This window comes from Podarcis bocagei (genome assembly GCF_964188305.1).
Source record: "Podarcis bocagei genome assembly, chromosome: 1".
Lineage (NCBI taxonomy): Eukaryota > Metazoa > Chordata > Lepidosauria > Squamata > Lacertidae > Podarcis > Podarcis bocagei.
The window spans coordinates 32,575,495-32,708,161 of record NC_138125.1 but is presented as its reverse complement, the minus strand read 5'-3'; the positions used below and the strand labels follow the sequence as shown (position 1 = coordinate 32,708,161).

At 42.6% G+C, this 132,667-nt stretch overlaps 3 protein-coding genes and 1 long non-coding RNA gene across 7 annotated transcripts; 3 read left to right on the top strand and 1 right to left on the bottom strand.

Annotated features, from left to right (window-relative positions):
* Nucleotides 1-28,274: 28,274 nt before the first annotated feature.
* On the bottom strand, nt 28,275-55,653 carry AREL1 (apoptosis resistant E3 ubiquitin protein ligase 1). The gene is made up of 20 exons (XM_081170623.1): nt 55,514-55,653; nt 46,014-46,261; nt 45,169-45,228; nt 44,500-44,726; nt 43,549-43,786; nt 43,264-43,433; nt 43,007-43,187; nt 42,616-42,863; nt 42,142-42,219; nt 41,585-41,726; nt 40,396-40,517; nt 36,847-36,922; nt 34,660-34,769; nt 33,998-34,177; nt 33,750-33,875; nt 33,455-33,584; nt 33,284-33,342; nt 32,473-32,562; nt 31,482-31,657; nt 28,275-31,281 (listed from the first exon to the last, which is right to left on the bottom strand). Exons 3-20 carry the CDS (start codon nt 45,182-45,184, stop codon nt 31,179-31,181), a joined length of 2,472 nt encoding a protein of 823 aa, XP_081026749.1. The 5' UTR covers nt 45,185-45,228; nt 46,014-46,261; nt 55,514-55,653; the 3' UTR covers nt 28,275-31,178.
* A 29-nt stretch (nt 55,654-55,682) lies between these two features.
* FCF1 (FCF1 rRNA-processing protein) lies at nt 55,683-61,883 on the top strand. Its single transcript, XM_081170674.1, has 8 exons — nt 55,683-55,774; nt 56,802-56,869; nt 57,172-57,243; nt 58,080-58,228; nt 58,793-58,865; nt 59,688-59,775; nt 60,136-60,230; nt 61,625-61,883. Exons 1-8 carry the CDS (start codon nt 55,691-55,693, stop codon nt 61,671-61,673), a joined length of 678 nt encoding a protein of 225 aa, XP_081026800.1. The 5' UTR covers nt 55,683-55,690; the 3' UTR covers nt 61,674-61,883.
* Nucleotides 61,884-63,709: 1,826 nt separating this feature from the next.
* On the top strand, nt 63,710-117,716 carry YLPM1 (YLP motif containing 1). 4 transcript variants are annotated; one of them, XM_081201789.1, is made up of 21 exons: nt 63,711-64,800; nt 70,122-70,364; nt 79,158-79,349; nt 80,474-81,750; nt 83,573-85,663; nt 87,308-87,407; nt 88,519-89,008; nt 90,674-90,766; nt 91,354-91,531; nt 92,007-92,140; nt 93,924-94,078; nt 94,549-94,611; nt 97,559-97,678; nt 98,258-98,434; nt 99,234-99,317; nt 99,525-99,608; nt 100,460-100,543; nt 108,768-108,819; nt 115,630-115,760; nt 116,847-117,028; nt 117,319-117,716. In XM_081201789.1, the coding sequence occupies exons 1-20, from the start codon at nt 63,805-63,807 to the stop codon at nt 116,991-116,993; spliced, it is 6,891 nt and encodes a 2,296-aa protein (XP_081057915.1). In that variant the 5' UTR covers nt 63,711-63,804; the 3' UTR covers nt 116,994-117,028; nt 117,319-117,716. The 4 variants fall into 4 exon arrangements, with proteins under 4 accessions (XP_081057916.1, XP_081057915.1, XP_081057914.1 ...); XM_081201788.1 differs by having other exon boundaries at nt 63,712-64,800; nt 92,004-92,140; XM_081201791.1 differs by lacking the exon at nt 70,122-70,364 and having other exon boundaries at nt 63,712-64,800; nt 92,004-92,140.
* On the top strand, nt 108,827-113,443 carry LOC308591244. Its single transcript, XR_014010086.1, has 2 exons — nt 108,827-112,061; nt 112,096-113,443. It is a non-coding gene; the product is annotated as an uncharacterized lncRNA (long non-coding RNA).
* Nucleotides 117,717-132,667: the final 14,951 nt, after the last annotated feature.

Here is a 132,667-nt window from a genome sequence, read left to right as displayed (position 1 = left end):
AGCAAACACCTGTAACTAACCATGTGTAATGAATAAGCCCTGAAAGATTTGGCCAAACTGGTGTTTTGTGCTTTATCTGGCCTGTTGCTGATTTGCCATTGAAGGGTTTTTGCTTGGCACTCCTAAGTGGGTGCATTAGGATTCTAAGTTTGCGTGCAAAGCTCTTCATTCTCTTTGCGGTCCTCATCTCCTTCTAGAGATCAGTTTGTGATAGCATGTGCATAGCTATTGAATGCAGAGAGTGCAGCTCGATAAAAGTCATCACTGATTTTTGTTTTTGTTTTGTTCTAAAGCAAAATGTCCTCCCAGTCTCCTCTTAATTACTTTCTTATGTAGCCCTGGAACAAAAAAATATTTGGTATCTAAACCCAACACTCAAGAGGCCTAGACTTTGCTGACCACCCCCCTGAAATTATTTTAGGCATTTTTCTGTATTACACAATATTTACTTACGTCTGTGGAAGATTTTCCTCACAGGAGGTACTGTTTCACTTATTTGCAACAAATATGAAATTGGCTGTCTACACAGCCAATTAAACCTCTTTGGATAACCACACACAGCGAGAACCAATTAGCTTTTGGAGCAATAATTGAGACTGCAAGAGCCTGAGAAAGAGGAAGGATATAATTTTCCTTTAGAACATAGGAAAAGAATGCAAAGAATTCACAATGTAAGGGATTAATGAAATGCCCTCCCAAAACCCTAAAGTTGCCAGTGGCACCTGCAACTCACTCAGATCAACAGAGGGGGAGACCCAGGAAGTTTTAAATCATTGACTCTTCACAAGTTCAACACCATAGTTTTCTGTCCTCATTACATGCAGTCACATGAAAATCCACCCGACCATTCCATTTTTATTGCAGGAGCTTGGATACAGTATTTTACAATGGTCATGTTGCGTGATGGCAAATGAAAGCTATGGATTTTCTGGGGTATGGGCTCACAACAAAAATAATATTTCATTGCCAAGCTTCAACACAGTTGCATATAACAAATATGAGAAATTAAACAAAGAAGATTTTGTAAAATAGAAAGCAGGTACTGCCATTTAAATTCTACTCAGAGTAGGTCCATTAAAAGTTCACTATGTTCAATGATTTCAATGCATCTAACATTGGATAAAACAAGATGTTACAGATCACAATTTGCAAGACAAAAAGAGCTATTCTCCCAGCGTGGAGTACTAATGTATTATTATTATTATTATTATTATTATTATTATTATTATTATTATTATTAAAACTTATTAGTTGCTCTTTTACAAAAAGTAACTCAAGGAGATTCAAAACAAAAAAGAAATAACGCATACATTAAAAACCAAAACTAAAATTAAAAACTAAAACAGTGTAAACAGGAGAATGGGATTTGCCAGAGTTGAAGAAAAGGCTATTTCTCCTTTGTTCACTCCTGAAACCTCTCAAGCATTTTTAACCTTGTCATCTGCATCCCTTTGTGGCTAAACTTTTTGGGGATAAAGGGCTGCATGTCAAAGTGAGTGTGGCCAAAGTGTAAACATAGTTGCAGCCAAAGTGAAAGCATTGGTGTGATGAGAACCATGATACAGTGGTACCTCAGGTTACTTACGCTTCAGGTTACAGACTCTGCTAACCCAGAAATAGTACCTCGGGTTAAGAACTTTGCTTCAGGATGAGAACAGAAATCGTGCAGCGGTGGTGCGGTGGCAGCAGGAGGCCCCATTAGCTAAAGTGGTGCTTCAGGTGAAGAACAGTTTCAGGTTAAGAACAGACCTCCAGAATGAATTAAGTTCTTAACCCCAAGTACCACTGTATGCAAGTAGCAAAGAGCAATTGCCTCTCTGTCCCCAGCAGCCCTTTAGCAAAACTTTGAGTACCACTGTACTCCAGACTGCCTCCCAAAAAGCTTTCCCATCAACTATTCTATTTTAAATCACTTTTATCAACCATTATTCTTTATTAATTTTTGTTTTCAAAAATTAAAGGGGCAAATTTGGGGGTCTTGAGGGGTGTCACAAAAACCTTTTGGCATCATAAAGTACCCATATGATCAGTTGGCAATTTAGTTTTACATTTAAAAATGGTTTTAAACTAACTTATTTTTTAACTGGACAAATGTTGGAGGAGTGGTCTTGAGAGGCAACCAAAAGCCTTTGGCATTACTCTATAAAAGTGGGGAACACCCATGAGTAGCCAGTCATATTTTTAAAAAATAAAAATAAAAATTGACAACATAGGGGGGACCTTGAGGGGCCCCAAAACAGGGGAACAATGGGTACCCTCATTTTTTTAAAAAAGCGGCTAAAAACAATATCTTTTTTTAAAATGACAAATTTGGGAGGACTGAGGGGGCACACAAAAATCTTTGGGGAGGGGGAAACAGGCCAGAAGTTAACCAACTCTGTTTTACAGTTTAAAGCTGTCTTCTCTGGTCTTGTCAATATTCTTGATAAAGTTGTTCTTCTAGTTTTTGAAAAGAGACTCTGGGCAGTTATAGAGTTCCAAGAATACAGACTCTTTTCATCTCAGTTAATCCTGTCACATTATGAAGGAACATATAATGGAGCATTGCCTCCACAAAGAACATTATCCCAATCACAACTCCAGCTAACTGCTCTAATAATTTAAACTCATATTGAAAGTCCCCTAATAATATTATTAACACTATCTTGTTCCATATGTTCTAGTCTGAGTTTACACTGAGTTTAAAAACGGAATACATTTTCGTCATATTAATCATCAGTGTGCATTATACAATAGAGTCCTGTGACACCTTAGCAATGAACAAATGTAGCAAAAAACTTTCATAAGCCTAATAAAATAAAATAATAATAATAATAATAATAATAATAATAATAATAATAATAATAATAATAATAATTTATTTGTACCCCACTCTGGGCGGCTCCATGAATAATATTAAAAATACAATAAAACATCAAACATTAAAAACTTCCCTAAACAGGGCTGCTTTCAGATGTCTTCTAAAAGTCAGATAGTTGTTTATTTGCTTGACATTTCATGGCAGGGTGCTATCACTACTGAGAAGGCCCTCTACCTGGTTCCCTGTTACCTCACTTCTCACAGTGAGGAAACTGCCAGAAGGCCCTTGGCACTGGACCTCAGTGTCCAGGCTGAACGATGGGGGTGGAGACGCTCCTTCAGGTCTACTGGGCCGAATCCAGCTCATCAGATCCATGACATCCTGTCAATTTGATAAGTCAACAACTCTTCCCCAAAAAGCTGAGCAGACTTTGGGCTTTCAAATGTCAGTGGTGTGCAACAGCAAAATTCGGTGTGTGTGTCGTACCCCCCCCCCCCCGGCTCCCGTTTAGCTCAGCACCCAGTGCAGGTGAGAGCATTGCATTCCCCATCATCGTCCTCTGTGGGCAGAGCAGCAGTGGAAAGTTCCTGACCTTTGAACCTTGGCATGAGCCCCTTCCTGCCCCTAAAACAAATTCTTCCTGGCACCAGATATTTAAATGGCACTGCCAGGACAAGCTAATTTTCAGCAGGGGGTCTATGTGTTGTATTGAGATGCCTGAAGTTAATCAAGATCCAGGATCTCATTCCATATTTATCAGTCTTTGAAAATAAATCTGTCAAAAATAAGGAAGTGCAATGTTTGTGGGAGGCTGCAATACAATTTGGATTTCAACAAACTGCTCAGCAGAGGTCCTGTAGATAAGCACAGAATATCTCATTTCTCTGGAACTCACACATAAAGCAGAGGTTGAACAATCATACTATAAAATCAAGACTTCATCCAAAAGAGATTAACTACAGAGGGTTGAAAGAAAGAAGCCAACGTCACTAGATTAAAATAAATTATCTGTGATGAGAGTGTTATACAGCTTGACAATTTATATGCTTGGAAATTGGACAGTCTTGCTTGGCTTCAGCTGAGATGTCTGTGGCAAGATCTGCAGCTTTTAAGGAACCTTCAAAGAAAAAAAGCTAACTCAAAAAACTTCTAAAAATGGCCAAACATGATTTCCAAATACCTTATGTTACGGGTAAGCTAACAAGGAGCGGCTAAATTTAAAGACACTGGTTTATTGGTGTAATGCAAAACAAAAGGCAAAACAAAAAACCCCAAATTATCTATGCAGGCGTGCTCTGTTATTATTTTGTCACTGGGAGAAAATTACGACAAATTTTGATTGAAAAATGTTGCTTGGGCCATTTGAAGGTATTTGTATGAACTCAAGCACCGTCACTGTGTTCCCATTTCAGTGACAAGAGCTTCTGCTATCCAAGATAAAAAGGTAAAGCTACCCCTGACTGTTAGGTCCAGTCGCGGACAACTTTGGGGTTGCGGCGCTCATCTCACTCTATAGGCTGAGGGAGCCGGCGTTTGTCCGCAGACAGCTTCCAGGTCATGTGGCCAGCATGACTAAGCTGCTTCTGGTGAAACCAGAGCAGCGCACGGAAACGCCGTTTACCTTCCCACCGAAGCGCTACCTATTTATCTACTTGCACTTTGATGTGCTTTTGAACTGCTAGGTTGGCAGGAGCTGGGACCGAACAATGGGAGCTCACCCCGTCGCGGGGATTCGAACTGCCGACCTTCCGATCGGCAAGCCCTAGGCTCAGTGGTTTAGACCACAGCGCCACCCACGTCCCTGCTATCCAAGATACTCAGCCACAATAAGTTTGGAAATTTTAATCTCTCTAACCTGAGGAAAGAAGCTCTGCAGGCAGAGCTGGTTCAAGTTTTTTGACATGAGAACTAGTCATAAATCACTACCCATTACTTCCTCACTTTGGTGGCAGCATAAACTGTGTAATATCAAGCATGCTAAAACTATAGTACTCCATGTGTGCATGGCAGTTGGTTCCCAGATGTGGCTCCTGGCGCCATGTTCCTTCAGCTAATTACCCTTTTTTTTCCCTCTTAAAAAAAAGGTTCAGAACCAACATATGCTTCTCTCTGTCACTGAGCACATTCCCTAATACACTGCAGATGGGATGCATTCCATGGCCTTGGGAACTGATTGCTGCAAGGGAGACTCTGACCAAGAGGGGGCATTTCTCTGTATTCAGAAGTGAGGCAATGAATTTAAAGCTTATGGATCAAAGGCTGTACTTGATCCCCTTCAGCAGTTGTGGGGAACCTTTTTGGCTCTGAGCTAGATCTTTATCAGATCCCAGCCTTGTGGGACAAATTTGACAGGTGGGTGAGGCCAATCATAATGAGATCAGGTGATTGTGCGCTTTGAAGTCCCAAAGTTGGGGCTTCAAAGCTCTACACAAGACTTGCAAAGAGGTGCTTTGAAGTGCATAAAGAGGAGGAGCCTGCTTTCCCTTGCACACAACTGGCAACACACTTTAAGACACCTCATTGTGCACTGGTAGCCACATCTCTATCTGCATCACAGGTGATATCAGGTGTGGGACAGGTGGGTGTGGTTAGGGGGGAAATGCTATTGCAGGCCAAATTTAAACCCCTGGCAGGCTAAGTTTGCCCCATGGGTTGGAAGTTCTGCACCCTTGCTCTTCAGTTGTTATTGGTATTAACTAAGGGGTGTCTAAGTGGTTCTTTGTTGTTTTATCATTACTTTTTAACATAAATCAAACAAACACAACAATACTGTTAATAATATCATTTAATGCCAAAAAATGGGCTTCTAACCTGCTTACAAAAAACCCAATGACATAAGCATTGAAAGAAATATGAACATCCATAAGAAAAATATGCAATCAAACAATCCAATTTAGCTGACAAATTTCTGTTTCCTATTCTGGTGAGGTTCAGTATTCTATAAAAGCCACATGACTCACTCTACTGTGTGGCTCGCATTTCCTTTCTCGTCAGTATCCAGACATCCCTGGGTTTCATGCCAGGTTAATAGGGTTGTTCCAATGAAGCATGACTGGGGTTTGCTTGTCTGCCATCTTCTTGGGAGAAATGTCCAACTGCACTCCAAGAAGCAAAGGATCAAGTAAAGGGTGACGGAAGGATACTGACAGACACAGACATAACATGGAGTCACCAACAGCCATGAACAAAAGGGCTAAAACCTTTTTGCATGGGCAAGTGATCTCTTTTTGTTCATAGCACTCTTTTTCTAGCAATCTCATCACCCAGGATGATGTGCTCTAAGGTGAACAGAGTGATATATTCCCAGCAATGCCTACCTTGTTGTTTGAGATACACATTTCCTGGCCATTGCTGAAGTGCTGGTTGCTGCATAGTTCAGCTCTGAACAAAAAGGCCCCCGTGCATTAACTGAACACATGGACAGGAGAGCAGAGCTGTCAGGTCTTCATTCACTTCCAAACATTCACCAGAGGGTCTGAATTGAGAGCCTATGCATGTACATGTATAGGCTTTTTCGAGCCAGGGCTTTTTCGGCTGTGGCTCCGATCTGGTGGAACGCTCTGCCACAAGAGATTAGGGCCCTGCGGGACTTGACATCTTTCTGCAGGGCCTGCAAGACAGAGCTGTTCCAGCAAGCCTTTGGCCAGGGCACAGCCTGACTCCCTCCTTTGGCAATCTTCATAGAACTCTACCCAATGGTTGCCATCAATTTGAAGTAATTTTTTAATGAAATGATTTTAAAATGTTGTCTTATTTTATTGTTGTTAGCCACCCTGAGCCCGGCTTCAGCTGGGGAGGGCGGGATATAAATAAACATCATCATCATCATCATTATTATTATTATTATTATTATTATTATTATTATTATTATTACATTCAGATGTAGGCTCTCTGTTCAGTCCTATTGCCAAATGTGTAGAGCTTGTGGGGGGGGGGGAGAAGAAGAAGAAGAAGAAGAAGAAGAAGAAGAAGAAGAAGAAGAAGAAGAAGAAGAAGAAGAAGAAGAATTTGGATTTGATATCCCGCTTTATCACTACCCGAAGGAGTTTCAAAGCGGCTAACATTCTCCTTTCCCTTCGTCCCCCACAACAAACACTCTGTGAGGTGAGTGGGGCTGAGAGACTTCAAAGAAGTGTGATTAGCCCAAGGTCACCCAGCAGCTGCATGTGGAGGAGCGGGGAATCGAACCCGGTTCACCAGATTATGAATCTACCACCCTTAACCACTACACAACACTGGCTCTCACTGGGAAGGGCAGAGTTGGCAGGAATGTTATATGGAGTTGAGTCAGCAGCATAGGGTGCTAGTTGGAAATCTACCCAATGTTGGGGCTGTAGAGTTGGGATAGAAAGAGGTGGAGCAAGTATTTTGGGCTCTTCAGGAATATGCATGTCAGCTTCTTTTGGCAGTTATTATTATTATCATTAGGGCAAAATTTCACTGTTAATTTTTGTGAATTTGTAAAAATAAAATAAAATAGTACAAATCTATCTTACCCATCTTATGGCAATGGATTCCATCAGTTTATTGTGCATTGTGTGAAGAAGTACTTCGTTTGTTTGTTCTGAATCTACTTGCAAACCAAATTTAGTGGCTGAATCCTGGAAAGGATGAAAAATCCCTCTCTGCTAGCTCAACATTTTTCATGATCATCTGTCTCAAGTCCCTCCTTTTAAAACAACAAAAATCATCTAAAACTTCAGCCTTCCTATGAAGTTCTTTAGTCACTTGATCATTTGTCATTTTCTATATTCCCTCCAGCCCTATAATGTTTTAGAGATGGGAGGAACAGAACTGGCCACAGACTTTCAAGTAGGACGACAAACTAGGAAAAGATGAACAACCAAATGGAAAGATAAAAGACCCTGGGAACCAGTATATTAGTAGAAGTAGAGTCAAGAGGACAGCAAGAAAACATCCTGGAGATGACGCGTACCTTGAGCTTTGTCGTTAAATACATGGCTGGAAGCACTTGTAGTTATTTGAGACCCTTCTGCTGAAAACAAAAGGCGTATTCACAGAAGAGTCTCAGGATAGCATTCAACAGACATTTCCACAGACACTCCATTCATGTCGGGCCACCTTCATCAGCGCTGTGAGATCCAGCACAAATCCTCAGAGGCAACAACCCCAGCCTTGGAAGTAGCTCGGCCAGAAAACCAGACGTGTGTCAGTGATGGTCTGCTGTCAAAACAAGGAGTGTAGAAAGCTGTCCAGCAACTCCCAGTTTACAAGTTGGTGTTTGTTTACTTTAATATTTCTTCTGCTTTCACTTAAACAGAACACCTCTGAGACAGGGGGAGGGACAGAGGCAAAGGCCAGCCCTGTGGGTGTCTCAAGGCCAGACGCTGTGGGGGTGATGGTGTCTAAACATGTACATTCATATTAACAATGGCCCAGACCACACACTGTGAAGGTTGGCACACAGCTCTACATGTAAACAGGTGCATACAAATTAGAGAGAAATCCAGGGTGCATAAAAAGTGGAAACCTTTTTTTGAATACATTTGTGATTGAGAATGCACAAGCTGTATGAAACGTTGGGACTGAAGGGAGCTCAGTGTTTCTGAACAGCATTTTCAAGCTGTTCTTTGTTCATTGATCACATTGATTCAGTGCCCTCTTAGCAATACCATTGGTGTGCCAAGCTACATTTTTTGCAAATATATACAGAGGCATTTTTGTGGCTGTCCCACAACTACGCTTAGGGATTCTCCAAAGTATAACACAAGGCATTTTTCTGAAGAGATTTTTACTTTCCATTTGTGTGTGTGTGTGTGTGTGTGTGTGTGTGTGCGTGCACGCACGCACTCACACACACTTGCCCTTTTGTGAAGGGTGCATGGGTATAAACTTTAGCATGTATCCCTTTAAACAATTTGAAAGCAAGGGTGCAGTCCTTTCCTGTTCACCCTTTCCAAGAATTTCAAGGTGGCATGTGTCCAGGTTTTATATGAACCCACCCTTCAGATTCAATAATATGTGTGTACTGTATATTTTGTTTTCAGGTACATGTGCCCAAATTGTAATATGAGTCCCTTTCAGACCTTATAGAATTAACTTGATGCTTCAGATTTATGATGGGTGGGCTGGGATTTTAACACTTAAAAAACACCATCTTTTATTATTTTGCTATTTGTTTTTAATATAGGATTATATGCTTAGAACATCTTGGCTAAAGCACACTGGAAATAAACACAATACACTAATAATAATTTTGCTTTCCTGTGTTGCTTTTGGAAATCAGGAGCAAACATTAGAAAACCAAGGGGCAGGGGCACTTAGATCCCAACAAGGTATTTCAGTTCTAGGCCACTTCCACCCCATACAGTGGTACCTCAGGTTAAGTACTTAATTCATTCCGGAGGTCCGTTCTTAACCTGAAACTGTTCTTAACCTGAAGCACCACTTTAGCTAATGGGGCCTCCCGCAGCTGGCGGAGCTCGATTTCTGTTCTTATCCTGAAGCAAAGTTCTTAAACTGAAGCACTATTTCTGGCTTAGCGTAATCTGTAAACTGAAGCATATAAAACCTGAAGCATATGTAACCCTGTATGTAAACTGTATGTTTAAAGCACTATTATACCACTTTAACAGTCACGACTACTCTAAAAGGATATTGTGAACTGCAGTATGTTAAGGGTGCTAAGAATTGTTAAGAGACCCCTTTCTCTCTCACAGAGCTACAACATCTAGTTTCCTGGGAAAAGGGATTGATTGTTAAACCGCTCTGAGAATTGTAGCTCTATGAGGGAAATAGGGGTCTCCTCGGTCCCTGCTCCTGCCAACCTAGCAGTTCGAAAGCACATCAAAGTGCAAGTAGATAAATAGGTACCGCTCCGGCGGGAAGGTAAACGGCGTTTCCATGTGCTGCTCTGGTTCGCCAGAAGCGGCTTAGTCATGCTGGCCACATGACCTGGAAGCTGTACGCCGGCTCCCTCGGCCAATAAAGCAAGATGAGCACCACAACCCCAAAGTCGTCCGCGACTGGACCTAATGGTCAGGGGTCCCTTTATCCTTTACCTTTAACAACTCTTAGCACCCTTATTTATCAAGTCATCATTCCCAGGATACTCTGGAGGAAGCCATGACTTAATCATCATTTAAGTGCATGATGCACATGTGGCCTAACTAAAAACAGGGTTGCCATATTTCAATAAGTAAAAACCAGGACACCCCACAGAAAATGTTGACCCTTTTAAAGGAAAAAAAAGGCCAGAAAATGTGATTTTTTGACTCACTTGCCTAAGATCCAGGACAAAGTGCCGCCTTTTGAAATTTCCCCCCGGACGTCAAAACATACTGTGCATGTGGCACACATCAACAAGAGGAGCCACAGGCAAGAGTTTTTGGAAGGGATGGATACAAGTCCTAATGCAATGAACTTAATAACAAAGCACCGGGGCCACATAATGTTGTTTATAAAAACAAAACAGCCCAACCGCAGTAATGTGAAATAGCAATACTAACTCATCCACAAGGTTATCCTTTGCTGCAGACTTCTATACTTATCAGTCCAGCAGATTAAATGTGTTTACAGATAATTTGGTGTAGTGGGCCAGGGAGAAACTCTGTTTGCTTACAGACTCCACTTTCTTTGTTCCGTTAGGTTTATATGAGCAAAAAGGCTTACTTGTCAATAAATAAATCCCATGCAAATTAGATGTTGATTTATGATTCCCCATTTCAGAATTAATGGTCCTTAGAGCTCGAGGTAAAATATTGTAACAGACTGTATAATCTGAAGCACTCCAATTTGGTGTAGGCTACAGCATCAGGAGTCAAGAAGGGGGAGTTTATTTTCCACCCCCAGCCATTACTATTGACACCTGACTGCCCTTGTCAAACACACATTATGAAGCTGGAACCCACTGGGAATAATTTAGCTGTGTCTACCACTTGATTCTGTCCTTTTCTATTATTCACTTTTTCAGCATCTTAGACCATCTGCAGAACCTTAGCAAGGACAGCCGTTCCTGCGCAGAGAGCTGCAGGGAAGTGGTGCCAGCAGTTACTCTAACTCTTTTTACACCTCTGTCCATCTGGCGTCAAAGTCAAAGGACAGAGTAGCCCCTGCAGTTGTGGCTGAAAAGGCCATTCTTCTCACTTGTATTGTCCCTTCCAAGTTCTGATGTCAGAGGGCAAACTACATCAGACAGCGCGAAAAGCAATATCTGCTCATCTCAAAAAAAGGGGGGGGGGAATACCCAGGAGGGGAATTTCTCCAGATCCTAAAGCTTCCACACTTTTGCCCCCAATAATGAAAGTGGGGGGGGGGGAGAGATAAAAGAATTGATGCTGAAATATACCAAAACTCATTCTGTTTCCAGGACACCTGAAGTGAGAAGGGAACCTGAGCTCATCATTGCTTCCACTGCCAGTTACTTCTTACAGCTCCAAGATCTCAGGTGGGGGGAAGAGAAGCAGGATTTGACATGCTGCTGCAACCTATTCTTATTATTAAATGAGAATAATAATTTATTACTTCATCCCAAGGTCACAAGAATTTAAAATACAGTGGTACTTCGGGTTACATACGCTTCAGGTTACATACGCTTCAGGTTACAGACTCCACTAACCCGGAAATATTATCTCGGGTTAAGAACTTTGCTTCAGGATGAGAACAGAAATCGTGCTCCGGCAGCGCAGCGGCAGCAGGAGGCCCCATTAGCTAAAGTGATGCTTCAGGTTAAGAACAGTTTCAGGTTAAGAACGGACCTCCGGAAAGAATTAAGTACTTAACCTAAGGTACTATTGTACAATCACGAAAATAGGGAGGGTCCTAAAAATATGCATACAAATGTCAAATGATAGGCTATCTCGTCACTGAGAATTTGTCCACATTTCAGCATTATTTAGCAGTTTTCTCTCCACTCAGATTAGACCTGGAGCAGTCCACACAGGGGGAGAAAGCAAGGAGTACCTAGCACAGGTTCGGTGGCCATTCTCCATGCATCTAGGTATCACCTAGAACAAGGCAGGCTTTGTGCTGGTGCCAGCCCACAAGGCATTGTTTATCCACCTCTGATGTAGCAAGTTGTCAGCATCCTTTCAATCAGTAACACAGTTCCCACACAACCTTTTCAAAGAAAATGGATTATCTAAAATCTCTCTGCAATTTTCAGAAGGAAGAATTCTCTCCTTTTATACAATTCCCATGAATGGTGGAACAAAGCACAGGTTTATGACTAGTTCGTTTTCTTTGTAATTACATGCACCTTGAATGTTGTGTTCCTGCTGAAGCCTTTGACAAGGAGATCTGATGGAAGTATGAAATAACTGGTCAATGAATGACTGAAACACACTGAGCAACTTTAGCCTTCATACTACAAACTGAGTCAAAAGCAGTTGTGACTAATTGCTTGTGCCATTAATAATAATAGAATCACAGAATTGTAAGGAACGATGAGGGTCACCTAGTCCAATCCCCTGCAATGCATGAAACTTTTTGCCCAACACAGGGCTCGAACTCATCACACTGAGATTAAGAGTCTCGTGCTTTACCAGCTGAGCTATCTCAAAGGCCACAAGCAACACAGAAGATCCTTTGTAGAGACATTATGTGTAAAAGGGCCTCAGGCTGAAAATCATAACATGCCAATACTTGAATAGCATAGGGAATTTATTTTCTTCATTTGTGAATAAGAAAGCTGTGAAGAATATAGGGTGTCATCATGACTGCTGGGAGGAGCGCAGAAAAAAAGAAACATTGTGGTACACCTGGATCAGCACAACCAGATGCCTTCATCTGCCCCAGCAGCAACAAAACATGTCTCTCCTGTATCAGTCTCTACAGCCCGGGGGCGGAGAGCAGGCGGGGGCATGGTGTGCATCCTGGGGGTGTAGTGCGCCGCCCCGCAGGGGCGTGGCGCCCAGCACAGTGGGGACAGCCACAATGACACCCCACTGGTATCGTGGTGCCAGGGGCGCTGCACTCCCCCCGCCCCCGTCTTCCTCTGCCAGTGCTACAGCCACAGGAGACACTCTTACTTTCCAGTGGTATGACTACATCTCCAAAGGCACACTTAATCAATTGTCTACCGAAAGAGACGGATGGCAACCAATGGTGTCTTGTTAAATTGGAAAACAAAATGTTAAATGTATCATAGGGAGATAAGAAAACATATAGCTGCAGACGAGGCACTCACCAACTTTTCTAAGCAGTTTACACACACACACACACACACACACACACACACACACACACAACTAAAATTAATCATTTGTGTACCATTTGTTCTTCCAGTAGGGATTGCTTGCCTATTTACATACTGCCTCAACCAAAATCTTAAATCCAATTAACAACCATACTTAGAGTATTATAACTTTAATACCTATGATACATTTAAATGAAGTTTTAGTGTGTTCAGGATTAACAAGGTTCCAGAATCATATATAAACTCTGCTGTGTCACGTACACTATGTAGCCTCAAGGCAGCCTACCGAACCTAAAATTAAAAACAAAAATAATAAAAGCAGTAATAATGAAAACTATAAAAAACAGCAGAAAAACTGCAGAAACAATAAAAAGCAAATGGCAAAGCCAAAACTAGTAAAAGGGGCCCCAAATATTAAAAAGCATAATGAGGCTTCCAGTTATAGCTTTACTCAACTTTCAGCAGGAAAAAACAGTGAGACGTCTACTGCTGATGTGTGCAAGGATGCAATGGAAATACAGTGGTACCTCGGGTTACAGACACTTCAGGTTACAGACTTTGCTAACCCCGAAATAGTACCTCGGGTTAAGAACTTTGCTTCAGGATGAGAACAGAAATCACGTGGCGGCAGTGGGAGGCCCCATTAGCTAAAGTGGTACCTCAGGTTAAGTAAGAACAGTTTCAGGTTAAGAACGGACTTCCAGAACGAATTAAGTTTTTAACCAGAGGTACCACTGTACTGAAATTCCAGTAATGAAAACAAAGAGTCCTGTGGCCCCAGTAATAAAGAAGGCATTAGATAATTGCAAGGAGGAGGAGTACCACAGAACTCCAACCCACTGATCTAGCTTGGGAACTTTTTAATGACATATATATTTTAAAAAATCCAGAAGTGTAGAGCTAAACAAGAAGAAACTGTGCCACCTTCTTTAAGAATCCAGGAATTCAGTGAATGTAAAAGCTTACCAGTTTGGGTATTCCCTTAAAATAATGTATTAAGCAGAAGAACATTAGGTAAGGTAGGCCCCAGAGTATTTAAAATAATGATTCAGACTGCATAATATCACCTAGGTCCATTATAAATTTTGTGGAGAAAAAGGGATACACTACAAGTTTCCCTACACAGAGCAGTAAAATATGTCTGTCTACTAATGAGACATGAAAACACTCCAGCATATTCGGAAGGGAGAGCTAAATTCTGCTGCTAGTTCAGGATGGAAGAGGAGGAACATGGAAAGCAGGGGTTTTAACTTCAGCTCAGATGTACTGTCAAGGTTTGGCTGCAGCAAGAGAAATTATATGAGCTCCAAGGCTATATTGGGGCAGCTAAGCCTTCTTCAGTTAGTTGCCCAAAAGCCAGAATATTCATCCTTCTAGGTTAAAGGAAAGGATGCAAAAGAGAAGGTAGGTATGGACCAGAGTTCTCAATAGGACAATCCCAGAAGAAACCGCTATACACAGGAATTTAAACAACCTTTATAGGTGAAAAGATATATGAAACCCAGAATGCAACAAAAGGATATATACAACACTGAAGACACATCTGATAGTACATATAGCAAACATCTTGCCAAGAGAGAACACAACTCCTGGGGTGCACCACTGCAGGACTGACAAATGGCTAGTGGATCCCAGATTAAATAATCTGGCAAAATGGTTTAATAGCAATTTAATAACAGCAAGGCCTGTATTAGTTTAGTTTTCCAGAACAAGAGTGGGGCATTGCAACGACACCTTCTCTCTTACATCCCCCAGAATACTGCTCAAACGCTTTAGCAGTGTCATACTATGTTTGCTTACTTGGAAGTAAGTCTTACTGTGTCCACTGTGTTCAGCAAGACTGAAAAGTATCATGAAGAGGAGGCCACACAGAGGCAGAGCAACAACTTCAATGCAAAACAGCTTGCAGAGGGAGCACATGACGCAGCAGGTCCCTGCTTCTGATGCAGAACTGAAACTATACAACACATTGCCTGAGAGCTAATTCAGCAGTTCCTGGTATGACAAGCCAGGAGGGCCAATACACTACTGAGAGTTATTTCCTCTTAAAGGTAAAGGTAAAGGGACCCCTGACCATTAGGTCCAGTTGTGACCAACTCTGGGGTTGTGGTGCTCATCTCGCTTTATTGGCCGAGGGAGCCGGCGTACAGCTTCTGGGTCATGTGGCCAACATGACTAAGCCGCTTCTGGCAAACCAGAGCAGCGCACAGAAATGCCGTTTACCTTCCCGCCGGAGCAGTACCTATTTATCTACTTGCACTTTGATGTGCTTTTGAACTGCTAGGTTGGCAGGAGCAGGGACTGAGCAACGGGAGCTCACCCCGTCACGGGGATTCAAACCGCCGACCTTCTGATCGGCAAGTCCTAGGCTATGTGGTTTAACCCACAGCGCCACCCACGTCCCTATTTCCTCTTAGGTTGACCTAATACATCTTTCTGCCTGAGACGAAATATAAGTTGGCATCTCTATATTCCACATACAGAAGTTAAAGAGAAGACTGGCAGTTGAAGCTTAGTTTGACACTGGTGATGGCGTAGTATCCTCCACCACACCAGCAGGCAGTAGGCTAGCACAAGGAGCACAAGGTGGGCCACATAATTCACTCACCTCTGCCCTCCGACACTTTGCCACCACCCCACAACATCTGCTGCCTGAGGCAGCTGGCACATTCTGCCTAATGGTTGTGCCGGCCCTGAACTGGCATGCTGAAGATTCCAGCCTCCGTGTGTTCCTATCAGGAAATAATAAGTCCGCTTCTGGGTATTTCAGGCTAGTTTTTATACTTTCGCATGTAAAGACCTGCATAAGGAGTATTCATACAGCGTGGATTCAAATTTTAATAACCATGCAGGTGCTTTGTACACTTTAGAAGCACAAGAAAGCAGTAAGGAATGGATCTGGGCATTTGCAACAACTTCTAAATATTACTTAATGACAGCCTTCCTCAAAGGACCTATTAGGGTGTGGTTTGGTGTCAGTAACTAGCCTTTGGTTCTATGGCTACAAAGATTAAACAGTACACACACTATATATCACAGTTAAAGGAAACCCTGAATTATCTCTTTGTTTCCAGACCTGTAATTCAGAATCAAAGCACTTACCAGAAATCACTCTTGAAGATTACTTGCGTTCTTTAGGGTTCATTCGTAGTTTTGTGGAGACGGGAATTGATCAATATTACAGAGCGATGTCTGCGTCTTGACCCAAGAACACAGTGAGCTTTAAAACTAGGGCTATTAGGGCCCTTGTAGCAAGGCAGGTGGATGGCAGGAGCCTTAAAAATAATAAAAAATGTGGCCCTTTCTTTTTGCCAGCTGTTTTGGTGTTGAACTTATAAGGCTGATCTGTGAGGAAGGTCTGGCAAATGGTGGGTGGCAAAATCTGCCCCCAAAACACCACCACCATATCAGATCACCTTCTTTTTCATCCCCACTGCATGCTTTGTGGAGGCCTCCTTTTTTCTGCTGGAATTTCCCCTCAGAAGTATGTTACACAGGCCCCATTTGCACCATACATTTAAAGCTGCCGTGGCTTCTCCCAAAGAATCCTGGAAGTGCAGCCTTTTAAGAGTACTGAGTGTTATTAGGAGACCCCTATTCCCCTCACAGAGCTGCCATTTTTTGAGTGTTTTAACAATATCTCTTTGCAGGAAACTCGGAATTGTAGCTTTGTGAGGGGAAGTTATTCGATAACAACAAAGCAAATGTGAGGGGAGAACACGTCTGGGGCAAAAAAGCTTAGAAATGTTTAAGGAGCCACGTGGAATTAAATTACTAAAATATAAGGGGGAAAGTTGGGGGGGGGGAATAGTCAGAACCAGTCCTGGGGATTTGGAGTTAGTTGCCCTAGACGTTCTGAGCATCAGCTCATTGTTGATGCAAACTTTAAGAAAGAGAGGAAGTATTTTATACTGAAACTTTTAATTTAAATTCAGTGGGCCAGAGTGAGTGGACTGCAATTGCCAAGACAGTTCAAGGGAGCAAAATCTACCCTCACTGGGATCCCTAAGTATTATACTTGAGTATCCTCCTTTTCTCCCCCCCCCTCCCCCTCACATAAATCATTGGCTGCCACTTAATTCCTTTGAGGTAACTGAAACTAGGGAACATCCCTGCCATCCAGGCAACACCCACACCTCACCCCTTCTGCTAGTTGGCCCAGCCACCACTAAGAGGAAACCCTCATGGGTGGCAGTCTGTGTGCAGAGCACCCAGAGATCTATGGAATCCCATGAGGATCCACTGGCTGGTGTCCCTCCAACACCCTGATGTAATTCTGTTAGTTGATATTAAAGATCAAAGTGGCAATGGCTCTATACTACATAAAACAATTCTTGGATCATCAGTGAAGGAGGTTGAAATCTGCAGGCCAGTAGCAGAATATAAACCACACAGACATTTGCTTAGAACACATGAGGTAAATATAGAGTTTCAAGATGGTCCATCTTTGACACAGTGGACAGTTGTATAACCACTGGTGAGATATGTAATATTTTCCACACTTCCAGATGCTTTGGGATAAGAAAGAAGTCTATCCAATTATTAGAAAGTGAAGCGGATTTGTTTCTGATAAAGCTTTTTAATAATAATAATAATAATAATAATAATAATAATAATAATAATAATAATAATAATGTGAATCCTGCCTAAGCAGCCTGGAAAGAACAGTTAGCAGAGATGTGGTGGGGAAAGAAATAAGGAAAACAATAAAATAGTAGTAGTAGTAGTAGTAGTAGTAGTAGTAGTAGTAACTAGATTATAGATAATCAATATTCCTCCTGCTTTTTTGGTTGGGGGGGGGAGTGAATTTGATGAGATCTTGTTCCATCTCCAAAGGCGCTGATTTATTTTGAGCTGGCATTTCCACCAACCTATCTCTGTTTAAAATTAGAGAAAATAGCTATTTCCAAGGTTGTGCAAGACTTCCCAGTTCTGTTCCCTGGGACAAAGGGCCTCCGTGTTCTGTGCCTGGGGCATGGAGAAGAATACAAAGAAGGGGGTGGAGTACTGAGCCCCTCGGAGACAATGCAGCAAACCGTAGGGACACGTCTCCTCTTGTGAGGAAAAAGCTGCCTACACTGCTGGAAAGTGTATTGTCCTAGGAAACTGTCTGTCTGCTGGGGAAAACCCTGAAAACAATCCATCCTGAAGAGGTTAGGAGAGGAATGTGGGGCTCCTGAGAGCTTTTGTATGGATTTATTTTCTGTACACATTTTTTTTAATCTAGGTGGCCCTGGGAGCAACTCCCCTCCTGGCTTCGAAAGAAGTTCTATCCCACTATGCTGCTGGGAAAGGGGAGACCATATTTAATACAATAGAGTCTCACACAATGCACGATTGTACTTCCCTTTCATGTGCAGAAAGAGAGGCCTGACCCTAACAACAAGTGGCAACCGAATGATGAAGGCCACTGTAGCCTCAATGGACCACAGAAAACCCATATGTGAACCCACTTTGTCAGGATCCCACAAAGACTGTGGGGAAATGACAGCTGGGCTTGATGGGAAACTGGTCCAGAAGAGTCTCACAAAATTACAATTCAGGGGGGCCCATTATTCAACCTCCGAACTCACATTGAAATCAAATTTAGCACGAGTAAGGACTGATTGTGGTCCACGTGAAAAAATTTATAAACGAATCAATGTGTTTTGCTGACATAAATCTATGAGCTGTGTGCGTCTTAAAATAGTTATTGGATGCTGCTTATGGAATTTAAACAAAAAGAGACTTTGAAATGCTGCATTTGCTTCCCTCTTTGTTCAAATATCCTGTTAAGTCCCTTATAAAAATCTATTTACATGCATTGCTACCTTATCTAATTTTCTTGTCAGGAAGTTTTGCATTTTGTAATTCTTAATTGCGCAGTCAGTTCCCCTAGCAATTAATCAATACATCTAGAAAAGCTTAAAGGACACCCAGTCTTAGATACTGTTGGCAGAGAGAGTATTATACAAGGATGTGGCAGGCATAGCCGCAGAGCATCATATATCCTCTCTTTCAAGAACAATGATATACCCTCCAACATCCCGCTGATAAAAATCAGGACATTCATTTTTTTTGGTACTGAGCTCTAGTGAGAGCCAGCTGATTTGCACAAGACCAAAAAATGGGAAATTCCAGGATCCAATCAGAAGCCAGGGTGGATTCAGTAATTCTGGGATGTTCTGCTCAAATCTCGACAGTTGAGGAGTATGCAATGACCCAAACATAACCCTGCCTCTTCTTAATACTATCTACGTCAACATACAGGATCCATCCTTCCCATACATTTAAGCCACTCTTAGCATCATAGAGTTGGAAGGGACCCATAGGTCATCTAAGCCAACCCCCTGCAATGCAGGAATCTTAACTAAAACATCCATGACAGATGGCAATCCAATCTCTGTTTAAAAACCTCCAAGGAAGGAGAGTCCACCACCTCTTGTGGACATCTGTTCCACTGCCAAGCAGCTCTGATACCCATACACTCTTGTCCCATACAGTTAAGGCACTCTGGGAATTTTAGCTCTGTGAGAGGTCTCCTAACAACTCTCAGCATCTTTAACAAACCATAATTCTCAGGATTATTTGGGGGAATTCATGACTGTTACAATTGGTTTAAGAGTGCCTTAAATATATGGTGTTGGTGTGACCACATGTTACCAAAGGACTTAAGGGTGAGCCTTCTCACTTAGGGGTAGCTTGGTCATCATGTCCATTGCTCTGCGAAGTAGCAGACTCTGTGCAAATGTGTGGTGGGAAGTATAATGATCATCTGGCGGAATGGACTTTCTTTCCTGATGAAACCAATGCAAGAATCAATGTGATCAGATCCTTGACATATTAATTCACTTCCAGAGGTATCTTGCAGTTGCAAAACCAGAGTTGTCTTTTGCATTTCAGACAATCCAAATATTCATCCCCATCCCTCACAGCAACAATGTCAATTAAGAGCCATTATCATAATGGCAAGTAAGAGAAACACCCACCACATGAGTCAGTGCTGGTTAGTTTGGGGCTTTTTCCTTCTTCCCAAGAGCAGAATAGAATGTCCAAGAATTCGTCATAGCTGATACCCTTGTTTCCTCTTCTAGCTGAAGATCCCATCAAAAGAGAGAACATCTGTGCCTGGCACTGTCGCTAAAATAAATATTCAGGGTACTGGCTAGGTTTGTCACCCATTCAGCTTTGTTCATATTTTGGGGGCTTTGTCCATTAGAAGTAAACATGAGATTATGGATGGAGCGTGTCCAGATTTTTGTGAAGCCAGAAAGAATTATATGTCCAAACAAACTTCAGTCAGTCTTGCCTTTACTTGCAAAAACATTGATATGATCCCATCTGTGGCATACTTGTATCACTGGGTATGTGAAAGCCTCCTGCTTGCACAGCTTCCCCTCAAACAAAAGAGAAACCAATGAGGAAAGGGGGTTGGTGGGAAAGAATCCCATGTGAGGGTACCATCCCTGTTAAATCCAGTGAACATTTCCAAACCTGCTTCCCTGTACATGGGAAGATCACTTGACTTTAAAATAATACTACAGTGGTACCTTGGGTTAAGTACTTAATTCGTTTCGCAGGTCCGTTCTTAACCTGAAACTGTTCTTAACCTGAAGCACCACTTTAGCTAATGGGGCCTCCAGCTGCCGCCGCGCCGCCAGAGCACGATTTCTGTTCTCATCCTGAAGCAAAGTTCTTAACCCAAGGTACTATTTCTGGGTTAGCGGAGTCTGTAACCTGAAGGAGATGTAACCCGAGGTACCACTGTATTAAGAAATATCCACATCATTATCAGTTGCCTCTATTCTCCCTCCCGTTGTCCAGGGATTAGCCTCCAGCACCCCAAAAGGCCTTGGTCTCAGTCTGTGCTACATGCAGTACAAGGAAATAAGATAGATACTTGGGGAGCCCAATTTAAGACTACATGAGGAATCAATGCATGCCTGACCACATTTTACAAGTTGCAACATAGTAGTTAAGCCCTTAATTGCACAGTATTCAGGAAGTAGCCATGCAACAAAAGGACAATCCACACGCTTTAAAACAAGCTGTAGGGCTGTGTTCCATTGACAGAGAACCGGGGTGCATAAGCCATGGGAAATTGTGCATTGGATGAAGCACAGAACACTACTGACCATGACAGCTTGTGCAATCCATGACATATGTTTGCATGTGGCCTCTACAGCTGTAACTCTCCAATGGTTTGACTTTACCCCTGAAGGCACACTTGTCCATTGTCTCCCGAGACAAAACAGATGCCAACAAATCGGCTTGTATGCAGAGGAGGAGTGGTCCCCCAGCAGATCACTTTTGAAGGTCAGAAAATAGCATGGGCAGCAGTGGTGTGAGATTTCTGTTGCTAATAATCATTTACACTAGAAGCACACAGGGTTTAAGCCACATGCATACTCTTAAAGTACAACCCCCCCCTCAACCCAGATCAAAATATCATTGAAACCACTGCCACAACTACCCTTGATTAATAGATGCATCATGGAAAGGGAGAACTTAAGAACTTGCACGTATGCATCAGTATTAACTTTGATAATGGTTGTGGGCCCCTTATACTGCTTTCCTGCAACTTTAGATACTACTGCTGCCTTAAATTGGTGGTTTCAAAACTGTTTTGAACACTGCAGTTCCTTGAAAGTTTATCAACCTCAACAAGATCAGTAGAAGCAGACAAGCCTTCCTGAAACATTTATTTCCTATACTTATCAATTTTCCAGCAGTGCATAGCTACTGCAAGATGTTGAGTGTGTTTCTGGATACATTCCCAGCTTATATACAGCAATCGTGAGGCCAGTGATCCACATGGGGGGGAGGAGCACACATAGGTTCAACAAAGGTGTTAAAAGAGATTCTTGAAGGTAAAGGTAAAGGGACCCCTGACCATCAGGTCCAGTCATGACCAACTCTGGGGTTGCGGCGCTCATCTCGCTTTATTGGCCGAGGGAGCTGGCGTACAGCTTCTGGGTCATGTGGTCAGCATGACTAAGCCGCTTCTGGCTTAGCAGCGCACGGAAATGTCGCTTACCTTCCCACCGGAGCGGTACCTATTTATCTACGTGCATTTTGAAGTGCTTTCAAACTGCTAGGTTGTCAAGAGCAGGGACCGAGCAGCAGGAGCTCACCCCGTCACGGGGATTCGAACTGCCAACCTTCCGATCGGCAAGCCCCAGGCTCAATGGTTTAGACCACAGTGCCACCCACGTCCCCTATTCTTGAAGGCAGGAAATATTAAAAACTAGCTGGATTCTTCACAGTAGGGTTGAAGAACTTATGGCTCTCCACATGCTATTAGACTCCAACTCCTGTCAGCCCCACGGTTAATGATCAGGGATAATAGGAACTGTAGTCTAGTAATAGCTGGAGAACCAAAAGCTCCCCTCTCTACTCTACAGGCTTGTGGATTGTCTGTTTCTGGAAATGAGGTTGTCATACCCCATAGTTTGTCTTCTCTGCAAACCACCAATGTGAAAGAGAACCAAATGCATGTACAGATGTTGCATAGGTAGTTAATGGATGAGGTACCATGGGAGAAGAAGCAAGAGTAAAGGGGAGGGGGGGAAGTGCACCTAATTTTTGGAAGCTGAAGTAATATTGTACAGTAACATTCTAGCACATGGATGTTTAGGCTTGCTGTAAGCTCAACCAAGCGACAGCCAACACAAACATACAAGTCTTGTCAATGCTACAGTCCAGCAAAATATGACAGCACTTTGTAGTATTCATGACCTCTCCAGACTCTCCTAAAACTGTTTGTTTTGTCTGAAACTTGAATTTTCCAAAAGGGAACTGGCTCTTTATGGCCTTTGCTACAGCATACCCATTGCCAATTCTGGGGATCATATTGAGTGAAGTCTCCCAAGAGCCGTTTCCTCTGTATAATCGTCATAATGAATCATCCTGACCACAAAATATGCGGGTAGGAATGTGCTACCCAGGTCGCAGCTAATTGGGCACAATGTCCACGACTGCTGCTGAGCCACTGGACTCTACATTGACTAAGAGAAAAATCCAGTTTTACATGGGCTGCTGGGCATGACCTTAGTAATGAATGCTGCCCTTGTTTCTCTCTCCCCGTGTTCTTTTTTGCTGTTGACAGAAATGTAAGCTTTTTTTCTTCTTTTGCTCATGTACATTTACATGGCCATGGCCAATAAAGAACAATGGACCCTGGTAATAAATTGCAATTGTATTTTAATACCCAAATATTCAAACAGAGTCCTGTTTTTGTTTTTGTTTTACCTTCCAACACAAACCCCCAATTTCATGGCATGTTTCCTGCAGGCCGTACATCACTGTTAGGCACTGGTACAGACTAGGCAGGTAAGGAAGAGCCAGGTTGCTTCCCAAGGGCGAGGAGTCGCAGCGTGTTTCTGATAAACGATGACAAAACTGAGATGGGAGAAGGAACAGAAATGTTTAAGAAAGCGGCTTTCTTCCTAACTGAAAATCCATTCCATTCTGTGAACCTCGGGGCTGTGGCTTTGCTGGGCAGGAGGAGGGGCCCCCTTCAAGCCTGTTTGTGCCATTCCTCCTAATGGGGTGTTGTGTAACGGCAAGGGAAGTGACTGCATCAAGGACCCCAGCTGAGAACAGAGACTTTAAGCCTGCAGCCCAGAGAGAACTTGGAAAAAATACCTACATGTGTAATATTGAATTAGGCTTATGGCTCCGAGGCTGACAGCTGACCCTGGCTGTTAGCGATGCTGAGGTCCAGCCTGTGCCAAAATGGTGCCAGGGCAAATTACCCTGACTGACTGGAAAGGTGAGAGCTATCCAGGGAGAATGAGGAGGAATGAACGCACACTGCTCGGATCATCAGAGAACAGAACAGGGCAAGTAGCCTTAGAATTGCGAGGATTTTTTCCTTTTTCAGGCTGAACCATGCCAAAGTTGGCTCTCACCAGTGAGCGCAAGCTCTAATGTCTCTAATTGCAGAAGGAAGGTCAACTTAATACAGTGGAAGAGGAAAAGGGAACAGCTTCAGCCTTTAAGGTGAGGTAACCGAAAAGAGTAAAAACGGAAGCAACACAGGGAGATATTAGCAGGGCCTGAACACTTATGAACTCAACTGTGCAAGCATGTAAGCATCCAGGCATTAAGTGCAACTTCTAGCTTGACCCACATAGGGATTTAAAACAGGACCAAAATAACCAGAGGAAGATAAAGTGGGCAAGTCAGAGTGAAACTCAGTATTCTTCTAAATGCAGAATACACCGAAGCTATTCAATAGAGAACCACCACTCCTAACAGATTCACAGCCAGTCAATTATACATGTATAACTGTTGTTCACAATCAAGTTCTTTCTTTTAAATGAAAACCTAAAAATATAAGGGGTATATATACGCGGGTCATGCTTTATGAATGCTTGCTATGTGAATATTCGTTAATCTGAACACAAGGAGTTAGGACCCAAACCTCACTATACACATCATGAAGTCCATTGTTGAGAATGGATTAGAAATTCCCCCACAGGAATCAATGGAAATTGTCAGCTTGTTATGCAAACAAAATTAATTCATTATGTAAGAGCTTGCCAAACGACAAGTTTCCAGGGAACATATTGTGTTCATAAAACGGGACCTGCATGTATAAAAACATGTATGAAGTAGCACTAAGTACACTGACCACATTTTGTTTTGGTGGAAGGGAAGGACTTTGGCCCAGAAAAACAAGATTCTGCACAAGACAGCACTTTATTCTGGTTTTCAGGTTTATGTGATCGTTCACACAATGTAAAAGTCACTTCTGGAAATTTAGTGGAATCTAGCAAACATTTGGCACTCATTTCCATGTTAATTTTTTCCGGGGGGGGGGACACCATTTGGAGCTACATTATCTTGGAAAGTCACAGAAGTTAGGTGTTGTAATTTTCCTGTGGTTTTCATGATCACACCACTGCCGCACACTTGATGAAATGTGGCCCGTATCCCAGCTGTTAAAAAATTAGCATGACATGTTAGTGTATCTATCAAAAAGCCACAGGGTTTTTTATTGCAACAGGTACTGCCGTATAAAAGGAATGTTCATAATCAGGACAGAAGTACTAGCATTACAACCAATAAAACAAATGAAATAAGCCCTAGATCTGAATGCAACCTTAATAAAGCTGAATAAAATCAGGCCTGGTCCTGAGTAAATTGATGAATATTTCCCTTCTTCTAGCTCAGCTGATTAGAGCATGCCAAGGTCACGGGTTCAATCCCACCTGCATATTCCTGCACTGCAGGGGTTGTAGCAGTAGATCAGGCACATCCAACAGGTAGATCATGATCAACATTTTTGTCCTGCACCCCCCAAAAAACAGGACCTTCCTCCTCCCTAAAAAAAAAAGCTCAGCAACCTTTAATTTTGTGAGCAGATCGTAGTCTCTTTGGAGTTGGCCACCCCTGTAGTAGATGATCCTTGAGGCCCCTGCCAACTCTACAATTCTATGAGTCTATGATCTTGTTTCTTTCTAAAACTCCAAGTTTCAAATGGCTCCATCCACAGAGCTGTCTTGCCCACTGGTGTGGAAAAAACATACAATGTTCACACAGCACTAGGGTAGAAAGTCAACCGCAATTCTGAGCACTGAAAGAACAATGATTCAGTAGCACCAGAAGACAATTGTCTGGAAGTGCCCTGTAGTTGTTTGCCTCCTGTTATCTTGTTCAAAACTGAATTCTTACTAGTTTCTATTTACTATGGAATTGCAAAGTTGATTCTTATTTTTTTGCTAGCCATATAAACATTGCAGCCATGGCAAATTTAAACCAGCTAGCTTTCTGTATTGTTAAAGTGCCCAGTTGATCGCTGTTAACTTTGATTACACTTAACTACAGTTTATTAAGCCAGCTCCACTACACTTTGAAGTTGACTTGCTTCAATAAACCAGTTAAGGCTGACCACAGCTTGTCCAGATTCAGACATAACAGTAAGCTCAGATTAGATAAAAATGGAAGCATAAACTTCTGGTCTTCTTGGGGCCATGCATAGCCAGGCTTGTTCCTATGATGCTATACTATGTTTTTGCATTGCATCTGAACGAGACAAGCCTTGGAATCGGTTAGAAGCAGCACTCTTAAATCACTTAAAACAGTTAAGTGTCAAAAATGCATGAAAACCACCCGAAGTCTGGGTTGCAGTAGTAATAGGCTATACACTGAGAGCCTGGAAAAGCATGGATGCCCACAGCCTTTCAATCTGGATTATAACAAAAATAACCACCACCCACTTCCAGATTCACAAAGGCGATAGATCAGAATCCCTATTATCATCTATAAATGTGAAATGAAACCAGAGGGAGAAATCCACCCCCATTCTTCTTGATTTGCCCTGGATGCAAGAACAACCTTCTTATAGTGAGCTGCCAGGCCCAATTGAAGGCGTTAGTACAAGCATGCAAAGCCCATAACATCTTGAGACCTAAGTTCTTAAAGAAGAGCCTACCCCCAATTATCTTGCACCCTACAATCAGAAGGGGAGGTTCCATTGTGGGTGCTGCCCAGTTGGCGCTGACCTGTGACATTTTTCTTTTAAAGTAACGGTCCCCCATTTATGGAATGCCCATGCTGGTGAGGTACACCTGTCCATCATTAACAAAATTAAAGAGAAATTTTAAAACATCCCTGTTCACCCAGGGAATTGGTGGCTGAAGTATACTGTTCCTCCCCACCTTGAAACTTATTCAACTGTTTAAAGATGTGTGTGTTTTAAGTATCATCCTGCTGTTTTGTAGTTTTGACATCCTGGGCTCCTTCGTGGGAAAGGACAGGATAGAAATTTAAAAATAAGTTTTGTTGTGTAAAGCCATTTTAAGGATGTACATTTCAGATGTATGATCATGATGGGTATGGAGACACTGGCAGTAGTTATGTTTTAAGTGCAGGCTTCCCTCTAGTGGCCAAGAAGCAGCAATGGGCTTGTTTCCTTTAAATCCTGGGAAATCAGGTAGTCTGCTTTGCCCTAATCAACTTCTTGATCACTATGTGCAAAAGGAAATGATGATTGCTGGAAACCAAATGCCTTACGGAATGAAAACCAAAGCCACAAATAGGTACTTAATCTTCTCTGCAGATGTTCCGGAAAGATGAAGCACCATTTCACAAAATTATAATCCCCTTTCTTCCTGAAAATCCACACTAAGGCTGCAGAGAAATGAATACTATAGATACATAGGAGTGGACCACTTATGGCCCTCCCAATGTTGCTTGACTACAACTCCCATCATCCACTACAGGCAATGCTGGTTGGCAGATGGGAGCTGCATACAACATCTGGAGGCCTGCAGGTTCTCCATCCCTGCTGTAAAGTATAGCACATTAATCTACCCACGTAGTTTTTAGGACCTTATTTCCTATAAATCTCAAAATGACTTGAGTCGTGTACCTGAGTAAGTACCTTCTCATATATTCTTCCCATTCTCAGACTGGGAGACATTCGCTCCCTCAGAGGTGAAATTAGTGGGGACCAGGGCTTTCTCCCTAGATGCCTCATCTATTTGGAAATCCCCGATCAGAAAACCTCATGTATTTCTCTTCTCCTTTACCATTTAATTAAAAGTTTGCTGTTTGGAGAAAGCTTTTTCAAAGGTTCACTCTGGCTCAAGTTTGTTTACTACTCAATTATGTATTTCTTGTGCATTTGGGTTATTGGATTTTAATAGTCATTGACTGGAATGTACGAGAGTTGTTTTGAAAAGTGTGCTTCTATACTCTAATAATATGTGGTCATTTCATCAAACACAAGCATCTAAAGTATTTTTTTTTAATGTTATGTTAATAGCATTGTCCAAGGCATCAGTGGCGTAGCGTGGGGAGTGCAGGGGGGCCGGCCGCACTGGGCGCAACATCTGGGGTTAGGGTTAGGGGGCGCAAATTACTTGCCTTGCCCCGGGTGATGACAACCCACGCTACGCCACTGCAAGGCATAGAGGGAAGTGATCTGTGGAGTTAGGATCACAAAAATCACTCCTTTTTAGTTTGAAATACATGTCCAATAATAGAATGTAAATGGCTGTGTCCAGGCAATTGCTAGGATAATCCCAATTTATTTTGTGAAGCCAGCTTTTCACTTCAATCCTACCCAAATTCTGGCAAGTGCCTCAGCAAAATTATTTTGGGAGTGGGCTTTAAACATGCAAGCACCACTGTTGCTTACATTCATTTTGAAACTTTGTAATTTATTTTGAAACTTTGTAATTTGAAGCCATAGTTTGCACTACAACAGAGTTGGTGCCAAAATGTCAGTAATAAAATTGTCTTAAGAAATGGGAAGGAAACTATTCAGAGAAGCCTTGCATGGAAAACAATACAAGAGCAATTTTCATTATATATGACAAGCACACCAAATTTTAAATATTTTATTTATTGTACAAACTATTTACAGAATAATCTATTAGAGGATTACATAATCTTGCTTAATTCCTTTTGGAGCTGGCTATCTGGAAACAGGCCTTGGCCAAACTAAAGTAATAGGTCTTGGTTTCTAAAACATGCAAGACAAGTTCTCAGATGCAGGCCAAGTCCTCTGGTATCCACAGCAGCTCCAGGTGAAAAAGATCTACTTGAGACTGTACCATGAGCATAACCGCTATCCTAGAAACCAATGCACTTAACATTAGATGGAACAAATTAGGGCCAATGAAAAGGAACAAACCTCCTCAGAAGACACGCATACACACAGTATAGATGGCTAGAGCACAGCCCATACCATGTCTTCACACGGGAATCAGGGCAACACACAAGGTTAGGAAAGAACAAGTAAGATTTAGGAAAATCAGAGCCTGTGAATTGAAATTATAAAGCGTTGGGAAGAATGGACCTGCTGATGATGGGGGCAAGAGTAGGAGAAAACACACAAGTGCATTATTAAGCGAAGAACTAGCAGCATCCACCACTGCTCTGACTGTGCTTGTGTAAAAAGAAAATCCTTCGCATCTGCAAAGAGGCAAGAAGTGCCAAATACATTTTATTAGGTGAGTGGTTTCAAGCAGAGGATGTCTGCTGAATATCCAGCCACTCAGTCCTCAGTATAAAAACAGCTGAGCTCTAAAGAAGAAAGGAGGGGATTCCTGAGGAAGATGTAGCAGAACCAACCTCGAGCCATGGCTGGAAAAGCCTCCAGTAGACCAGGGAACAAGACAAAGGACTGGAACAGCACCAAGCAGCACCCTACAACCATCAACTGGCTGAGCTGCACAGCATAACCTCCTTTTGGTCCCTGGGGAGAGGAGTGGGTAGCGTCAAAAGGCATTCAGGAGCCCTAACTGCACTGATTACAGAAGCCGCCCTTAGTGCAATAAGATGGCATGTACATGCTTTTAAAAAGAGCAACTGCTTAAAGGAAGGGAAATATGCCTGCCATGAAGGAAAATACAGTGGTGGTCTCTAAAAATGCCCCAAAAGGAAGGGATTCCTGAGTTGTCCCAATACTCAGAGTTCTAACATTTTTGGCAAAACAATGGCTTGGACTTCTACTTAAGCAAGTTTGCAAATTGTCTTTCCCCCTCTGATCTGCAAATGATTCTGTTTATGTTGGGCAAGGAAAGTACAGCTATCTAAAAATAATAATAGCAAAATGTGTCATCTGAACAATGCTATAGCCCCAAACTATGGCAGAATGATTGAACTAAAAATGCTGGCACAACTATAAATTGTATTTTTCCTAAGTTTGTTCTTATGAGACATCCAATTAAGAGTCTAGTCTTGGGGGGGACGGGACTCCCTCAATCCAAGCAGTCATATTGTAGGCTCTTCCCATTTAGTAACAGCCACCAACATCTCTCTCCTGACCAGGAGAAATGCACTTCCGGTGCCAACAAAATATTCAGTTCACAATCCAATCAGATTTTGGCTTTGCTGACAAAAAAATGGCTAGACTGCCAGCTGAGATCCCTGAATTCCCACTCCTTCATTGCCAAGGAAATAGGAGCAGTGAAAAGGACGTGTTCAGAATTAAGAGGTCAGTTGTACATGAAAGCTCATCTTGGCTTCCTCATGTAGTCTGAAGTGTGGGTAGTGCAATGTGTTGCCTTGCAGACCCACTTCATTACTGCCTGGATAAGCACCCGCAGTTTAACCACACCCCACTTCGAATGTCATGGAATGCTCAGAACACAAAAAGCAGGTTATCGGGGGCGGGGGGAAGGACACAGGTAGCAATACCTTATTTAACAATTCTTTGCCCGAAGCACGCTAGAGAATACTCTGGCTGTCATGTGGGAGAGGTAGACGCCTGTCTGTGTAGAATAGGAGAGGGAATGAGCTACTGGGCCCAATCCAATACTGATCACCTCACTCTACCTGCATACAAATGTATGTTTGATGCATACAATCATAGCTGCCTCTTGGCCTACCACCACCGCACTCTACCCCAAAAGGTCAGTGCTAGCATATGCATCAGACCTCAGGTAGATACATTCATCTATCTATCCTATGAGGAAGGGAAATTAGTTGGATGGTAGGGAAAACAAGCTCCTGCCAAAGTTCATGACCATGGTCAGAAAAAGGGATGGGAGGAGAAACAAGTTTCTTCCAGTTCCGTGGCAAAGGCAACAGAAGCTGCTGCCACTGCAGAAATAATATCCTGTTGCCAGCTCTTGATAGAGGTAGAACGAGGTCACTGTCAATATCAGCACTAGTAATCCAGTGACATAAATGCTGCCTTCCCTCTTTTGCAAGAATAAGTGCTGACAGCATCCAGGGGAAAGTGGCTAAGAAAATTAAAAAGCAAGGTGGGGGTGATTTTATGCCTTCCAGTAACATCCAAGTGGAAAGGGGATTAACTTGTGTGAAAACTTGGGCAAAGGCATGGAAAAGTATTAAGGCTTCCCATAATCTGGGGATTTAGAGCTCCATAGTGGTCCATTCATCCCCAAAGCAACTGGAATATTGTAAGTTACAAATCTCCTCCTGTAACAAATTGGAACTCTTGCTTATGAGCTTTCTTCCTTCAGAAAACCAGACAAGTAACGTCCTGTGAAATGCAAGTACCATGTCACCTCGAGAGAAGAACTCCACTCCATTTCATGTACCATACTGGAAAGGGGAAGGGGCAATATGTGCTCCCAATAATGTACTTCAGACATGGGGAGGCCTCCATGTGACATTGCAGATTGACATTTCTGTTTGCGTGGTGCCTCTGCTCCGTTCTCCATTGCCCTTAGGTTGGGCATGAGACTGGAGTAGTGAAGTGGGGCTGGGCAATGCCCTGAAGAATTAAGGAAGTGAGATGGACTCCTTCTGTGGGAGTCAGAGCATGCCAAAACCCTCACAGCCCTCGCTGATGGCCAGCTGCAGCATCTTGTGCACCTCTTCATAGGAATCGTAAGTGGGGAGGCACAGCTGGTTAAAACTGAAAGAAAGAACAAAACTAGTACATAGCATGGGACATGTACACATAATGCTTTCAGCATTTCATAGGCAAGGGTAACCCCCCTGAGCAGTTATACGGCATTAAAAATTATCTCAAAAAACACATGGGCAAGATCAGTGGAAGGCTGCTCATGATCAGTTTGCTGCAGATGACAGAAAGACTCAGTGACAGGTACTCACCAAGTATGGGCTGTTGGCAGTGTACTGTGCGTCGGAGCTGCAATGATCTGGAAAGATGGGCAAAGTGCAGCAAATCCTCCAGGAGGAAGCTGAGAAGAACCAGTGGTGAACTGCAACAGCCTGGCCAGTTCCTCTTGTGTGAAACTGGAGACCACTGTCCAAAACCACCGCATAACCTGGAAGACACAGCAAGAGGTATGGGAAGCAAGAACAGTGGAGGGGGGGGGGACCTAATAAATTTCTTGCAAACCACCCAGTTATGAGGACAGGCCAGAAAATGAATTAATGTATGCTACCATAATCACGCAGGTGGCGCTGTGGGTAAAACCTGAGTGCCTAGGACTTGCCGATCGTATGGTTGGTGGTTCAAATCCCCACGGCGAGGTGAGTTCCCGTTGTTCGGTCCCAGCTCCTGCCCACCTAGCAGTTCGAAAGCACCCTTAAGTGCAAGTAGATAAATAGGTACCGCCTTATAGCGGGAAGGTAAACGGCGTTTCCGTGTGCTGCACTGGTGCTGGCTCGCCAGAGCAGCTTCATCACACTGGCCACGTGACCCGGAAGTGTCTCCAGACAGCGCTGGCTCCTGGCCTCTTAAGCGAGATGAGCGCGCAACCCCAGTCGGACACGACTGGCCCGTACGGGCAGGGGTACCTTTACCTTTACCTTTACCTTTACCATAATCACACCTCCCAAAGCGATACTTCACTTTAAGCTCCAGTGCAACTTTTGATGTTTCTTTGGGACCTTGTAATAAAATTACAGGAGTGCACAAATGTTTGCTGTTGCTAAGTAACTTAAAGGTCTGGCCCAAAGGAAGCATTGCCCTTAACTGAGATGCACGTATAAAGAGCTTTCATGAGGTGCTAAAAGCCAGCCAAAGGAAAACGAAGTAGTGTTTCCTCATGAAGACATACATATCACTGTCTCAGTCATGACCTACACAAAGTACAACCAATCCAGTCTGGTAGAGCAGGCAATTAATCTTTCTTACCTTCTCTCGGAAATGCCAAGAACCTCCCACTACTACAGCATGTGCTTTGAAATCACAGACACTGATGTCTCCAGTACCACACATCAGCAACTGGAAGAAAATAAAGTTTCAGTCAGAGTACAGTTGTCTTTTTTCCTTTAAACTAGGTACCATTCAATTAACACAGTCAGCTTTGTATTTTTGATGCTCAGGATTAAAAGCTAGAGCTATCACTCCTTCCAGGTTTTAAAACTTTCTGCTCTAATGCAGCATTGGGGGCTTGGTAACTCAAACATGTGTCCAAATTACCCTTGTTAACTATTATAGCACTGTATGCAAACTTCTGGAAAAAAAGAAGTCTAATGACATTATATCTCGGATGTGGTATATACTGTAGGGAATAGTAGGTAAGGTACAGAGTGAGAAGTAATCAATCTGAACTACAGCACCAGAGTGTTGTTTAAGCTGCAGGGTTGAATAGGAGACTTTTTAGTGTTGGGGTCATAGAATGAGGGAATTGTTTCTTTATTATTACAAGGCAGAGGAAGGGAAGGACAGAGATTCAACTGGATTCGAAAGGCACTTGAAATTGCCTAGCAAACCAGTAGAAACTAAGAGTTTTGAGTGAACATATATTTTGTGCTGGGTAAAAGTTTATCTAGTTTATATGGAAAGCCTCGTAAAAATTGGTACGGTTAAAATTATTTATGTTACTACATCCGTACAGGGAATGCTTGTGAATGGGGGTTCCCCACTCTTCCTTACCCCCCAGCTATCTCACATTCATCTGAGGAAGGTGCAACAGGATCAAAGACAGCATATCTTAGTTTACCTCAAGTTCATTTTCATCAAAAATAGCAAGGAGGTTTTCAGGGACCAGTTCATTGAGACCTAGAAGATGAGAGCAGAATAGATAAAAATCATGCCAGCCAGGCAAGGGCATCAACAAAGCACAAATTTGAACAACATTAATAAAAAAAAAAGTGCAGACCATACACATTACCTTTCAAGAAGTGTTCCACTTCCTCTCTAACCTGATTCGCCAGTCTGTACTGTGCAAGCAGATTCAGGTAGAAAATTTTATTCTCATTTGTAACTGGCATTTGAGCACCACCTGTTACCAGCTCAACCTCCTGAAAACAAGGGATGTGAGAATTTTTGAGTGAAGTCCCATCTACTCTATAAATCCACACAATGATGAACCCTTCACATCTTTCCCCTCCTATTGAGACATTGCTCCTTTCCCCATTGCGGATAAAAGCATTTCAAATTGCACCATCCTAACCAATGGCTCTTACCTTCTCAAGTTGTCCTGATCTGCTGTATTTTTCCTCAGCAAAGACTAGCTCCATCTCACTGACATCATTATTCAGGATGAAGCAAACTTTAGATTTATAGAACTCTGGGTCATCTGTCTCAAAATACTAAGAGGAAAAAGGAGATAGAGAAGGAGAAGGAAAGAAAACAAATTTAGTTTGTGCTGTGGAATCGTGCTCGGTCTCTGCTTTATACTCAAAAGCAGAACAAAACCCACACGCAATTTTACCTTATAATGCATCCGCAATCCTATGATTTGAGCCAAAAAAGACCGGGTGAAACGAGCTCTCACCAGCTGCTTGTAAGCCCCTCCCAAAGATGACTCATAGAGGCACTTTCCAACCAAGCGCCCTGCAAATTCATACACTTTCAGCCGCAGAAAAGGTGACCGGTTGGGGTTGGGATGTACCTACAAACAAGGCAGCTCACAGTTACTATAGCTTAGAATTAGCTCTAACTTTGAATTAGATTTAACACCTGAAAAAGCCCCATGTACTCTTCTTGTTGTACCCTGTGGTCAAAGATCTTCATATCCTTTAAATATTGTTTTTCTGAGTGTATTCTCAACAGCACTGAAACAGGCATGCCGGTACATGAGTATGCCATATATAGTTTGCAAAGAAACAGTGTTTCTTTCTATATTTTAGAAAATATGACTTAGGAAATCAAATTACAGATTGCACTTCTCATACCTGCCATAGAATTTATCTGTACTACTCATGACAATTCATCTTCCTGTTTAAGTTTGCCCATGAAAGAGGCAAACCAATTCTCTTTCTGCTTACAGGAGAAACTAGAAAAAGTCTGAAAAAGAATGTGAATTCTCTACAGAAAACATGAACAGCTGCAATGTTTCCTGTTTCCACCAATGAATGACGGGAAAATACCAACCAGAGCTTGGTTGTTGTCACTGAAGCGGGTAAAAAGTTGATTGGTAGTGTCAAATAAAGCTTTACAGATCAATTCAAACCACTCTCTGCGAGGACCTCCCCAGTCCAAGGCTACAAGACAGAACAAATCAGAGACCAATTAGATCTTGAGGTAATCCTATGCCTTCTAAAACACACCTGTCAAGAAAAAACTCTTCACTTTTGAGCGAGTACCGTACTACTTTATACTATTTATATGCAACATGGTTCTCTACCCAAAGTGGGATAAATGTAACAACCATATACTTTTTCCTCCCATTAGTTCCTTCTAGCACACGAGGCACCTTATATTCAGACAAGATAATAAAAGGATGTAATGTAAATTAACTGGATTGGGATTCACAAAACCAGACCAGGCGAAAGACCCATCTAGCTCAGTTTCCTGTTCTTACAGTGGCCATGGGCAGCCTGCAAGCAGAACTTAAGTGCAATAGCATTTTCACTTAGCTTTACTATATAGCCAGTATGAAGGTGATTGGAGAATAAATCTATAGATGCTTGTGAGATACAGTGGTACCCCGCAAGACGAACGCCTCGCAAGACGGAAAACCCGCTAGACGAAAGGGTTTTCCGTTTTGGAGGCGCTTCGCAAAACGAATTTCCCTATGGGCTTGCTTCGCAAGACGACAGCCCATAGGGAAATCTCCGGGACAGCGGGGAAGCGCAGCGCGTCTTCCCCACTGTCCTCGGACCTCCTCCCGCCGCCGGACATCGGAACGAAGCTCCGATGTCCGGCGGGGGGGGGACGTCTCCTCCCGCCGCCGGACATCGGAACGAAGCTCCGATGTCCGGCGGGGGGGGGGAACGTCTCCTCCCTCCAACGGACATCGGAACGAAGCTCCGATGTCCGGCGGGGGGGGAACGTCTCCTCCCTCCAACGGACATCGGAACGAAGCTCCGATGTCCGGCGGGCGGGGGGAACGTCTCCTCCCTCCAACGGACATCGGAACGAAGCTCCGATGTCCGGCGGGGGGGGAACGTCTCCTCCCTCCAACGGACATCGGAACGAAGCTCCGATGTCCGGCGGGGGGGGGGAACGTCTCCTCCCTCCAACGGACATCGGAACGAAGCTCCGATGTCCGGCGGGGGGGGGAACGTCTCCTCCCTCCAACGGACATCGGAACGAAGCTCCGATGTCCGGCGGGGGGGGGGGAACGTCTCCTCCCTCCAACGGACATCGGAACGAAGCTCCGATGTCCGGCGGGGGGGGGGAACGTCTCCTCCCTCCAACGGACATCGGAACGAAGCTCCGATGTCCGGCGGGGGGGGGAACGTCTCCTCCCTCCAACGGACATCGGAACGAAGCTCCGATGTCCGGCGGGGGGGGGACGTCTCCTCCCTCCAACGGACATCGGAAGGAAGCTCCGATGTCCGGCGGGGGGGGGACGTCTCCTCCCTCCAACGGACATCGGAAGGAAGCTCCGATGTCCGGCGGGGGGGGGAACGTCTCCTCCCTCCAACGGACATCGGAACGAAGCTCCGATGTCCGGCGGGGGGGGGGGAACGTCTCCTCCCTCCAACGGACATCGGAACGAAGCTCCGATGTCCGGCGGGGGGGGAACGTCTCCTCCCTCCAACGGACATCGGAACGAAGCTCCGATGTCCGGCGGGGGGGGGAACGTCTCCTCCCTCCAACGGACATCGGAACGAAGCTCCAATGCCGGGCGGGGGGGGGGAACGCCTCCTCCCGCAGCCCGGCATCGGATGGCTGTCCTGAAGACTTGGGGTGGGAGGAGGGTTTTCCTTCCCACCGCCAACATTCAGAATGCTGTTCTGAATGTTGGCGGTGGGGAGGAAAAACCCTCCTCCCACGCAAGCCCCGGGAACAGAGGAGAAGCGCTGCGCGCCTTCCCCTCTGTTCCCGTACCTGTCCTGAAGGCTTGCAGTGCGGAGAAAAGCCCTTCTCCGCACCGCCAGCCTGGCAAGCGGTTTCCCTAGGAACGCATTAATTGATTTTCAATGCATTCCTATGGGAAACCGTGCTTCGCAAGACGAAAAACTCGCAAGAAGAAAGAACTTGCGGAACAAATTAATTTCGTCTTGCGAGGCACCACTGTATTATGGAAACTTCAGAAAAAATTGGTTGCTAGTAGTAGAAACCCAAACACTCTTTTTCTGGCAGCAATAATGCAATTACAGGTTAACTCACCTTCTTCATCCTGGAAAATCACTTCAAAGTTTTTGCTCCAGTCAGAAACAGAAAAATTCCTTGTTGCCCTCAGTGACTAGGAACATAAGCAAAACGCAGTATAAACTGATGTTTGCAACCAAGAGGCTAACATGAGATCACATTTTCAGGAACAGGCAATTCTCCAATACTTATTTCTACTGCCTCTCTCATCTGTAGATACTGCTCTTCAGTGGAGAATTGTAGTAGTATTTAATACTCATCCCCCTCCAGAGCTTCTCGTCTACAGTTCTCTTCTGCATTCTGCCTCAGGGTCTTACTGCCCACCCGCTTCTGTTTTGCGTTTGCTCAAACTCAACAAGGAGCAGGGAATCCCCTGCCCTCCTGGCAAGCAGAGGGTTAAGGAAAGAATCACGTCCTTCCAATTCTTTCCTAGTCACACTGCGAGCAGGTGAGAGAGAGAGAGAGAGAGAGAGAGAGAGAGAGAAAGGGCTGGCTGGGGGGGGGGGGCTTTTGCCTTCCTTTCCTCCCTCCCATTAAACCCCTTCCCTGCATTCTTAGCCAGCTACTTTTCCGCACACCCCTCTCGTGCTCCTTGTCCCTTCTGTGTTTTTCCTTCCCTCCCCATTTAAAACGTGGTGACAAAGCACGGATCCACATGGATCCTCAGGATCTTTGCATTGGGTCACCCCAAATTCACCATCAGATAACATAGCATGTCCACGGCTACAGCCTGCACCAAAAAATCACGCACCCACTGTGGCCTGGGGCCACAGTGGTGCAAAAATGTGGTGACAAAGCACGGATCCACATGGATCCTCAGGATTTTTGCATTGGGCTACCCCAAACTCACCATCAAATCACATGTCTGTGGCCACAGCATGAAGCACAAAAATGATACATCCACCTTTTCATTCAGAATTTTTTTTCTTGTTTTCCTCCTCTAAAAACTGTGTGTGTGTTATGGTCAGGTGCGTGTTATAGAGCAAAAAATACGGTAAGTTTGTTATTGGTATGAGCTTTCATGTGCATGCACGCTTCTTCAGATACACTGAAACAGAAGTCACCAGACCCTTATCTATAGTGAGAGGGTGGGGAGGGGTATTACTCAGAAGAATGGTGGGAATGGGTGGTTGGCTGATAGGTGTGGTAAACCTGTTGACGACTGTTAACGACTGCAATTGGTTTTACAGGAAAAAGCAAGAGGTGAGATGGCTAAAAATAATGAGATAAGAATCCAATGTCTCTATTCAGACCAGGTCTCTCCATGGTTTTAACTTCGCTTTCCAGTCTATTTCCGAAATTCTTTTGTAATAAGACAGCTACTTGGAGAAATTGTATAGAATGTCCTGAGAGATTGAAGTGTTCTCCTACTGGTTTCTCTGTCTTGTGATTCCTGATGTCAGATTTATGTCCATTTATCCTTTGGCATAGGGTTTGGCCTGTTTATCCAATATAGAGAACTGAAGGGCACTGTTGGCATTTGATGGCATACACAATGTTAGAAGAGGAGCAATTAAATAGTCCTGAGATGGTATGTTTGAATTTGTTGGGGCCAGCAATGGTGTTGTCCAGAAGTATGTGGCAGCAAAGTTGGCATCTGGGTTTATTACAGGCTTTGGTACCAGTGTCCGTGTTAAGTCTGGTTGTTGTATTATGGTGGGTGAGGAGTTGTTTGATTGTTTAAGATTGGGTGGCTGTCTGTAGGCAATGAAAGGTCCTCCTCCCAGAGCTTGAGAAAGAGATCTACAACCTCTCCCAGACAATGACCTATGGGAACTGCAGGAAACCACTAGTTTCAGGCACCAATCCATGTTCCTTTCCATTTGCAAACTTTTAGTCTGTTACATTTTTATACTGGGGAGGGAGAGAGAAAAGCTTCTTTCCATGACCAGAGGGTTGCTAGCGGAAGAACAGAGCAGTTTGTTCAACCCACAACAGACTGCAGCATTTCCATATTAACTAATCCTGATTGCCTTTCATATGTAGTATTTTGTGCAAGGACAGTGCAAGAGGTTGTTTGAGGAAAAGAGGAGAAATAAGGAGAAGAGGAAGAGGAGGGTGGGAGAAAAACTGAATGGGGGGAATGACACAAAGAAAAGGAAGGTTTTGCCCACTTTGGGTGTTGACCCCACCTGCTGTGATCTAAGAGATTATTGGATCTATAAAGCACAATTTAAGAGTTATAAATAATACTCCCCACTGAGGTAATGTGGCTCTTGACATGAAAAGGATCCACACTACTGAGCTATAGGGACTGAAAGGGCTGGTTTTTTCCAATTATAAATCTTTGAAGAGCTCTCGTCCTCATTTCCTAAGTGCTCACAAATAAAAGTGTTTCATGACTTGCCCTCATGACACATACTATCACTTTAATGCACTGCTCCCTCAAGACTAAGCTTGCTTTGAACAAAATATTTAAAACGACTAGAAACGTCAAGCCATAGAATCTCTGTTCCATTTATAGCTACAGCAAAACCAGAAAACTAAAAAAAAAAAACCCCTATGGCAACTCTTGGCTCTGATATAGTAGACAGTCAAATGATTTAAAGCCATTTGCTGCTTACCAGTAACAGCACATCCTCTGGTTCACACTCACGATAATCTTCATCTTGCACTTAAAATGTTTTAGTTTCCCCCACCCTTGGAAGTTTAATTCCCTTGATTTTATCTGTCTGCCGCACTAAAACTAATTACCGTATTTTTCGCTCTATAAGACGCACCAGACCACAAGACGCACCTAGTTTTTGGAGGAAGAAAACAGGGGGGGGGGGTTCTGAATCTCCGAAGCCAGAACAGCAAGAGGGATCGCTATGCAGTGAAAGCAGCAATCCCTCTTGCTGTTCTGGCTTCTGGGATAGCTGCGCAGCCTGCATTCGCTCCATAAGACGCACACACATTTCCCCTTATTTTTTAGGAGGGAAAAAGTGAGTCTTATAGAGCAAAAAAATACGGTATGTTGTAAGAGCCTGCATAACAAGGAGACTAGGATTCATGTCCGCCTCCCACTTCCCCAAACTTATTTATTTATTCCTTGGATTTATATACCGCCTTTCTGCCAAGGCACCCAAGCTGGTTTACAATTTTAAAACACTAAAACTAATACAGTATATAAAATGTAGAAGGACAAGTGTCATTCAGCAAACTGGGAGTTGATGGTATGCATGCTCCCTGGCCTGGGTTCCCTCACGGCATACGGGTCTTTAGCAGCTCCAGCAGAGATGAGGGAGCTGCTGCCCAAGCATCATTCTCAGGCTGCTGATGGTTCTGTCAGCAGCTGATGGTTTCTGTGCTCCCTGCCCTGGGCTGCCTCGCCTCTCATTGAGGCTTTGCTACATTAAAAATGACTAATAGTTGGTTTAATGCAGACTTCTCTGGTCATAGGCAATTAAATATTTTAGAGGAAGGTGTAAAATCAGATGTGTGAATAAACTATCACCCTGAATTCATATCACTCTAGTCCATTCTGCAGCTTAAGGTGAAAGAACATGGAACAGGAAGGAAATGATCTACAGAACTTCTCTAAAACTACGCTACACTCCAAGCTTTCTGTATCACAGACACACTCACCGATTCCAGAAGGTTGTGGCGGCTGACTTTTAGAGTAACTTTTGAATGGGGCCTCTTCATGTGCACCTGGCGCAGCTCCCTCTGGAAGAAGTTTACTTTGTCCTGAAAGGTCTCTGAGCCTCCTGAAACCAACAAGCCCATTGTCATATCTGTTTCCTTCAAAACACCTTACAAGGTCATATCTGTTTCAGAAATGTCATAAAATATGACAGATTATCATCCCAAAAGGAGTAAAAAAAATTCAGTACAAAGGATTTGAGGAAACAAAGGGATACATATCATAATTTTTAAAAATTGTAAGAACTCTTTTGTGGAGACAGAACATAAACAATGCATTCATTAACATTTCCTTGTCTCTAGTATTTCCTCATATTTGTATTTGTGCACACACGCTGGCTCTATCACATACACATGGGCTCAGGGTTTAAACCTCCCTATTCTGAGACCAAGCTGGAGAGGTTAAATAAATATATTTGTTTAGAAGCACTAAAGAAGTTAGGAGGGGGAGAATGCATAACCTCAACACATACATAGATAGTTATGTGAACTCCTCTAAAGAGATATCAGGAAGAGAGCAACAGACTGAAATTTATCAAGAACAGGGGAAACATGTGTGATTGCTCTATAATAATTACAATACAGTGGTGCCCCGCAAGACGAATGCCTCGCAAGACGAAAAACTCGCTAGACGAAAGGGTTTTGCGGTTTTTGAGCTGCTTCGCAAGACGAATTTCCCTATGGGCTTGCTTTGCAAGAGGGAAACGTCTTGCAAGTTTGTTTCCTTTTTCTTAACACCGTTAATACAGTTGCGACTTGACTTCGAGGAGCAACTCATAGAACGCAGTGTGGTATCCTTTTTTGAAGACTTTGGTGATTTTTGAAGCTTTTCCAAAACTTTTCCGACACTTTCTTCGCAAGACGAAACATTCGCTAGACGAAAAAACTCGCGGAACGAATTAATTTCGTCTTGCGAGGCACCACTGTATCCTAAATCAAACTGAACTACACAACATTTATAAACAAACATTGAACTAAGCAGCACACCACAACATAAAAAGGATGCAATCCATTATGAAAATGCTTGCAGTCTACACCATAGAATGGCAGCTGTCCTCTTTAGTATGTGTTATGCAAGCTGTGATGCATTAGTTACCATGCAACAGAATTTTATGCCCCAGACTCTTTTTACCTATATTTTTATGCAGCGAGCGAATGAAAGTTGCCGCCAAGATGTTCCTCTCCTTGCAGCTCAGCTCTACGGGAGGCTGGATCCCATCATCCACCACTAACGTCAGCAGTTTGTGCACAGGGTCAGGCCCGTGGTAAGAAAACTAGCAGCAAAAAAATGCAGGAAAGGGCGGGGAATCATTTACCAGAAAGCACAGCACATTGATCAGATGTGGCAAGGTTACCCTCTGGGCACATTTCCTTGCCCCTCTATCTGCTCAGAACCAGTTAATAGCAAAGCTGCTGGCAAGCCTACAGCTGAGATGAAGGTTATATAAACTGCAATTCTTGCAGAATGAGCCTCAGTACATGCTTCATTAGGGGAGGAGGAAAATTACAAGAAAAAAAGAACCTGAAAGCTATATTGCAGGATGCAATATAGAAAACCACAGCAGGCTCCCAAGCAAATCTAAAAACCTAACAGTGAAAGATTTCAATCTTATGTGATTAGGCTGACAAACGGAATATACCTTTCACAAAACAAATCCAATTATTCACTGGGGAATTTTACCAACATACCTTGGTGCCAGGACATACTCTGAAGGTAAAGAGGCGCCAAGGAATGATCTTCAAGTAGAACTCCTTTACTGAGAATTGCTTTGAAGTAAAAGAACAAAAACAATGGAGAGTCAGTAGTAGATAGGTAGCCGTGTTGGTGGAGAGTCACATATTTAAAAAAATGAACCAATCTGAAAGAACTTGAACAATGGTCAACTCCATTTTTGCTGACAACCCAGCAGCCACCATAAAATGTAGCCACAGGTCAGTTCTCTGGTTAGCAGAGCAATAATCCAAGAAGTCCTGAACAATTTTGTCTCCAATATATGTTTGGAAAAGTACACCAGCTGTTTCATAGCATAATACACAGTCCCTCACAACAGTAATAATGGCCAACAACCATAGGGAAATGGTTCCTGGAAGCCAATTGATAACACAGCCACACATAAGAGCAATAAATCATGTGCAACTAGGGAACAGACGAGCTAGTCTTACCTTGGGTGAAACATAGCAATACACTTTTTTTGGCTTCTTCACTTTCTCAGGGGTCTGGCTGTCAGAAGGAGAGTCTTCATCCTCATCTTCAGTAGCAGTGGAAGGTCGGCGCTGAGAGGAACCCCAATGCAGGGGTGGAAGTTGCCACTGGGTATTGGCATAGCTACTAGCATTGTAAAGGTAGGCCTCAAAATAGATACTGACCCCTGAGGTAGAAACATTTCGCTCCACGATACTCTTTTCACTCTCTGCAAGATACAAACCTCACTTGTTATGAGGCTAAAATGTCAGACTGATACTGCTGGATGACAGGCAAGATACAAATGCAATAAATGGTAACAGCATCATGGGAAAGAGTGGAAATAAAAATAGTGTATTTTTCTAAACTTACCATTTAAAACAATTATATCGAACTCTCCATTGCTAATAGGCTGGCTTTGGTAGGAGATGCAGGCACGGAAACATCCCCTACGGAGTAGGGTGAGTCTCAGGAAAACTTGATAAGTCTGTCGATTAGACACCACAGACTTTTCAAACAAAACATCAGAAGGTTCTTCTTCTTGGGGACCAAGCTAGACAAAAGGAATATAAGTTAGACTATATCAGTGTATTCCAGTCTTAGAGAAGATAGAGCAGAGATGGACTCACCTCATGGATTGAGAGGCTGTAGTTGTGCTCATCTATCAGTGATACCGAGTTACTGGTAGGATTATTATACTCATCTCTGGGAACTATCTGCAGAGTGTGAGGCTGCCCACATGTCAGCACCAAAGTGGAGAAATGGCAAACAATTTTGGTTTTCGAAGGAACCACCATTCCTGAAATAAGGAACAACACCCAACTTAGACTGGCATGTAATATTACAAGGGGTGTATTACAAGACATGCTCTCCTTTCTATGCCTTGGTTTGTTATTGGCCCCAAAAGGCCTTACCTGGCTGAAAGACTTTGTAGTATGGGCTATATGCCACATTCAAGCCTCCAAGTTTTATGCTGATTTCATAGCGCCCAGCCTTCCGCACAGTAAATGCCACCTTCACCACATTGGAACTGGGCTCCTGAAGTACTTCCTGGGTCACAGGAATATCCATTGCTAGCTCCACATGGCAGATGTGAACTCGCAGGCCCACAGGACGAAGAGCAGGGAAGGGCTGGCCATTCTTATAGAATAACTGCATGGGGATTTAAAAAATAAATGCAAAACAGCATCTTAATATGCTATATCACAATTAGTGCCCAATATTAGGTGATGAGCGGTTCTGTAATTATTGAAGAACACGAGAAGAGCCCTTCTGGAATAGACCAGAGGCTTAACTAAACTGGCATCCTGTTTCCCAGAGTGGCTAACCAGATACCTGTGGAACATGAGCACACTAGCCTTGTCTTGTTGTTCCCAGCAACTGGTATTCAGATTTGCTGCCTTTGATCCTAGAGGTATTATACCAGCCAACATGACTAGTAATCACTGATAGCTTATTCCCTCTCCGCTTACAACATCCCTGATATAAATGCTGGCACCACTTGCAAAAAAAATCATCATGCCCAATCATGCTTCAAGACATGTGCCCACCAAATTTTAAATATGCATACAAAGCAAATTCAACAAAAACAAACCCAGAAGAGCGATACTAGGTTTGACCTGCCTAAACTTAGCAGTCAGAAGCTCACCCAAACTCACTGCAAAAGCAAAAACGTAGGAGATAGCCTCAATATACTGCCTAGTCTGTGCTGTTGATAACCACCAGCATTAAGCTGTTCAGCCGAAGTAACAAAACTGGCACAAAACCTCCAAGGAACAGTCCCATAATCTCTAAAGAGGTTTGTCTTGAAATAAAACCTAGAGCCACTCCTCAGGTTTTCATGGAAATAGAAAATGTTCACTTACATGTACTCGGAAGGCCATGCTGTGGCCCACCTCATAGGGGTCCTTCCAGTCCCAGAAGACTTTGCAAGAGCGGGGGTCCAAGTAGTTGCCTCGCACGTAGTCATAAATTGTCCGCTCTCCTCTGCGCTCCCGGTCCTCATGCTGGAGGAAGCTGACTACACGTGCGGCAAGTTCAAAGAGGAACTTAATGGTGAAAAAGAAAGCTACCACAGATACTGTGATCCCACCTATAGAAAGAGGGGGAAATACACTGTAGTTATTAATCCAAGAAGGCACTGAAAATCAATCACCATGGAGGCTCTAGTTGAGAGTTTACAACATTTAACCCTGGAGATCTCAGAAGGGCTAGCTCTACCGTTGACAGTTGATTCTGAGGCAACAAATTGTAAATTACACATAGTTTATTATATTTTACCCCCATGGCATGGAAGTATCATTTTAATGTTCTACCTCAGGCACTAAAATGTCTGCCTCAAAGACTGCTGTCACCACAACAAAAGCTAAGGAAAGAAACTGAGGCAGATTCGGGACCAATGATAATGCTAGGAGAAAATGGCATGTAAGTTAACAAACACAGTATTAGCAAAACAGACAATGAAGTCCACATGAATGAATTAAAAGAAGTTACAGGCTTCTTCTGGATTTTGTAAAAATACTTTATTTGCTTACCAATAACGTAAAACATCAGGTCCCTTCAATGAGAGACACAGCCGAGGATCACAGCTGCATCTGGAATACAGAAAGCAGATTTAGTTCAATATCCCTTTCACTGCAAATCTCGCAATAAAGTGTTTGGTCCCTAAGAAACATAGGTAAGTCCATTTCTTACACATGGCCAGTTTTATTTAGAGAACTTTCTTATATCCTACTTTTAAATTTGAACAAGTTTCCAAAGCAGCTCACAATATTAACTAACTTTAGAATAATTTAAACAATAAAAATGAAATGCCAGAGCAGCAGAAAGAAGGAATAAATGTATAGAAGCAGAATCAGCAAACAACAACAGAAAACCCAGCAAACTGTCTTAGAAGTGAATCATGTTTTATTAAGAAGCTTTGGGCAAATAAAGAGGTCTTAACCTGTGACAAGTCTCTCTGAGACAAGTATTCCATAAATGGGTCATCACCACGCACCACCACCAGAAAGGTTGTCTCCTCAGTTGTCACCCACCTCAGCCCTGCAGGAAGGGTACCAGGTAGGTTGGCATATTGAATTTTATGGCACATCAGCTCTTGGCCATATTGTGCTACATACTAGTGTTATTGTAAACGCAGAATTCTTTCATTAGCAATTGGTTCCCAATAGTCCAGTCTTAAAAAGACAGCAGTCATCTAATAGCTGACAATACTATAAAATATGTTGCTCTAACAGAAGTAGAGAATAAACTATGCTGAAAGTCTATACTGAGCTTTATTCCTTTCTGATGGGCAGTTCTATCAAGCTGCAGTTCACAGCCCACACAGCTAGGTTCACCACCATTTTCCGCTGATTGGATGGGAAGAGAGAGGGCATACCTTTACACCAGCTCCCATGCCCTGAAAGACAATAGGGGAGTGTCCATTCATCAGGAACTTTGTTCAGCATACAGAAACCAGGGGAAAAACAGCAGAAGGGAATGTCATCATTGAGACAAATAATCCTGGAACTTGCAATACAGGTTCACAGCTCGGGAGTCAAACACGACAATTAGGCAACTATCCCAAGTAGTGGCACTCTGCATCGTGACACTATGCAGCCCTCAAAAAACTTGCTAGGAGATCACCTGAAGTGAAACATAAATACATAATCAATACATGCATCATTTTTTTTTAATCTGGACAAGAAAACAGTTCAATAGCACCACTTCAGTTTTAAACTGACTGAGCCAAAATCCAAGCATGACATCAGCAAATAGACCACATCATATAACTTCAACAGCACTAGAGCTTTATATATACACACCAGATTTTATGTACTGAAACTTAGAGCAGCTTTGCCCAAGATGATGTGCATGTAGAAATCTTTTATATATATAAAATGTACGTGTACCATAATGTTTCACAAGAATGCAGCTGAACATATATTGGATTGGAGAGGGGACAAAGTAAGAGGACAGATGTGTCGTATGCACAGCATTCACAAAATCAGATTGTGGTAGTCCTGTGTGGCAACACTGGAAAGCAAAGCAGCAACAACAAAGTGCAGGGGAGGGGAGGACCTGGGGGCACTCAGCAGCAATTATATCCATTAGCAATGACAACAGTGTGTCTTCTTACTGAGAATGAAGCAAAAGGAGGGCCTCAAAAATACCGTATTTTTTGCACCATAACACTCACTTTTTTCCTCCTAGAAAGTAAGGGGAAATGTCTGTGCGTGTTATGGAGGGAATGCCTACGGGTGGCATGCCTACGGATTTTCCTCCTCTAAAAACTACGTGCGTGTTATGGTCGGGTGCGTGTTATAGAGCGAAAAATACAGTAATTGTTTTCAGAAATGCCATGCTCAGTTTCGTCCAAAACACTGACCGTCATCCAATTATTCTTTAGTGAGAACTATAAAGGGGAATTTAAAAAAACACACCTATAAATGGGAAAGGGGAAAATACACCACTACCAATGCCTGCAAAACATTTAAACTATCAAGCAACTACTACTCTAATCTTACATGGTTAAGTATTGGTGATTTCCCCCAACTCCAAGAGGTCTGTAGCTTTAGTAGTCTTTTGTTTGTTACACATTTCCAAATTGCTGTGATAGGAAATTGTATCCAATACCTTCACTGGTTTTTAACAAATGTCTCAAGTTTCCTCCTTTTAACATATCTGAGGAAAACCCACTTGCCCAAGCATTCCTTCTTTTCCTAGCTGAACAGGGGAGGCCAGATGAGCAAGATGTGGAGACACCTTCATTGCTTCCATTCAGTTATTAACTTATTGCCCTGCTCTGACTCCTGAACTGTTACTCCTTACGTTTCATGTTTACTGCAGAAACTGCATCATTATTTGCCTGAGTAAAGATCCTCCTTACTTACAAGAAACCCCCTCTACTTGTATGTTTTACAGTGGGGGACAGGAAATTTAGTTAGCATCTACATTCTAATCCAGGCTGTGAAAAAAATTTCATTTCAGTATTGAGGAGTACCAGATGAAGCAGTTGCCTCTTCTCCAATATCTTTCATCAAGTCTAGGGACTGCCTGCTAAAGATCAAAGTCTTGCTTGGGTAACCCTTGTCTAACTAAAAAAAATTTCTTCATATGATGTGGATTATATTATTGTCAATTCATAGTAATGATTCCAAACCTTCCAGAAATTGAGAACTTATGACTTCCGGGTTGGCGCGGACAGCTAATGGCGGATTCCCTCCGAGCTCCGGAGGGAATCGGCTCCGCTGGGGACGGGTCCTACCGCGACGGCGACGCGGGGACCCTTAAAAACCTCAGGCGCGGATGCCTGAGGACCTGGTGACTCGGCGGGCACCTTAAGCGCCCTCCCCGATTCACGAAGAGCCTTTTTAAAGGCTACGGAGAGGATACGGAGAGTGGCGTGGTGCTGAGAGTAAACCGCTACCCCAGCGGAGCGAAGCCGTGTGCCATGGCTGAAGAGCGCTGACTTACTTCCTTGAAAATTTGGACTGAAAGAATTACCCGTGAGTAAGACGGATTGGGACTTTAAAAATTCTTCCCTGAATTGGAGACGACCGGGGGGTGTGCTAAAAGGAAGTCCGCACCCCCCCCCCTGCAGACGATCTAAGCAACGACATAAGAGCTAAGCTGGAGAGCCTACCCTTGGTGGGGTGAGTTAAAAAGGACACTAACTTTCAAGATTTAGTTAAAGGAAATTTTGTGCTGGAGAGTGGAGTTTTGGAGACCCTCTTTATGTTTTGAACAACCCCCCCTCCCGGGCTCGGGAACGTCCTGCCTTTGTGCCTGTGTAAGAGCTGCGGAGTTTGACAGCTGTCAAAGCTGTCAAACGGGCAGTTTAAAGCGGAAAAATCACTATTTAAGATCCCTCTGGATTAAGACGAGTTATAATTGAGTTAAAATTGTTGGAAACAAAGTAACAATAACAAGCTAAAGGACTGTTGGAGAAAAGACTAATAAGTAACCAGATTCCCTCTAGGGGGAATTCTGTGAAACTACAATGGATACAATGGCTGTGGATGGAAAGTTACTAGTGGAAATCGAAAGGATGTTTCAATTGGTGGGAACCTTACAAGAGCAGAGCTTAGCCATGAATAAACAACTTAACATTATGACCTTGGGAACAGGCAACTCTGCTGTTTGTATTGAGGACCTGAATGAGAAAGAATCCACAGCTGAATGGGAAACAATGTCTACAGAGGTGGAAGAGACTAAACAAGAAAAAGAGAAAGTAACCTTGGGAAGCAACAATCAAAAGCTGACATCTGTGGAACACAAGCAAGGAGACTCTGGGAACACATCTACCACAAGTCTGCGAAAGATGCAGAAGAAGAAGGAGGAGGTTCTGGGACAATATGTACAGGAACTTAAAATAAAGAAATATGATTGGGGCCTCCGTTTGGACTTTGACTTTGAGGATACAGGCTTTGTGGAAATACTCCAGCAGTTGCTTTCAAATCTCCTTGTGGGAAGAGAATATGTATTGATGGTGAAAGATCTTTTTCCAGACTCGACGACTGACATAAAGGACTACCAACGAGACCGGCGGAGAGGGACTGAAAGGGACTTGAAAGCCTCGGACGTGAGGAACCCAGGCTGAGAATCTTGACTTTGGATTTTTATTGGGAAGGGACAAAAACCGGGGATGGGAGGGAGGGAAGAGGAGATTCTTAAAAACTCTTAAGACTTTCATGTTTGGTTAATATGACTTTTATTCAAGAAAAAATGAAAAATCGATGGAAGAGAACTTAAGTCCAACTTAGGAAAATCAAATTTTTTTTTTATTAGAAAAGAGGCAACAAAATGAATAAGATGGTTAAGAGGAGAAATACCAACTTGCTGATATAATCTTGGGAATTGGGATGCACGAGGGGGGGGGTGGGGGGAAGTCAGGGAACAAGGTTATGAGAAGAGGATCTGCTGAATTTATACATGTTTGTGTCTTGTGTTATTGTTGTGTTTGTATTGTCTTTATAAAAGCGGAAAACCCAATAAAAATTTTATAAAAAAAAAAAACAGAAATTGAGAACTTAAGAATAGCCTAAACAAGTATTTCCATGGCAGGGTTATCCCCAACGGCAAAGAAACTGGTATCTTCTTCAAGTCCATCTTCAAAAACAAGCTCTCTATTGAGCTGCTTGGAAATTCAATCAAAATTCTCCATTACTGAACCTTATTAAAGGTTATGTGTGCATTTTTCTTTCCAAAGAAATCCCGTAACACTAAAATATGGGCTTAGAATTCTCTCCATTGAAGTGATAAATGTAACTACTGCAAGAGACGAAACCGTCATTCTGAGATGCCCTTCCATTAGCATCCTCCATGCAAGATCAAATGACAGATATTTTCTGGATAAATTTTGACCTGAAACTTGGCAATATCCTTTCTAATCTTTGGAGGTTAGTGATAACTCAGCACTTTGTCACTGTTCTTAGGTGCACTATTTCAGAATTCTCCTTGCCTAAAAGGCAGTCTCAGTAAATTTAACTCTGATTCATTTGTTTTATATGAAATGACAGGCAAGATGCCAGCTAGACAGACAAGAGAGAGCAAAAAGAGCTGACACGTTCTCCTATGCAGCGCATCAACGGGAGCAGCCATCAAACACACTTAGGGCACAGAGGTGCAAGCTGCTTTACTTATTTAGCCCGTTCCCAGGATACAATGACATTAATTATTAGACTGGTGAGCTAATCTGGATCATCAGACTGCTTAGAACAAGTAGGTAATGACCAGAGGAATGAATAAATCATTCAGAAGGCATTTGCTTTAGATATCCTTTCTTCAAAACAGTGGGCAATTTTACAGATCCTCTATAACCTTCTGATCTTGCCTTGATCCCAAGATAACATGAATGATAAAACACATTTGTAAATCCAAATACTTTGAAAGACTCTTCCCTGACACCCTACTCCATACTAGACTCTAGGAAAATCATTTGCATGCAAAGACTGTTGTTTAGAATAGTTAAAGAAGTACTAGGCCATTCAAAGTACAGGGAGGGATAGTATTGCAGTGGTAATGATTGCAGAAGTCACTTTTTAGTTAGTGTTTTTATCGGATAGCTCAACCTAAAGAATACCCATGTCTTTCTGTGCAGTGCTAAGGGTAGCGGGGTACCATCTTCTCCTCTGGATAAAGGTAAAGGGACCCCTGACCGTTAGGTCCAGTCGTGACCGACTCTGGGGTTGCGGCGCTCATCTTGCTTTATTGGCCGAGGGAGCCGGCGTACAGCTTCCGGGTCATGTGGCCAACATGACTAAGCTGCTTCTAGTGAACCAGAGCAGCACACGGAAACGCCATTTACCTTCCTGCCGGAGCGGTACCTATTTATCTACTTGCACTTTGACGTGCTTTCAAACTGCTAGGTTGGCAGGAGCTGGGACAGAGCAACAGGAACTCACCCCGTCGCAGGGATTCAAACCGCTGACCTTCTGATCGGCAAGTCCTAGGCTCTGTGGTTTAACCCACAGCACCACTCGCGTCCCTTCTCCTCTGGATACTGCACTGTTAATCAACACACTTGCTTTCAGAGCTAACGGAAAACATCAAAAATTCAGAAAACAATGTCCAAATTATATTCTGCCTCAGCTTGCACAAATAAATATGGATTCTGAAATACTATTAGAGCTGAAGCCCATCATTCTAATATGACTATTTAAACTTATAAAATCATAGAATTGTAGAGTTGGAAGAGGCCATGAGGATCATCTATCTATTCCAACCCCCACATAATGCAGGAAGCTTTCACCCAATGTAGGGCTCAAACCCATGACCCTCGTATTAAGAGTCTCATGCTCTACCAACTGAGCTATCCACTTGGGACGTTTTTTCCTGTAAACTGCTATCATGATTTCTATATTTAGAATCCTGCAGTGGTACCCACTCCCCTTCCACATCAAACTATAGCAACTTTTTATTCCCCATGTGCAGTGTTACAGAATAATCTGAGGGGAAATGTTCTGTCACATTGAAATAATTTGCACACAGACCACAAGCAAGCAGCAATGTTTGAACTTAGCAGGCTCAGCTAGCACAAACCTGCATTCCCATCACATGTAAATTTATAATCCAGAATGCAATTAACAATGCAATCCTATGCGTATCTATTCAAAAGCAAGCCACAATGGGATTTACTCTCAGGTAAGTGCTGCCTACATCAGTACAAAAAAAAAAAAAAAACAGGTCTCTGTCATGTTGCCAGGTTACACTGCCCCACCAAATTCCACCTTTTATAAACCTTACTAGCAATAAAATGTACCCACGTGACGCTGACACAAAAGTCTTACAGCACATATACTATAAAGAATGAAAGTTCACTACCCCTCATGTGATGTGAACACAACACTAGTGGGATTTCAAGAGGCACTGTAAAAATTAGAGAAGTATTGTTAATATGAAATAGTGGGGGAAGGGAAGTTTAATGGCAATACGAAAGAAGGGAATGTGTAATTAAAGATATAAATATGGATGATTCTCAGAGACGTTGAAGGAAGTTCAAAAAGACAATTTGTTGAAATTTGGATAAAAATGTTTAATTGTATGTAAAACCAATAAAAATTTATTTTAATTTATTTTTGGGCTGCCCTTGAAGCTGTCCCAGAAACTCCAGCGGGTACAGAATGCTGCAGCGAGGCTCCTCACAGGGTCTCTGCCATGGGAGCATATTCATCCAGTGCTTTTCAAGCTGCACTGGCTCCCGGTGGAGTACAGGGTCAGATTTAAGGTGCTGCTTTTGACCTTTAAAGCCCTTCACGGCCTAGGACCCTCGTACCTACGGGACCGCCTCACCTGGTATGCCCCACGGAGAGCCTCAAGGTCCATAAATAACAACACCCTAGTGGTCCCAGGCCCTAAGGAAGTTAGATTGGCTTCAACCAGAGCCAGGGCCTTTTCAGCACTGGCCCCAACTTGGTGGAACGCTCTGTCTCATGAGACCAGGGCCCTGCAGGATCTGATCTCTTTCCGCAGGGCCTGTAAGACAGAGTTGTTCCGCCTGGCCTTTGGATTGGAGCCAATTTGATTCCCTCCGCCCCCTTTTTCTTTTTTCTTTTCCTTCTCCTGCAATGAGGCTCCATTTTAATATTTTAATGTTCCATTATTTTAATGTTGTATTTTATTTTTGTTTTTAAGTTGTAATCACTCATCTTGTTTTTATTATTGCTTGTAAGCTGCTCTGAGCCCGGCCTTGGCTGGGGAGGGCGGGGTATAAATAAAAAATTATTATTATTATTATTATTATTATTATTATTATTATTATTATTATTATTATTTTAAAAAGATCAAAGAAATGCAGTGGTGGACCAGTTATGGAGGATGCTGATGGGGATGACGCATGGGCATGGTAACATGGGCACTGTTATTTACTGAATATTAGCACAACACTGGAAATCTCCAAATTTTATGCGTTGGGTGCAGGGGGAGGGGGCAATTGGGTAACTGGAAAATGTGTATAAAAATAAATAATAATCAATGGGGGGGGAGAAGAAAGTTCACTACCCCTCTTCTCTCCCTCCCCACCTCTTTTCCCCCAACTTTATACTGCCTATAACATTAGTGTCTCACATCAAATATGAATGCTCTGTAGAAAGAACTCTATGAACTGAAAGCAGAGAAACTGCATGTACTTTTGTAACCCAAGAAGATCTTTAATAAGAACAATTTTTAAAAATAAACATGACTAGCATTTTTTCTTCTTGCATGCTATAAAAAACTGTTACAGATGCTAAATGTAAATAAGGATTATTTTTAAAATGAACATGAAATATTCCAAACCAATATTCCATTAACAAGTCATACTGTTTCCACTATCCATGAGTTCATCTTCCTCCCTAAATCCTATTTCAAATCAAATAAGGTAGACAAAGGAGAGCTTTATTTTGGTTCATGTAGCACAAAACTCACTTGTAGGCCAGAATAAATAAGTGTTACACAAATCATTAAAGCTAAATGCTTCAAAAATAGATAAAGGTGAAACAGCCCATATATCCATAGTTACCAAGACACATCATCTACCAGACACAGTACTCCCTTCAATCTTAAGGCTCCTGATAACGCTTAACGTCTTAAAGAGCTGTCCTTTTAAAAGTTGCATTCTCAGCTTACACATATGTTTATAGCTAGCAATTATGCAAGCAATTGAGGGAAGTTTTGCTTATATCAGTGTTCACTACACAGAAGTCACTTCCATGTAGAAGTGCAGAAACTCCCTATGCATTTTGTCACATGTAATGCATTTACTACACACTCCTATTTCACTGGATGTGTGCTATTTGCAATGCACGTACATGGTGAAACACGCATATGTGATTTGTGACTAAGTGAACAATTATGTATAAGCTTGTATTATAAAAGCACCCATTCAGATAAGAGTAGCAATTTACCAGTGTGCCTTTATCTCACATCAGGAAAACTGTTTTTCTCTAAATGTATTACCTACCTCTGGCAGACAGATGGGGATCTGACTAGCCCATTACCTCCCCACCTCTATGGGCCCACTTTGAAAGCAGGGCAAGGCGACCCACCTAACATCATTATTATATGAGTTGATAACTTCAAAAGGGCTTGCGCTTAATATGGATCAGCTAATCAGTAATTACAGTGCATCACACCTGCAAACAATTTTTTTCCTCCGTTGACCAGCAAGTCCCAAACTGTTCTACTATAACAGAAGCTACTGAAATAATCAGATTAGAAATTAATCAGCAATTAATTGGAAAGAATCCAAAGACCCACGTAACTCCAGACTTTCTGTATGCATGTTTCCACAAAATGCTAATTCAAAGGTCAGCTGGAAGATCACTGTATCATTTTTTTTAACAACAGCTGTGAAATCAGCTACACTGTATTTACAATGGTTTGAAATTCATCAATAGGATGTGCTTAAATTCCCTACTGGGAATTTAAAACATTTACTATTTCATTTCACACTTATAAAAGGCATGAAAGTACAGATCTCCTATACAAACTCAGAATTCTACAGACTATTACTGCATTAATATACAGAGCAATAGTGACAGAACTGGAACCAAAATCAAAAAAACAACAAACAAAATTCCAAAAGAAAAGGGAGCAAGAAGATAAACACTTTCACAACTCGGATCTTTCAGGAAGAGCAGCATATTCAGGACAGAACACCATCCTGCAGATCAATGTAGAACAAACATTTCAGTGTGGAAGAACAGAAACAAAGCAAAACTAGCTACAACAGGGCAGCCAGGAAACCCTTGAAGCCGGGATGGTTCCTAGAATCGGTTAACTGAGACTCCCGTGTGAAAGCAGTATAAGGAGCATGTCTCTTTGATTTCCTTCCTAACTTGTCCTTCAGGATAAATTCAAAGTGGGAAAGGAATAGGAAGGAGGGAAACTCTGCATACAAAAATTTGAGGGCAATAACTATGTGCCAGGCAGCCGCTGACTATGCCAAGTGGCCACAATATTACCCTTTCTCCCCTCTAGCAGACAAGCACCAGAGGTAAACCTGAGTCCCGTCAGGGGGAAAGGCGGGGAACAGAATATTCTGGAAGGTTAGGGGGAGAGGAAAAACGAGATGGTGCCGAATTATTTCAGGGCTTTCGGCAACCCGAGTATTTGGCCCGGCGCAATCTGAAGAACGGGGTTTGAGGGCCAAACTTACTTCTTAGCCCCAAATTGAAACTAGGGCGAAACCCACCACCGGGCCCGATGCCCTCGCGGGACTCGGACCACCACGCCCGCTTTATATCTTATCCCTCCCCCCACACCCCGCTTTTACTTCAAGGAACCGGGACGCCCTCCCTCTTGCAGGGCAGCGGAAGATTTCCCAAGGGCGCCGCCCCCTTCCCGCCGGCGGCGGCTGCTTCCTTCTTCGCCTCGAAACCCCAACCCCACCGCCGAATAATGCCTCCCTTCTCTTGCCTCCTCTCTGAAGGGGAAGCGGCGCTCATGGGAGGCGACTGAGGCGAGTCAGGAACTAGCCGCGCTGGTCATGGGACTAACGGTCAGTGTCGGTTCCGTGCCTGCTCTGCCACAGCGCACTCCAGCTACAACACACACTCTCACTCGTCCTGCCCCCCTGGCCGCCAGTGGCCGGAAATGACGCTCAAAGCGTTGGGCGAACGAACATGGCGCGCGCCGGAAGTGGGCGAGAAGAACGCTGTGGCTGGGACTACCAAAATGGTGAGCGCTGGGCTCGGGTGCGGGGTTGTGGCGTGGCATGGCAGGGAACTGGCTGCTCTCCACCCGCGGTCCTCTCACAGTCCTTTTTTAATTCTCCATTGTCCACAGCTGAGCAAAAGCTTCGTTGGGCATAACTCAAACGCCTCGAGTTCGCTAGAGCGGCTCACCATGCTAGATGTTGGACAGAGGCGGGGGCAAGGGGGAAACTGAGAAAGTGTTTTAAAATCCCACCAGGCGTGCTTTTAAATTCGCTCCCGCTTACGAGCGTATGAAATGACTAGCTTTATTGTTGGAGAGGTGCTTCTCAGGACCGGTGCTGTGAGGGAGTAGAAAGTGTTGGAGGGAGGGACTGGTGCTGGAGGTTGTGGGGGAGGGTGCGTGGGAAATAATGGCGAGTCTGCTATCCAGAAATAGTTTCACACTTACATTTTTTTTAAAAAAACAAACCCTACGCTCCTGTCTGCCCCTTACATTTATTTATTTTTTAATGTGCTCCTGTCTTTGCCTCATTCTAGTCAATAAACCAAATATTTCGTTTGCTGCTCCTTGATGTTCTTTATAGATATTCACATTTCTGGGTAGTTCAGCTGTTGGGGTATGTGAATCCTAGAGTAATATGGAACACTGTTGGCGAGGATAGGTTTGCAGGCAGTAAACAATACGTATGTGAATTATGTCCATCCAATGGTTATGATTGGCTGGATCCTGCAATTGTATCTCTAAAACCTAGGGAAGCCAATTTTGGAGTGTTTTGATGAGAACCTAATTTGAGTAAAGATGTTCTTATTATGCATGCTAGATCATAAGGAACAGGATGTATGGAGTGCCTTTCCGTTACCAATAAGTTACCATAGCTACCACCCACATAGATCAGGAACTAGGTCTTGTTGGTAAAAGATTTGAGTCTTGGCATCTCCTTTCTTAGATATTAAACACTGGCTGTGACTGTAGTGTGCGTGGAAGAGGATGGCAGGTTTTATAGTATTTTAAAAAAATAATGGTCTGTTATTAATTTTTCCCTTTTAAGGGGAAACAAAAGAAAGCAAAGAAATATGCTGCCATGAAACGCATGATCAGCCTCCGTGACCAGCGCATGTAAGTCTTTTGATAATATTTATTAGTGGCAACTACTGAAGTGTAAATTCTAAGAGTTTTGCATATTTAACAAGACTGAAACACTTAACAAAGTGATCCTATACTTAAGTAAGTCCCATTGAGTCAGATTCATAATGGTAGGATTGTGTGGTGCTCCAAAATGATCTCCAAACTTTTTTTTATCTTGTGATCCTATATTGATACAATTCTTTCCAACAATAATGTCCCTTGGTTATCTACAGTGGTTTACTGAGTAGATGGTGTGTACAAATGATTTATAAAAAAAATTTTGCCACCCCTAGCAAAGAGGCAGACCGAGCAAAACCTAAAGAGAAAAAGAAGGATGATTCCAGTGCAATAAAAGAGAGAGAGGTGTAAGTATCTAATGATTTCCCATCAATTCTGTTGGCTACCTTAATACAAAATTAGAAAGAAATCCCATTTTTGGGACTACAACTCCCATCATCCCTAACAGGACCGGTGGTCAGGGATAATGGGAATTGTAGTCTCCAAACATCTGGAGGGCCAAGGTTGCCTATGCCGGTGGTAGATGTTAACTTTCAGATGAGCATGCTCAGGATTGTGTCTTAACATGAAGACTGTTATGTGGGTGCTTTTAATTTGGCTTGGCAAACACATATTACCTGGGTCATTAGCAAACTAGAGCTGATCAAGCAGGTAGTGGGAGGCACATTGCAAGTCAGTGATAAAGTGGCCAAACTTTATTTTAAGTGTTTTGCTTCTTACACGTATCACATATAGAAATAATTGGAATGAATGATTTTTGGTGCTCTGTCAAAATATTTTGAGCAGAAGGGGTTAGCTGTCTTGAAAAGAAAATACATGTACTGGGAGAAGGTTCAACAGCTTGAGGAAACACTTTTTGAAAGCCCTTCTCTTGCTGTAAAATGTTCGTCCCTGCTGTAAAGATGGTACTGAGAATAACACCATGTGGTTGGACCTCAAGAGATGGGGTTTGAAATGTAAAAGCACCCCCCACTCACACACACACTAGAATGCTTGAGCACACTTTCAGCAGTAAATGTGACTTATTGAGTGTTTTGTCCTCTGAGCTTTTTGACACATTTTTCAATACATTTCAAGAGTTTGTAAGCTGAGAAAAAGCACTTCTGAAGTTATACGCCATTTGTGGACAGTATGTTTTGTTTTCCCCTTTGTAACTTGATTTGTCTCATGTTTGTCATTTCAGCCCTAAATATCCTTCCTGTTTGTTCTTCCAATATAATACACAACTGGGGCCTCCCTACTACATCCTGGTTGATACCAACTTCATTAATTTTTCCATTAAAGCCAAACTGGATCTGGTGCAGTCAATGATGGATTGCCTCTATGCTAAGTGTAAGTATATAGATCTATTACATCTTGTTCCAGGGTAACATTATGGTGATAAGTTGAGACTATAAAAAGCTCCATCAATGGTGGCACATTGTTAAGACTAAAGTAGCAGTAATGTATGAGGTTCTGGCTTTCATTATTCTTCTTGTTGTTGTTGTTGCCATCATCATCATCATTTAGTGCTTGCCACTAAATGCTTTCCAGTTAGACTTAACAAGTGTATCCATCATGACTACCAGCTGTTTAAATAATCACTACTTTATTGTTGCATTAATGAAATAAAAAAAGTTCGCTGATTATCAGATTTTACCATAACTGTCAAAGAGGTCTTTATTAATGTTTTACTCAAAATATCAGTTAGATGCACAGAATAATATAAATAGAAATGAAAATCAGATCAATTAAGAGTGTGCTTTCTATTCTGATAATTGTCAATGATGTGACTGACTTTCAGAGGGCTGCATGAATATTCATAGTTTTGAAATCTGATATTTTCTGATTTAGGCACCTGCAGGAGTTTGTTGCAATTCAGTTTGGTGATATTAAATATTTTCTGTATTCCTGTAGGTATTCCGTGTATCACAGATTGTGTCATGGCTGAAATTGAGAAACTGGGGCAAAAGTATCGTGTTGCCCTAAGGTAGGGACCTATAACTGGACTCTGTTATTGAGTTTATCTAGTTTAACTTATGAATATGGAGAACAGGGACTCTTCCTTGGGGTACAAGAGCTAGATCCCAAATCATTAAACTTGGACAGCTTGTCACTGCATCACTTCTTTTGTTCACCCGGCTGAATGTACCTTTTGAAGAAAGCAAGGCAGTTGATCTTCCCAGTCTCTTCTGGGCAGAATTCAATTCTGCCCTCCTCCTAAGTTTGTAGCTTGAGTAGATTATCAAGTTCATAGAATAACTTACTGGCTTGTAGATTCACCAGTTAGATCAAGGTTTCAAGAAAGCAGTTTATTGTGCTACACAGAGAACACTGAGAAAGAATTCAAGAAGGTTTTTGTGTTCCATCAGCAGGCAGAGAAATGAATGGAGTTTGTCTTGCACTTCAGTTTACTCTCCGCCTCTCACATGCCCCCAAATCTGCTTCAGGGGGTCTTACAATCCTCCAGACTCTGATATTAAGGGTGTGAGTGGGGGAAGGGGAAGAGGAGGTTCAGTCGTGTGCACGAAATTTGTTGCATGAGCACTGGATATATGCCTGGGAGAAGGGTTTGAAGCTTCCTATTATTTAGTTTGCTAGAGGCCAGGCAGTTAGCATACCCAGGCAATACATCTGACAGGCAGGATGTCAGTCAGAAATAAACGTTAAGCTGAGAATAGCAACCTGCAGATTTGGGGTATACCTAGTGAGGAAAAGACAGAAATTGTTTTTCTTCTAGGAATATTTTAATTCTTCTAATTATGTCAGTGGGCCCAATGCTATCTTAATTCTCTGTTTGACTATATTACAGGATAGCAAAAGACCCACGATTTGAACGCTTGCCCTGCACTCACAAAGGGACCTATGCTGATGACTGTTTGGTGCAGAGGGTCACTCAGGTACCTCTACCTCTAGAAATGTCTGTTCTGTAGGCATGCAGATGTATGTAGCACTGCTTAATTTGCTGAAATTAATGACCTAAATGAAGCTGACATTCAACTGAAGCTGTCTTGTAGCTGATATTGCCTGTTTTGGAAGGAGATGCCACTGCTACAAACAATTGGTAGTAACAGAGGAGATCCTGTCTCCTCAGCTCTTCAGGACATGTCCTTGGAGATACTGTATTTTATGGGAGGGAGATCTGATGTTGTCTAAAAACTTGTTACCTCTGGAAATTTGTATCCTCTGGCACTCCGTGGCCAAAGGAAAACAACATTTGATTCATTTCTCATTTATGAGATTATGCTCTTTTCTTGCAGCACAAGTGTTACATAGTGGCTACTGTAGACAGAGACCTCAAGCGAAGAATACGGAAGATCCCAGGAGTCCCAATAATGTATATATCAAACCACAGGTAGGTGAGCTCCCACTTGAGAGTAATATTCTGACGTTTCTGCAGTTTACTTTGTTATAGTGTATTTTGAAATGTTGCCTGTCGTTTTAGAGATAGTCTACCTATATAAAGGAAGGGCTTAATAGTAATAAGAAAACCACAACACAAGTGGGAGAATGCTAATGTGTTCATATCCTGCTGCTCAAACTAAAAGAAAGCCTAAGTACAGGCAGTTCCTCTTTCGTATGCTACTGCACACAGACACAGCGCCAGGAACCCGGAAGTGGCTGGAAGTACGTGGCTCCTGAGAAGACCCTTCCCAGAACCTGAGTAGGATGTCCATGGAGGGTCTTCTCATGAGCCAGAGGCACAGTGGGGCTTTGTTGAGGCTGCTCGGCTCCCCCGCTTAACAGCCGACCTGCGGGAAAGTTGCTGGTGCTGCTGCTGCACTACCCTGTACATCAGCTGTTCTGCGTGGAGGCTGAGCAGCCTCAGCAAGGAGTCTCTTACCAGAGCCCAAACAGGACGTTCTCTTCAAGCTCTGGAGTCTCCTCACTAGCCACAAGGACACTTCAGGGTGCTCCCCACTTACGTGCATTTCACTTATGTGCGATGGGGCTGGAACGTAACCTCTGTGTAAGTGGGGAGTCGCTTGTATATGTAACTGCATTTATTTATACCCATAAATGTTCGATGTTACCTCTCCTTTCTGCCCCTAATACTGTTATCCACTGTAGTTCATTGGTAGAGCACATACTTTGTATGCAAAGGGTCCCGTGTTCAATTCCTGGTGTCATAATGTAGGGCTAGGGAAAATTCTTGTCCAAAACTCTGGAGAGCTGGTGCCAGTCATCATTGATGATAACGAGCTAAATGGACCCAATGGTCTAATTTAGTTTGAGACAGCTTCCTATGTTCCTGTTAAATCAAGATTTGCAAGCTCCTTGGAACAAAGCCTGTCTTCTTGCTTTTTATTAGTCTTTAAAGAACTACTCATTGGCGATGCTATATAAGTAATAACAAGGACTGTCAAGTAAAAGTTAATACATCGTTATTTATATAGTTCATTATAGACTAATAAAAAACAAGAAGACTGGTCCCTGGCTCCAAAAGCTAGCAGTTCTCATGTCCTTGTTTGTTTGCTCTCTTCTCATCAAAGTAGAAGGTGGCATACAAGAGATTTCCAGGTGGTGACCAGACCCATGCCTGCTTGGCTTCAGAAAGGTGGTTGCCTTGTGGGCCTTCAGATCACTATAGCAAAGGGTTTTATGGATTCGAGCTCACTTAATCAAATAATAATCAAATAATGCCAGCAAATAATGCCAGCAAATACAGTGGCACCCTTATTGTGTTTTCACTGCATTCCATGGTGGGTTTATGATAGACTACTTACCAAAATGCTTCATTCATTCTAGATATAACATTGAGCGGATGCCTGATGACTATGGAGCCCCCCGATTTTAACCACCTGTTGAAAAGCATCCAAGATATGTCTGCTGGGTCCAACTGCCAATTTTTACAACACTGGGCCTGTTACAAGGTTCCTGTTTCTAATTTATTTCCTGCAGTGTTTGAAGCTGAAGTGATTTCTTCAAACTTGTCTCTTCAAAAAAAATCATGTGAACTGTACCCCTGCTCTGTGTTCCAGAATAAATATTCATTATTGTTTAGAAATTGGCTTTTGATAATTTCTCTTTTTTTATCTGAGTCCTTTCTCAAGTTGCAAATGTTACAGTTGGGGTTTCTCATGACAAAAGTTGGGAAGGTTACTTTTGGTGGGGTTATGCAGAAATATGGTAATTTGCCAAACACTCCTGAGTAAGTTTAGCAGTCAGTCATAAGAGTCACAGGAAGCAAAAAGTCAGAATAAATGGACAGTTCTCTGAATGGAGAGAGGTAGAAAGTGGATTTCCCCTGAGATTGGTATTGGGACCAGTGTTTTTAACTTGTTCGTTTAGAACTGAACAGTGAGGTGGCCAAATTTGCTGATGATTGTTCAGGGTCATTAAAACAAGAAGAGATTGAAAAGAGCTCCAAAATGACCTCTCCAAACTGAGCGAATGGGCGTTAAAAGGGCAAGCACCTTTCAATGTAAATAAGGGTAAAGTGATGCATATGGGGGGGGGGATATTAACTTCACATATACACTCATGGTGTCTGAACTGGAGGTGACAGACCAGATAGCTTGATCAAGTTGTTGACCTAGTGTGTGGTGGCTGTGAAAAAGGTAAATTCCATTCTAGGGATCATTAGGAAAGGAATTGAAGATAAAACTGTTATTATACAAATCTTTGGCGTAACCACATTTTGAATATTGTGTAAAGGTCTGGTCACCTCGCCTCAAAAAGGATATTGTAGTTGAAAAAAGGGCAACCAAGACGATCAAGGGTCTGGAAACCAAGCCTTATGAGGATCAATTGAAAGGAGATGGGTATGTTTAGCCCTGAAAAGAAGAGACTGAGAGGGAGCTATGATAGCCATCTTCAAATATCTAAAGGGTGGTCACATGGAAGAGTGAACAAGCTTGTTTTCTCCTGGTCTGGAGGGTAGGACTCGAACCAATGGCTTCAAGTTACAAGAAAGGAAATTCCAACTAAACATCAGGAAGAACTTTCTGACAGTGAGAGCTGTTTGACAGTGGAACGGTCTCCCTTATGAGGTTATGGGCTCTCCTTCCCTGGGGGTTTTTAAGCAGAGGTAGGATGGCCATCTGCCATGGATGCTTTAGCTGCGATTCCTGCACTGCAGGGGGTTCAACAAGAAAACCCTTGGGGGTCCCTTCCAACTCTACAATTCTATGATTCTAGGGAAATGCCAACCTCAACACTCCCTCAGCATCTGAAACGTGCCCACTAATCCCAAAAGGTTGGTGGCCCGATGTAGTGATTTGGAAGGATGGTAATGTTTTTGTTTTTTTTGGTTGCCAAACTAATGCAGTATCCATCTTGCTCTGGTCCTACTTGTGGGCTTCTCAGAAGCATCTACAGTGGTACCTCGGGTTAAGTACTTAATTCGTTCCGGAGGTCTGTACTTAACCTGAAACTGTTCTCAACCTGAAGCTAATGGGGCCTCCTGCTGCTGCCACGCCGCCAGAGCAAGATTTCTGTTCTCATCCCAAAGCAAAGTTCTTAACCTGAAGCACTATTTCTGGGTTAGCGGAGTCTGTAACCTGAAGCGTATGTAACCCGAGGTACCACTGTAGTTGCCCACTTCCAGAACAAAATGCTGAACAAGTTCCACAAGGTTGGCATCACTTATTTTTCCAAATAATAAAATCATACCAACAAAAAACCGGTATGGAAGGGGAGGGGTATATTTGATGGACGTTAGCATAAAAGCTGAAGTTCTGCGACAAGGCTACAGGCTACATACAAGGCGTTCTCGCGGGGAGCGCCCAGTTTGTTGCGCCGTGGAGTCAGTTGCCTGGGGCCGGACCGGAAACACTCTAGCTTGAGGAAGTCGCTCTCTATGACTCCGGCTATCCACGCAGGCGCAGTGGACCGCACGCGCCCCCGTCGCCACCCGCCGCTTTCGCGGCCTGTGTTTAGGCGCCGTCGCCGCCGCTGCCGCCTGCTGAGAACCGCTTCCCGGCTCCATGTTCCCGGCGTGGGGTTTGTACGGGGCGGCCCCTGGGGCTTACCCTCCCCCGCCCACCATGATGCCTCCGCCGCCAATGGCCGGGCCTCCTCCGGCGGTGCTGCCTAACGCCATGCCGCCGCCGGCTCTGGGCAGCTACGCGGCTTCGTCGGCGGCTCCTGGCGCCGCGACGGCCGCCGCCGGCACGTCCGGCTTCCTGAGCCTGCAGGAGCAGCACCTGGTCCAGCTGCAGCAGCTCCAGCAAATGCACCAGAAGCAGCTGCAGTCGGTGTTGTTAGGCGGGCCTCCCCCGCCACCCGGCGGGCCTCCCCCGAGCCTGCCGCCGCCGCCGCTGCCCAGCGCCGCTCCTGCTCCCCCCGCCGCTTCCTGGCAGCCGCCCCTGCCCCAAGGGCCGCCCTCGGCGCGCAGCTATCCGAAGCCGTTCAAGCACCGCGAGCCCTCGCCGCCGCCTCTCCCGCGGGACGCGCTGCTCCACAATGCCCAGAGGCCTCCTCTGCCTCTCGGAGAGGATGTCAAGGAGCCGCCTCGGGATGAGTGGAAGCCCCATGGCCCCGCAGCCAGCTCTCGCGTGGATATGGACATGGACCTGTCCTCTCCGCCACAGTCACCTGCCCAGCCGTACATGCCCCCAGGACCCTCCCTTGAGGCGGACCCTTACATGTCTCAGTCTCTGCCGCCCCAGAACTCCTCGTCGCAACCCTACCAGCCCCATTCGAAGTTGCGGAAGGCAGCTCCACGCACCTTTTCGGAACACCCTCCTCCAGCCGTTTCTCAGCCTTACCAGTCCCAGGCTTACCAACCCACACCCCAGACCTCAGCTTGCCAACCAGGCCAGCCCGTTACTCCATCCGACTCACACTTCGCCCCACCCCAGATTCCTCAGCCTGCTCTTGAACCTCAGGAGTTAAGACAGGGCAGTGGTCCAGACATAGATATTAGGTGTGAGCGACAGCAAGCCGCCCTGCACGCAGACCCCTCCACAATGACCGCCCAGGTAAGAAAGATGTGTCCGTCATGGTTTGAATAGCTCGATAGGACCCAGAGGTGAGATGTGCATAGGTGGGAGTTGGAGTAAGATAAAATTGACGAGATGGAATAGCAGATTCTCATTTAAATAGGAGGCATCTTGGTTAAAATTAGGCCATAGGGTCTAAAGCAAAGATAACTAACCTCCCACCCCAGAGCCTAGTCTTGACTACCAGTGTTTCCCAACCTTTTTTGGGCAAAGGCACACTTGTTTGATGAAAAAAATCTCGAGGCACACCACCATTACAGCCCCGTGACGTCAGCGCGCAGCGTCACGCCGGGAGGGACGCACGAAAGTGTAAGTTTCAATTTTTTTCCCTCCCCCTTGCCGGGGAACCTCCAAGCTTTGGGGGGGGGGGAGGAGGCAGCAAAACGATGCAGGAAGGAGAGCGCGGCTTGGCTGGGTGAGCTTTGGCAGGGAATGAGAGCCGCGAGGCGAGCGCTGCGGACGGAGGCGCTGCCCGCCGAGCTCACAGGCAGCCAGGCAGGCAGACGGCGAGAGCCCCGAGCTGGGCGGCCTCTCCTCGCCGTCGCCGCCCCGCCTCTCGCCGCCTGACTCGCCCGCCTCCCTCCAGGCAACATCTCGCGGCACACCAGGCAACATCTCGCGGCACACTAGTGTGCCGCGGAACAGTGGTTGGGAAACACTAGACTAGACCCATGAGAGAGACCTCATCAGTTTTGATGGTGGTAAAAAGTGCACACAATCCTGGATGAAAAGAGGAGGGATTTAAAACTGCCCAATCCAATGCCCTGATGATGCAAATTTTCTCCTCCCTAGTTATCAGAATGGCCTTCTGATGAGTGGGGAGGAGCTGCTGGCATTCCTACTTTCATTTATTTGCTCAGTTATTTCTTTTCTACTGTCATATTGGGGCTGCTTGATAAATTATGCTTTTCCCAAACAAAAAAAGGACTTCTTTGTGTAGGGAATGTGAAAACTTACAGGTTAGCGCCATGTGGGCGCTAAGTCTGCCTGGACAAGCATGCATAAGTTCATATCTTTTCTTTGAAGTAAGTGCTTTCATTTTAGAAAACAGTAAGAAATAAATTGGCTTTAACACACCTTTATTTTTTTGTTTCAAAACAGGAGTGGATGGGGGGGGGGCTTAATAGAATCTACGAAGTATCAGGCCTAGAACATTGGGTTTTTGTTTTTATTTGTAAGAAACTGAGTGCCTCAGAGTTAAGTAGAATGCTTTTCAACTCTGAAAATCACAGGCAGTCCCACGTGTTGGGGACTACCAGAGCGCTTCTGAGAAGGCTTGTGCTGTTCCGTTCTTTTTTTATTTGAAATAAGATTCATTTCCTCCTTTAGGAACAGAGCAGGTATGATTTAAACATGTTGCTCATTCACAGCCAGCCATAATTTGTTTCTAACTATGATTTTCGTGGCATTTGAAAGGAGGTGGTATGGAATTACCTTGGATTGTGATGTAAGCATTTCACTCCCGGGGCCCCATGTCCATTTCAGTCGCTCACGATTGATGAGGGAATAACAGCAGTGATTTTATTTTCCTTTTTAGTAACCTTCAGAAAAGGTAACTCAACCTGATAAATAGTCATAGGATTGCTGTCAGTGTTATACCATGCAATTGCAGTCCATACTTTACTATAAGGGAGAATGCTGGAGGAGAAAATAACACATGTGCTATTTGCCTGTGTGTTTTCTGCTATTCTCTGAACTCTGTGGTATTCTTGTTCCATGCATATATAGCTACTATTAATAATTATTGTGGTGCTTTGTTTATAACTGTACAAAAGGGAATTAGCACTTAGGCACACCAGGCAGACTTGCCACCCCATGATGATCTAACATTAATTTTACAATTCCTGTGAAAAATACATGATAGTATATGAGAAGTGGAAAAGAAAGGGGTGCCTTTCTTTGAAGCGTTTTGCACAGCAGATCTGCAATTTCTTCATGTAACAGTTGAAAATTTCTAAGATGGAAAGAATGAAAAATGTATACTTCATTGATGCTAGTATCCTGTGAGGTTGGAGCAGGAATTCAGAATGGTGCATGCTCAGATTCTTCTTTCTCCTTCTATGCAATTTGTTTAAGCTCAGTTATGTGTAAGGCAGGGAGAAAAGGGGATATGTCCTAACTTTTATGTTACATTGTACAGTACATTTTCATTTGTATTTGTTTAAGATTTTGATCGCTGAGAGTAATTTTGTGAGCCAGTTCTCAAGACAGTTTTCAGATCTTTAATTGTAAGATTTCTATACTAAGTGACAGGGGTAGATTACTGACCTGTTAGTTGACTCATCATCATAATTTATTACTATTTATTATTTATACCCCGCCCATCTGGCTGGGTTTCCCCAGCCACTCATATCATTTTATCATATTTATAAAATCATTTCTTATGCTATTAGGAGGTCAAATCTTCCTAATAATTAGTCAGTTGATCAGCTGTATTCTTACTTCTTCTGGTAGAAGGAGGGGTAGCAGTCTAAACCTGCATTTTCTGCCCTTCCATTGTCTCCTGGGGTGAATTTAGTTATTATACCTGCATGTTGGGTGATGTAAATTATGTCAAGTTCTGTGGGTGGGAGTGGAACCAATGGATAGACGGTGTTAGAATGCAGTGCAATTATGTTATCTCTCTCCATGCCTTCAACATACCCATTCACCACCCCCTTGACAGAACCCTTCTTTTGTCTTTTACACTGACATAGCTTCTATTGGTTTAATTTGGGGAGATATGGGACGCGGGTGGCGCTGTGGGTAAAAGCCTCAGCACCTAGGGCTTGCCGATCGAAAGGTCGGCGGTTCGAATCCCCGCGGCGGGGTGCGCTCCCGCTGCTCGGTCCCAGCGCCTGCCAACCTAGCAGTTCGAAAGCACCCCCGGGTGCAAGTAGATAAATAGGGACCGCTTACAAGCGGGAAGGTAAACGGCGTTCCGTGTGCTGCGCTGGCTTGCCAGATGCAGCTTTGTCACGCTGGCCACGTGATCCGGAAGTGCGCTGGCCCCCGGCCAATAGAGTGAGATGGGCGCACAAACCCCAGAGTCTGTCAAGACTGGCTCGTACAGGCAGGGGTACCTTTACCTTTTTATCACTTCCTAACTACTGTATCTGGGGGTAAGGATTGCATTGTATGTCCCATTGAAATCAGTGAGACTTTCTCAATAAAAAACACAGGGGATTGGGGCTGTTCTGGTCGCTCAGGCAGAAAACAGGAATTTTGAGGAAAAGGGAAATTAGATATATGCAGCATTGGCTGTACTGGCACATCTTTAATTTCCCTGCAATCAGTAGTTGCTCAGATGTTTACAGTGTAAACTTTATACAGTGTAAGTAATCCTGATAGGGAAACCATATATCTATGTGACCCAATCATATTCTATGTGTTTTGTAGTCTACTATGAAAAATGAATAAAGAGGGGTTTTTCGTGTTATTCAGTTTCACAGAGAAATAAATGTTATTAGAAATAACTGCATGTGGACATGTGCACACATCACAATCATCACAGTTTTAAAAAATTAACCAGAAAACAGAAATGGCCAATCTATAATAACTGATGAGTTCAGGGGTATCAGCAGAGGATTCTCTCTATATAATTTTGCTTTCAAAACTTAACAAAAGCAAAATTTCTGCAGGCTTAAAAGTAACACAATCTTTTTTTTTAGACCTGAATCCTCCCCACAAGAGAATGAGAATAGCTCCAAAGAAAGGGAGAAATGTTTTATTGACCTCTTTGAAACACTTATCATAAATACAATTTTTAATGTTTGTAGAATTTATTTAAACATCACCTTCCCTTAAGCAAAGAATCAGGAAATGGTGAAAAATTAGTATTGCAGCAAAGTATGTAGAGATGGGTCTTTGTAGCTCCAGAGTACAGTAATTGGAGTGAAGCTACAAAGCAACTACAGATTAAGACAAAGCCAACCATGGTTATATGCATTTCTCCATATTTTAGCACACATCTAAGCAGCATTTCAACATCCAGCATCTTCTAAGATGCCGGTATTCTCCCTGTGTTTATGCATATTTTGAAAGAAAACAAATACAGTTTGGTGCCTTTAGCACCAACAGATGCTGAAGAAAAATTGGGCTACAACAGACCCAGGGCAGACAAAAGGGTTAATCTGAAGCAGAATAAAAGTGTAACCTGCACAATGGTGTTTTTTACTGTAGAATCTGGGGGAAAACATGTTCCTTGTTTAACCAAGCATATAAGCACATTGTAACAAGTCTGATATCGGTTTGTACAGGTCATTGTAATGCTTACAAATTTGGTGTTGGGTTCTTGCTGAGCTTCTTGCATGTATGGGATAACAGGGGGGTGTGTATTAATGTCCCCACTTGTGCAAAACGTGCTTAGGAGGGTCACCATGGGCCAGACCAGCCCGCTTCTGAGAATGTTAGAAATTAGCCAAGCTCATTTTGCGACTGTTACAGGTCCATTTGCAACCACATGGAGATTGCTAGATACTAGATTGGTGACTGGGGAAATCAAAATGTCCCTTGAAGGATCTGGAATGTTTTCTTTAAATCTTGAATTTGTTTTATTCTGAATTGTTTTATCTCATGTTCCACTTTGAGATTTATTCTGAAACAATGTACATAAAACAGTATAAATCACAGTACTAAAGTAATTTTAAAACTATAAACCCCATTTTTCTGTTATTTATATATGAATTTATTTGAAACTTTCTTGCCCTGCCCTTCTGACAATACTGTATTCTAGACCAGATTGAAAAACAGAATCAGTCATAATGAAAGGAAGTAAAATAAAGGAAACATGGACACTCGATGTTTAAGCAAAAATGATAAAAATGTTATGATTATTGACAGATTAAAGGCCACCAATTACAAAACCATTCCATAATTAAAATCCTATTAAAGGCCTATATTTTCACTGGACCTTTTGATGCTTACACCAAAGGAATAGCTGTAGCAACCTGGGGTCGTATCCAGTGCTGTGCCAGAAAATTTCCTCTTGTGGAATGGGACCTCCCCTTCCTTCTGTGTACCCCCCAAATTTGTTTCAGAGGGTTCTCCAATTCTCTCAAGCAGACTTTGAGGGCACACAGGGGCTTGCTGGTGTGGCAGAAGAAGGAGGATAACTTACGTTGTGCATTCAGAAGTCTGCTGAACAAATGAGACTGCAGTGTTGGATGCTACTCTTGTTTTTTTCAAAAGTAGGTCCAAGTGTCCTTTGAAAATGAGGCACATTTGCCATTTTTCAGTGGTTAATGTAGCTTTCTTTCTAGGATATGACCTTGTCTCTTAAGCCTAGATACTACTGTACTTCTCATCTTTTTTTGTTATAGGAACAGCAGCAATTTTGGTATCAACAGCATCTGCTTACTCTGCAGCAAAAGGCAAAAAAAGCACATGCACTGGGACAGCAGTTGCCATCAGGTCTAGGAGTGGTAAATGATGCTCCTGAGCAGAGGCAAGAAGAAAGGGAAATACCCATTTCTGATGTGCTTTCTGACCCCCCTTTGCTTTCTGAGCCCAAATTACCACAGCCCAAAGGTGATGACCTTCCTTTGTCATCCGTTGAGCCCAAGGTATGCTGTGCACAGAGGTGTCATTATGTGTTGTATTCATTCTTTTGTTATTTCAGATTGTCTGGAAGGACTGATTGAAAAAAATAGGGCCCTGGTGCAGTAGGCTTAAAACACAGGAATGATTTATGAGAACTTTTGCTGATCAGTTGTGGTTTACATGGCCCTGATACAAGCCTTAAAGGCAACAATCATTGGGTTTATGTGCTTTTCTTTAAAAAAAGTATTGAAGTTTTTTAAAAATACATTTCATAGCAAGTGTATAAATCTTCCTTGCATCTTTAGCATAGGTTGAGGAGATAAATGTAATGAATCAGAAATGAACTGCAAGTCCCTATAAAGATCTCTGTGGGATCCATTGTCCCCCTGTTCTGTAAATGGTGACCCTGTAGTAGAGCACATGTTTTGTTAGCAAATGGCTGGCCGTTTTGACGTCCAGTTCAGAATGTTTAGCATTCTGTCATGTGGAGTTTAATCATCTTGTGGAAATGCTGTGTGCATTGGGGATGTCTGTATGTGGAGTGGAAAGTCTCAAAGAAGGTACTGCTATTCAAAGCTTCCTTTGGGTATCTTCATTACTTGAAGGTACCAAACGATAACATGGTATAATTATTTGTGCTTCTGTGTTGACTTTGCGTTCAGGAAGAAGTTATGCAATATGCATATGTAATATGCATTACATATTTCCAATACTGTAAAACAATTACATCTCCGTATTAGGATCAAGCTTTAAGACCATAAGGGTTGCCATGCTGGAGCAAACCATAATTCACAGAGATCAGTCTAGTCTTATTTATCCACTGTGGATTAGACCAGTGTTTCCCAACCTTTTTTGGGCAAAGGCACACTTGTTTCATGAAAAAAATCTTGAGGCACACCACCATTACAGCCCTGTGACGTCAGCGTGCAGCGTCACGCCGGGAGGGACATGAATTGCTAGCAAATTACATAATCACCTCCTTGAGGGCTGGCTCATCTTCTCCGAAGGCAGAACCCCATTAATTAACAGCACAGACTCACACCATAGCCAAGACGAGGGGGGAAAACCTCAGTCATGCACAGTCATGCACATGTGGGGGCTAAATGAGGACGAAGACCGGGCAGAGAGCAGGGTTCAAATCACCCCACCTGGCCAGGACAATCCCTGGGTGCTCCTTTGGGCCACTCGCCTGACCCACCTCGCAGGGCTGTTGTTGCGAGGATAACACGGGGAGAACCACGCGCGCCCCCGGGAGCTCCTTGGAGGAGAAAGCGGGAGATGAATGCAATGCACGAAATATATGAGAGGCGACCAGGTTTTGCAGGTGAGGGGCCCCCACCAGCCTCCACTTCCAACACCCGGCGCAACGACGCCAAGGTTTCCCCCCGGGCTCGGCTTGGGGAGCAGCGCTGCTCCCCCGGCTCCCCTTCGCCCTCCCGGCTCTCTCTGCCGCCCACTGGGGACCCCCCTCACCTGCCAAGTCCGGAGCGCCGGTGGAAGTTGCATGCATGCATGCAGGGCGCCGTGTTGCCATTGCATTGCACTGCACTCCATGCAACGCCTGCACGCATGCATTGCCTTGCACGCCCGCCAAGGGGTCTCCCCGCGGTCCGATGCGTCCCCTCCGGCGTGGATGCAGCATTGCAAAAATAAACACCCCCCCCGACGCAGCCCTACCTGGGGGGCAGCCTCCGCCGCTCCGCCTCCGCGGGGATCCCCGGGCTCCATCCTGCTGCCCGATCTCCGTGGGGGCGCAGGCAGGCTGCGCGGGGTCTGCGCGGAAGAGCCCCTGCCCGGCCGCCGCCGCTGCGCTCATTCCATGGCCGGGAGAAGAGCGCTTCAAACAAAACGCCCGGCCCGCCAGGCCACGCTGGGAAACGTAGTTTGCGCACCCCGCGCGGGCGCGGAGCCCAAGGGCGAGGGGACTACGGATCCCGGCAGCCCCCGCGCTGGGGACGGAGCGGGAGAGGCCGGGTGCAGGGATGGAGGGACGGGTGGGCGAGCGAGTGAGTGAGTGGCAGCCGCCAAGCCTTGGCCGAGAGCCAGGAAGGGCCTCCCCGGAGGAGGAGGAGGAGGAGGAGGGAGGCGCAGAGCGGGAGGGAGGGAGGGAACCCCAGGGGTCATCTAGTGACGGCGCCCCAATCAAAAATTTGACTTAAAAAAAAAAATCTTTCGAATTTTTTAATTTTTCCCACGGCACACCAGGCAACATCTCGCGGCACACTAGTGTGCCGCGGAACAGTGGTTGGGAAACACTGGATTAGACAATACTGGTGAGAGGCACCTTGTATTTCCTCCCCACCCTGCCTGGCAGCATCTCATACAAAGAGAGAGAGAGAGAGAGACTGACTGACTCTGTATCATGGATACTGTTTACTTATCAAGATACTACACTTTCATAAGTTTGTTCTCCATGAATTAGTCTACTCTTTTTATAAAGTCATTTCAACCAGTGATTGTCTCTATTTCCTGATTAGTTGCAGCCAGATTGGGTGCCACTAGTATGCATATAAGGTTAGAGTTTTTTCAAATCATACGCATCACATTTCGCTTACATGGAATTTTATGTACTTGTATTTTAATCCTTATTTTCCATTTTGGATAAATTCTTTTTAAAGCTTTTCACAACTGCCTGGGATTTTACCATCCTAACTAATTAGGTGTCATCTACAGACTTCACTGCCACACTGTTCAGTCCTATTGCAGATGAATTATTAATAATATAACCCAGCAAGCCCCTATAAAGATCTCTGTGGGATCCATTGTCCCTCTGTTGTGTAAATGGTGACTCCGTAGTAGAGCACATGTTTTGCTAGCAAGTGGTTGCATGTTCAATCTTTAGATAGGACTGAGAAACACTCCTGTCTAGAGGGGTTACTGTCATTCAGTGTAGACAGTACTGAGGTAGATAGACCTGTGTTCTGACTTGATTAATTAATTTTATAATGAATGATTTTAGAGTGTTGTTTATGCTGTACTTTTGTACTGTTTTATTGTTGTTAGCCGCCCTGAGCCCGGCTTCGGCTGGGGAGGGGGGGATATAAATAAAATTTATTATTATTATTATTATTGGTATAAAGCAACTTCCTATGTCCCTTCTTGCCCATTTTATCACTACGTCATCGTCTTCCTTATTTTTTATCCTAATCTGTAAGAGCGTCTCCACTTATACATTGACCAAATGACTTAGCCAAAAACCTTTTGGTCATATGTAATATGTATCTTCAAAAGAAATGTAGAAAGTTAATATTTCCCTTTGTTGAAGCAATACTTATCCTCTTTTAGTAAGACTTCTTCTTTTTATGTTTGACAATTCTTAATGCTTTCTTTCATTTTATATGGAACTGAAATTGGGCTGGCAGGTCTGTAACTACCTGGATGCCCTCTTTATATCAAAACGCATTTTAGATAAGAAGGTTGACTTTAATACTATTACATATTTATTTAATTAACTGACCAACAATTTTGACCAATAGAAATAATATTTTTTGCAGTTTTGCTATAATCCGTCAGTATTCTTTTTACACCTTTATCATCATAAAAGTTTCTGCTACCCTCCACTAGTTGGTTTTCTCTGTAGAGTGTGTTCTGATCATATCACAATCTCAGTTGGTGAGTGTTGAGAGGACTGTAGTCAAAATGGGGCAGCTGAAAACTAAGATGGAGGTATTTTTGTGCTCAAAGGTATCCAAAGATTGCAGAGGTAGAAAAAAACTTTAGGAAAAAGAGCATAGATGGATGGGAACTTTCCCAAAAACAGCCCAGTGAAGACCTGAGCATGTTCAGTGATTGCAGAATGTTGAGTGGCATCTGAAAAGGGGGAGAATGGAGTGTCCTTGAAGGAGGAGGGAACAGTTTAGAGACTGAGCACTCCACATTGTAACATTCTGCTGTGAGTCTTAGTTTTGTTTAATATTTATTTTAATAACTTCAGTGTGTCTCTCAGGTTGTTGATTTTTGCTTGTTTTATTGTTGATTTGCATTCAGTTTGCCAGAGTTTGTTCTCTCTTCAGTTTAATAGGAATCCTCTTTGTTTTTGCAGATCTTTTTGTTTTAAATTAAGTATGACCGTGTTGAGTGTTTGTTGGCAGTTTTCTAATCTTTTGTATGTTGAGTTTGACAGAGATTTGATCAGTGTTTCAAGCAATTCTACAATCTTCTGCCAGATCCCAGGCAATTAGGATCCAAACTCTTTCTATCTAGAAATTTTGACTCTGCCATGACCTGTTACCCAGCCAGTTTAGGGGTGGTTGAAGTAACCCATTATTATTTCATCTTCTGTTTCAATTGCCTACCTAACTACCTTTTCCATTTAAAGATCACCATCAAAGTTTGGGATAGGGGAGTGATATTAGCCCAGTTTGCATGTAATGTTAAAAATAAATTCTGTTGCATGCTGCTCAGAAGTCCTCACTATGCTGATCCCCCACTTTTGACTGGTGTGCCAAGGAGGAAACAAAGCAGAGACTGGCATGTGAACCAGCACTCATAATTTGTCGGGAGATAAACCATGAGAGTAGGTTTATACATAATGCAAAGCCAGCTTCTGGTTTGTTTCCTCCCTGGTGCAATAAAGCTGTGAGCTGTGGTGTGGACTTTTAAACAGCATACACATTGTGCTAAACCATAGTTCATTTTAAACTATGGTTTAATATTAAGTGTGTTCCTTATATTTTACTTACTCTTTGGTGTGCTGTTCTCTACCCAGAAGTTTGTTTTTCTATTTCTGAATTTTGGATTCGGTGCCCCCACTGACACACAAAGCACCAACACCTCCTTTACATTCTACTCTGACCATTCTATGGATTTCATATGTTGTGATAGGCCAGTTATATTTCTGTATTTTTATTTTAAAATAGGAAGGAAGTGTACAACATAATGTGCAAATACAATAAAGCATAAAATACCATAAAATAATACGAAGATACAATACATCTCTTCTCTTGGTTTGAAGCATTCAGTGTATGTAGGATTTCTCCCACAGTTTCTGACAAGAGTGAATTGTTATTTCTGGTGATTAGATTTAATTGCTAAGACTTAAAATGATGTATTATTTACAAGGGCAAGTATTAGGTAAATAAATTCCTGGGCACATCAGCACTTAATTAGTTCATCAGCCATCATTAAAAGTGGTATGGTCCTAAAGTGATAATTTGATTACTCTGGAAGAATTAAATATCCCCAGTAACCCTAAAGTCTTGGTCCAGCATCTGTTTGTTCTTTTTTTGGAACACTTTTATCTCATTTTATAGCCCCAAGGTAGGATGCGGGTAGCGCTGTGGTCTAAACCACCGAGCCTCTTGGGCTTGCCGATCAGAAGGTCAGCAGTTCAAATCCCCGCGACGGGGTGAACTCCCATTGCTCAGTCCCAGCTCCTGTCAACCTAGCAGTTCGAAAGCATGCCAAAAAGTTCAAGTAGATAAATAGGTACCACTACAGCGGGAAGGCAAACTGCGTTTCCGTTGTTCTGGTTTCGGTGTTTCATTGCACCAGAAGCGGTTTAGTCATGCTGGCCACATGACCCAGAAAAACTGTCTGCGGACAAACGCCAGCTTCCTTGGCCTGTAAAGCGAGATGAGCGCCGCAACCCCAGAGCCATCTGTGACTGGACTTAATAGTCAGGGGTCCAGACTAATTTAGCTGTACTTAGACAATACTTTGATTACACGAAAATCAATGGGACTGTACTTCAGCTAAAGTTCAACAAACTTAACAGCATAAAGCTAAACAGATCTACTTATTAGCTAGTTCCATTACCTAGTTTTCAGTGGGTCTTATTTCTAGGCAAATGTGTATAGGATTACAACCTTATTTTTGGGCCAACTGTTGGTGTCCATATGGTGTTAAGATTATTCAGTCAGGATTTTTGCCGTCTTCCTTGAAATCAGAATTTGCCTACCACCTATTAGTTTAGCTGAGGACCTCTGAGTTAAGTGAGTCCTTGCAGTGCATGAGATTCTTATGCTAACTGGTATAGGTTTGTGTTGGAGTAGCTGGGCATAGGGAGGAAGGAATTTCCTTCATGGGCATAAATCACCTGATGTGTGAGGTGTAAGGTCAAATGAGCCAGTTGCTGTGATAATGGCCTTGGAACTCTAGCTATATTGATGTGATTAACGTATGCTAGCTAGTTTTGTGTTGATGTTACTATTGCAGTTGAAGCCTTGGAATTAGAGCTACAGGGACACACTGTATCTGTATATGAAAAGCCTTCAAACTGGAAGTTATTTTTCTGTTTGCTCAGTCTGTTACTTCTGCAACAGTAAAAGATCTGGACCTTACTGGCTCTGCTTCTGTGTAGTAACTTTTACTGTGAGCACAACTTAGATAATAATAATAATAATAATAATAATATATATATTTATGTGTAACCCACCCTTCTGACTAGGCTGCCCCCAGCCACTTTGGGTGGCCTCCAACAAATATAAAAGCATTGTGGATGTGTCTTATTATCTCAGATTACCAACAGTTTGTACTTATCTAAGTTTCTATCTGGCATAAGTTTTTATTTAAGCTAAACAATTAAAGTTTTGTTAATATGCTATGCATAGATTTATTGGACAGAGTTATGTTTCAGGTATTTACCATTGTAATCTAATTACAATTATTCTGGGTTATATGTGATGCCCTGGTGTCTTGTAGAGGCCACTCTCCTGTGAGTGAGGATTTATGGTTTGCAATCAGTAGACTCAAGTAACTAATTTACTTATTTCAGTGGGTCTACTCTGAATATGACTTAGGTAGAATCTATACACATATAAAAACTGTTCTGAAAATGCTTTTTTTTAAAAAAAAAAATTGTTTTTAAAAATACATTGAATTTTCCATAAGGCTCACCATCGCCATATAGTGTCACATTGTATATTGCACTTGAAACATACTTAAAACATTTTATTTGTAACTGTATAGCTGAGTCCTTAGTTGTATATCATCCAGTGTCTTGCACAACAGATCATGGAATAGGGCAGTGTTTCCCAACCTTTTTTGGGCAAAGGCACACTTGTTTGATGAAAAAAATCTCGAGGCACACCACCATTACAGCCCCATGACGTCAGCGCGCAACGTCACGCTGGGAGGGACGCACGAAAGTGAAAGTTTCAATTTTTTTCCCTCCCCCTTGCCGGGGAACCTCCAAGCTTTGGGGGTGGGGGGGGAGGAGGCAGCAAAGCGAGGGACTGAGGGACTCCTCCAACGACAAGGGTTGGGGAAGAAGAGAAAGGGCTATTCCACTCCAGTCACGGGAGGGGAATATGTACTGGCCCAACTGGTGTGCAGTCTTCGGAAAGCGGGGTGCGGGAAGGAAGCCTAGGCTCGGGGTCCACCGACCTCGGCGGAGAAAGGCAACAACCGAAGCCTCCCGACGGTTTCGGGGGAGACGTTCAGAGCTTCCCTGGGAGTTTCTCAGCCTGCCTTTCGGAGGAAGAGGCGGAGGGGGCCTGGGGATGGCGGTGGCCTCGGCCTCACCCTCCCTCCGTCCCTCTACCTTTGTAGTGGACGCGCAGGTTGTTCTGTGAGAGGCCGATGTAGCTGAATTTGTCCTTCGGGCTCCAGGAGCACGGCAGCGGCGTCTCCTGCTCGTCCACGGCCGGGTAGAGCCGCTTGAGGCGCCGCTTGAGCTCCTTCTCCTGCTCGTTCAGGGCCGGGTCGCCGCCGTGAGGGAAGGGCGCCGGGGCGCTGCTGCTGCAGCCGCCGCTCCCGGCAGGCATGGGCCCAGCTGAGGCGGCGGCGGCTGTTCTGGTGGTGGTGGTGATAGCGGGCGGAGGAGGGGGCGGCGGCGGGGCCGAGGTGGCCGGCGGCGGCGGGGGAGGCCCCAAACCGGAGTGAGACCCGGGGAAGAAGGAAGAGGCGACAAAGAGAGGCTCCGCTTCTTCGGCTGAGGGACCCGACTGAGCTCGCGCGAAGGCGAGCAGGGGGGTTGGAAACAGACGGAGCTGATGACGAGCCGGCGCGTGCGTGCAGCGGCTGGCCTCGTAGGGAGCCGAGGGGCGGGGCTTCCTTTCTGAAGGAGCTGAGGGTGGGGGTCCTCCGGCGCCTTCGGCGAAACGGCGCCGGCCCAGAGCGCTTCTAGGAGGCTGCCTTTGTGCGCGACGTAAAGCCCTCTTTCCCTCCCTCCAGCCCCGTGTCACCTGTGGAAAAGGGGGCTGGATCCAGTGACGCAACTCGGAAAACTGTTAGGGAAGCCAGAGCAGGAAAGTGAGTGGGGGGCGGCGTCGCCGCTTTAACCCACGTTTCCTTTTTGAAAGAGAAACTTAATCAGTGTTTCCCAACCTTTTTTGGACTCGCCCGCCTCCCTCCAGGCAACATCTCGCGGCACACTAGTGTGCCGCGGAACACCGGTTGGGAAACACTGGAATAGGGCAACTATCAGAATTTATTGCACTAGCATATCTCTTGATAGTGCAATAAATTCTGATAGTTGTAAAATACCTGTTTAGTTTTTATGTGTTCTGGCAACAAAAAGCAGTGCTCTTGGGAAGTAGTGATTAAGTAGTGATTTATTTTTTTTATTTTTTTTTTTTGGTAGGAGATTCTCACTAAAAATAAAAATCTGTATTTGAAAAGGAGGAACTGGGATAATCCTGCTCTGACTTGTGGTCAGATATACTTTCTACCATAGGCATGCAGTTACATTATGCTGTGCCTGGACTATTTAACTTGTTGAAGAAGGGGAGGATGGGACAAAACCCTCTGTATTTGCTTGCTTTCGGGCATGTACAACTACTTTCCCCAGTACTGACAATGATTTGAGCTGTATAACTGCTGTGCTGTATGATTGAACAAGTTTTCTATTATTTGATATTTGCTTATTCCTCCAGTTGAGCATTGAACCACCAGAGGATCCTGAGGAAAGTTTGAGATTACAGCAGCTACAGGCGGCAGCCACACAATGGCAACAGCATCCACAGCAGCGAGTGGGTTTCCAGTATCAGAGAATAATGCAGCAGCATGCACAGTTGCAACAAATTCTACAGCGCTACCAACAGATCATACAGTTGTCACACTTGCCAGTGAGTCATTAAAGTAATATGATTTGATCCATATTTTTCCCACTTTAGTGAGATACTTAATACAATTTAATGGTGCTAACAGAGTTTAATGACTCTTCATGGTGGTCCACAGGTCAGCTTTGGCCTGTTAGAGGTCCCAGTTTGGCCCAGCAAGCTGTTCTTGGTAAAGCACAGCCTTCCATCCCACCACATTGTATGTCACCTCAGGTGTGGAGCAGTTACCAAGGTGGCTCCAAATGAACAACTGGGAGAGTAAAGTGAGCTCCCGATTATTCTTTTGCTTTGAGCAAGGCATGCTTCAATCACCCATCAGCCGATCCTGATCTACCAGTGAGTGGTTAGATTGTGCCTTGCTCTAGGACTTGCACTGAAGCCCCTGCTGAAGTGGAGGGAGGGATCTCCATTTAAGCAGGGGTTTCAATGCAAACTCATTTGTGATGCTGGAGCAAGCCTCTTTGGAGCTGCTCTGGGAGTGCACCTTCAAAGAGCATCATCACCTTGACATCATTATGACTGATGGGCAAACTGCCAAATTTTGACCCGTGAGGCAGATACAGATCTGAACCATCAGAGAAGAAAGTTCCCCAACTCTGATGTAGACCTTTGCTCATTGACTACATGTTAACTTCTGAAAAAGCAGACAAGAAGCTAACATTTCAGTCTTGTTTTATGCTGTAAGCTGCCCTGTAATAGTGAATCAATGAAGAGTAGGCAAGAAATTGAACCGAGAAGAAGAAAAGTAATACTTTATATTGAAGCATCTTCCTTGTGAGAGAAAAACTAAAAAATATGTTCACTAATCTAAATAGACTATGTAGAAAGAATTTCCAATTTTTCAGTAGGTTTAATCATGCAATATATTTAGAGTCAGAGTGTAGAATCATTTTAGTTTGGTAGGGGGTGAATCTGTGATGTTAAAGAAAAATAAAGTTCAAAGGCCCAAATCTATGGCTTCACCTTTAAAGCACAACAATTTCATGGAAGCTGTTGGAAAGCATGAACAGTGTTCAGTGTACAGGCCTGTGCTTTGCTATGCGACAAGTAAGATATGTTTGTGTCTAAAGCATTGTGAGTACATTGAACTAACTTAAAGGGTGTTCCTTACTACCTTTTCTTTCTGGCAGACAATGTCAGTGGATACGCAGCTACAGCATTATGAAGCACAGAACAAACAGTTCCAGCCACTTTACAAGGAGTGGGAACGTGAATTTCAGCAGTGGCAGGATCAAATTCAGGCCTACCCTCACAAAGACCAACTTCATGAGTGTGAGAAACAGTGGAAAATGTGGCAGGGACAGATGAAAGTCACTTACACCCACCTTCAGGAGAAAGTGAAGTCTCTTCGGAACATGACCAGTCAGTATCCTGGGAGTGTAACTTTGCCGCCTGCATTTTCTGCATATTCTCAAACAGTACAAAGTGGTATGTCCGTTGGGCAGCCTCCTTTGCCCTCAGCAGCACTGCCTCCACCTTCCACTGGATTCTCTTCTGGCCCACAAAAGTCTGATATGCCTATTTCAAAAGAATCTGGTCCTCAGAGCACCCAGAGCACTGAAACACCGAGGCCAAATTTGTACCCTGCTCCTGGTTCTTTTAAAGTTACCGAGTCACTTCCCACTACCCAAAGTACAGAAATGCCCAGGCCAGGTCTACTTCCTACTCCTTCCGCAGCTTCTTTTTCATTTAAGGTAACTGAGTCTTCTACCACCTCACAGGCCTCAGAGACAACCAGGCCACCTCCATTTCCTTCTCCTGCCTCTTTCTCATTTAAAGAGTCACTTCCCACTCCCCAGACTACGGAGATGGCCAAGCAAGGTCTGCTTCCTACCCCTACCGCTGCTTCTTTTTCATTTAAAGCAACTGAGTCTCCTGCCACGTCCCAGAACATGGAGGCAACCAGGCCACCTCTGCTTCCCACCCCTGCTTTCCCTTTTAAAGGTAATGATACACCCGTCATCACCCCGGCCATGGATACTGTCAGGCCAGGCCTGCTTCCCACCCCTCCTTCTGCTTCTTCCTTTTCATTTAAGGCTACGGTTTCTCCTGCCATGACCCACGCTACAATGGATGCAACCAGGCCACCTCTTCTTCCCACCCCTGCTTCCTTTTCTTTTAAAACTACTGATACATCTGCCACCCAGAATTACCACTCAAATGTGACATCATCTGCTAGCACTTCAGACCAAGGCAGTTCTTTTGCGCCTCTGGGCAAACAGGCAATGCCATTTGGTTCTGTTTCATCAGAACTAACTTCTGCTGAAGTGAAACCTCACTCTACAGTGTCCTTCTCATCTGCATCCACCACCAGCACCACTACTACCTATCAGAGCAGACCAGGGAGGTCAGCCGGGTTTCCTGATTCTGCCAGGGGACAGCACCATGAAGGTCCAAGGGTGTCAAGGTAGGTTTTCTTTCTGTCTCATTTTTGTATGGCAATGCTGTTTTGGATGATAGTACAGTAGAAACACTCTTAAATATTGTTATGTAATCCTGTGTGCTTTGCCAGTAGGACATGGTATTTCATGTGACTGTGCGCATTTAGTGGTTGTTGCCCGCCCAATGGCATCCCTGGCCTATTTTAATCTTATGCTTTACCATACTTTAACCTCATACGTTCTTCCAGAGTATTTCTTGAAATACCCAAAGCCAGTTCCCTTTTTTTCTTTTTTTCTTTTTGTGTGTTGTTAGTAGCTTTTTAATTGAATGTTCCAAAGGGAAAGGGGGAGCAGCTGGTGGTCCAGAACAAACCCAGTGACCAGATATTCAAGTAAATAGACCTTTAGTAGGAGGCTTCCCCATCTTCCTTATGTTTACAGAAGGTGACCATCTCATATGCTGCCAGTTGTCATGTCCTCTGTCCATGATTATGGTGCACAGGGGTGGCAAGTGGACTCCTCCTTCCAATATTGAAGCATTAGGAATTTAGCCACCATGAGTGTCCTTAGAAACCAATAGACGTGTCTGTTCTTTACTTGATAATTCTCTTGGTGAGGGGCAATGCTTGAACCAAATCTGTGGGAGCCTGTAGTACCAGTCCTCATAATGCTAATGAGGTTAAGTGCCAGAAGCTTTGTAGTCAAAACAGCTTCACTCACAAACAAGATGGAGGCATCCATATACTGGGGGGGAAATGGAGAATTAAAAATAAAACTTACATGTAGAGTGTACTCAGGTGTGGGCTGCAGGGTGAAGGAAGGAGTAAATCCATGCACATCCCAGTATGGCAGTTACTTTCCTCCATGGTGCATCAAATGCATCTTGGGGGAAAGCATGAGGGAGGTTGTCAGTGAAAAGGGAATTGGGGCCAGAGTTAAGCCCCTTCTCCCAGTCACTCAACTACTGCTGTTCACAGGGCACTCAGGTCTGCTGCCGAATGTATAATTCTGGTCTTACAAAAAACAAACCAAAAGCAGAGTTTGTGCTTTTGTTCCTGCTGCTCTATTTAGTAATATCCCACTTTACACAAAATTAGCAACAGTTTATATATAGTTTTTTTAAAAAAAAACAACAAAAAACCAACAACCAGCAGCTACCTAACAAAGCAAAAGTCTTCCTAAGTGAAATCATCTTCCGTGCCCACCTGAAAGCAGCAAAAGTGATTGCTCTGCAGGTGTCTTGTTTGCACACACACAAAAGAGATAAGAGGAAGATATTGTATTATAAATTGTTATTGTTTGTAACTCCAGTGTAATCTCAGTTGTCATCGTCAGTTTATAATTTAATAAATGCTTTAAAATTATGTTTTCTGAAGTGTGAGACTTCTAAGCTCTCTGGAGCCCAGAACTTGGTCAGACACTACTTCTTACACCTAAAAGGACAGGAAGTAAATCCCAGGCTCACACATACCTGTGCCTCAACCTCTATCTGCATTTCCCAAAGGATGAAGACACCTGACTCAGTAGAATACTGCATGCGTCTACATCTTTCACCCCATGAACCAAATAAGGTGGTTCTTGAATCTGACCCTTGAGTCAGACATTCCTTTCTATCTAAGGAAGAGGTGGAGAAGATGAGCATAGATATGGGTGAATCCAATACTTGTTTCTGTCATGCTCCATTCGCATGCAGCAATTCTAATATTTTGGTTAATTTTGTGTATCGTTATTACTTAATGAGATTTTAATTTGGCAGCTGTTTTCAAGAGGATTTATGGAGTTGTTTTATATAAAAAAGTCTCACGAAATCTCTTACTTGAATAAAATGTCTCATTTCTAAATACACAGATTTGATGCACCACAAGGAAGAGACTTCGATAAATTTGAACCTACAAGACAGCAAGGACCTCATTTTCAAGGGCAACGTTTCGATGGTCCAAGGCCAAGATTTCAAAATCAGCTTGTCGATGGATCTTCAGGCAAACAGGGGACGATCCCCCGGGGCCCAGCAGCAGCATTTTATACTCCCTCAGGCACTTCCCAAGCAAGTGGACCACGGTGGCAGGGGCCTAGGCCTCCTTTGGGACAACAGAACCATCAGACAGAACATAAGGAATCTCTTACTGATATGAGCAATAATCAGACAGTGGCAAATAAATCTAAACCTAGACCAGATACAAAGGTTACTGGTTCTGTTCAGCCAGGTACAGTCATGTCTAAAGCACAGCAAAATTCATCCAGAAAAGAGGGCATAGAAACAGTGTTAGAAACAAAGAAACCAAGCTCTGCAGAGACTGAACTGCAAACAGAAGAATCAAAAAAACCTCTTACTTCGGGTGTTCTCCATCAGACACCAGGTTCCACTGTTCCAGGGGGGAAGAAAATGTTATTAACAGCGCCAATGGGAAATAAAGAGTTGAATTCTGCAGAAAACAAACTGACTACTTCTGAAAATAATCAGAGCCAAGAGCCATCTAAACTGGAAAGCCGGGAGAGGGGACAAATCAAGCTGGGAGATAACCAGGCCAAAGGGCCAGCAGGCAGGGGCCGGGGCCGGGGTAGAATGGAAGACAATAGAGGTAGGGGCCGAGGCCGATTTGATGATGCCAGAGGAAGGGGAGTACCAAACAGAGGTAGAGGTCTGACCAGAGATATAGGTGGCAGAGATCTAAACAGTGGGCCAGGAACCCACAACAGGATGCCAGAGGGCCAGTCGGGCAGTTGGGAATCTGGGGTGGGTGGACAGTCGAGCAACCAGGAAGGGGCATTGGAAAGGCAATCGAGAAGCCAAGACAGAGGGTTACCAGCTAGAGACAGGGAACCAGCTCCCCAGATGGGCAGCAGAGAGAGAGGCCATGCAGACAGCCGGGAAAAGGGCTTAGGCAGGCAACCCAGTAGTCAGGAAAGGGGACTGGACCGGCTGGCTGGTAACCGTGAAAGGGGACCAGGATGGCAACCTAGTAGCCGGGAGAGAGACCCAGTCAGAAGGCCTAGTAGCCGGGAGAGGGATATGCACAGACGTGACACAGGCCTTGGAAGTGGTATGGATAATTTGCCTCCATTTCGTGAAGAACCACCCAGGCCTCCATGGTCTTACGGAGAGGCAGGCATGGAAGAGGAGCGCTCATTTGAATACCAAGATATTCCTCCTCTAGAGCGCAGACGATTGGAGGATTGGGAAAGAGACAGATACTGGGTTGAGCGCGACCAGCGATACCATGATGATCCTCTTGATCCATATGAGAGAGATGACTTGTCAGCACACCGTCATCCATTGCCACCTCTTTCACCTCTTCCCCCTCTACCTCCTTTACCTCCAATATCTGCTGATCTTGATAGACGAGAACCATATTGGGATGACTGGGAAAGGCCATTGGGGAGAGAGAGAGAGCTAGACAGAGATCTGGACAGGGTCCGAAGACCCTTGGATATGTATGATCGTGATTCAGAAAGAGACTGGGACAGAGATTACCTTAGACCACTGGGCGACAGAGATACGCTTAGTGATCTGGACATACCTCCTCTCCCACCTTTGCCACCTCTTCCTCCACTTCCTCCTTTAGACAGATACCGTGAGGAGCGATGGCTGGAGGAGAGAGAGGGGGATTTCTACGACAGAGATTCCAGAGACCGGGGGGAGCTCAGAATTCGAGAGTATCCAGAGAGACATGACACATGGAGGGAACCATCTGATTTCCCACCCGACAGGGGTGATTGGGAAAGGGAAAGATTTTCAGATAGATGGTATTCAGATGAAATCGACAGGTTCCCACGTTTAGATGATCGTTTGGATCCACCACCTCTGCCACCACGCTCATCTGAATTGCTGGGAGACGAGCCAAATTTAGCCTCTGAGCCGTCGTTGGGAGGTGTAATGGTCCTTAGTCAAAGGCAACATGAAATAATCCTGAGGGCTGCCCAAGAGCTAAAAATGCTACGGTGAGTTGGCTGCTGTTCTTGTTTATTTGGCTTTGGAAAAAACTGCTTTTTCACCTCCCCTCTGCCTTCCATTCCCTCTTGCAAATTGCAAAAATACATATAATTAGGTGGTAAATAGCTGTGAACATTTTGGTCAGCTTAGATGATGAAAGGGTATGCAAGTTTAATAAGTCAAGGGTCATTGAGTTAACTATGCTTTAAACAACACTTTTTATCAGTCTTAAACTAATGAAGTTAAAATAGGTGTTTTTTAATGTTGAAGAACCTCCCATAGAATCAAGAACAGTTATGCACATAGCATACCTATGCTAGAAAAAAGTCAAATAACATAGCTGGCGGTGATCACGCTTATCCTTAAAACTGAGTAGTAAATATTCAGGCAGGAGAACCTTGTTCATGCAGACCTGCAGTATTTTTAAGAAATTCAGAAAAGGGAGCCAATGAAAACAAAAGGTCCAGCATTGTCTATCGGTTCACATGAAGCGGTACAAAGTCCACTCACACTAATATTGCCTTAAAGGAGGGCACTTCACATTTTGGGTTTTAAGTTACTCTTGTGTAAAGTTGACAAGCAGTCATATTACACTGCACTCCATGGATACATCAAATCTAGATTTTCAAGCAGTGCATATGATATGACATTTATAACTCTTGAGACAGGAACAAGTGCTAGAGCGTGCAGAGGTCCCAGGTTCAGTCCCTGGCATCTCTGGGCGGGGCTGGGAAACCCTGGAGAGCTGCTGCCAGTCCGTACCAGGCAGCTTCCACTGATATGTAGAAAAATCTCTGTTGCTAGTTCCTGTTGTCAACAGTGGTGTGTTTCGCCATTTACTGAACTAGGAAAGTGGTCTGCAGACGTCCTTTTGGAATATGTGAGAATTCTGATCACAAAGGCTTGAATTCTCTTAGCACAAAAATGATATCCTCAGAAATTGCAATGAGATTTGAGCTGGTGTGAAAAAGAAATGTACCTTGGGAGCTAAATGCTCTCTGTGAAGGATCAAATGTTCGTTTTTGGCACTGAGAAAAGTGGCAGATTTTGTTGGAAACATTTGTGTTTCCTGCTTGCCAAATGACAGCCTAAAGTGGCTAACAGTACTATATTAAAACAATAGAGCAACAAATCAAAATGCACTAAAAAGAATCAACTGAAGCAGAAAAAACCTGCCAAAATCCTAAAATTGCAAACTGCCAAGCAAAATGAGATGAAAAATATTTAAGGGCAGATCAGTTCCATAAAATTCAAGTTGTAATACAGTAAAATATTATATAAGAAATAAAAGAAACAATAAGAACACAATTTAGAATCATACATAATCTTTCACAGTGCATTACAGAAAAATAATTAAGTGGTTCAGCAAGATGCTCAACAATTTTCAAGTCGTCCGGGGGAGTGGGGTATAAAGTTTTGGAAATACTAGTCTAAATGTTTTACAAAGTAGCCAATTTTTAGTTTGTTGCTTAAAATTCACTAGCTTCTCAGCCTGGCAGGCCTCCTTAGAGAGGGCGTTCCACAGTGTTGGTGCCACAGATGAACATAAGTAAATGTGGTGGTTCTTAAAATCTTGTTTAAGACAAATGCATATATCTTTTGTGGTTTTTAAATGAACATTTAAGCTGAATAATATGATTTTTTGACTGCAGAGAACAGAAAGAACATATGAAGAAGATGAATGAATTTGTTCCTGAACTGTCAACACAGGAAATTCCTAGACCACAAATTGCTAGGAAGGATAACTTTCAGGTAAATTAAGTCTTGCTATGGAAAATATTGTGCGAGTGTGGAAAATATTGTGCGAGTGTGACTTTACTGTGATGCACATGTTTTTTGTTTATGTCTTTTTAAAAATGGTTTTTAAATGGAAACTTTTAAGAACTTATGCTTGAGCTTGCTTCCCCACCCCTCCAGACAAGTTACCAGTCATTATGGCTATGCTCTGTATCTCTGATCAGAGGCAGCAGTGGTTCTGCAGCAGGTCTTTCTTGAGAATGAGGCATCATTATGAAGAAATCAGATCTTCATCCTCGTAACTCTCACTGTGATTCCAGTGCACCTTTTCTGCAAATTTCAGGAGACAAGGGAGCGTCTAGGAGCAGGGTGTCCCAAAGATGTACTGGATTTGGACTATATTGGACTTTAGGAAATCACCATCATTTTGAATTCAGCTGGGCCACTTCGTTTCTACTGGTGGCAAGTTCTCCATTTCATTAAAGGGTGGCCCCACATAGAGCATGCTAGAGCAGCTGATCCCTGAGATTACCAAAACATGGATGGGCGTTACTGGGTGCCTGTCAGATGTAGCTAAGAAAAAGCACTCCTTATTAACTGAGGGCTGGATTGAACATTTGTAAATTTCTCTACTTAGAGAAATCTCAAAGACACAACCATGTGGAGGAAGTAATGACTTACCACTGCTTCATGGCAAGCAAAACAACACTTTTATAATATTTACAACATAGCACCACCAGGTAGCCGCAACTTTATCTGTAGCTGTGTTTTGTCATATTTTGTTTTCACTACTATGGTTGCTCCACATTTGGGTGATTTACAAAACTTGACCTGGCCACAAAAGAACTTTAGATGAGAAGGCGCATTGGGCAACTGAGATTGCTAAGGCAGCAACAGACACAAGTTGTATACAAATTCCTTAAGATAAATTTCAGTATTGTAAATTCCATGTAACCATCTTAAAAAAAAGAATTAGCCTTTTCTTTGTACCCTTTCATCGATGTTGTACCCCAAAAGGCCTGTTTTAAGTATCAAAGTACACATTTGCTATGACAGTATCTGACAACATTTTTAAAATCGCTGTTAATTTCATGTACCTTTTATTTTAAAATATCCTTTTATTTAGGCCTCTTCTGAAATGCACGCTGAGATACCAATAGAGGAGCAATCTATTAAGCCTACGCCAGCTGTAATAGTAAAGCCACCCGTCATGTTTCGGAAAGCTGCCCCAACAGCCAAGCCAGGCGCTGCACTTGCAAAGCCATCTGTCCCAGCGACAAAGGGCCCCCTCCCATCGGTAAAAATGCCTGGTCCCCCAACACAGCCAAGTACTCCAATTCCCATTTCAGCTGCAGCAGCCTCTCAAGGTCCAGCTGCTATGGTCAAATCATCACCTGCCATGAGCCAAGAACGTTGGGATGAGGATTCTTTCCAGGGACTTTGGGATAGCAGTGAAGATAAAGGGTTAAAATCCGAGAATGACTTACCTGCATCAGATCTCTCATTACCTTCATCGACAGTCGCAACTTCCTTTGGGTCGGGTATAGCACAACTTTCCAAGCCACCAATTATTCATCAGACTGTTGACTACGGGCATGGACACGGCCATGGGCAAGGTGAATACTGCATATCTTAATAATGCTAATTAACAGAATGATTATGCCTGTAGCATTAAAAAAAAAAAGCCAATATAATTCTCATCAGAGGAGTGTGCTGGTCTACATTCTGTGCATTAAAAATGGACCCTTTAGGACATCTTTACATTGATAAGTTAGTAGAGAAATTTGATGTTATGTCTGATTCCCTGATCCTTAAATTGTCTAGCCTGTCTATGAACTAGAATGAGAAAGGGCTCTTGTTTTATTCCTTCCTATACAGAATATGATCTAGAGTATTTGTGTTATGAGATGGCTAATAAATAGAAATACATTGGGCCTTATGCAGATAAATAATAAACTGCCAATTTGCAGCCTCTATAACTGCCATTGTTCAGTCTGAACTTGCCACTTTACTGCAAGAATATGATGCAAAGGAGAAGATATTGGTAACATTGGTTGTTACCTAGGTATTCATAAACTGATTGTGTGTCTGAAAGGTTCACAAAACGTAATAGCATCTTCCGTGTAAGGAATAGCTAAAACATTTCAGGCTAAAATGTTTAGAGAAAAGATAACATGGTGGAGGTTTATAAAAATGTGAACAGTGTGGGAACAGAATACTGGACTGGTTTGACATTGGAATGATTGAGGGAGGCAGTTCTGCTTTTTTAATGCTTTTGTTATGTTGAAACATATACTGCTGTGTCAGGTTGCTGCTATTTCAAAATACCCCAGTTCCTCCTTGCAAACAAGATTTGATAGGTGGGAGACCCACTAATCAAAACCGGTTTTGTGATTTTTTTTGGTGTTTCTACTTAAGGTTCCTTATTGGCATCTGTTATTTTGTTTTTTGGAAACAAAACAATTAGCCACCAATAAATCACAGCATTGCTAGTTTTTCTCCCTGTGGTGTTTTTCTCATGAGAGCTCTAGCTGGGGAATGTCTGTTTTTAATTTAATTAAAGCTTTGTAAGTAATGCACAGTACCACACTGTGGTAAATGCTGTTTGATGACTAAGCAATTTATACAGCTCTTCTTTAAAACAAAAAAGGCAGCTGTTTCCTGTTATTGTCCCTCGAGCCACTGTCTTTGTTGAAGAAATGACACTTATTGGTTGGCTGGTTTAGTTTGGCTTAATTTATTTTTGGTTGCCTTTCTACACCAAATTGTGCCCACCCAAACCAAATTATAAGAGGCATCCACTTATTTTCAGACTACAAAACATTAATGGGGCAGGATGGAGAGAAGCGGTATTCAAAACATATTGGTACATTCAAATAGGACAAAAACCAACAATTCAGCAAACAGAATAAATTCAGCACTGCAAAAGAAATAAGCTGGACTTAAATACATTACAGAACAAAACAAAAAAAAGTTAACTGACAATAAAGTTCCAGCTCTTGGATCTAGTCTTATTGCACTCCAAGGGCTTAATAAATGCAGTTCAGAGTGGGAGGGGTCTCCTCACCAGGCTAGATGGCTTGCAGCCGACTACCATCATCATTCCTCCTGCAGAGATTGACAAAAGCCAAAGGGAAATGCTGGGGAGGCCAGGGATGGTAAATCTTCTTCCCCAGCCTCCAAATGTTCAAGCTGCTGGTGATGGTCTGAATGCATTTATTCAAAGATGGTATCTGGGGCAATATCTCTTAATTTTATTATTGCTAATTTGTACTTGACAGATATAACCAGTAGTAAAGGTGGACAAATTCCTTATGGGGAGCGTATAACTCTGCGTCCAGAAGCTCCTCATGAGAGGCAGCCCTTTTCAAAAGGTGGGTGTACTTTGGTGTCTCTGAGACGTCTCTTTTAAGTAGAAGGCAGGCATCAGTTTGATATTTGGTAGGTTCCTTGTTAAAACATACACACATTCCACCTCCTTTTTAAAGCAATACGGCTTTCACCATGTCTTGAATTCTTGTAAATACTCAAAAGAGTTGTTCTAGATACTATGAAGAACAACAGCCATCCCCATTCCCAACCTGATGCACTCCAGATGTTTTCATCTATAATTCCTATTGCCCATGGTTGTTGGGGCACCAGGTTGAGGATGGCTGATGTAGACTGAGGTGGTAGAATTCAAGGCTGTACCAGACTGAAGGTAGGGCGGAATGCCCCCTCATATAAAAAGCTCCCTGTATGTAGAAAACTAGCACATTGGGGAAGAGAGATTTAGAATAGCCTTCTCCTTCTTGTTTGTGTTTTGTCTTGAATGGCGTGTTTAAAATGAAGGAGCATTCAAACATGCAATCCTTTGCTGTAGTCAAGAAGTTCAACCCAAGAAACCTGCTCCTTGATGCGTCTACCCCATTCTGCGATCCTGTAGAATAACTCTTAAAATTATTTTGACTTCATTTTCCAGAACACCCAGGCCAACGGGATCGATATCTCAAGGAAAGAGATGCTTATTTTGAGCGGCAAAATAATGTCAATATTGATCACAGAGACTTCAGGCGAGAGAGAGAGCCATACAGGGACCGTATTTCTGGAGAACATGAACGGGAAAGATTTGACAAAGAACGCTATCAACGAGATGACAGGTATGTAATATAGGAGGAATAAGTAGGATTCAGAAGTGTGTCTTCAGACAGGTTGCGGTGCTGAGTTTTTGAACTGTCACTTCTCTTTTTGATTTTTGTACATGGGACTATCTTGTTCTACTTCCACACACAGAGGGCGTATGCATACCAGTTGCTGGGAATCACAAGTGAAGTGAGCACTGTTGTGTCCTGCTTGTGAGCTGCAGCCTTGTGAGCATATGCCATGGGAGGACAGACATTTAAAATTTTCTTCCCCTCTTGGTTGAAAGGTGTACGGCTGAGATTGTAACTGTTTCATACAGGGATATATTACTTGGCGTGGGCTTAATAAAGGATAGTCATTGCATCCAGCAGCAAAGTATAGGATTGGCCAGGAATTGGTTTATCAGAGAATCTTATGTACATTTTTGTTAAATGTGCAATATTCAAAGAAATCATGCAGTTTGTGTTACAATATGCTGTCTTCATTTAGCAGGCCATCTCCTTCAAGAGCTCAGTCCTTTCGTGACAAAGACCATTCAAACTCAAGACGGGGAGGATTTGAAAGACAATCATATGACAGAAAACCTGATCGTCCACCTTATGATCATGGGCCTCCGATGTTTGGAGGTATAAATCTTCAACCTTGAAGAAATATTAGAATATTGAGGTCTCAGAATGAATTTGGGACTATGAACTCGCTTACTTGTTCCTTATAATTAAGGATAAAAGTATTATCAGTGATTGAAGTTGCATTTATATATTTGACCCTCCTTGGTTTAAAGAGAGGGGTTTTAAGGATAATCATATTTGCATTACACTGTAATGGAACTTTTTTATGTGAAGCACCCAGGAATTTGATTGAATGGCAGTATAGAGACATCTGTAATAAATAAAGAACTCTGTTCGGTCTGTCTGATTATTAATATCAGTAAGACCCAACTTCTGACTATTGGCCAGGCTAGTGTGGAATCATAGGAGTTTGAGTCCAGCAACATCAGAAGGCCACAGGTTCCCCTTCCCTGCCTTAAGCAATAACTATGAAGCTTGAGACTCAGTATTTTCAGTATCCGAAGCCTTTCTATGTACTGAATAGATACTGGGCTGCATCCAATACACTGCTTTGTTCATGCAGTAAACTTCCTCTTGTGCAACAGAACTTCCCTCACCTCTTCTCCCCTGCAATCTTCCCATGCACCCTCAAATTCTGCTATAGGGATTGGGGGACCCTCTGGAGAAAATTTTGGGGGTGCACAATGAAAGGAGAGGAAGATGAAGTCCTGTTACACAAGTAGAACTCTTTTCACCCAACATTAGATACAGTCCATTATAATTATATACATTGCAATCCTATGCATTTTTACTAAAAAGTAAGTCCCACTGAGTTCATTGTGACTTACTTCTAGCTACGTGCATGTAGAATTGCAGCCGTTGTCCTATATACAAGGATATGAATAATCTATCTCATTCTTATACAGTGGTACCTCAGGTTACATACGCTTCAGGTTACAGACTCCACTAACCCAGAAATAGTGCTTCAGGTTAAGAACTTTGCTTAAGGATGAGAACAGAAATTGTGCTCCGGCGGTGCGGCAGCAGCAGGAGGCCCCATTAGCTAAAGTGGTGCTTCAGTTTAAGAACAGTTTCAGGTTAAGTACGGACCTCCGGAACGAATTAAGTACTTAACCCAAGGTACCACTGTAGTAAGACTTTCATGCAGACAGACTCTTAGGTTTCTTCATTCATGAATCACCCAATGTGGCTATCACATGTACAAAGCAGGTGCTGCACATTAAGCATTTCTTGATTTTATTTATCTATCCCCCCCCAAAAAAAGGATTATGCAAAGTTGTATTTGGAAATTGTGCTACACATGGTAATAGAAAATTCTTATGCCTTGCAATGTGTTTTTTTGGCATTTGCTTTCCTAATTAGACCCTTGCATGTTCTTAGATACATGTTCCAATTCAAGCAATATATCTATTATTCAGTACATATGAGAACACACCTTAATTTATCCTATTTCTGAGAGATTAATTTTCTCATAATCATTTCTGTTGTTTGTCCTTGTGGCTAAAATCAAAGTAGCACATTTTTTCTCCTGAAACAAAGGTTCATTAACTTTCCTAAACCACAGAGGAAGTCAGTATCAAAGTCTCTAGCTTGAAGGGAAAATATTATTCATTCATTTTTATTGCACTATGCCATCTTTTGGGGGTTCTTCTCTGTTTTTGTTCCAGTTTAGAAACTTCACTTTAAGATAAATGAATGAAATGTACAGACTAATGAGTAAATTGCCCACAAAGCATATTGGAAACAGAAGTGGAAGTCTCTTAGGAACTAATGGTCTCTTAATTCAGTGCATAATTTTAGTTAATTTTCTTTTTCTCTCTTGTGTGAACTTTGTGTTAAGGTGACCGCAGAAATTACCCTGAAGAAAGAATGCCCGTTTCTGCTCCATCATTACCCCGACAACCACCACCTGCCCCTCGTGTAGAGAGGAAACCAGAATCTAAAAATGTGGATGATATACTGAAGCCACCTGGAAGGGAGAGTAGACCAGAGAGGGTGAGTAGTGTGAATGTGGCTTTCTAATCTTAAGCAACAAAATGCATGACAAATAGACACTTCAGCTAATGTTTATGTAATGTGTAATCTCCCCAGACAGATTCCCATGCCTTCCAAATTTTGACTGAATTTGGGTGCAGTTCTGCTCTCTAAGCACAGCCAGATCTCCCCTCTCCTTGCTTGCTACCCAGTGAGGGTGAAAGCAGTCCCCACACAGGGGCTGCCATGATTGAGTAGCAAGCAAGAAGAGGAGTTGACTGGTCTACCATTACCATGCCTCATGCTGCTAAATGTGGTGCCTGGTTGATTCTGTGGTTGCAAAAGGTTTCTCTCAGCAGCTCCCAGTGAGAGAACAGTGAAGTTGTTACAATAAAGAATTGTAAACCACCTTGGGTGCCTTGGCAGAAAGGCGGCGTATAAATGCAATATGTAAATAATAACACAATTAATTTATGCTGTCTTTGTTTTAGATTGTCATTATCATGAGAGGATTGCCAGGCAGTGGAAAGACTCATGTTGCTAAGCTTATCAGGGTGAGTGAATAGCCGGCAGCTTTCTTTTGCATCTTCTTTTTTTTTATATATAAAAATTTTATTGGTTTTACAAAGTTTTTTAAAGACAAACACACACCTAAAAAGACATACAAACACGTATAATTTCATAACATTTTTTCATAAACCTCTTTTCCGGGACTCCCCCATACCCCCCCTTTCTGCATTCCAATGTCCATAATTTTTTAGCAACTTCTAAATATTCCTTTCTAACCTCTGTCATCTTAATCTTTTCTATAGTCTGTTCTTATGTCACTGTATCCCTTTTTTTCCTGCAAACCTCAACATTCTAACATTCATCAAGTTTATAATAGTCCTTCAGGTATCTCTTAAATTTTCTCCATTCTTCTTCCGCCGTCTCTTTTCCTTGATCACGGATTCTGCCTGTCATCTCGGCCAATGTCATATAGTCCATCACTTTCATCTGCCATTCTTCCAGAGTAGGTAGATCTTGTGTCTTCCAATACTTTGCGATAAGTATTCTTGCTGCTGTTGTAGCATACATAAAGAAAGTTCTATCCCTCTTTGACACCAATTGGCCGACAATGCCCAAGAGAAAGGCCTCTGGTTTTTTAGGGAAAGTACATTTAAGTACCTTTTTCATTTCATTATAAATCATTTCCCAGAAAGCCTTAATCTTCGGGCATGTCCACCAAAGGTGATAGAAGGTACCTTCAGTCTCTTTACATTTCCAACACTTGTTATCGGGCAAGTGATAAATTTTTGCCAGCTTGACTGGGGTCATGTACCACCTATAAACCATTTTCATAATGTTTTCCTTTAAAGCATTACATGCCGTAAATTTAATACCGGTGTTCCATAACCATTCCCAGTCAGCAGACATAATGTTATGACCAATATCCTGTGCCCACTTAATCATAGCCGATTTAACTGTTTCATCCTGTGTATTCCATTTCAGCAGCAAGTTATACATTCTTGATAAGTTCTTAGTATTGGGTTCTAACAGTTCAGTCTCTAGTTTTGATTTTTCCACCTGGAAGCCAATTTTCCTATCCTGTTTGAAAAACTCCATTATTTGATGATATTGAAACCAATTTTGTACTTTATGTTTCATTTTCTCGTAACTTTGTAATTTCAATTTATCTCCCTCCTGTTCCAAAATTTCCCAATACTTCGGCCATCCGACCTCCATATTGAGTTTCTTCACTGCCTTAGCCTCCACTGGTGACACCCATCTGGGGGTTTTGTTTTCCAACAGATCTTTGTATCTTATCCAAACATTAAACAATGCTTTTCTGACAATATGATTTTTAAAGGCACTATGCAGCTTAATTTTATCATACCATAGATATGCGTGCCAACCAAATGCGTTATTGAAACCTTCCAGATCCAAAATGTCTGTGTTCTCGAGGAGCATCCACTCTTTCAGCCAGCAAAACGCTGCTGCCTCATAGTACAGTTTTAAGTCTGGCAGGGCAAAACCCCCTCTTTCTTTAGCATCTGTCAGTATTTTAAATTTAATTCTGGGCTTTTTGCCCTGCCAGACAAATTTCGAGATGTCTTTCTGCCACCTCTTGAAACATTCCATCTTGTCAAGAATCTGCAAGGTCTGAAACAAGAACAACATTCTAGGCAATACATTCATTTTAATCACTGCAATTCGGCCTAACATTGACAGTTTCAGATTTGACCATATTTCTAGATCTTTTTTGATTTCTGACCAACATTTTTCATAATTATCCTTATACAAATTCACATTTTTAGATGTCAAATAAACCCCTAGATATTTCACCTTTTTGACCACCGTCAACCCTGTCTCCTCTTGGAATTTCTCCTTTTCCATATCTGTTAAATTTTTTCCTAAAACTTTAGTTTTTTGTTTATTCAGCTTAAATCCGGCTACCTGGCCAAACTGTTAGATTATTTCTAACACCTTTTTCGTACTAGTGTTTGGCTCTTGCAAAGTCAATACTAGGTCATCTGCAAATGCTCTTAGCTTGTAATGTTTAGCTCCGACCTGCACTCCTTTAACCTGCTGGTCATTCCTAATCATATTCAGCAACACCTCCAGAACTGAAATAAAAAGCAATGGGGAAATTGGGCACCCCTGTCGTGTTCCTTTTTCTATCTTAAGTTCCTCAGTTATTACATTATTTACAATCAATTTAGCTTTTTGTTCAGAATATATTGCGGCCATACTACCCTGAACACACCCGATCTCGTCTGATCTCGGAAGCTAAGCTTTCTTTTGCATCTTCAGTCTTTACAGAAGAGTGGAACACGCTTGCATTTTGGTCCCAGCTGTCTGAGTGTGCAGTTTCCTTTATTTAATCATTCAGAGCTCTAAAATATATACAGTGGTACCTCAGGTTAAGTACTTAATTCGTTCCGGAGGTCTGTACTTAACCTGAAATGTTCTTAACCTGAAGCACCACTTTAGCTAATGGGGCCTCCTGCTGCCGCTGTGCCGCCGGAGCACGATTTCTGTTCTCATCCTGAAGCAAAGCTCTTAACCTGAGTTACAGATAGGTAGCCGTGTTGGTCTGCCATAGTCAAAATAAAAAAATTCCTTCCAGTAGCACCTTAAAGACCAACTAAGTTAGTTCTTGGTATGAGCTTTCGTGTGCATGCACGTGCATGGTATCTGAAGAAGTGTGCATGCACACGAAAGCTCATACCAAGAACTAACTTAGTTGGTCTTTAAGGTGCTACTGGAAGGAATTTTTTTAATTTTTTCTTAACCTGAGGTAATACTTCTGGGTTAGCGGAGTCTGTAACCTGAAGCGTATGTAACCCGAGGTACCACTGAGGTGGCTGGATTGACTTGAAATGAAGAGGGGAAAACAGAATTCCCTCTTAACAGAATTTAACAGAATTTCCTCAGCAGTGAGGGGCTGCTGTATGTTCTAAGTTGAAGCACTTGCACCATAAATGCAGGCTATTTATTAATTGTGTGTTTCCTTCCCAGGATAAGGAAGTTGAATGTGGAGGAGCTGCACCCAGAGTGCTCAGCCTGGACGACTATTTTATCACGGAAATAGAGAAAGAAGAGAGAGACCCTGATACAAAGAAAAGAGTTAAAAAGAAGGTACTCCATTTCAGTTGTTGATTAACTCATTGTGTTAGATCCATAGCGTCCCACCTGACTACAGAAAGGATCCTTCTGTTTGTGGATCCAGCAGAGATTCTCCCTAGATGAAGGGGAAAGGTGATTTTTCAACTCTTTCCCTTCCTCCCAATCCTATGGAGCATATTTCCTTAGGACATGGGGGACTGTAGGGGAGAGGAATAATTGTTTTTTTTAAAAAACAAAGAAATCTTCCTCCAGCATATGTCTGGATCCAACTTTTGCAACATATTTCTTGTCCATTACGTATGGACCACTGCAGTAGTGTTCAATGACAACAGGAGGCACAGATAGGACAGTTGGGCTGCATAAGGCTTTCATACAGCTCCATGTTGCGCTTTGAAGTCCTGAATGTTCCCATGGCCATCTATTGGCAGTCGTGGGAACTGCAGTATGATGACATCCTTACAATTTTATTATGTAGTATTTACCAGTATATGTGATATATTTACCAGCGTATGTGATAGCAGTAACTGAATTTCAGATTTTAGCAAGAAGGCTTGTTCTTCTTTTAGCTAACCTTCTCTTTTTCTGGAGCAGATTTTGGAGTATGAATATGAAGCTGATATGGAAGAAATCTATCGTGCCAGCTTATTCAAAACTTTCAAAAAGACTTTGGATGATGGGTTTTTCCCCTTTATCATCCTTGATGCCATTAATGACAGAGTACGCCATTTTGAGCAGTTCTGGAGTGCTGCAAAAACAAAAGGTTTTGAGGTAAACATTATTGGATAATCTCTGTCATTGTTAGCTGCTCTAAAACAGGTTTTCCATGCCCTTGAACCCTGAGCATTAACACTGGGCCACTGGCAGCCAAGGCAAACTCAAACTCGGGTACCTGTAGGATATAAGGACAGTACTACCAAGAATGTTAAGGGGGTGATTGGAGCCCAGAAAATTTCAGGTTCAGTCCCTGATACCAGCAGGTACGGCTGGAAATTATTCCTATCTGACACCCTGGCAAACCACTGCCAGTCAGGGTAGACAGTTCTGAGCTAGATGGACCAATTGTCTGATTTCATGTTAGGTAGCCTCTTAAATCTTTCTTAATGGCCTCTTAGAATGGCAGCCAGTTGTGGAATTCCCTGCCATCAGAGTACCATTTTTTTTTTGTCTCCACCTAAAGAAAGACAATAAAAAGTTCCTGATCCAGGTGCTGTAGTTTACTGGGGAATTGTTGTTTTGAGTTTGCCACGTAGTTTAATGCTGCCTTTACAGTGCTTTGTTTTTATAATATATTTGTTGTTCTGTTGTTAATTACTATGAAAGCCTCTCTAGAAAAGAGCAGTAAAATCCAAGAAATGACTGAGGGGCATGAGCACACAGGCCAGTAGTTTTCCACATATAAGTCCAAATGGATCCTTGGCGCTGATCGTGCATTATTTTAGCCTTGCCTTTTCCATTTAAATTTGCACACACACCTCCTTAGTTCACCAAGCTTACTTTGGAAAATACGTTGGGGATGAATCAGATGTTTCTGAGCACATTCTCCCCCCCCCCATACTATGCTTTCTAGGTCTACCTGGCTGAAATTACTGCAGACAACCAAACTTGTTGCAAGAGAAATGTCCATGGACGCAAGCTCAAGGAGATCAGTAAGGTAACTTTATAAAGTTTTGGAGTCACAGAGGTAACTAACATTTTCTTAGAGCTACAAGAATTACTCATCCTTCTGGGGGGTAGGGGAGGCAAACTTGTCTCTTTTGAAGGTACTGCATTTTATGGTACCACATTGGTCCTAGTAGCCAAAGCATTCTTTATACTGAATATTGTAGAAACTGCTCCAACTCTCATTTCCCAATTCCAGATGGCTGATCATTGGGAAACAGCACCCCGTCATATGATACGTTTAGACATTCGCTCTTTGCTACAAGATGCTGCTATTGAAGAGGTGAGATTTCCAAGAAGCCAACTTATCCATGTATATGATACTCATGGCTATAGAAAAGATGAATAGTTATTAAAGTAGAAAGCAGGTACAGGATTTGACTACAGATTCATTGTTTAGTGAAATCTTAAACTGAAAAGTAGTAGACATCTGGAAGAATTGTACACTCCCGAGGCCACCGCAGGACTCCCATGAGGAAACACACAGCAAAACATAGTGGTTTGACTGATATCATTCCATAAAGTACTTTCTCTCTTTCACTCTTGAGTAAATATCTTAGCTTTCTGAAAGAGATTACTGTAATTGTATGGGTCAGTGACTTAGGATCCTATACAGTATACTATGGGTACAAATACACATTTTCACACTTAATACAGGCATAACAAGTGTCTGAAGAAAGTCATCTGCTCAAGACTTTTTAAGTTTCCTGCTTGGCAGGGGGTTGGACTCAATGGCCCTTGTGGTCTCTTCCAACTCTATGATTCTATGATAAGTTGTCTGCCACTGTAAGAAAGCATAGGAATGTGTACATTTTGAGTTTTTTTAAAAGCAACCTATTTGCATATATGTGGAGAGAAAGAGAAGTATTGTAATGTAAAGTTATCAATATTAAAGATCATGTGTGGAACAGAAAAGCAAGTTGCAAATTTCTCATCAATTTCTGAGGTGAGAAATAAAAGAATAAATAAATACAGTACAATTCTGAAGAAAAGATAAATCTTACTTATATAGTATATACATATCTTTGATTCAAAAAAATGTTTTTGAGTCTCTCTTATTTAAGTACAAAGTTAGTGCTGCAACATCTCTAACAAACAGGTAATGTGTAGTTTTCAAATTGTACCTTGGCTTAGGTGGAGATGGAGGATTTTGATGCAAACATTGAAGATCAGAAAGAAGAAAACAAAAAAGATGCAGAGGAAGAAGAGAGTGAACTGGTAGGAAACACATCAGCCCAACCCCATCAACAAATTTATCTTATTACAGTGCCTAACAGGGATTCTGTCTGCACTAAAATCCAAATCCCCTCCCCCTGGCTGATACCATTTCCAACAATATGGGAGTTCTGGATTTATACTTCATTATTTTAGAATGGAGAAATTTTCTTTGGAATCCTGAATGTAGAAAGAGATGTTCAGATTGTTAGTTTCGTTTTGCTGTTTTCTGAAGAATTGTTCTTAACTAAACTTTTTCTAGCTATAAGAAATAGCTCTTGGATTGAAATCCTGTGCTTGTTTATTCAGAAGCAAGCCGCCACTACAGGATTTCAGCCTTTGAAGATCTTAAGTAAAATATTTCCTTCTCATTCAGCTGATAAGAGAGCAGTCAGCAAAGAGGCAAATTGTTCTCTCAACTCCAAAAAGCAGAACTCTTTAAACGTGACATTCCTGCAACAAAGTACTTTCAATACTGCATCTGAATGGAGGACAGAACTCCTCTGGAACTCTGATGCAGAGGCAAGACACATCATTAATGTAGTCACTGATGACTGAGAGGGGAACATTGATCTTCATCTTTCACTCTCTTTCCTCTTGAAGGGGACTACAAAGTAGAAAATGTTAGGATATGCTGAAACACAGTACTAACGATCCTTTCTTGAATTGTATATTCCTCTTTCCATCTTCACATCCTGCTAGCACCTTGGTTGAAGGGCAGGATAATTCCACAGACATGCTCTTTTTATTCTTTTTGGCCTAGCATGGAGACTGCTTTTGGAGTAGTAGCCATTTTAGGCGAAATGCAGATAGTATATTCCACAGGCACATCAGGGCATGGTCCCAGGTGACCAAAATTTCCAGCTGGAAATCAACTGGAATTCAAATGGTAAGACTATCTTCTAAGAGATGTGAGAGAGGTTCCTCATGTCGTTGCTGTTCAAGTGCATGAGTCTCTCAGATACTTTAAAAGGCCATGAACAGTCCCCTGCAATCTCTGCTGTAGACTGTGCCATAAAAGACTGTGGTAGTACTGAATGTTTCTACCAGAAGCATATATGTCATCTCTATCACCTGAGGTTAAAAGCTCTTAAAGATGGGAATGAAATAGTTCAAGCCGGGGAAAACCTTCACTGAGACTGGTCATAAGCACTTGTGGGAGGACCTACATAACTTTACTGTGGCAGATAAGGATAGTTTTCTTCATGTTCCATGTTGGGCAATGTGTTCTGTAGAAACTTATGGCTGAAGCATTTGAACAACTACTTCTTTGGTGATCACTCGTAGCCAAGTAAAATTGCCTTCCATAAACAAGGTTTTAACAGTGAGTAACAGTAAGTGACTGTAGAGGCCAATTCTGGATCCACACGTCCTTCCACAGTGGGGACATAGGTTTCCGGACTAGAGTTGATCATAGTGAGGGTTTGCCAAGTGTGCCTTCCTCTATGCACCTTTCTCCCTTTTGTCCTGAGTTTGAGAGTCTTCAACGCCCATGACACCTGTGGTAAAAGATGTTCTCCAGTTGGAGCACTCACAGGCCAGTGTTTCCGAGTTGTTGGTGTTTATACCACATTTTTTTAGATTTGCCTTGAGAGAGTCTTTAAACCTCTTTTGTTGACCACCAGCATTACGTGTTCCAATGGAATGGAACATTGGAACATAAGGCTCATAGCCAAAGGGAGGTTGTTGTTTCCTTTGCTCAGCGTGAGTGGAGATTACATGTTTAATGGCTTATAGGAAGCTAGAAGACCCAAGATTGCTTGGTTAAGAAGCTGACAACCAGATAGGCCCTTTTTTCTAATGCAACACCAAAGTCAGGAAGAAATCGGACGACAGCCCAACACAGAATCTGTTGCCTGTGGGAAGTGGGTTGTTGCTACAGCTCTTCTACAGCATATGGCAATGCACAATCCCCAGCCAAGATGTCCGAGAGAGAGAACAGTTGGGTTGTGTGTATTGTGCAAGATTTGTCCTGTTTTTCCTAACCAGGTCAAGCCTCTCCACTAAAAAAGAAGAAATCCAGTTAAGCTTTTGGTGCCATTGCTTACTTCTGAGATATGGAAGGTAGTCATTTTGACTGTTGAACAGCACTTACAGGTCTTACATTCCACTGTTGAACAACTCATCAAGGAAGTTCCACTGGTACCTTCCCTCCCCTTCAGTGATAATAGGGCACAATTAACACTTTCTGAACTTCAAGATCCTGAACCAGTTCACCCCAAAAAGAATTCTGAATTGAAGTTCCTGAAGAAGACAAAGTGCCATGCATCAGTTGATTTTGACTATTCTGGGGTTCTGCAGCTTACTTATGAGATTTCTGAGGTTCATGTATAATTGAATCATGAGAAGGTGCTGTATTCAGAGACATGTCAAGAAATAATTGATGCATCTCTGACAAAGAAATAACCAGTATCAAGGTAAAACAGTTACTCAAGGTACTGGAAAAACCAGCTGGAAGCTACGAGCATCATGCCAGTGGAAAGACCTCTTTGGACTTCGATACATATTCCTGCTTTTTGGTGACAATAATTTGAACAAGCAAGGCTGAGGTGATCCTGACTGTTTTATGAAGACCATGTTTCTTTGATTATTCTCTCTCTCGCATACACACACACACACACACACACACACATATATATATATGTATACGTATATGTATATGGAAATCAGCCCTGAGTGCTCACTGGAAGGACAGATCGTGAAGCTGAGGTTCCAATACTTTGGCCACCTCATTAGAAGAGAAGACTACCTGGAAGAGACCCTGATGTTGGGAAAGATGGAGGGCACAAGGAGAAGGGAACGACAGAGGACAAGATGGTTGGACGGTCTTCTCGAAGCTACCGGCATGAGTTTGACCAAACTGCGGGAGGCAGTGGAAGACAGGAGTGCCTGGCGTGCTCTGGTCCATGGGGTCACGAAGAGTCAGACACGACTAAACAACAACAACATGTATATGCATATATGCGCCGCAAACAGCCAAAGCCCAGCATCTGGAATTCAGTTGGCTTTGCTGATCTGCCTGGAAGTTGAGCGGCAGTAGCTAGAGATGAAAGGAGATGCCCCAGCAATGACTGCTAACATTTTGATATCTCTCAAAGCATCCAGCAACTGGCTCCTGAGATCTTTGGAAGTTCTGCTGATGGCAAGAATAAAAGTCTGGGTAACCTGGAAGACAAAGATACTGGAGGTTAAACATACAACGAGATATAATTCCATGTCTCAAATGAGTGAAACTTTATGATAGTGGATACATTTAAGTTGTGATATAATCAAAATGCTTCACAATGCATATATATTCAGAACTCCTAATTCCTCCCTGGTATATTGGGCCAAGAGCCATTTTTAGAAGCTTGTTCGTGACATGTTTCAAGTTGATAAATTGTTTATTTACTTTTCAAATTTTTATTTTTGAAAGGATAGAACGTTTACAGTATTGTATTTGAGTTTTATTTTAAATCATTTTTTGTTTACAGAACCCAAACAGGAATATAACCATTTTAAAGGGTTATAAAATGAGTGTATCAGATATATAGTTGATACATAATTTGATATATAGTTGATACATATTTTGAGGGTGACATATTTATAGTATTACTGCTTGTGGGGAGGTCCATTGTGAATTATATGAGGACACAAGGACGTTTCCATGCTTTAGAATCAATGATTTCTATTTGTAGTACTTCGTCATTGTATTTTTGCTGTCTTAATTTCAGTTGTAAGGCTTTGTACAAAAGTGGACTGTTGGTTAAGCTTCCTATTAAGCTGGAGCTTGGATCTCTAAATGCATATGCAAGGTGAACTATTTGGATAATATACTCCAACTCAAAGAGCAATGGTTTTGACTTGATGTTCATAGAGTATTCAGTATTTACCTCAGAAGGTGTAAGAGCTTCAGATGCTCAAAGTCTGTTCATCTGGTATAGCCACTGAGTTCTCTTGTTTAAAAGTCTTCAGATCCAGCACCATTAGGTAGATATTTTTTTTGTGGGGGGACACAGATCTTTTACAGACCATGTAAAAGACCATGAGGATGTTGCCTTCCTCAGGAGGGTAGCCTGTTCCTGACTGTTTCCCAATAATCCCCTTCTGAATGTTAATGAGAAACAACTATTAGGATGAAGGATAGCAGCTATTAAAAATCCACACAAATGTGGTTTATACTGTTAAATTAAAAGTTAGGTTTATTGAGCACGGTTCATAAATATGTAGTCATCGATGCCTCAGGTTTAGTCTTTGGGGCGCTGTTTTCTGCTGACTCAGTGAGGGACTGAGAGGACCGGTCTGGAGGTTGTCATTGTTCCTGAAGATCTTCAAACATCAGGTGGATGGACAAATACCAAAGCTTGTTAGCCCTAAGACTGACTTACGACCTTGGCAAAGGAGAGTCACCAGCGTCCTGGACCTTCCCCCAGCAACAGCACTTAAGCAGCTGCTCTTCAGAAGCATACTTCCTCTGACAGTGGACACAACAAGGGTCAGTAGCCCTTGATGGCATTTGTCTAATTCTCTTTTAAAGCCTCTCTCCTAAAGTTGGTGGCCATCACTGCCTCTTATGGATAGAATTCCATAATTTGTGTACTATGTGAAGAAGTACTTCCTTTTATTTTTCCTGAATCTCGAAACATTCAGCTTCGTTGGACGGATTCTGTTGCTATGAGAGAGGGGGGAATTATCTGCTTTCTCCATAGCGTACATGGCATAATGCACTTCTGTCATGTTGCCTCTGGCTCAGCTTTTCTCTAAACCAAAGAGCCTGAAATGTTTTTAACCTTCTCTCACAGGGGAGATGCTCCATCCCCTTTATCATTTTGGTTGCCCTTTCCTGAACCTTCTCCAATTCTACAATATCTTTTTTGAGGATAGGCAACCAGAAAGGCACACGGTATTCCAAATGCGGTCGCACTATAGATTTGTGAAATGGCATGATGATATCGGCAATTTTATTTTCAGTTCCTTTCCCAACGATCCGAAGCATGGAATTTGCCTTTTTCACAGCTGCTGCACACTGGGTCCACATATTCACATATCCATCGAGCTATGCACTACGACCCCAAGGTCTTCTTCCTGGTCAGTCAACCGCTTGAACATATACGTGAGATTTATATTTTTTGCGCCGACGTGTATCACTTTACTCTTCTTTACATTAAAATGCATTTGCCATTTTAGTCGTCCATTATCACAGTTTGGAGAGGTTCTTTCAGAGCTCTTCACAATCTCTTTTTGTTTTAATGCCTGTGAACATCAGCAAACTTGGCCTCCTCACTTCTCTCCCCTAATTCTACATTGTTAAAAAGTGCCTGTCCCAATACCAAATCTCGAGAGACTCTACTTTCTACAGCCCTCCATTAGAATAACACTCCATTTATTCTTACTGTGCACTTTCTTTTATTTCACCACATCTTGATCCACATTTTCTGATCCACAGTGACAATGGTTTGGACCCAAAAATGCCAAGCAAAAGGTACTTCTCCTTACACAAGGGAAGATACTACATATGTTCAGCACTTCTCCCTTCCCATTGCAGCCTTTCCATGCTTATTTCATGCCCTTCCAGAGGGTCTCCAAACCCTCAGGAACTGCATTTCTGGGTGTGCAGAAGGTTGCAGTGGAGAGGGAAGCCCCATTTTGTGAGCAGAACTCACAGGTAAGGTTCAGCGCCATTGAAAACAGCTTGAAGAAATTTGGCCCAATGGCTAATAGCTGGGAAATATTCTAAATACATAGGGATAGATATTGCGCCAATTTGAGAGGTTCTTTGCTTTTCATCCTTGAAATCGGAATTACTCCATTGGTGTTATGCCATTTCTTTATAGCAGAAGTGAGGGCCAAATTACACACTATACAAAATTTTGTGTACATTTCCCTCAATTTGTTTTGTAAGGAAAAGCAACAACCGGGGCAGTATTTCAAAAGGGTGGGTGGAGAAAGAATGAGAAAAGCAGTTGTGGGGCTATCAGAAGAAGAAAGAGTTCCTCCTCTGCCTTTTTTCACTTCTGCCTTCGGCCTCTGTTGTTTGCTTTTCATGGTTTGAACTAAGGATCAGATTAATATTCTCACAGAAGCAGTAAACTCCTGAATTTCTAAAATGAGGAAACTAAATGTACTTATGGAATTCAGACTCATTCATTGGATTTGTATGAACTGAATTACCTATAAGGGTTTACAAGGTTTGTATATTTAAAATATTTATATCATGCTTTATTATATAAATAATCCAGACAGGTAGCAACATGGTCAATAGAAAGAGCACAGTAAAAACCAAAGCAAAAGTACACAGTGGCAGAACAAAAATAGACAACACAGTCATTTCAGTGGAAACACGGGACTATGGAATAACTCATACATGAGAGAACAGAATCACCGGGATCCAAACGTCTTCCCAAAGAGTCAAGTTTTTGACTAGCACCTGGAGGCATACCATTTTGGGCTAGGTGATTCTTTCTGGGGAGAGCATTTCATAGAACTAGCAGTACTACTAAAAATTCTCTGTTCCTAGAGGACATCCACCAAACTCGTTACCCATCAACCATCAAACTTTGCATTGTGCAGGCGCTTGAGGTAGTACTTACCAGAGATACATTGGCCTTTAAGTTACATAGGGCCCAAGATGTGTAGGGCTTTAAAGGTAAGAACAAACACCTTGAACTGAATTTGGAAACCAGTCAGCAGACAATGCAGATCAACCAATACTTGGAATAATATGCTCTGACTGGCTCGTTCCTGCTGGCAACCTGCCTGTGGTATTTTGCACTATTTAAAGTCTTGGGACACTTTTCAAGGGCAACCCCATGTAGGCGGGTTACAAAGTTTTGTGGTGCATAAATGACTACAACCAGATGTGAATTTTCCAGGGAAGGTAGCAGCTGGTATAACAGCCTAAGTACGTAAAAGACACTCCCAAGTCACAACCTTGAAAATCAGCACTGGATCAAGGAGCATTCTTCATGCTACAAACCTGATTCATCAAAAGGAATGCAGAGTACATCCAAAACAGGTTCTACATCTGCTTCTAGATCAGGTTTTCTACCAACTAACTGTACATCTGTCCTATCTGGATGAAGTTAAATGTTTGTTATATTCAGTTGAGACACTCCGTTCACATAAAATCTTCACAAAGAATGATTGTTAGGGTTGTACTTTTGTTATTACAGACTTTCACTTAGGGCCCGTGCATGTGTGTCAGTAGCTGAATGGAGCATTCTTGTTCACAAAACATGTGTTTCTCTCTCAGTACCGCTTTCCAATCCAGCAGCCCGGGCTGCATAAACATTGTTTTCTTTACAAAGCTGAAATAGTGTCAGCTGCTCAGAAGAAAGAACAATCACTGTATTCAGTCCCATTTGCTACCAAATAGCTGGTTGATGGGATTTCTTCTTATTTTTGAAAAAGCAAGTTACTCATGAAGTACTTCAGACATGCTCTGTTGGATCGGAACCGGACTTGTTTAAGTTCACACATTACACTTGGCATTACATCTGTGACTAGCACTATATAACATAAACATCATCAAACTCAAGGTGAGCATATGGAGATATCCTCATATATAAAATATAATCTAAAGCTAGCCAAAGGAATAAAAGCGGATTCGCACGGCATTTTTATGTTCTCTCACATTAAATATTTGTGCCATTATAAAATCGTTTAATAAAAATACACTGTGTAGTCGGAACACAAATTGCGGAATTCTTCTGTACAGTTGAAAAAAGATACCTATTTCAAATAAATAATTTGATCCTATGTTTGTGGAAAGTACTCTGGAAAGAATGCAAATAACAATGGGTAAAACTCTTTACTCCAACCCTAGAACCTCTTAAGCCTCCTTCCTGCTACACCCTCTCCCCCTCCCAAAAAATAGGGCATTATGACGCAGCACACAGAGCTGGGGATATCTGGAGAGTCATGATGTGCATGGGTCTCTGTGACTTGTCACAAATATACTTCAGATCATGCCACATTGAGAAATATGTAATATGTATTTCTACTGTTGTTGCTGTAAACTGACTCAGGAGCCCTTTATTTACTGAGAGTGGTATCTTGCACTGGATATGATGGAATGATGATTTTGTTTGCAGTAATTTGCATTTTAAAAAACATTCTTCCCATTCACAGTTCTCATTCAGGTAGCCCTAAGGAAATGTTTACAGTATAATGCTTTTGCCAATTAAAATGTATGTTATGTCTCTTATCTCTCTCTAATCCTTCGAGCTTCTCTCTGTATATGATTTAGGGTTACATTCCGAAAAGCAAATGGGAGATGGATACTTCTGAAGCAAAACTAGGTGGGTATTTCATTTCTTTTTTCCTAGTAAAATATATATGACAGTATTTGCACATCTCTTGTTTGCAGCTCTGAACACTTGCCTAAGGCAAAATGATATGAATTGAGTATGCCATTTCTGAAAATACAAATATCTCTGAGCTGTGTAATATGCACTTACCTTTTATTGTTGGAAAAGGTACAAATAATCAAATCCTTTAACTTGCAGCTTTTTGTGTGGTTTGCGTGATGCAGTTACTTTTATTCTAGCATTCAAATAAGTGAGTTGTATTTGCATTTCCTGCTGAGGATAATATAATCAATTTATATTCTTCTTTACACCATAATTTTATTCACGGGGCATTTATATTAAATGGATTAGTTTTCATATGTTGTTCGGCATTATGCTTTGCTTTAGCGTAGTTGGGAACAACAAATGACCACAAGCATGTCTAAGTACTGTTACTAGAAAGTTTGGTCAACTTGTGATGACATCAAGTGTCAGTTCATTCTTTACATGTAATTAAGCCTCAGTACTTCTGAGTGAAGATATGAAGCCCATACTTCATCTTGTTTCTGTCTTACGTTTGTTTTCAACCATCTTATTTAATAGCATGCTTCCTCTTATACTACTGCCATAATGCAGTAATTTAATTGACCAGCCTAAGTAATGCATCGAAAAGCCTTGTAGAAGTGCAGCTTTTGTTTCATAGGATTCATAGGAATAAACGTTATTCAAAAGGAAGTTGGCTTGACCATTGAAATCAATTTTATTAGCACATTTGTGAAAGAAATAATCAAAGAAATAATATATACGTAATGCTGAACAATACGATATATGTTGGCATAAAGGAACTCCCATTACTTTTCAGTTTCTCTGTTAAACAGATTGAATTAAACCATTAGTGCTGCTTTCCAGCATCAGTCTTGAAAGCTTTGCTGGACAAAATACTAATAAAGTACTCCATTCCCTTCATTGTAAACCACTTCATTCCCGAACATTTCGGCTCCCGAACGTCAAAAGCCCAGAAGTAAATGTTCTGGTTTTCAAACATTCCTCGGAATCTGAACATTCGACTTCTGATGTGCAAAAAGCCTAGCTGGAAGCCGCGCCTCTGAATTTGAATGTTTCGGAAGTCGAACGTCCTTCCAGAGCAGATTACGTTTGGCTTCCGAGGTTCCATTGTACCTTTAACTTCCAGGATTTTAGGTACTGCAGGCATATTCAGCATTTGTCTATGTATTTAAAGCACTGATAACCTGCCCTTTATCACAGCAGTCTCAGTGCTGTAAAAGTCAATGTAATACACAATGGCAATACAAAAGTTAAAAAATCATCTGAAACAGTAAATAAAATTATATTAAACTGCAGAGCAGATATCTATATCAGTCTGGGTTGGTGTCAATCATACAACAGAGGAAAGGGCTTTCCATAATCAATTTAGAATTGATTAATTGAACATGCTATCTGAGAAGCTATGGCTCTGCTTTGGATTACATTGAGAGTATGTAGCATAAGCTGGAAAACAAAGTGTGTGTGGTGACCCTTGAGAGTTTGAATTTGAATATTGCATGCTCACAGTACATACACACACAGTGTATACGCTCATACGCAGTGTTAGGGTGCAGTATAAAGAGACTATTTCACTGCTTGTACTATTTGCATAAAATAGCCCTTTCAGTTGTGGCACCTTTTCTGCTGCTAAGTTCTGTTGGATGTGCTATTGAAATCTCAAAAGAGCATCGTAAATTCCTAATATCAGCCAAAATCTCATGCTGGAGAGCTAAGTAGTTGAAAAGAATCTCCCCAATAAAGTCTTCACATGCAAGAAATGTATATATTACTGTCTCTAATTCAGTGTCATATTTTGTCATACCTGCGTAGTGTAAAATCTTGATGGATTTAACATAGTTCGTAAGTAGTTACGGTACATGGTTTTCTTATGGGAGTGTGTGCATTTTGACCTCATATACTCTTGTATATCTGACTAACTATACTAACTATAGGAAGTTTTTCCTTTTGCATTCAGTAATTAATTTTATATACAAATGCATATTTGAGAGTTTTTACATACTCAGTCCCTGTTCAAGTTCAGAGAGTGTTCCTTACTATCGTCTCAGTATTATAGTAGTTTCATGAGTTTTCAGTCCGTTAGGTTAAATTAGATATTCAGTGACTTGGAACTGGTGGCCAAGGTTTCTGATGGTAATTCTGGAGGTGCCGAAGCAGGAGATAGCAGTACATTGTGATTTGCATAGAATACATTCAGATGTGCATACTACATTCAATGGGGAGGAAATGGCAGAATTATATAGGAAACATTCCTTGCTTACTCTGCACCTGGGGGTTCCTGTAATTTCTAACTGTTGCTCTGTAACAAATAGTAGGAGACATCTGTCTTACCGTGTTGCCCTTATGGTTGGGTGGACGCTGAATGAGGTGTGTGTAGATAAGTTCATGAACTGATAATTGTTGGGGTCACATACTCACTGTAGAGGCACAATTTGTCTTTATGTGACTGTTGTAAACAAACCAATAGTCTCATAAGAACATTGTATGTAAAACTTCCAGCAGTAGCATTTTTTACATAAGGAAGAGTCCTACATTAATTTACTTTTAAAATGTTAGTGCTTCAGCTCTTAGCTTTGATTTGAGGCAGCTTCCAAGGGTATTGAAATTCGTGTAAATAAATAATTCAGTCCATTGTCAAAACATAACTGTCGGCAATTGGGGCGATGGGGGTTAGAAGCAATTTTAATCATCTGTCAAAGCAGTTTTAAGACAGCCGTGAAAGCAAAGGTAATAAAGGGTGTGCAAAGAGCCAGTGCCTTTAGCTGGCATCTTGAAAATGGTCGAAGGAGGGTACTAAGCAAATGGACGTTAGAGGGAGCTCTACAGATGGTGCAATGAGCCAGAAGGCACCAGCCTTTGTTGCCCTCCATGTCAACTCAAAGGTAGGGGCATGCTTAGTAGAACCTGTGAAGACAATAACTGGGCAGGTTTGTTAGGGAATAGGTGGTTTTTCAGCTAACCTGGCCCAAGCCAATGCTTTAGAGCTCTTTAATCAGAGCCAGCATCATGAATTGTGCCTAGAAACAAATTGGAAGACAGGAAACCTCTTTAAGTGCTGTTGAGAATGTTCCTTCTATCAGTCTTATCAGTTCTAGGTAAGACTTGCCACTTTGTTCTAAATTATTTGAAGTTTCTGGGTGATCTTGAAAGGATATCTCACTTAAAGCAAATAGCACTGATCTAATCTGGAGGTTATCGAGGCATGCATAACATAACTCTGGTCAGAGCTTGTTTTTTTAAAAAAATGACCACGGCTTGTGTACCAAGTGAGGTTGCTTAAAAGGTGCTATGAGCCATGAAGGGTTCTCAAGTTATCTGCAAGACCAGACCTAAGAACACCAGGCTGCAAACCCAATCCTTTAGGGTGAATGCAAGCCCACCAAGAACTGTCCAAATCCTTTCTTGCTGAACTACATCACCAGCCAGCAGTACTTCAGTCTTACTTTGCAGTGTTTCTTGCTACCAGTTCCTGGGTACCAGCAAGAGGTGTGGTGGGCTGTTGGCCTCATGCCATTCTGGTGAGATTCCCTGAAGTGTCTGGTTGACCACTCTGACAAAAAGAACGTTTAACCTTTCATCTGATTAAAGCTAATCAGAAGGTCTATCTTTATTTTTCCAACCTCTTCCCCAATTTCAAACACATGTTCAGAGCTTCTGTAGTCCATTTTGATGTAGATGGAAAGAGAATCCGTGTGTCAAATGTTAATACTGATGGCAATTCAGACCAGGTCTGCAGGTGACCTCTCTCAGTCATTTCAGACGCACATTACACAGCAAGGAACTCAAGATGGATATTTTTTGAACCCTGTAGCATAAATTCCATGGAGCAGAGTACCTTTCGGAACTGATTGGTCACATAGGAACAGAAGCACAGTCCCTCCCGTTCCCAACTTAACATACCAGAAGTACCATGGCCAGTGGTATTCATAGTTGACATACCCACCTCCCATCCCTCCTGGTGGAAGTTATTTTATGAGGGCAACTTAGAAAGAAAATCATTTAGGTAGTGTAGGAATACTGCTCATCATCCCAAGTTGCTCTGAAACAAAATGCTGTTGAATGTTGCGATCTGATCCAAATGTTTGCCCCTGTGAGTGCTCCCACATAAACCTCAATGAAATGTCACTGTGTTAGATTCCTGATTCATAGATGTATGTAAAACGCTAAACCTTTTATTGTAGTAAATGTTGCTTATAACATAAAATGCTGCATTGGCATTCGTCTGAATACTATGTACCTGAAATTTCCTTGCATACCTGCTTGCAAATGATTTGTTACCTCAGCTAAAAATGTAACTGCTGCTAAGTGATCATGAGTCCATCTAACAACTTCACATTTGCAGTGACTCTCTTTATTCATTTTTTCCCACATTATTTTGGTACCAATTCAAACTTCATGGGAAACATAGATCTAATGTTCGTCTCCACTGTTTTATAAAAACAAAGTGTGAAATGGCTATCACTATTGGCACTTTATATCTTAAGCTGTTCTTTGTTTATTTTATGTTTATTGAGGTAAGTATTTGTTGAATTTTGCAGAGTTTTAGGTTCACATCACTTTTTTCTCTCCTCGTGGAAATTTATTTTACAAGGAAGTTAAATGCAGGCAACAGAAAGAACACCACACATATAACAATGCAACGAGGTCACTAAAGCAGTGAAAAAACCTCAGTGATTGGAATCCTCAGTGTACCATGGATGTGCTTGTGGAATAACTACAGAAAAAAGCTTAAGCAGACGTTTACTCACTATAGCATATTTGTATAAGGCATACGCATCATGATCAGAAAAAAATACATCCATATCAGTGTGAATGGCATTTGATCAGAAGCTTGAAGGGCTTCCATATTGGAAATAAGCAGGATAAATTGTGCCATAATACCTTTTAAAATTACATCACATTTTAAAAATACACCGTGAAAAGGAACGAAATATTATGAAACAGGTCGCTGAATGAACAAGGACTTTTTGTTCAGTACCTCTTTCTCACTTTTCTATTGCATACACCATTCATATCCCATCTGAATGAGGGAATAAACTTTTCTATGTTGATGATCAGATAAGCCAGTTTATGCTTTCATTCAGAACAATTTGATTCCTGGATGAGTGTCCAAGGAGCTGCATGAGCAGCAGTGATTTTCTCCCCTCCTGTAGCCCCCAATGTTGCTTTGAAGATGGGGTGATGTTCTGGAACATATTTTTATGCAGCATTGAAGAATGACATGTGGAAAGAAAAATCTGCAACATATGCACAAGCACATTTTGGTTCCTGGCCCTCTTTTGTACAAGTTCCAACCTCATATCTTAGAATCTTAAATGAATATGTAAAGATATCTGCTAACATGGCATTTATACATTAATTGTTGCTATTCGTGATTCTAAACTCTTTGATAGAAAATGTTTTTTTTCTGAGCAATGTTGTGCATAACACTCAGATTTCAAAACACTTCTATTATTGCAGAATGTTAACAATACTTTTGTCTGACTATTGGCAGATGGTATCTTTGGAGCTGTAACTGCCATTTTTAATTGGATATATTTAGCATGTTTAACTTTTAAAAATAGGTTAAAATAAGTGTAGCTAAATAGTAGATAAATATTATTCTTCCAAATAATATAATTTTGAGTAAATTTTATAGCATTTATCATCATTCAGGCTTGAAGTTCCAGGAAAAATAGAAAAATGGCGTTTAGATTATTTGAATGGAAATTATTTAATACTTAACATTTTTGTTCTGATTTACAGAAAATTCTTTTGTAATTTGATGTTAAATTAGATATAGCTGCTTCTTTAGTTCACTGGATTAATAAATAAGCTAATTTTTGCAGTTCTTTAAATTGATACTTTCTGCTTTCTGGCAAATAGGCAAGGCAAGGCTCTGTCTACAAACAGATAGTTTGGGGTTTTGCTAATTTTTAATAGCAATCTCTGGGAACCATTTAGAAAACCTATAGCATTAAACATACTGTTGTACACTTAAAATAGATTGGTATAAATAATTTTAAATTGTGTAGTACATTATTTGAATTGTGTAGTACATTATGAACCGGGGGGGGGGGGAATTATGCATATAGAAAATATTTGTGAGCTCTGACACAAATTTCACCTATTCATACCAGTTTGCTTCTCTGCAGTAGCAACTGCTTCCTAATAATACACATTTTTAAAGATTAATGTTCAGAAAAAACTTGACCACACCAAAAGTTTATTAGAACAGTAATACTGAACTTCACATGAGGACAGTCATATCTGTTCAAGCAAAGGAAGAAAGTGAGAAACTGCTTGTGGGTTTATTCCTTTTATGTCTGGTGCTCTGCACCACAAGTCAAATGTCCTTGACTCCAACACAGGCAGTTCAAAAGCCATCTTATAGTCTTTCAAAAATAAATGTAGATATCTGGCAGGTGCACTGGTACGCATTTGCCACAGCGTTGGTATAACACAAGGTATTAAAAACTTCCTTTAGTATTTAAATTTGTATCATTTTCAAAAACATGTTCAAGTATCGCTACATTATATGGCCTGTTGTATGATTATCCAGCACAAATTTTTCTCCCGGATCATCACAGATTGATGCTTCAAAAAAGTGACAATGGGTTTTGCCATTTTACTCATGAAGACACCCAAGAACTTGCATATACCACTGCTATAAGATAGCAGCTTGCCCTTCTGAAAGCATTCCCATGCATCTTGTTTGTATTGGGCATTACACAAGTGTGCTTTTCCCCTTTAACCCTGAGGCTGTATGTTTGTTCTCAGACAAATTGGATGGCTTGCGAACTGGTGCTAAGAGGAAGCGTGATTGGGAAGCAATTGCCAGCAGAATGGAAGATTATCTTCAGCTTCCAGATGATTATGATACCCGTGCTTCTGAACCTGGAAAGAAGAGGGTAATAAAGTAATTTTGGTTTAATGTCTCAGAGGGTCTCACCCAGAAGGTTTTCCATAAAGCATGAACTATATGTTTGGTTCAGCTAATCTATGTTTGGAAGCACTGTGGGGCCATTGCTTTCATTTTAATGTCCATTTGATTCAATTTCTCTTTCTGAAAATTTCTTCTAAAAATCCGTATCTCGTCATGCTCCTGTAAAAACAGGGGAGATAGCAAAGCTTAGTTGTACGCATTTATAGCTAAAGGAAGCAGAGGCTACTTAGTAAGAAGATGAGGAAACAGTAAATAACTAGGGAAATGGAAAATATGGAGGTTCCCTGAAGAATGATTGGTTCCACTTAGTGCTAGGCCAAATTGTAATGATGTTTGATTTTTTTGTACCAAACATTGGAAGGGGGTGTTGGGAGAGGACACAGGGGAAAACCCTGCACTTCTTTCCACATATGCTTTCACTTTCGCACCTGCATCCATTGTGGTGGGAAGGGAGCACATCCTCATTGCCTGGACAACTTGCTACAGTGCGCTGGCAGTTTCCTTGTCCCATGCATCCCACTGAAAGTAATGCCATGCAAATGGAAGAATCACATCTGCACTCCCTTACAGTAGTAAGGCACACATTTGGTTGTGCATCTTTATACATATCCCCTTCCTGCTCAACTACTAAACTAAACGCAAATGGAGCCGAGCCAAGGAATGTCATCTCTCTCATCTCGGCAACTGGGACAGGTTCACTCTTTTCCCCCAGCGAATTCCTTGTGAACAGTTTCACATCTGCTGAAGAGGGGGCAAAAATCTTCGTGAAAGGCTCCCTGCTTTGCACATTCAGAGCACTAGTTCCTATGCTCTTCGGAAGAAGATGTGGGATCTAAATTTAATAAATAAATATGACACTAAATAAATTCTACTTGCAAACTTGTGAGGGTCGCAAATCTTTGAGCATTCTAGAATGCTGAACCAGTAAAGTTGCCTTCCCTTTTTCTAAGTTGTCTGAAGCCTTCGCTGAGTGCAAAACTGTAGTATTGGCAAAAATGTCTCGCTTCGTTTTCTGGAACTGAGTATCATCCCAATGCTGTGTTCTTCGTAGGTAAGGTGGGCAGACCTTGAAGAAAAAAAGGATGCAGACAGAAAGAGGGCCATTGGTTTTGTGGTGGGACAAACTGATTGGGAGAAAATCACCGATGAAAGTGGTCATTTTGCTGAGAGAGCCCTCAATCGCACAAAGTACATCTGACGCAATTTGTCAAGTAGAATTTTTCTACCTATGAGGTAAGAGCTCCTGTGTCTTGGTGAGTTTTTGAGAATGACCTAAAGAATAAACAATGATAGCATTCTCCGCTCGATAATAATTTGGACATTAAGGCATAGATAGACTTGTCAGTTGTGCATGTCTATTTGATGTCCAGTCTCCTCTATATGATGCACTGTGGCTGGAGGGAATTGGAATGCCACACTTCAAAAAATTGAGGGAAAGCCTGGCTACTGAACAGCAGTCTGCTTTTTTCTCACAGTCCCCAAAACTTAACTACTTTTCTGTAACAGTTTCCTTTTCCCTGCAGGCAGTTTGCTTTGATGAGAACTGAACACAGGGTGACCTGGAACTTGTCATTCGCCCTCTGGAGAGTTGTGCGGTTCTTTTCTTTCGAAACTTCATTTTTTTGTGTGTTCTTCCCTATTGCATTCCTTGGAATTCTACCTGGTGATATCCAGCACCCCCAAGTTATATGGAGCTTGCATCTAAATGTGAAAGGTTTTTGTGTTAAAATTAGTAGTTCTAGCTTTTATGCGTTCAGTAGAGTGGAAAGATGAGCCCATGGACATTTCTTCTTCTGTACTGTCGCAGAATGTCAGCATTACAATTGCATTGTTGCTTTGTGGCTGTTGTTATTTTTTACTGTACAAACTTTGTAGTTTATTGTACTAGAAAACAGAACAATAAACTTTCACTACGAACCTAGTGAATGACTTAGTCGACCATATATTATAAAGGCTGCTCTATTTTGTGTTTGTGTGGTTTGCTTAAAAAGATGAGCCCTTCAACTCTTTGCGGAATGTCGGAGCCCTTGGTCATTAACATGTCGTGTTTCCTTATAAACTTCCTGTTCAAAACAATTTTATTCTTCACACACAAAATTAAATGTGCACACTAACGCCAGAAAGCATTAGTGTGTGCATGGAGATTAAAAGCCATTTCAACTATCCTAAGAAGAAGGCTTTATTTTATGTTGGAGAGAAAATGATTTGCCTCAAGGAGGATGGTCAAGCAACTTTACATACAATGTTCTCTCTGTCTTGTTACATGCTCCGTTTTGCATGCTTGCTAACGAACAAATGCAATGAACTGCTTTTGTCCTTTTTGAGTTCCAATTCAGTGGTTTGTGTTATGAATTATATGGATGGAGAAGGTGCCAAATCGTTTGAATGAGACCATTGCTATCTTAGTTTTCTTTTAGAAAAAGGGTGGTGGTGGTGGTCTTGAAAGATGCTTCATTAACTCTTCTTAGCCAATCAGTTTGTGATTGCCTAGCAAATTATTTTTATTCATGGGTACATTAGTAATGATGAGGGCATTCTTTGCTGTATTGAAGGAGGGTCACTGTTTAGTATTTAATGAATGGTTTATCATTGTAATATATTTGTTTACTTGACATTTTCTAGTCTGCTTAATTATGTATAATTTGGAAACTGTTCCCAGAATGAACAATAGAATATTTGGATACAGTGCAGAATGTTAAATGGCTACAAAAGCTTATTCATATGTATACTTTCCTATTTTGTCGCACTGTGACTTTTTATTATTTGGTAAGCTATTTGTGGGCCTGCATTTCACAGTAATTACAAGGAGACATGGGAAATTAGAAGCTCTTGTGACCTTATGAAGTTCAAGAGTTGCACTCTTTGTTTCTAAATGAAACTCACAATTTTGTGAGAAGACAAAGGGAACCTACATTGCTGGAATAATAACTGGATCTTTCAGATAAAAATGCTCAGGAGAATCTCATGTTTGAACTCTGCAGAGGTGACTGATTGAATTGTGGGTTTTTATGTAGTGATGCCTTTCATATATAAACCAACTTACTTCCACATGGTACTTAGTTAAGCTGGCTGTTGTGGCTTACTGCTCTTTTGCAGAACGAAGGAGGGGAAATGGAAGACCTAGGATTCTCACTGCATCTTGTCTAACTCAGGTCTGAATCTTCCTGTCATACTATATCTGGATATAAGTAATTGTGCTGTACTTTAATTGCTGGTTTACCATCATTTTCAGTCACAACTTTGGTGCCTTTTGATACTACCAAGCATCATACTATAGTTCGGTACATTATGTGGAGTCATTTATATATTTGTGGTTGCAATTCTTCTATTCCTGTTCTATGTGTTCATTCACCTTTCCCTGACTCCTATGGTTTGATAGCACCACCTATGGACAACTTGCCACACATACAATATGTAGTGATTGTTTGCATCTGTATCTCAAGCGAGATAGTGGAGTGCGCCCCTGAGGGTGAAGTCAAACTGCTGCAAAAGCACCAAAATGACCTCTCCAGGACACAAGCGTGGGCAGCATGTATGGAGGTCCTGGGCTGCCAAGACAACAAGACTCCCCTCTTGGCCTCATTTATGTGGTCCAGAGGAAAGCAGAGCAGTATGTTTGGCACGTGCTTGGCTGCAGGAGTTGCTGGAAAGAGACATACAAGATGCCATCCTGCTGTCTTAGGGACTCCACTCCAGATTTGTTTAGGGTTTCCTCCTTAGACTTTTCTTCTCCTGAAGATATCCCACAAGGCAGCTGATGTTTAGGTGTTTTCCTTCTCCCAGATGTGCTGCGTTCTCAGATTGACAAGCCCCATCTGCCCCTCACTTCCCTCTACATCACATACAGAACCCACCTTCTTGAGCATTGGTCCCACTGTTGGTCTCGTCCACTCAATCCACTGGAACCTGTTTTCGCATGCAGGAGAAGTCCCTAACTCACCGAGGGTTTGAGACCCATCAGCTATCCTCACTTGGTTTAACCGGCCAGTCAAAGCCATTTCCGGGTGCAGCCGCTGTCTTGTGCTGACAGCTTCTAGGAGCCACAGGTGAGAGCTGAATGCAAGATGGGGACCAAAGATGGACAAACAACCCCAGATGGAGCATGATGTCTCTCCCCCCCCCCGGTCTTGCTCCTCCCCTAACACCCCATACACTCCCTTTCGCAAGAAGGGAGAGATGGCAAGAGGGGGAAGAAAGAGATGAACAATTGAAATGGTATGACTGGAAGTATGTAATGGATATTCCAATGGACCAACAAGGGTGACACCTATTTTTTCATAGTTTTCTTTTCTTTTTCCTTTTACTTTCTTTGAGACTCCATGGAATGCCTCTGAAGAACAGTTGTGGACAGACCACATGGGAGACCCATTGCCTTGGCTTTATTTTTCAGCATGTATGATTTTCAAGACAACTTATAGTCAGAAAAATGATGTAATAAATGAAACCATAACAGTCCTGAAAATGGATTAAAAGGGCATTGACAGGATGAAATAAAATGAGGGAAATAATCTACAAAAGCTTGTTGAAATAAAACAATCTTCACTGTCTATCTAAAAGCAGAAGAGGGATGAAGCAGCTGTCCCTTGGGAGGCTGTTCAGATCTTCGGCACCACTTTGAATACCCACCCATCATTAGACCAATACTTCAATAGGACCCATGTACTTGGGTCATTGATGACTATTTGAATAGTAGCAAAAAAATAATAAACTAATGAATTACAAAAGTAATTTCTGGTGCCTTTCATTCCACATGTTTGACATCCTCAAAGTGATAATTATTCAGCTTCTGAATAATTATCTGTCACAGCTTTGTAGAATTGTAATTGAAAAACAGGGTAGGTATTAAATAATGTATGCAATATTCTTTGTGTAAATGGCACATTGGTTGCCCTCACTAAGAGCAATTTGCATCATTTTACTATCAGCTTAGTATTAAAAGTTAGTGGACTCCTTGATCTTTGAGCTTGGAATGAGGTGTTTATGAGGGTGGAATGCTTTGATCAATGACTTGGTACATACCACTTGAGTACCATTATTATTGTTGTTGTTGTTACGGTCCCATCCAGCTGCCCTGCTTCTTAACGTAGCAGTTTCATTCTGCACCACCTGGAGCTCCCGGACCGTCAAGTACCATTGGCTACCATTTCTCATGGGAATTCCACTCCTGGCCCTTGTGCATGTTGGCAGAGTGTCTATAAACATGTCCCGCCCTCATTCCGCCTTCTTTTGGGTTCAAAAGAACCTGCGTGTCAACGATCACGCGTCAGTTGAACACACCTAAAATGGCCGCCACCTATACTCCAAGGAGGTCACTGGAGCATGGACAACAAAGGGCAGGCTATCCCAGCCCTGAAACGGCTAATGCCAGCAAACCAGCCTAAGTTGGGCATCAGCACTCCTAGCCACAGAAGCCAGTTGAGACTTCAGAGACAAGTTGGGAGCTAGGAGCACTCTCAGGCTGATCTTTCAGGGGGAGTGCAGCGTCTCCCAGAAAAAGGGTATACACCTAATTCTGATTCGTGGAAAACACCCAAGTGTTTCCATCCTATCAGGATTCAGCCTCAGTTTATTGGCTCGCAGCCAGTCCATCACTGCTCCAGACACCTGTCCAGTGTTTTCACAGCCTCTCCCAATTCTGACAAATGGTTTTTGCAATACAGAGATGGATAAACCAGTATCCTTGCACACAAAAATCCAACATTTTCCTCACATATCACTTGACCAAAGTGCCTTTCACATTCAATTTGTTTTAATCTGGCAGAAAAGTTGGTTTTATTTCAGTTTTTAAGCATGAGCGCTCATATCGATTTGCACTAACACAACCCCAACACCCTTTTCTCTCATGTTACTTTTTCTGGTTTCTTCTTTTTTCTCTCTACTATATTTTCATTACTTTGGGGATTGTAGTTTTATAATGGTAGGAGTTGTGAGCTGCCAGAGTGTATGTGATAGGGTAATATACATTGACTGCTGTATACATTTACAAATCTTTCTAAAGATTTTACAGTTACTTACCTGGGGCTGGAGGAGGCACACTACAACTTCTTCGCCTTACATTTTCTCACTTGTCATGCTGGTTCCACCCTTCACCTTCTTCCCAACTACTTTTAAGTGTGTATATTCTATATTCGGTTACAGTTTGCTTCACTCTTGATTGTGCTGCCTCCTGCAGCATAGGGACTTATTCCAAAATTGGGTGTGACCATCATCCAGCTACACAAATGGTACTTCCATAGGGACACTGTGGCCAGTACTCAGATTCTTGTGCTAGCACAATAGGAATTCTTTCCCTCCCTCTATCCCTCTGTGCATGCCTTGTCCTGCCCTGTCCACAAATCTCCAAAGTGTTTGTGAAACCTCCAGAACAGATTTAGGAGGTGCACAGAGGGACAGGTGGAACTCCCATTATGCAAGGAGGAATCCTTGAACTAATGGGATGTTCACCTTAGTTCTTTCTTGAATACAACCCTGTATCACTTATTACCAAACTCTGTGACCGAAAGCAGAAGACAAGGATGATCCTCATGCCGAGGATGAGGATGGTTTTGCCATACATTGACTTCACTGTGTATGATACTTTGATGCATATTGCTACTAACCATGGGAGTCCATGATCGAATGCATCGATAATAACCATGGCAGCTTGCATTCTTTGGGAACTGCTCTTTCAAAAATAGACACTACTGTATTATGTTTACAAATCACATATAATGGAATGAGCGGTCGTTAGGATTGCTTTAGGCTGAATTGTGACATTTGATAGCTGCAGTAGTGAACTCTGCCGATGTCGTCCCAAGTTGTCTTTTGATTCTTTCAATAAACAAGTGCTCCATTATAGTAGAATGGTTCTTCATTAAATCTAATGGGCAGGAAGGTTACACCTGTTATATAGCATAGGAGATATATTAATTTCAATTAAAATAAAATGTTTAATAGTGCAGATAAATCCTACTGCTGTGTTTTGAATGGAGCCACAAAATAAATACTTTATATTGTTTAATGGAAAAACCCCATTTTGACTGGCAGGGTGCTGTTCTGACAGTGGGGATCATATGCAAATAAGGTAAGTACCTAGGTGTAGTTATGAAGCAGAAGGATGTACAGAACATGGTGTACAGAACATGATGGAGATGTAAACATATTTTTCCATAACATCCTTTTCTGAGTTGAAGTTTAACATTAACTTAAAATCGGTTTCTGCAGCATAGGAAATAGAAGTTGATCAGGAGACACAGTAGAGCAGTTCCAGCAAAGTAGCAGGTACTCTCAGTTACCCAGGGTTGTGTGTAGTCTGTACTAAAGAATATTGTGTGTAAATTTTTTTAAAATTACTTCTTTGTATTGTACATAAAACCTTTGTGGGATAAGCTGATGAATAAAGACAGAAATAATGATGATGATGATGGCTTCTTATGCATAATATTGCTTTTTTATCAGTCCATTAAGAGAATGAGGAGTTTTGAGCCCAATGACAACCTCTGAAAATCTTACTTAGTCTCTGGCTTTTGGGATTTCATCCCGAAAACCAGAGATTTGCTTTTTTGAAAAATAACCTAAGGCACTCAACCAGATTCTGTATCCACCGCCACATTCTGCTCCTAACTGCATTCCTGTGAAATCATGGCATACACAAAGCCTATACATGTGCCATAGTCCATGTACCTCATACATTCATGGCTTAGGATAACAGAAATTATCCTCTAAATTCCTTCCTTTAAGAAGCATAATGTGAGAGCTAATGGCCTCATTCAGATACCATAATTTAGTGTTAATTGAACAAACTTTGGATTCATCAGCAAAATAGTCCTTCAGCACTGTTGTGATAGATAAAAAGAGAATTGAAAACATACAAACTACAGTTTAGCTTTATGTCTGAACCCAAATAAACTGTGGTTATGGTTTTAAGGAAACAAGCCAACTTCAAGCCATGGCTCATGAACTGGGCTTGTTTCCGTAAACCACACTTAAAATTAACCACAGTTTTAGGTTTGGACGAAATATTCATTTGTTTGTTTGTTTAGCATTTTCTGTATCACCAAGAAAAATACATGGGTGGCGAACAATAATATCACATCCATAAAACAAAGATGCATCACAAATCAGTAGGTCAAATGAATACACCAACATATCTAGATTTCAGAGAAAGACTGGGTGAACTGGTGAGTTTTAAGCAGGCACCTAAATGTCAGTACTTTAGGAGCCTTCCAAATGTTCATTGGAAGGACATTTCTAATTCCATGTACTACCACACTTAAATGAACATAAGATGAACCTTGGAATCATGGCAGTACTAAGAGTGTCTCATAGAATTGTAGAGTTGGAAGAGACCACGAGGGGCATCAAGTCCAACCCCTGGAAAGCAGGAATCTTTTGCCCAACGTGGAGCACGAACCCACAGCCTTGTGATTAAGAGTATCGTGCTCTACCGATTGAGCTATCCCCAGGATTGAAGTGACCAGGGAGGAGTATACAAGGTAAGGCACTCCTGAACAATAAATTGCCGTTAATTGAAAACAACAGCAAAAGCTGCTCATAACCATATGAGCCTGGGACTTGGGCATGTAATATTAAAATGTAGTTTGTCATTTGAACATAATGAAATCTTAAACTCGTCATTTTTTCCAGAAATCTATTGCTTCTAGATTGCTGAATTTTGGAGGCTGGGGAGTTGGCTGAAAGAGTTTATATACATGCATATATGTCTGTCCAGGATCACGGCATCAGGTGATGGCTTGCATGTGGGAAAGAGCCATGACAACGCAAGTCCTAGGCAGAAATTTACATCACTACATCAGTTCACATGGTGTTCCTCAGTATAGGCAGTTCCCATACTCAATTGAGTATTTGCATTGTATTTGTGCGCTTAAATCTGCCCTAAAGCCCAGTGGTGCTTCTTTGCACAAGTCTTGACTTCTTGTTTTGCCCAGTTTTTATTGATCCACTTTACATTTTCTCTCTGAATTGAATACAGTGGACTAAACTGGGAATGACTTGCTAGCCTACTTTTAACTAACAGCAAAGTGAAATCTCAATTAATTTACTCCTTACTATGTCCATTGTAATGTTTCTTCTATTGCATTATATTGGACACAATAAAGTGTAATCTCAGGAAATTGTATGTTATCTCCAGAAGGATATTCCAGCTCATTGGTGCAGTTTTCTCCCTCTTACTCAATTATTTATCCTTTATTCTAATACTTCAGTATACTCTGAGAGGCTGTCAAATACTGTGAATTCACTAATACGACATTTTCCAGTACTGTTTGTTGCGTTTGTTGTGCGATTCTTCTCTAGTCCCAGGAAGAAGAAGAAATACTGCTCCTAGATGCTGGCTAAAATTTAAAATCGGGAAATGCTTAGCAAAATATTCATATGTGAATATTTTCTGCAGTGCATGCATTCACACATTCTCCTGATCTTCCCAGTCAGTGGCAGAATTAAGATATCTAAAGTATCTTAAATGTAAGCCATGGGGAAAGTAGGAACTGGATTCTAATAAAAATTGTTTTGCTCATTAAATGCTTAAGGAACTAAGCTGGACCCTTTACCTTGACGCTATATGCATGTGTGCTTCACCTTTGTATCCCACTGTTCCTCTGAGGAGTACAGGGATTATTCCATTTATCTTCAGAACCACCCTGTGCAAGAGATTAAACTTTGTGTGTGATTGGCCTGAGGTCCTCCAATGACCTTTGCAACTGAAGAGGGGTTCAAACCCTGATTCAGTCCAATACGCTATTCTCTACTTCACACTGTATAGAAGACAGTGGTTTCAGTTAAAGTTCAGAAGGTGACTTACCCACATTGAACCATGCTGTAGCCACTTAGAAGTCAACTGACACACCAAAGGTAAGAGGCCTTTTCCTCTCCCACATCATTGATTACTCTAGACCCTTGGTTCATTTTTGTATCAGTAAAATTTTCTTTTTAACTAGTCCTGCTACCCTTACCTGGCAAAAAAAGCAGGACAAAGCAGCAGTTGCTTTATCCACAATGGTGTCTCTTACTTCTGTGACAACCAAAGTGTTTCTGCACTACTGTTATGGAACTTGACAAATCAAGGAAGGAAAGAAGGGGAAATAGTGTGGCTTTGCTATGTGGTGATGCAAGATAAGGCCGCCTTTGGGGGCTGCTGTGTGTGGAACTCTCCCCCTCGGGTGAGAAGGCAGACGATAGATTTTAGAACATTTCTCTTCACAGAGGCATTAGGAAGTCGTTCAGTGGGTACAGCTTTTTTTCATGGTGCTACTGGACTGTTCCTATGGGTTTAGTGCCAGTTTAATTACATTTAAATTTATTGTGTTATTGTGCATCATCTGCCCTTGGTTCATCTTACAGGATGGTGAGTAGTTTATAAATGTAAGTAATAAATAAACTTGAGAAACAAAAAAACTTGAAAAAAATCAAGTGAAGCAGGGGCTCTTGTGCCACCTAAATGTAGGGTGCTGGCAAGATAATACTAAAGAACAACTACTGTTGAGTCATTTGTAACTGTTGCACACGCCCAAAACAGCACTTTGCATTGCTTTGTTTTGTTTCATACAATAAAGTGAAAATGTGTGTTTCCTTGAAAGCCACTCACTGAAATTGCAGATTAATTCTTATTCCTGTTATAGCAGGATTGTTTGCTACAGTCTTGCCCTGTACTTGCTAAGCTTAACTTATAGGAACATTTGCTGATTATGTATGCATTTTATGAAAATAAAGAATTTTTAAAGCAGTTTTTGTTTTGTTCTGTATACTCCAGCGTGTGTGTTTCAGATCCGTTTTTTTGAATGAGTTGTAATGCCCAACACAGGGAGACAGAAAATGACTTGTAGGACTCAAATCTGATTCATAAATGAGCCATTGAAGTATGGTAATAATGTCACGCCTTAATGTGGGTAAAAAGAAACATGTGATTTCTTCCCATGCCAGCCTTGCCAGGATGTGCTCACTTAGGTAGCTCTGCTTAACTTTCTGCATGGCCAGTGGCAAGGCTTCCAAGACTTTGAGACTTTCCACAGCCACTACCCCTGCTTCACACACTCCTTGAGTATTTATGCCTGGCTGGTATGTGTAATGTAACTCTAATATTGCCACTTGCTTGCCGGGATGGAGAAGTGCGAGGCTGTGCAGAAACTAGCCTCCTATACAAAGGTAAAATTTGCATCTGTTGCTTTGCCCAGTTTCACCTCTAGCCCTGCCCATCACTGACGTGTGGCTCCTGGAAGATTGCCCCAAAGGGAATGAGGCCCTCAGGATGAAAAATGTTCCTCAAACTGTTCGATAGTTAGTTTACTTAGTATGGAAGCAGCAGCACACCTGAACATTAATGTAGCCCTTTATTTAAAATGTTTTGCAACACCTTTCATCATATCAGATTTCAGGGTTTTTTTACAATACAGCACAAAACAAATGACACAGAAACATTAAAAAGGGAGTTAGAGCCACAAAACTTGCTGGATTAAATGGGGGGAGGCAGAAAGTAGCAAGGCTAACTGCCTCGCCACCACCGCCACTCACTGCCCTACCAATTTGTTTTGATTCTGAAGAAAACTGAAACAATGCCCCTGTAATATTAAAAAGGAAACTACTTCTGTTCCACCACAGAGATAAATATTGGTTCCAGCCTTAAGGTCTAGTTACATGTACACAGTGATATTGGGATGCGGGTGGCGCTGTGGGTTAAACCACAGAGCCTAGGGCTTGCCAATCAGAAGGTTGGCGGTTCGAATCCCTGTGACGGAGTGAGCTCCCGTTGCTCAGTCCCTGCTCCTGCCAACCTAGCAGTTCAAAAGCACGAAGTGCAAGTGGATAAATAGGTACCGCTCCAGTGGGAAGATAAATGGTGTTTCCATGCGCTGCTCTGGTTCTCCAAAAGTGCCTTAGTCATGCTGGCCACATGACGCGGAAGCTGTACACCGGCTCCCTCGGCCAATAAAGCAAGATGAGCGCCGCAACCTCAGAGTCGGTCACGACTGGACCTAATGGTCAGGGGTCCCTTTACCTTTAAACTAGTCTTATATCAGATCTAACAGTAGGTTTGCAGGTACTGTGGCAGAATGTTTTCACAACACCTACCTGATCCTTTAAAAAAACACATATGGAGTGAACCTGGGACTTTTTGCATGCAAAGCATCTACCACTGACAAATTATCCATCCCCATAGAAAGGATAATGGAGGTATGTTAACCGCCGCTCCCCCAACTGCCTTTTCTCTGCTCCAACACTTCCTCCTTTTGTTGTTGGCATACAAAGGAATATAAAGGGAATCTTAAAAAGAGGGTTAGGACAGACCCAGACAAAGTTTAAGTGAGGCCTGAGCAATACTGAATTCAAATCATATGGTTGTGGGTAAAGATTAGCACACAATGGTTACACAAGGAACCCAACTGTCTACACATACCGGTACTTTTAAAGCACATTTTATCCTGCAGAGAATTCTGGGTATTGGTGTTTTTTTAAGTTTGACAATAGGTAACTGAGTTCCCAGAATCCTTTGAGGGGGAAACACACTTTAAATGTATGTGTATGGTGAATACTCAACCCCTGTGACTCCATCTTCCCCCTTTGAAGGAAAAAGTCATTTTGAAATGCCAACTAGTCTGGCAGCAGACTCTTCTCCGTGACACCATCCACTGGGCTCAGAGTGGGAAAAGGAAGACACATAAGACAGCCTGGTGCCATTGCAGGTTTCAGAGGCTTTCTACCCAGGGCTGTTGCTATCATTAAGCCAACCAGGCAGTTGCCTAGGGTGCAGACCTCAAAGGGACTCAGGACTGACCTTTGAGGGGCGCAGTTTTATACAATTAGTTGTACACTGAAACATTTTCTTTTGCATTTGAGAAAGACAATAATACAGTAGGTAGTTGTATCACTTACGCTTCCAATTTAAAATAAAATGAGCAGTTTCAAGTTTTGTGTTTTTAATTTTTTTTTTTTTTTTTTTGCAAGACAATCGCTTTTTAACAACAGCAGCAGCAGCAGCAACAACAACAGAATATTAAAAACACGATAAAAGATAAAACATTTTTAAAATCCCTAAACAGGGCTGCTTTATAAAACCGAAGTGAGCAATTTCTATTTCAGGAGGCAAGTAATTAGACTTGTCAAGGGCGCAAAATAGCCTGACGCCAGCACTGTTCCCACCGAGGATTCACACACTCATGCCCCCCGCCCCCGTATCCTGCTCTTTCCTTTTAGCACCGCCTACTACACCCGGGCCACCCGCCGCCGCTTGCGTTCCCGAACCTCGAGCTCCGGGCAGGAGGCGGCGGCGAGGAGGGGCGGAGTTTGGGAGCTGTATGCAGATGAGGCACCGCCGCGGAGCATTGTGGGGGATCACGAACCGGGGCGCGAGGCGAGCACGGAGAGATCGGGGCTCAGTCAGACTGGGCCCGGTAGATGATGCACGACTGCGGGCGAGCGTAGGGAGGCGGGGACAAAGCGCTCGAGCCGCTCTTGGCATGTTCGCTATGCTCTGGAAGAGCGCGGGAGGACGACGGCCAGGGTCCTGTCGAAGCAGAAAGCATACTTACCTGGCAGGGGAGACACCTTGATCATGAAGGAGGTTTTCCCAGGGTGAGGCTCATCCATTGCACTGCGGGTGTGCTGACCCCTGCGATTTCCCCAAATGCGGGAAACTCGACTGCATAATTTGTGGTAGTGGGGGACTGCGTTCGCGCTTTCCCCTGATGACTTGTGTGCAAAAAACAGAATTAATGTTTATTAAGGGCTGTCCCATGAATCCGCTGGATGAAATAGCGGAAGAACGTTGCCTCAGGAAATGAGGAAAATTCTCAGGGATGATTCACACCCTGGCCGGCACTTTCTTGAACTCCTGCCCTCAGGCAGAAGATATAGAAGCATCATTAGTCGCACCAACAGGGTAAAGAACAGCTTCTATCCGTGGGCTGTTAGGCTGCTGAATGAAAAGATAACAACAGGGCAACTGACTTTCGGGTTTGGTGGGTGTGCGTCAGTAAACGAGGGGAATTAAGACTAAGAGAGCTGAGTGGGGGGTGCTCGTGTCATCTCACTGTATACAAGTTGTACAAGTGACAATAAAGTCTTTCAAATATGTGCTTCTCCGGAGACAACGGCTTTCCAGCAGCCAGCATCCTACGGCGTTCATGGAACCAGCAAGAGTGCAGAGGAACTACTGTAGGCGTTCAGTATTGTTCAGCTAAAAGAGGTTTCTTTTCCATGTTGCTGTCCCTTTCAGATTATTTATTCTTAGTGGGTTTTCACCGTTTCCCCACGACCCGGGGGTTTCTTTTTAATCCTGAGGCAACCGGTCATGTTCGTGTGGCTTGTCTTCTCTGCCACTCTTCTGCCTCTTTTGTCCAGTAGGTTCTCGTGAGAGTGGCTCTAATTGCTTTCTCTGTGATATTTTGTTAACTATAATAAGTTTTAGGTTTTAAAAATTTGTCCTGAGCAAAACTCAGTAACTGAGGGGAGGGCATGGGAGGAGCAGAGAGGAAAAGAGGCCGGAAAAATGGGCGGGGAATGTGAGCAAATACTGAAATCTATTTCTCCCGCCCTGTCTCCCGGGCAGTGGAGCCAAAGCGTGCCTGGTCATCGCCCTTGCAAGCCGGGTGCTCGGCAGCGCGAGGACGACAAGGCGAACTAACAAACGCTGCCTTAATCCAACTTCTCTTCTTCCTCCGCCGGCGCCCTAAAAACAGAGTGTCGACAGCGGGGAGTCAGCAGCTCCACCCCCTCTTTGGCCGGAAGGCGGCTTGGCAGGGAAGAGCGCGAGGAGGCGGAGCGACTCCCGCATGCAGATAAGGCGCCGCCGCGAAGCATTGTGGGGAGGCGCAAACCGGGGCGTGAGCGGGCATGGAGAGATCGGGGCTCAGTCAGACTGGGCCCGGTAGATGATGCCCGGCTGCGGGCGAGCGTAGGGAGGCGGGGACAGAACCCTCGTGCGGGGCTTGGTATGTTCGCTATGCCCTGGAAGAGCGCGGGAGGACGGTGGCCCGGGTCGTGTCGAAGCAGAAAGCATACTTACCTGGCAGGGGAGACACCTTGATCATGAAGGAGGTTTTCCCAGGGTGAGGCTCATCCATTGCACTGCGGGTGTGCTGACCCCTGCGATTTCCCCAAATGCGGGAAACTCGACTGCATAATTTGTGGTAGTGGGGGACTGCGTTCGCGCTTTCCCCTGACAATTCATGTGCGAAAAACAGAAAAGAAAATGTTTGCTGTTAGGTTAAAGCTGGGTTGTTTTCGGCTAGTTTTTATTTTAACGCAGGAAGTGTGTAAGTGGGAAAATATTTGTATGTTAGGACACCACCGCAATGAACAGATGCAAGAGCTGTCATGGGTTCCTCTCTGTAAAAAAAATTTTTTGAACATAATGTGAGTTAAAGGTAAAGGGACCCCTGACCATTAAGTCCAGTCGCACCTAATAAAGGATTTTAGGTATACTAAAAAACAGACTAGGGCTGAGCGATACATGGTTTTCAACGTCATAACAGCAGTTAAACATTACGATATTCTGATATATCACGATGTCTGAAATTGGGGAATCAGGCATGAGGATGTCTATTGCAATTGGCTGCCTTGCTCTCTCCCATGAGCGGTAGAATGCTGTGTATTGCAAGGTTAGAATCGTTTTCCCGCAAAACCGATTTTGGCCAACATATTGAGAAACAGCACAGCGCTAAAACAAATTTAAAAAAACTATCTCAGCTATCTGCCAATCTCCCATTCCCACCACCCTTCTGAGTAATACCCCTCCCCACCTTCTCACTATATAGAAGGATCTGGCAACTTCTGTTTCAGTGTATCTGAAGAAGTGTGCATGCACACGAAAGCTCATACCAAGAACTAACTTAGTTGGTCTTTAAGGTGCTACTGGAAGGATTTTTTTTATTTTGACTATGGCAGACCAACACGGCTATCTATCTGTAACTAAAAAAACTATATTACCATTAGAGACAGTCCGGGGTTAAATAAAAGCACATGATAACCAGCATTTTCTTTTCTATTTTTTGCACACAAGTCATCAGGGGAAAGCGCGAACGCAGTCCCCCACTACCACAAATTATGCAGTCGAGTTTCCCGCATTTGGGGAAATCGCAGGGGTCAGCACACCCGCAGTGCAATGGATGAGCCTCACCCTGGGAAAACCTCCTTCATGATCAAGGTGTCTCCCCTGCCAGGTAAGTATGCTTTCTGCTTCGACACGACCCGGGCCGCCCTCCTCCCGCGCTCTTCCAGGGCATAGCGAACATACCAAGAGCCGCTCGAGCGCTCTGTCCCCGCTTCCCTACGCTCGCCCGCAGTCGTGCATCATCTACCGGCCCAGTCTAACGGAGCCCCGATCTCTCCGTGCTCGCCTCGCGCCCCGGCTCGTGATCCCCCACAATGCTCCGCTGCGGCGCCTTATCTGCATGCAGCTAGCAAACTCCGCCCCTCCGCCTCTCTTCCCCACCGCCTCCTGCCCAGAGTTCGCCGTGGGCTCCGCAGCGCCGCGCTCGCCGCTCATAGCCGAAGGAAAGTTCGAGGGAAACAAGCTGTGCTAAAAGTGGAAGGCGGGTGTTGCGCTGTTTCCCTCCACCTGTGCTTACTTTGTGTATTTGTAAATAAACTCAAATATTAACAAAATGCCTTAAGCCTCCACTGGTCTCTTTTTCCAAAGGAAACCAATCCTAGGTTAATGTGCTTGTCCCACTCAATCGCCTTCTACACAGAGAAGTGGGAAGGAAGTAACAATATGTTGTCTACGCAGAGGGAACAGAGTAGCCATTTTTGCCTTTCTGTATATATTTCCCTCAAAAAGTAGCAGAAAACTTCCCTTTTTACTTTACATGTTTGTAAATTCTTTCAGACATAGCTAACCAACTGAAGGAAACTGTGAATACAGCTTCACTGAGCACATCT

What these genes read in the sequence shown, in the direction of transcription:
- AREL1 (XM_081170623.1), bottom strand. An exon ending in GTGACAACAACCAAGCTCTG is followed by an intron (nt 34,178 to 34,659) that starts GTTGGTATTTTC and finishes CCTTGTTTGTAG; the next exon opens with GTACATCCCAACCCCAACCG. An exon ending in GATTGCGGATGCATTATAAG is followed by an intron (nt 33,876 to 33,997) that starts GTAAAATTGCGT and finishes TTTTCCTCTTAG; the next exon opens with TATTTTGAGACAGATGACCC.
- FCF1 (XM_081170674.1), top strand. Translation starts at nt 55,691, where the DNA reads ATGACGCTCAAAGCGTTGGGCGAACGAACATGGCGCGCGCCGGAAGTG. An exon ending in GGATTGCCTCTATGCTAAGT is followed by an intron (nt 58,229 to 58,792) that starts GTAAGTATATAG and finishes GTATTCCTGTAG; the next exon opens with GTATTCCGTGTATCACAGAT. An exon ending in AAGTATCGTGTTGCCCTAAG is followed by an intron (nt 58,866 to 59,687) that starts GTAGGGACCTAT and finishes ACTATATTACAG; the next exon opens with GATAGCAAAAGACCCACGAT.
- YLPM1 (XM_081201788.1), top strand. Translation starts at nt 63,805, where the DNA reads ATGTTCCCGGCGTGGGGTTTGTACGGGGCGGCCCCTGGGGCTTACCCT. An exon ending in TACAGTTGTCACACTTGCCA is followed by an intron (nt 79,350 to 80,473) that starts GTGAGTCATTAA and finishes TCTTTCTGGCAG; the next exon opens with ACAATGTCAGTGGATACGCA. An exon ending in TGGGCCTCCGATGTTTGGAG is followed by an intron (nt 92,141 to 93,923) that starts GTATAAATCTTC and finishes CTTTGTGTTAAG; the next exon opens with GTGACCGCAGAAATTACCCT.